Genomic DNA, 144179 nt, shown 5'->3' with positions numbered 1-144179 from the left:
CTCTAAATACGGCCCTGGTCACAGGTCTGGCAGTACTGACGAACATCATAGGTTACCCCCGGCCAAAAGAAGTTTTGTGTCAGAAGATGCCTGGTGCGACAAATGCCGAAGTGCCCGGCCAAGGGTATGTCATGAGAGATTCGCAGTAACTCCTGCCTATACATCTTGGGAACTACCAGCTGTCGTTTTATAGTTGGGCTCGTCCCTGTGTGGTGCTGCTCTGTGATCCGGTAGAGGAGTCGCTGCTTCCATATAAACTGTTCCCCTTCCAGTACCCCTCTCCCCTCCTGTGCCTTCCCACGATATCCCTCCAATGAAGGATCCTCAAGTAACTCCCTCTTAAATTCATCTGGGGTGGCCCAAGAAATGTGTCTGATTCGGCCTCCGCAGCTCGAGCTTGTCTCCGGGTGGTCACAGGATATGTATCAGCCAGAGGGGCAACCGAGAAGGCAGACAACATGGGCCCCAAGTCATTTCCCAGCAAGACGTCTGCAGGCAAATCCTCCATCAAGCCGACCTCAACAAGGCCATCCCCGACTCCCCAGTTCAGGTGAATCCTGGCAATGGGCAGTCGATGTATGGCTCCCCCTGCTACACGGACTGCCACTGTCCGGTCCATCTTCTCTTGGTCCCGGACAAGATGAGGCTTCACAAGGGTCAAAGTTGCTCCGGAATCTCTTAGTCCCTGCATGCGTTTCCCATTAACCCACACGACCTGTCTATCCTGTTGTCGATCATCTGCCCAGGCTGCCTGCATGGGGTCTACATCATGCAGCACTTCCTCCATTTCTTCCACCCCTTGGTTAGTTGTAGCCCCCAATGACGGGTCAGCTTCACCTTGGTAGCAGTGTACAGCGGCCCAGCTGAAGGTAGCTGTTCCCACCTTTGGCCACTGGGTATGCTGAGTCCGGTTGGGACATTGTCTTTGCAGGTGGCCCAGCTGATGGCAGGTGTGGCATCGCGCCCCAGGGAAACTGTGGTAGGCCAGGTTTCTAGCTGGTTCCCCTACAATCTTCGGTGGTTTGGGGCCCTCCAGGTCCATGGGCGGACCCTTAGTGACCATCTTTGATCCAGACAACTGGGGCCTCCTGGCGTCATGATGTTCATCGGCCAGACGAGCGGCTTCCTCAAGAGTCATTGGCCGCCTGTCCCGAAGCCATTCCTGTGTCTCGGGGGTTAGTCCATTAAAGAGTCGTTCTAACAAGAAGAGCTGGAGGACATCCTCCTTAGTGGTTGCTTGGCTCCCTTGTACCCACTGTAGCAGTGACCGCCGTAATTTACAGGCCCATTCAGCATGGGTATCGGTTACTCGTTTTATAAGTCCGCGGAACTTTTGGCGGTATGCCTCTGGTGTCAGCAAATACCGGGCCAAGATCACTTCTTTGATCCGCTCATAGTCCATACAGTCCTCATCAGGTACCGTGCGATAGGCGTCCGCTGCCCGGCCGGTCAGCTTGCTGGCCAGAATCTGAACCTGTTCTTCCGGCTTCACTTGATGAAGGGCACACTGCTGCTCAAAGTCCTGCAGAAAGCCATCAATGTCTTCCTCTGCCTCCCCCAACTGTCGGAAGGCATTATACTGGATCTTTTTGTGGCTTACTGTTGAAGGTACCTGATAGGAGGCCAGAGCTCCCCCTGCTCGCTGACTCTCCTCTCTCCACTCTGGCATCTCCATCTTGGCCAGCTCCACTTTGGTCCGCTCTGCCATCTCCATCTTGGTTAGCTCTACCCTGGTCCGCTCGGCCATCTTTTCCTTCAGATCAGTACGCACATCAGCCATCGCCTCTCGTATGATCTCTACTGCAGGGTTTGGGCCATAGAACGCCAGTCTGTTCTTTAACTCTTGCTGGAATTCAGTCTCCTCCACGTTCACATTGGGGGGCGCTGCACTGTCGTGTTCCATGATGGCTGCTATCAAATCAGCTTTTGTTTTGTTGCTGGCGATTAACCCTCGGGCTTCCACCAGATCTTTTAATGTAGTCCTCTTTAACTTCTGGTAGTTGTTTTCCATTCATTCCTTTCCTCCTGTAGAAGGGGTATCAGATCCCGCTGTCTGCCACCAGTGTAACGGGGTCTACCAAGCTGAGGTACCTCTTTCAGTACCACCCCGTGTTTCAGGAGGTCCACTTTGCATTGGCTGGAGTCTGAATGAAGGACACTGGCTGGAATTCCTTGATTACATGAGAGCATATAAAAGCTGACTGCTTCTCCACTTATTTCCAGTCTCACAACACTTTATTCACAGAACACAGAATATATGTAACAACAGATACAGAGGGCAGATCCATTCAAAAGCGGCAGGCCAGGCATACATTACAATAGCCGCAGGGGGCCGGAGCCTGCTGATATTTACTGTGGGAATTACAAAGGTGGGGGAGGTCAGAAGGGGGATATCTTGTCTCCTCTGCCCAGGGGCGCAGCCTGTGGGCTGATGCATTAGGGACATATATCTCACATGGAACCTATTATATATACAAATAACTGCATAACATATTCTGGGTGCTGAGGGGTTCTGTAACAGCAAAGTTTGTTGAAAGAACAATTACATTTCAAGTTTATCTTTCCTATGCATTCATGCCAGCCTGCAGTACCTGCCCTATGCGAGTGAGGACACCTATGCATATTACATAAGCTGGAAATTCCAAACTCTATAGCATATATTGCCAGGAAGATTTTACCTTTAAAGTTTAATGGACATGAAATGTTCAACAGCCAGTAATAGAAGTAAATCAAAGGCACTGTTAACATTTAATATCACCAAGAATAATGAATGATGATCAGTGCTGAGAAATTGTACAATCTGATACTATATGAGTGAGCACATTATTACATTTATAGGTAACGGAATCTGTAACGCAACTTAAAAGAACCTGTCAGCAGGATTTTGCTAAATAACTACAGACATTGTCAGGTTGGGCAGTGTTAAACTGATTAAAATGTTACCTGGGGTGAAGAAATCCATCTTGTGGTTCTTCTGTAATCAGTGTTAGAAGTTTTCAGTTAGTGAGATGCCCGTGCACCAGGGCAGGACTGTAGGTAGAGTCTTATTTTGGTGCTCTAGGTCAGAGAAACCAAGAAGAGCCCACAGACCTCTCTGAAGCACAGTCTGTCTCTCTCGCTGTCTCTATGATGAGGAACATGCTTCCATTTGTAGAAAATGGAAGAAACACAAGATGACTTTCAATCTTCCTCGGCCTGGGGCTCCATGTAAGATTTCGCATCGTGGAGTAAGGATGATTCTGAGAAAGGTCAGGAATCAGTCAAGCACTACATGGTAGGACCTGATCAATGAACTAAAGAGAGATGGACTACAGTCAGGGGCGTAACAACCGCGGTTGCAGGGGTCGCAATTGCGACGGGGCCCGCAGTGCTTAGGGGCCCGCCCAGTCCAGCAGACTGGGCGGGCCCCTAAGAACTCTGAGCTACAAAATGGGCCGCCGGCCCTTTAAATAAATCTTCTTTACAGGCCCTGGTGCGCGTGCACTCTCTCAGTGCATGCGCGATCACGGGTGGGACTGCACTTGTCCCACAGCAGAGCCCCTCCACCGCAGAGAGCCGCACACCACAACTATGGCTGCAGCTGCTCTGTGCGCACAGGACCTGTGATGAGGTCACAGGAGGGGAGGAGTCAGAGTCACATGATCAAGGGCTTCCGTGTAGTGCAGGACAGTAGTGCAGTGCTGGTTGTCATCGTGCTGGAGGAGGGTAAGCTTTTGTGTGAGGTCAGGAGGGGTTTGTGTGGATGTAGCAGAGCAGTGTGTGTATGAGGTGTACAGAGCGGAGCCGTGTGTGTATGAGGTGTACGGAGCGGAGCCGTGTGTGTATGAGGTGTACGGAGCGGAGCCGTGTGTGTATGAGGTGTACGGAGCGGAGCCGTGTGTGTATGAGGTGTACAAGGCGGAGCTGGGTGTGTATGAGGTGTACGGAGCGGAGCCGGGTGTGTATGAGGTGTACAGAGCGGAGCCGTGTGTGTATGAGGTGTACGGAGCGGAGCCGTGTGTGTATGAGGTGTACGGAACGGAGCCGTGTGTGTATGAGGTGTACAAGGCGGAGCTGGGTGTGTATGAGGTGTACGGAGCGGAGCCGGGTGTGTACGAGGTGTACGGAGCAGAGCTGGGTGTGTACGAGGTGTACGGAGCGGAGCTGGGTGTGTATGAGGTTTACGGAGCGGAGCTGGGTGTGTATGCGGTGTATGGAGCGGAGCCGTGTGTGTATGAGGTGTATGGTGCAGAGCCGTGTGTGTATGAGGTGTATGGTGCGGAGCCGTGTGTCTATGAGGTGTACAAGGCGGAGCTGGGTGTGTATGAGGTGTACGGAGCGGAGCCGGGTGTGTACGAGGTGTACGGAGCAGAGCTGGGTGTGTACGAGGTGTACGGAGCGGAGCTGGGTGTGTATGAGGTTTACGGAGCGGAGCTGGGTGTGTATGCGGTGTATGGAGCGGAGCCGTGTGTGTATGAGGTGTATGGTGCAGAGCCGTGTGTGTATGAGGTGTATGGTGCGGAGCCGTGTGTCTATGAGGTGTACAAGGCGGAGCTGGGTGTGTATGAGGTGTACGGAGCGGAGCCGGGTGTGTACGAGGTGTACGGAGCAGAGCTGGGTGTGTACGAGGTGTACGGAGCGGAGCTGGGTGTGTATGAGGTTTACGGAGCGGAGCTGGGTGTGTATGCGGTGTATGGAGCGGAGCCGTGTGTGTATGAGGTGTATGGTGCGGAGCCGGGTGTGTACGAGGTGTACGGAGCGGAGCCGCGTGTGTACGAGGTGTACGGAGCGGAGCCATGTGTGTACGAGGTATACGGAGCGGAGCCGTGTGTGCAAGGTGTACGGAGCGGAGCCGGGTGTGTACGAGGTGTACGGAGGGGAGCCGCATGTGCAATGTGTATGGAGCTCAGCCGCGTGTGTAGGAGTAACTATGTGTGGCCATTATACTGTAGGCAATATCATGTGTGGCCATTGTACAGTATGGAGCATCATGTGTGGCCATTGTACAGTATAGAGCACTATGTGTGGCCATTGTACAGTATAGAGCACTATGTGTGGCCATTGTACAGTATGGACAGGGGCGTAACTACCGCGGTTGCAGCGGTCGCCATTGCGACCGGGCCCGGCAGTTCAGGGGCCCGGGGCCGGCAGGTCAGGGCAGGGCCGCACTGGCCATCGGGCACTTCTGGCAAATGCCAGAAGAGCCGGTGCCAGTTGTTATGATCCTTAATGGCAGAGGATCACAAATAGACCAGCAAGTGAATTAAACTAAGGGCGAGCTCTAGGGAGATGGTAACTGGACTGATCGCAAATCTGAACCTATCCAAAACAACTAGAGGTAGCCGGTGAACGTGCCTAAAAAATTCCTAGACGTCTCGAGCCAGCCTGAGGAACTAGCTACCCCTAAAGAGAAAGAAAGACCTCGCTTGCCTCCAGAGAAATAATCCCCAAAGATATAGAAGCCCCCAACAAATATTAACGGTGAAGTAAGAAGAAGGCACATACATAGGGATGAAATCAGATTCAGCAAAAGAGGCCCACTAGTACTAGAAAGCAGAAAATAGAGCAGGGGTCTATGCGATCAATAAAAAACCCTTACAAAATATCCATCCTGAGATTTCAAGAACCCACACACCAACTAACGGTGTGTGGGGAGAAACTCAGCCCACTAGAGCAACCAGCAAGCAAAGGAATTACATTTTAACAAGCTGGAACAGAAAACATGAAAAACACTGCTGATAAAAAAATTAGCAAACAAAACTTAGCTTGAGCTGGAAGGACTGGGAGCAAGGTAGTCAGAAGGAATCAGAGTAGCACTGAATACATCGACAGCCGGCAACATGTGGAAGTAAAACAGAGCTATATAGGAACCTCCCAGAGGATAACGAACCAGCTGATAGCCAGAGACCAGCAGGATAACAGACAAAGCCACCAGGGGGAGCCCAAAGCAAAAGTCACACCATACCACCAGTGACCACAAGAGGGAGCCTGAACACAGAGTTCACAACAGCCAGTCATGGGCCGCTCGATCCGCCGACTCACCCCCCCTGTCGTCGCATTCAACTATACCGCCGGTACTGTGGGGGCATTCTCGGGGGGGGGGGGGGTGGCGAGAGATGCGGGCTGTGCTGTATATACCACTGTGCGGGCTGTGCTGGATAGACCACTGTGCGGGCTGTGCTGGATAGACCACTGTGCGGGCTGTGCTGGATAGACCACTGTGCGGGCTGTGCTGGATAGACCACTGTGCGGGCTGTGCTGGATAGACCACTGTGCGGGCTGTGCTGGATAGACCACTGTGTGGGCTGTGCTGGATAGACCACTGTGCGGGCTGTGCTGGATAGACCACTGTGCGGGCTGTGCTGGATAGACCACTGTGCGGGCTGTGCTGGATAGACCACTGTGCGGGCTGTGCTGGATAGACCACTGTGCGGGCTGTGCTGGCACCCAACACCATGTTGCAGTGCAGGAGATTCCTCCTGCACGGCAACAGTCCGAGGCGTATCTAGGGGAAGGGGGCAGCCAGGGCACGTGAGAGACAGGAAGCAGCTCCAGTCATCACGATGAGACAGCTTCTCAGTCTGTATTTTTCCCCCCTCATACATCTCATGTACGTCTGAATGAGATCGTATTTAAGAGAAAGCCAAAATAACCCCGGGACAGAAGGCGAGAGCAGGGGGGAGGTGCGGGACAGAGCCGCTTTAGTCAGGAGAAGCTGAGGAGCTGCAGCCGGTTTACATCAGCCACCCCTGTACCAGAGAGGAGATTGTGAGTTGTGTATATGAGCTGGTATCTCTGGTGTGTGTGTGTGTGTGTGTGTGTGTGTGTGTGTGTGTGTGTGTGTGTGTGTGTGTGTGTGTGTGTGATATCTGTAGTATGTGTGTTTGTGTGTGTGTGTGTGTGTGTGTGTGTGATATCTGTAGTGTGTGTGTGATAACTGTAGTATGTGTGTGTGTGATATCTGTAGTATGATGTGTGTGTGTGTGTGATATCTGTAGTGTGTGTGTGATATCTGTAGTGTGTGTGTGTGTGATATCTGTAGTGTGTGTGTGATAACTAGTATGTGTGTGATATCTGTAATATGATGTGTGTGATATCTGTAGTGTGTGTGTGTGTGTGTGTGATATCTGTAGTGTGTGTGTCATAACTGATGTGTGTGTGTGTGTGTGATATCTGTAGTGTGTGTGTGTGTGATATCTGTAGTATGTGTGTGTGTGTGTGTGATATCTGTAGTGTGTGTGTCATAACTGATGTGTGTGTTACCTGTAGTATGATGTGTGTGTGTGATATCTGTAGTGTGTGTGTGATATCTGTAGTATGTGTGTGTGTGTGTGTGTGAAGCAGCGGCGTAACTACCACGGTCGCAGCTGAAAGCGGCTCTGGCAGGTCAGGGGGCCGTGTGTCCCCTTGAGCCTGTCTCCCTTATGCTTGTGTCCCCATGTGCCAGTCTCCCTTGCCCATTAGTCCCTGTGTGTCCTCATGTGCCTGTCTCCTATGTCCCCTTGTGCTTGTGTCAGTCCCCTTTGTCCCCTTGGGCTTGTGTCAGTCTCCTTTGCCCACTAGTCCCTGTGTGTCAGTCTCCCTTTCCCACTTGTCCCTGTGTGTCCCCTTGTGCTTGTATCCCTTGTCCCCTTGTGTCAGTCTCTTGCCCACTAGTCCCTGTGTGTCCCCTTGTGCCTGTCTCCCTTGTCCTTGTCCCTTGTCCCCTTGTGTCAGTCTCCATTGCCCACTAGTCCCCTTGTATCAGTTTCCCTTGCCCACTATTCCCCGTGTGTCAGTCTCCCTTGCCCACTAGTCCCTGTGTCCCTGTGTGCCAGTCTCCCTTGTCCACTAGTCCTCGTGTGCCCTTTGTGTCAGTCTCCCTTGCCCACTTGTCCCCGTGTGCCCCTTGTGTCAGTCTCCATTGTCCCCTTGTGTCAGTCTCCCTTGCCCACTAGTCCCCTTGTAACCTTCTCCCCTGCCTCCTAGCCCCCATGTGTCCCCTTGTGCCTGTCTTCCTTGCCCCCTTGTGCCCTCTCCCCTGCCCCCTCGTCACCATTTGCTCGTGTCTTTCTCACTGCCCCTGTATGGAGGGGCTGCATTATACTATGAGGGGGGCTGCATTGTATTCTATGGGGGTTACATTGAATTTTATGGCGGGGGGGGCCCCATAAGGAAGTTTTCACCGGGGCCCATTACTTTGTAGTTACGCCACTGACTACAGTCTTAAACATTACCGTTAGTAACATACTATGCCGTCATGGATTAAATTCCTGCAAGGCATGCAAAGTCTCCCTGCTCACGCCAGCACATTTCCAAGCCCATTTGAAGTTCACCAATGAACATCCTGATGATCTAGAGGAGGCATGGAAGAAGATCATGTGGGCACATGAGACCAAAATAGAAATATCTGGTGTCAACTCTACTCGCCGTGTTCGGAGGAAGAAGGATAAGTACAACCCCAAGAACACAGTTCCAACCGTGAAGCATGGTGGGGGGAATATCATACTTTGGGGGTGCTTTTCTGCAAAGGGGACAGGATGACTGCACCCTGTTGAAGGGAGGATGGATGGGGTCATGCATCGCAAGATTTTGGCCAACCGGCTCCTTCCTTCAGTAAGAGCATTGAAGATGGGTCATGGCTGAGTTTTCCACCATGACAATAACCCAAAACACACATCGAGGGCAACTAAGGAGTGGCTCAGTAATAAGCATTTCAAGGTCCTGGAGTGGTCTAGCCAGTCTCCAGACCTGAACCCAATAGAAAATCTTTGCAGGGAGCTGAAACTCAATGTTGCCCCACGACAACTCAGAAACTTGACAAATCTCTCTCTCTCTCTCTCTCTCTCTCTCTCTCTATATATATATATATATATACTAGATGGTGGCCCGATTCTAACATATCAGGTATTCTAGAATATGCATGTCCACGTAGTATATTGCCCAGCCCACGTATTATATTGCCCAGTTACGTAGTATATTGCCCAGCCACGTAGTATATTGCCCAGTTACGTAGTGTCATGCCGCCGCTCCCTGCGCCCTGTCATACTTACCTGTTCTCGGCGTCCCAGCGCGTCTCTCCTCCTGCAGCGTCTTCTTCTCAGCACGCGCTTCCGCCCTCTGCTGGTCGTCGGGCGTGTGCGCACGCCAGGTTCAGCACTGCGCGTGCGCACTTCTAATGTTCTTGTCTGCGCTTCTTCCCATCCTCTCTATCATCTTGGAGGACCTTCACCCGGAAGTGCTGCTCCGCGCTTGTATGTAAACTGCTTCCGCCTGCCCCTCTGTGCCTGATGATCATTTGTGTTTTCAAGTGCTTCTGGCCGCCCGTGGTCTCTGTGCGTTCCTTTTCCTCTGACCTTGGGTCTCTGCTTTTCTTTACAGTGCCGTGTCTGTTTCCTGTGTACCTGCCATGTTACCATCAGTTCCTGTTTCTCTGCGGTTCTCCTCTATGCTCCCGTGCCCCTGCCTTGCTCCCGTCAGTCTCAGTGTCTCCGTATTGTTCCCGCCAGGCCTCTGTCTTCGTCATATCCTTCCGTTCTTAGTCTCTTCTGTTCCCATCTATCCTGTGTTGCCGTCATCGCCAGTTCGTTATTTTCCGTCTTGATTCTCCAGCTTCCGTGGCGATAGTCCCTCGCGGGCCTGCCCCTAACACTCCCTGTATAGGGGGCGGTCCATCTGGTCAGCTCGTCCGTGAGGGGTTCGTCGTCACGGTCCAGAGGGTTCACCTTTTTCGTTTTTTGTCACGTGTCCTCACACGTAGTATATTGCCCAGCCACGTAGTATATTGCCCAGCCACGTAGTATATTGCCCAGTGACGTAGTATATTGCCCAGTGACATAGTATATTGCCCAGTGACATAGTATACAGCACCGAGCCACGTAGTATATTGCACAGCGACGTAGTATACAGCACAGAGCCACGTAGTATATTGCCCAGCGATGTAGTATATTGCCCAGCGACGTAGTGTATTGCTCAGTGACATAGTATACAGCACAGAGCCACGTAGTATATTGCCCAGCGACGTAGTATATTGCCCAGCGACGTAGTATATTGCCCAGTGACATAGTATACAGCACAGAGCCACGTAGTATATTGCCCAGTGACGTAGTATATTGCCCAGCCACGTATGTGACAGGTTAAAAAATAAAAAATAAACATATACTCACCTTCCGATGGTACCCTTGTAGTTCTGTTGCCTGCTTCTCGCGCAGGACCTGTGATGACGTTGCGGTCACATGACCGTGTCGCGGTCACATGACCGTGATGTCACGGCAGGTCCTTCTCGCGCAGGCGCGCAAGACCTGCGATGACGTCTCGGTCACATGACCGTGACGTCATGGCAGGTCCTTTTCGCAGACCATCCTTCCACCGGAACCTGCCTGGAGCATCGCGAGGAGCGGGAAGGGTGAGTATATAATGATTTTTTATTTTTTTTAATTATTTTTACCATTAGATGTTTTTACAATTGACGCTGCATAGGCAGCATCAATAGTAAAAACTTGGTCACACAGGGTTAATAGCGGCGGTAACGGTGTGAGTAACCCGCGGCATAACGCGGCCCGTTACCGCTGGCATTGACCCTCTGTGAGCCGTGACTGCGGGGAGTATGGAGCGGGCGCCGGGCACTGACTGCAGGGGAGTAGGGAGGGACTAATCGGACTGTGGCCATCGCTGACTGGTCGCGGCAGCCATGACAGGCAGCTGGCGAGACCGATCATCGACTTGGATTCCATGACAGACAGAGGCCGCGACCAATGAACATCCGTGACAGACAGACCGAAGGACAGACAGACAGACGGAAGTAACCCTTAGACAATAATATAGTAGATACAGTGCCTTGCGAAAGTTTCTGGCTCCCTGGAACTTTTCAACCTTTTCCCACATATCATGCTTCAAACATAAAGATACCAAATGTAAATTTTTGGTGAAGAATCAACAACAAGTGGGACACAATTGTGAAGTTGAAGAAATGTATTGGTTATTTTAAATTTTGCTGGAAAATCGAAAACTGAAAAAAGCGGCGTGCAATATTATTCGGCCCCTTTGACTTAATACTTTTGTGTGATTACAGCTGCAAGTCACTTGGGGTATGTCTCTATCAGTTTTGTACATCGAGAGACTGAAATTCTTGCCCATTCTTCCTCTTAGTCAGTTAAGCATTTCAGCAGAACTTTATGCACCCAGTTGAAACAGGTAACAGGTCGCAAGAATATTGAGTAGGAATTTAGCTATAGGTGGTGCAGAGGTAGCAGTTGCACCTGAGCTCTTGTGACTGAGATTTGTACACTAAAGGTGATGACTGTATTTTCGGTCCGAATGCGATCCAAAAAAATATCGGATAAACTCTGACCAATATTATTCTATGGGATCATGCACATGTGTGACTTTTCCCACAGCATGCCCTATTTGCATCCGATATTCAGATCGCACTTGGCCAAGTCAAAGTGTGCATGGTTTAAATTGGACTGCACTTGGATGATATCTGAGAGCAGTCCGATTTTCATGGACTGACAGAATAGAGAATATGGAATCATTTTTTTCTCCATCTTCTCATCAGTCGAGAAAATTGGATCATACTCTGATGACACTTGGATCAAACTCTGATCAAAGTGTGATTAGCATAATCGGACCGTTTTTCTTGGATGGGAGAAAATATTGTTGCGTGAACCCACCCTAAGAGGAACTGACCCAGCACAGACTTCAATGAGTAGATTGATGTTGCAGCTTGAATCTATCACAGGACCTCGCATTGTTTACAGGGTGATAACACAGAGCAGCCTAAAAACACACCCCAGAGAATCCTGTGAGCAACGCACTCTTGTCAAGACTATAAAAATTTGCACTAAATAAAAAAGCCTATGACCCGGATTCCTCAAGACCGGCAGTTTTTCTCAGAAGTGCATAAGTCTAAATCATTTAATCTGTCAAGACGGGGCTTTGTCTTTATCATGTCCTGGTCAGACGGGGTTAATTGTATCTGCCTCTCTCTGCCAGAGGGTGGCTATTTAGTTGCCAATCTTCCTAGGTCTGGTGTCAGTTATATTCCTGCCCTCAGCTGAAGTGGTTGACCCTGTGTGTGCCTGTGCCTTGTGCCTGTTATCTTGTTGCTCATTTGGTTATGACCCGGTCTGTCCCCTTGTTGTGAGTTTGCCTGCTGTCTTGGTGCTGTTTATTTGCTTGCTTGGTTTTTTGACTCCTGCTTTGCCCTTAGACTACCTGCTTTGTCTGACCCCTCCAGTACTGCGTTATCTCTCAGGTTCTGACCTCGGCATTTGTCCCTGACCACGTTCCTGTCTGCCACTTTTGCTATTTGTGCCGTCCTCTGGTTTTGACTTTCGCCTGTCTGACACTTCTCCTGCTTCTCCCAGCAGTGTATAGCTCTCTGGGACTCTGGGGTTTGGCTCTGCCCCCGGACACTCCCCTGGCAGTCTGATGTCTAAGGTCCTGTTCATCTGACATACTTCTCTTTACCTCAGCTGCATCACTCCTCCTAGATCCCTGCTGCATGCCGGTATACTTTCACCCCAGCTCAGGACACCCGCACGGACCTGTCTGTAAGTACCGTGCAGGGTGTGTGATATAATCATTTCACAAGTGCTGTGTGCCTCCATGCATCACGCCAGAAATTTTACTCCAGTCAGGTTCCGGAGTGAGATTTCTGGTGTAGAGAAAAGCCACAGCGTGTCGTGAATTAAACGTCCCCCTGGAAGACATAGAGTTAGATGGTCATGTAGAGTAATGAATCACAGGTCTTCTTTAGAGATGGTGTGATTCATGTTCTATTTTAAATGGATTTCCTTTCTTTCAGTGCTGAGAGGGTTAAGGACTCTTTCCATGCTGGCTGAGACCATACAGCCTGCTTGTTCTCAGCTGCAACTGCTTATCATTTACTTCCTCTATATATACTGGCTCTGTGCGTTTAGTCCTGGCCGGTGAAACATTCGTCTTTCTGTGCTGAGTGCTAAAGCTAAGTGGTTGGAGTGGAGTGGAATTGTTGTAGTAGTGATCTGTAGTTTGCTATTATACAGTACAGACCAAAAGTTTGGACACACCTTCTCATTTAAAGATTTTTCTGTATTTTCATGACAATGAAAATTATACATTCACACTGAAGGCATCAAAACTATGAATTAACACATGTGGAATTATATACTTAACAAAAAAGTGTGCAACAACTGAAATTATGTCTTATATTCTAGGTTCTTCAAAGTAGCCACCTTTTGCTTTGATGACTGCTTTGCACACTCTTGGCATTCTCTTGATGAGCTTCAAGAGGTAGTCACCGGGAATGGTTTTCACTTCACAGGTGTGCCCTGTCAGGTTTAATAAGTGGGATTTCTTGCCTTATAAATGGGGATGGGACCATCATCAGTTGTGTTGTGCAGAAGTCTGGTGGATACACAGCTGATAGTCCTACTGAATAGACTGTTAGAATTTGTATTATGGCAAGAAACAAGCAGCTAAGTAAAGAAAAACGAGTGGCCATCATTACTTTAAGAAATGAAGGTCAGTCAGTCTGAAAAATTGGGAAAACTTTGAAAGTGTCCCCAAGTGCAATTGCAAAAACCATCAAGCGCAACAAAGAAACTGGCTCACATGAGGACCGACCCAGGAAAGGAAGACCAAGAGTCACCTCTGCTTCTGAGGATAAGTTTATCCGAGTCACCAGCCTCAGAAATCGCAGGTTAACAGCAGCTCAGATTAGAAACCAGGTCAATGCCACACAGAGTTCTAGCAGCAGACACATCTCTACAACAACTGTTAAGAGGAGACTTTGTGCAGCAGGCCTTTATGGTAAAATAGCTGCTAGGAAACCACTGCTAAGGACAGGCAACAAGCAGAAGAGACTTGTTTGGACTAAAGAACACAAGGAATGGACATTAGACCAGTGGAAATTTGTGCTTTGGTCTGATGATTCCAAATTTGAGATCTTTGGTTCCAACCACCGTGTCTTTGTGCGACGCAGAAAATGTGAATGCATGGACTCTACATGACATGACTGGTTCCCACCATGAAGTATGGAGGAGGAAGTGTGATGTGTGGGGGTGCTTTGCTGGTGACACTGTTGGGAATTTATTCAAAATTGATGGCATACTGAACCAGCATGGCTACCACAGCATCTTGCAGCAGCATGCTGTTCCATCCGGTTTGTGTTTAGATGGACCATCATTTATTTTTCAACAGGACAATGACCCCCAAACACCTCCAGGCTGTGTAAGGGCTATTTGACCAAGAAGGAGAGTGATAGGGTGCTATGCCAGATGACCTGGCCTCCACAGTCACCAGACCTGAACCTAATCGAGATGGTTTGGGGTGAGCTGGACCGCAGAATGAAGGCAAAAGGGCCAACAAGTGCTAAGCATCTCTGGGAACTCCTTCAAGATTGTTGGAAGACCATTCCCGGTGACTACCTCTTGAAGCTCATCAAGAGAATGCCAAGAGTGTGCAAAGCAGTCATCAAAGCAAAAGGCGGCTACTTTGAAGAACCTAGAATATAAGACATAATTTCAGTTGTTGCACACTTTTTTGTTAAGTATATAATTCTACATGTGTTAATTCATAGTTATGATGCCTTCAGTGTGAATGTACAATTTTCATAGTCATGAAAATGCAGAAAAATCTTTAAATGAGGTGTGTCCAAACTTTTGGTCTGTACTGTACATGTGTGTTTATCTCCTGCTCTCTATTCCCATTTTGTTTATTCCTCCCCGTCCCTATCCTTCTCTCTACTGTTGGTTAGTGCTTTTGTATGATAGAGGTTTTCTGTTATCCTTGTTTTGTCTTTGTGTTTTGTTTACCTTACATTTTTGCCCCATGCCTCATGGGGTGTGAGAGGGGACAGATTAGGGTTTAACAGGATTAAGTAAGGTCGGAGACCCAGGCCTCTCTACCTTCAAGAGTACCCCCGGGACAGGGAAAGTCAGGGTTCCAGCTCCAGGGACAGTTTGAGGCCCCTCTTCCTTACTGTAACCATCACAGTTCCATTCCAACTCCATCCATTTTGGCAGTGCTGAGAGAAACTGGAGTTAAAACATCAAAAGTCTCAAAGTGTTGTCACAACTCTAAATGGCTCGAACATTTTGTGACTTTTCAATGCTTTTACAACACTATTTTGGTGTAGTAGCTTAGGTGATATGGGCCCCATAGCTCCAAATGTAAATGACAGATTTAAAAAAAAAAGAAAAAAAAAAGAAAATGGAATACCCACAAGAGCAGCATACAGGAAAGATATATATATATATATATATATATATATATATATATATATATATATATATATATATACAGTGGGGCAAAAAAGTATTTAGTCAGTCAGCAATAGTGCAAGTTCCACCACTTAAAAAGATGAGAGGCGTCTGTAATTTACATCATAGGTAGACCTCAACTATGGGAGACAAACTGAGAAAAAAAAATCCAGAAAATCACATTGTCTGTTTTTTTATCATTTTATTTGCATATTATGGTGGAAAATAAGTATTTGGTCAGAAACACAATTTCAACTCAATACTTTGTAAAATATCCTTTGTTGGCAATGACAGAGGTCAAACGTTTTCTGTAAGTCTTCACAAGGTTGCCACACACTGTTGTTGGTATGTTGGCCCATTCCTCCATGCAGATCTCCTCTAGAGCAGTGATGTTTTTGGCTTTTCGCTTGGCAACACGGACTTTCAACTCCCTCCAAAGGTTTTCGATAGGGTTGAGATCTGGAGACTGGCTAGGCCACTCCAGGACCTTGAAATGCTTCTTACGAAGCCACTCCTTCGTTGCCCTGGCGGTGTGCTTTGGATCATTGTCATGTTGAAAGACCCAGCCACGTTTCATCTTCAATGCCATTGTTGATGGAAGGAGGTTTGCACTCAAAATCTCACGATACATGGCCCCATTCATTCTTTCATGTACCCGGATCAGTCGTCCTGGCCCCTTTGCAGAGAAACAGCCCCAAAGCATGATGTTTCCACCACCATGCTTTACAGTAGGTATGGTGTTTGATGGATGCAACTCAGTATTCTTTTTCCTCCAAACACGACAAGTTGTGTTTCTACCAAACAGTTCCAGTTTGGTTTCATCAGACCATATGACATTCTCCCAAAACTCCTCTGGATCATCCAAATGCTCTCTAGCAAACTTCAGACGGGCCCGGACATGTACTGGCTTAAGCAGTGGGACACGTCTGGCACTGCAGGATCTGAGTCCATGGTGGCGTAGTGTGTTACTTATGGTAGGCCTTGTTACATTGGTCCCAGCTCTCTGCAGTTCATTCACTAGGTCCCCCCGCGTGGTTCTGGGATTTTTGCTCACCGTTCTTGTGATCATTCTGACCCCACGGGGTGGGATTTTGCGTGGAGCCCCAGATCGAGGGAGATTATCAGTGGTCTTGAATGTCTTCCATTTTCTAATTATTGCTCCCACTGTTGATTTCTTCACTCCAAGCTGGTTGGCTATTGCAGATTCAGTCTTCCCAGCCTGGTGCAGGGCTACAATTTTGGTTCTGGTGTCCTTTGACAGCTCTTTGGTCTTCACCATAGTGGAGTTTGGAGTCAGACTGTTTGAGGGTGTGCACAGGTGTCTTTTTATACTGATAAGTTTAAACAGGTGCCATTACTACAGGTAATGAGTGGAGGAAAGAGGAGCCTCTTAAAGAAGAAGTTACAGGTCTGTGAGAGCCAGAAATCTTGATTGTTTGTTTCTGACCAAATACTTATTTTCCACCATAATATGCAAATAAAATGTTAAAAAAACAGACAATGTGATTTTCTGGATTTTTTTTTCTCAGTTTGTCTCCCATAGTTGAGGTCTACCTATGATGTAAATTACAGACGCCTCTCATCTTTTTAAGTGGTGGAACTTTCACTATTGCTGACTGACTAAATACTTTTTTGCCCCACTGTATATATATACACTCACTGGCCACTTTATTAGGTACACCTGTCCAACTTCTTGTTAGCACTTAATTTCTAATCAGCCAATCACATGGCGGCCACTCAGTGGTGCATTTAGGCATGTAGACATGGTCAAGACAATCTCCTGCAGTTCAAACCGAGCATCAGTATGGGGAAGAAAGGTGATTTGAGTGCCTTTGAACGTGGCATGGTTGTTGGTGCCAGAAGGGCTGGTCTGAGTATTTCAGAAACTGCTGATCTACTGGGATTTTCACGCACAACCATCTCTAGGGTTTACAGAGAATGGTCCGAAAAAGAAAAAAAATCCAGTGAGCGGCAGTTCTGTGGGCGGAAATGCCTTGTTGATGCCAGAGGTCAGAGGAGAATGGGCAGACTGGTTCGAGCTGATAGAAAGGCAACAGTGACTCAAATCGCCACCCGTTACAACCAAGGTAGGCCTAAGAGCATCTCTGAACGCACAGTGCGTCGAACTTTGAGGCAGATGGGCTACAGCAGCAGAAGACCACACCGGGTACCACTCCTTTCAGCTAAGAACAGGAAACTGAGGCTACAATTTGTACAAGCTCATCGAAATTGGACAGTAGAAGATTGGAAAAACATTGCTTGGTCTGATGAGTCTCGATTTCTGCTGCGACATTCGGATGGTAGGGTCAGAATTTGGCGTAAACAACATGAAAGCATGGATCCATCCTGCCTTGTATGGAGCATCTTTGGGATGTGCAGCCGACAAATCTGCGGCAACTGTGTGATGCCATCATGTCAATATGGACCAAAATCTCTGAGGAATGCTTCCAGCACCTTGTTGAATCTATGCCACGAAGAATTGAGGCAGTTCTGAAGGCAAAAGGGGTCCAACCCGTTACTAGCATGGTGTACCTAATAAAGTGGCCGGTGAGTGTATATATATATATATCTTGGTACAGCAGGCATAAAACCAGAGAAAAAACTTCACTGTGGGACTTACCTTAGACAGTTTTAGCACATCTACCTCTGACACCTCCACCTCTAAGGGGAAAGTCATCTCATTATTTATTCTTCACCTTGATTTTACTGCCGAGACCACAACTCTCCAGACAGATGTTTCAAAATCATAAAATACCTTTAAGTAATTGGCAATACTTAATGCCCCTGTTCTGTAGATATCATTACTGAGCATGGAAAACTAACACTGATGATATATTATCTACATAACTGTACACTTTGAAGGGCCCCTCCAGACGCACTTTCATTGCTTCCATAATGAAGTCTAAATTAAAAGCAGAATAATGAATATCTACAAATGTGTTGCAGAATCTAATGTACATCATTGACAGCATTTTAATAGAATTTCCATGTTACTGCTTGGTATTTGCATCTTCGTACATTGTCTCCGAGGACCTCAGTGATGATCCTGACAGTGGTAGTAAAGTTGTTTTTTTTTTTTTACTGCAAATATTATTCACTAAACATTGCAGTCTAACTCTAGTTATCAAAGAAAAAATATTATAGTTCAGGAGTTTGCAATTTGCATTATGGTTTTTCTAAGTCATTGGGGGATATTTACAAAGCTAAATGCACAAGATTCTAGCACATTGCAAAACATTTATTAGGTATTCTAGACACTCTCTTGCCTTCCTCAACAAGGAGGAGAGACCTGGTTGGAAGGGATTAAAGGGGTGGTTATCTTTTTGATCAGTGGGGGTCTGACCACCGGGACCAACACCGATCAGTGGAATAGGGAACTTATATCTCTGTTAGAAAAGAGCAGCAGTGTGCATGCCTGATTGACCAAAAGTGACAGTGTTTTTAAATGTTGATGCCAGGCACACACAATAAACACACACTCCATGCTACACGCACTGCATGTTACATACACCCCATGCCACACACGCACACTACATGTTACATACACCCCATGCCACACACACTGCATGTTACATATATTCCATGCCACACACACTGTGTATTACATACACTCCATGCAGGGCCGTATTTATAGTTTCTGCTGCCCTAGGCACTTTTAGTGCTGCTGTAGCGCCCCCACTGCCGCAGGGCCGAGGGGTACCCGGTACCGGGCCTCTCTGTCTCAGTCCTGGGGTTGTCGCGGTGGCTAGACCCGGTCCGTGACCCTGCTGAGGGGCGCCCAATGAAAGGTGTGGGTGGTGATGATGTTATGGTGCGGTGCAGGTCGTAGTAAATAACGAGGACACCAGGTTATAGTCTCTTTACCTTTTTACTGAAGGTTTGGAGGTACCCAATCCAGAGCACTGTTAACAAGGCTGGCTGAGACCGGCCGGTCCAGCGGCACATCCGGAGTTCCCTTTTCAGGTGGGAATCAGTGTCTACCTTCTAGCGCCTGTGTGTTGTAGTCCTTCCCTGCTGAGCACCCCAGGATAGTCCTCACAACTGATTCTGTCTGTCTCTGATGTTCGTTCTCTCCGTCCCCCAGATGATATGGCTAGGACGCACCCGTATGACGGGGTAGGCCTGGAGTTCTTCCGGGACTCTAGAGTCGCCCCTCTCCCACAGCTGCCTCCGTTGTCTGCTTAGGTGTTTTAGTGAGACAGCCAACCTATAATTGACTGTCCTGCCATGGTTTGAAGTAATGCTTAAAGTCTCTTACTTTCTCGGCGTTCCGGCCACCGACTGTTTGCGCCTCAGAAGGATGTTGCCTCGATCTTACAGCACGACTCCTTCTGGTCCTATCGCCTCTTTGCTGTATTCCCGTTTTTCTCACTTTTTGTCCTTTCTTAGGAATCTGTCAGGATCCCATCCCTGACAGGTCCTCTCACTAGCTCTTCCCAGTTACTTCTCCCCTGTCTTCCTGTCCAACCCCCAGTTTTACCAGAGTGTGAGGAGTGGCCTACTAGATAGAACCACTCCCCCTGGTGGCCGGAGTGTGAAGTGTAGTGTGAGTGTTACCTGATCAGGTGAACTCCTTTAGTGCAGTCAGACGTAACATCACTCCCCTTAGTGGCGGAGCGACATTACTGCAACGACCAGGACTCTGGGGCGCTGCACTGCCTCCCCCATTGGTGAGTATGACACTATCGGCAGTGACTTTGGCAAAAATCGCTGATGTGAAAGTCGCCTTTTGCAGCAGATCCGGTAGTTTTTCCGCATCTGCCACGTAACGGATCACTTACGGCAACACTGCATTCGGCCTCATTCATTCCCTATGGGACTTTTAGACATGCACGCGATCCGACAAATGCGGTACTTGCAGCAATGGAAAAAAACACTGCTAGTAGTGTTTTTTGTATCACCGCAAGTGCAAAACCGCAAGTGCGGCACATGTCCGCAAGTAGCCATCACTACCTGTCCCTGCACCTTGCTAGCGCATCCCTATCCATCCCTCCCTGTCCTAAAACTACACTATAAAGCTTTAGAAAAACAATTTATTAACTGACATATTCCATTGACATATAATGAGGGCTCCAGGCTCCAGCGTAGACTGGGACGGGCAGTCTCTGGGTCTCCATTCTCTCTCTGTGCACATCCTCAGTCCCTGCCTCACTGCCTGTGCACAGACCTCCCTCCACCGGACCCGGTAATCGCCGCTCGCAGTAGCATACCGGCAGAGGTGTATCTAGGGTTTCTGGCACCAGGGGCAAGAATTCATCTTGGTGCCCCCCCTCCGCCAAGGACATATGCGATTTGCACACTCAGTCATGTGCCCACGAGCTCCTCTCCCTAATGCTCTCAATGATCAGTGAAAAACTGAGAGAAGCAGAAGAGAAGCTCGGTGTCACAGGACCATAAGTGTAAAAGTCGCATGTGAGTGAAGTGTCCATCTGACGACTACTGGAACCTGCAGAGCTGAATCCTGACATCGCAGCTTCTGAAATCTCACAACGCATGCACTGCACACTTTTAGGATTCTCCCTTGCCGGTGGACGGTCATGTCAGCACAAGCATGTGATTTGTATACTTCTGATCACATTCAGACTAGACGTGCCCGGCCTCGCTCAGTTCATTTTCATTGACGGAGGCCACACATGTCTAGTCAGCATGTGACCGCATGTATGTAAATCGCCAGCACGAGAGAATTCTGACAGCGTGCAGTGCGCACTGTGAGAAGTCAGAAGTCTGCAGTCACAAAGAATGACTGCAGACTCATTACAAACCTGGACATTTCCTGTAATGTTCCTAACATAAATAAAAACATGAGAATTAGTATCACAAATAACATGTACATCCAGGTACCTTATAGATGACATCGTCTCTGGAGCCTTCTCCTTCTTTTCTTCATCTTGTCCAGACCCCATGATGAGTTTTCTCATCCACAGCCGTCTCTGCAGACTTCCATCTTCTCCGCTCTTTTGCAGAAAGTCTACACATGATGCCCTTAAAGATACAAGTGTCATTATAATGCTCCTATACTATATTGTCTGCACAAAATATGACCCCCACACTGTCCCTCTTATGGTACATACTCTTCACACTGACCTCTCCTTTCTATACCGGCCCCCCTCTTCTCACTGTCCTGTCATACTGTGTCCCCCTATAGGGCCTAGTATTTATACTCCACCATATTTATACTCCATCCTCCCACCCTGTGTGCATGGCTTCCCCATCCTCCCACCCTGTGTGTATGGCTCCCCCATCTTCCCACCCTGCGTGCATGGCTCCCCCATCCTCCCACCCTGTGTGCATGGCTCCCCCATCCTCCCACCCTGTGTGCATGGCTCCCCCATCTTCCCACCCTGCGTGCATGGCTCCCCCATCCTCCCACCCTGCGTGCATGGCTCCCCCATCCTCCCACCCTGCGTGCATGGCTCCCCTATCCTCCCACCCTGCGTGCATGGCTCCCCCATCCTTCTCCCCTGCGCGTATGGCTCCCCCATCCTTCTCCCCTGTGTGCATGGCTCCTCTATCCTTCTCCCCTGCATGCATGACTCCTCTATCCTTCTCCCCTGCATGCATGGCTCCCCCATCCTTCTCCCCTGCGTGCATGGCTCCCCCATCCTTCTCCCCTGCGTGCATGGCTCCCCCATCCTTCTCCCCTGCGTGCATGGCTCCCCCATCCTTCTCCCCTGCGTGCATGGCTTCCCCATCCTTCTCCCCTGTGTGCATGGCTCCTCTATCCCTTTTCCCTGTCATACTCACCTCTCACCGGGCGGCGCAGAACTTCCCGGCATCTCTGCAGCGTCTTCCTTCCTGTATGAGCGGTCACGTGATACCACTCATTAAGGTGATGAATATGCGCATATTCATCACCTTAATGAGCGGTGCCATGTGACCGCTGAAGACAGGACACACTGCCGGCACTGAAACGCAGTTGCAGCCACCGCTGGAGGAAGGTGAGTATTACGTCTTCAGGGAGGGGGGCAGGAGGGAAGGAGGGAGGGGGCGGGAGGGAAGGAGGGAGGGAGGAGGGGGGGCGGGCACTTGACCCCGGAGTTTTATAAAAAAAAAAAAAAAAGCCTGGCTCAAGTGCGCCCCCCGCATCCCGCCGCCCTAGGCACGTGCCCTCAAGTGCCCTCACACACTGCATGTTACATACACTCCAAGCCACACACACACTGCATGTTACATATGCTCCATGCCACACACACTGCATGTTACATACATTCCATGCCACACACACTGCATGTTACATATGCTCCATGCCACACACACTGCATGTTACATATGCTCCATGCCACACACACTGCATGTTACATACATTCCATGCCACACACACTGCGTGTTACATATGCTCCATGCCACACACACATACACACTGCATGTTACATATATTCCATGCCACACACACTGTGCATTACATACACTCCATGCCACACACTGCATGTTACATACATTACATGCCACACACTGCATGTTACATACACTCCATGCCACACACCCTGCATGTTACATACACTCCATGCCACACACACTGCATGTTACATACATTCCATGCCACACGCTGCATGTTACATATATTCCATGCCACACACACTGTATATTACATACATTCCATGCCACACACACACACACTGAATGTTACATATATTCCATGCCACACACACTGCATGTTACATACACTCCATGCCACACACACACACACTGTATATTACATACACTCCATGCCACACACACACTGCACGTTACATACACTCCATGCCACACACACACACTGTATATTTCATACACTCCATGCCATACACACACTGCATTTAACATATATATTATGCCACACACACTGTATATTACATACACTCCATGCCACACACACTGCACGTTACATACACTCCATGCCACACACACACGCACACTGCATGTTACATATATTCCATGCCACACACACTGTATATTACATACATTCCATGACACACACACACACACACACACACACACACACACCCTGCATGTTACATACACTCCATGCCACACACACTGCATGTTACATACATTCCATGCCACACGCCCTGCTGTTATGGACCTGGTGGTTAGGAGCACCCGAAATGACCTGATAAGTAAACTAGTAATCAGAACAAGCTCTGGGAAAGTGGGAACTCTGCTGACCGCAAACTCTACTCCTATGACACACACTAGAAATAGCCGTGGAGCGTACCTAACTCTCCCTAGACGCCTCTTCACAGCCTAAGAGCTAACTACCCCTAAAGATAGAAATAGAGCCTAACCTTGCCTCAGAGAAATTCCCCAAAGGTAAAGGCACCCCCCCACATATATTGACTGTGAGTTAAGAGGAAAGTCACAAACACAGGAATGAAACAGGTTTTAGCAAAGGAGGCCAGACTTCACTAAACAGTCAGAGGATAGAAAAGGGAACTATGCGGTCAGCACAAAAGACTACAAAAAACCACGCAGAGTAAGCAAAAAGACTCCCCACACCGACTCACGGTGTGGAGGTGCCACTCTGCACCCCAAAGCTTCCAGCTAGCAAGGGAATATCATGATAGCAAGCTGGACTAGAAATTAGCAGTACTAAGAAATATATTCAGGAAGCAGTAACAACAAATGAACTAGCAAAGACTTAGCTTCTGCTGGAGTAGACAGGTCCTCAGAGAAGTCCAAGAGAGATCTGAACCAATACTGATACATTGACAGCTGGCATGAAGTAACGATCTGAGTAGAGTTAAATAGGGAAGCCAGCCTAACAGTAAACGAGGTCAGCTGAGAAAGCAAACCTCAGAGACCAGCAGTTCCGCTCAAAGCCACCAGAGGGAGTCCAAGAGCAGAACTAACCAAAGTACCATTCATGACCACAAGAGGGAGTCCGAGAACGGAATTCACAACAGTACCCCCCCCTTGAGGAGGGGTCACCGAACCCTCACCAGGGCCCCCAGGCCGATCAGGACAAGCCAAATGAAAAGCACGAACTAAATCGGCAGCGTGGACATCGGAGGCAACAACCCAGGAATTATCCTCCTGACCATAGCCCTTCCACTTAACCAGGTACTGAAGCTTCCGTCTCGAAATACGAGAATCCAAAATTTTTTCCACCACATACTCCAACTCCCCGTCAACCAACACCGGGGCAGGAGGATCAACGGAGGGAACCATAGGCGCCACGTACCTCCGCAACAACGACCTATGGAACACATTATGGATGGCAAAAGAAGCTGGAAGGACCAATCGAAATGAGACAGGGTTGAGAATTTCAGAAATCTTATAAGGACCAATGAAACGAGGCTTAAACTTAGGAGAAGAAACCTTCATAGGAACATAACGAGAAGACAACCAAACCAAATCCCCAACACGAAGTCGGGGACCAACACAACGACGGCGGTTAGCGAAACGTTGAGCCTTCTCCTGGGACAACGTCAGATTGTCCACTACGTGAGTCCAAATTTGCTGCAACCTGTCCACCACAGAATCCACACCAGGACAGTCAGAAGGCTCAATCTGCCCCGAAGAAAAATGAGGATGAAAACCAGAATTGCAAAAAGAAGGCGAAACCAAAGTAGCCGAACTAGCCCGATTATTAAGGGCGAACTCAGCCAATGGCAAGAAGGTCACCCAATCATCCTGATCAGCAGAATCAAAGCATCTCAGATAGGTTTCCAAAGTCTGGTTGGTTCGTTCGGTTTGGCCATTTGTTTGAGGATGGAAAGCCGAAGAAAAAGACAAATCAATGCCCATCTTAGCACAAAAGGACCACCAAAACCTAGAGACAAACTGGGAACCTCTGTCCGACACAATGTTCTCCGGAATGCCATGCAAACGAACCACATGTTGAAAAAATATTGGCACCAAATCAGAGGAGGAAGGTAATTTAGGCAAGGGTACCAAATGGACCATCTTAGAAAAGCGATCACAAACCACCCAGATGACAGACATCCTTTGAGAGACAGGAAGATCTGAAATAAAATCCATGGAAACATGCGTCCAAGGCCTTTTCGGGACTGGCGAGGGCAAAAGCAACCCACTGGCACGAGAACAGCAGGGCTTAGCCCGAGCACAAGTCCCACAGGACTGCACAAAAGAACGCACATCTCGAGACAAGGAAGGCCACCAAAAGGACCTAGCCACCAAATCTCTGGTCCCAAAAATCCCAGGATGACTAGCCAACACTGAGCAATGAACCTCAGAAATAACTCTGCCAGTCCATCTATCAGGGACAAATAGTTTCTCCGCTGGACAACGGTCAGGTCTATCAGCCTGAAACTCCTGCAGCACCCGCCGCAAATCAGGGGAGATGGCAGACAGAATTACCCCCTCTTTGAGAATACCAGCCGGCTCAGGGACTCCCGGAGAATCAGGCACAAAACTCCTAGAAAGGGCATCCGCCTTCACATTCTTAGAACCTGGAAGGTATGAGACCACAAAATCGAAACGGGAGAAAAACAGCGACCATCGAGCCTGTCTAGGATTCAACCGCTTGGCAGACTCGAGATAAGTCAGATTTTTGTGATCCGTCAAGACCACCACGCGGTGCTTGGCTCCCTCAAGCCAATGTCGCCACTCCTCAAATGCCCACTTCATAGCTAGCAGCTCCCGATTGCCAACATCATAATTACGCTCAGCAGGTGAAAACTTTCTAGAAAAGAAGGCACATGGCTTCATCACAGAGCCATCAGAACTTCTTTGAGACAAAACAGCCCCTGCTCCAATCTCAGAAGCATCAACCTCGACCTGAAAAGGGAGCGAAACATCTGGCTGACGCAACACAGGGGCCGAAGAAAAACGACGTTTCAGCTCCTGAAAAGCCTCAACGGCCGCAGAGGACCAATTCACCACATCAGCATCTTTCTTTGTCAAATCAGTCAAAGGTTTAACCACACTAGAAAAATTAGCGATGAAGCGACGGTAAAAATTAGCAAAGCCCAGGAATTTCTGGAGGCTCTTCACAGATGTAGGTTGAGTCCAATCATAAATGGCCTGAACTTTAACAGGGTCCATCTCGATAGTAGAAGGGGAAAAAATGAAGCCCAAAAAGGAAACCTTCTGAACTCCGAAGAGACATTTAGACCCCTTCACAAACAAGGAATTAGCACGAAGGACCTGGAATACCATTCTGACCTGTTTCACATGAGACTCCCAATCATCCGAAAAGACCAAAATATCATCCAAATATACAATCATGAATCTATCCAGCTACTCTCGGAAGATGTCATGCATAAAGGACTGAAACGCAGATGGAGCATTTGAAAGCCCGAATGGCATTACCAGGTACTCAAAATGGCCCTCGGGCGTATTAAATGCTGTTTTCCATTCATCGCCCTGTTTAATACGCACAAGGTTATACGCCCCTCGAAGATCTATCTTGGTGAACCAACTAGCCCCCTTAATCCGAGCAAACAAATCAGACAGCAGAGGCAAAGGGTACTGAAATTTGACCGTGATCTTATTGAGAAGGCGGTAATCTATACAGGGTCTCAGAGAACCATCCTTCTTGGCCACAAAAAAGAACCCTGCTCCCAACGGTGATGAAGACGGGCGAATATGCCCTTTCTCCAAGGACTCCTTTATATAACTCCGCATAGCGGCGTGCTCTGGCACAGATAAATTGAAAAGTCGGCCCTTAGGAAACTTACTACCAGGAATCAAATTTATAGCACAATCACAATCCCTATGAGGGGGTAGGACACTGGATTTGGGCTCATCAAATACATCCTGGTAATCTGACAGAAACTCAGGGACTTCAGAAGGAGTGGAAGCAGAAATTGACACCAACGGAACATCGCCATGTACCCCTTGACAACCCCAACTAGACACAGACATTGATTTCCAATCCAATACTGGATTATGAACCTGTAGCCAAGGCAAACCCAACACGACCACATCATGCAAATTATGCAACACCAAAAAGCGAATATCTTCCTGATGTGCAGGAGCCATGCACATGGTCAACTGAGTCCAGTACTGAGGTTTATTCTTGGCCAACGGCGTGGCATCAATTCCCCTTAATGGAATAGGATACTGCAAAGGCTCCAAGAAAAAACCACAGCGCCTGGCAAACTCCAAGTCCATCAAATTCAGGGCAGCGCCTGAATCCACAAATGCCATAACCGAGTAGGATGACAAAGAGCAAATCAGAGTAACAGACAAAAGAAATTTAGGCTGTACAGTACCAATGGTGACAGACCTAGCGAACCGCTTAGTGCGCTTAGTACAATCAGAGATAGCATGAGTGGGATCACCACAGTAAAAACACAGCCTATTCTGACGTCTGTGTTCTTGCCGTTCAGTTCTGGTCAAAGTTCTATCACATTGCATAAGCTCAGGCCTCTGCTCAGAGGACACCGCCAAATGGTGCACAATTTTGCGTTCACGCAAACGCCGATCAATTTGGATGGCCAAGGACATTGATTCATTCAGACCAGCAGGTGTGGGGAATCCCACCATAACATCCTTAAGGGCTTCAGAAAGACCCTTTCTAAAAATTGCTGCCAGGGCACCCTCATTCCATTGAGTAAGCACAGACCATTTTCTAAACTTCTGACAATATATCTCTGCTTCATCCTGACCCTGACACAAAGCTAGCAAGATTTTCTCTGCCTGATCCACTGAATTCGGTTCGTCATAAAGCAATCCAAGCACCAGAAAAAACGCATCTACATTAAGCAATGCAGGATCTCCTGGCGCAAGGGAGAATGCCCAGTCTTGAGGGTCGCCACGCAACAAAGAAATAATAATTTTTACTTGCTGAATGGGGTCACCAGAGGAGCGGGGTTTCAAAGCAAGAAACAGTTTACAATTATTTTTGAAATTCAGAAACTTAGATCTATCCCCAGAAAACAAATCAGGAATTGGAATTCTAGGCTCTAACATCGGATTCTGAACTACATAATCTTGAATGCTTTGTACTCTTGCAGTAAGATGATCCACACAAGAGGACAGACCTTGAATGTCCATATCTACACCTGAGTCCTGAACCACCCAGAGATTAAGGGGAAAAGAGAGACAAAACACACTGCAAAGAAAAAAAAATGGGTTCAGAACTTCTCTTATCCCTCTTTTGAGATGCATTAACACTTTGTTGGCCAGCTGTACTGTTATGGACCTGGTGGTTAGGAGCACCCGGAATGACCTGATAAGTAAACTAGTAATCGGAACAAGCTCTGGGAAAGTGGGAACTCTGCTGACCGCAAACTCTACTCCTATGACACACACTAGAAATAGCCGTGGAGCGTACCTAACTCTCCCTAGACGCCTCTTCACAGCCTAAGAGCTAACTACCCCTAAAGATAGAAATAGAGCCTAACCTTGCCTCAGAGAAATTCCCCAAAGGTAAAGGCACCCCCCCACATATATTGACTGTGAGTTAAGAGGAAAGTCACAAACACAGGAATGAAACAGGTTTTAGCAAAGGAGGCCAGACTTCACTAAACAGTCAGAGGATAGAAAAGGGAACTATGCGGTCAGCACAAAAGACTACAAAAAACCACGCAGAGTAAGCAAAAAGACTCCCCACACCGACTCACGGTGTGGAGGTGCCACTCTGCACCCCAGAGCTTCCAGCTAGCAAGGGAATATCATGATAGCAAGCTGGACTAGAAATTAGCAGTACTAAGAAATATATTCAGGAAGCAGTAACAACAAATGAACTAGCAAAGACTTAGCTTCTGCTGGAGTAGACAGGTCCTCAGAGAAGTCCAAGAGAGATCTGAACCAATACTGATACATTGACAGCTGGCATGAAGTAACGATCTGAGTAGAGTTAAATAGGGAAGCCAGCCTAACAGTAAACGAGGTCAGCTGAGAAAGCAAACCTCAGAGACCAGCAGTTCCGCTCAAAGCCACCAGAGGGAGTCCAAGAGCAGAACTAACCAAAGTACCATTCATGACCACGGGAGGGAGTCCGAGAACGGAATTCACAACACCCTGCATGTTACATACACTCCATGCCACACACATTGGATGTTACATACATTCCATGCCACACACACTGCATGTTAGATACACTCCATGCCACACACACTGGATGTTACATACATTCCATGCCACACACTTAATGTTACATACATTCCATGCCACACACACTGCATGTTACATACACTCCATGCCACACACACTGCATCTTATATACATTCCATGCCACACACACTGCATGTTACATACACACTCCATGCCACACACACTGCATGGTTACATACATTCCATGCCACACACACTGCATGGTAACATACACTCCATGCCACACACACTGCATGTTACATACATTCCATGCCACACACTGCATGTTACATACATTCCATGCCACACACACTGCATGTTACATACACTCCATGCCACACACACTGGATGTTACATACATTCCATGCCACACTGCATGTTACATACATTCCATGCCACACACACTGCATGTTACATACATTCCATGCCACACACACTGGATGTTACATACATTCCATGCCACACACTGGATGTTACATACATTCCATGCCACACACTGGATGTTACATACATTCCATGCCACACACTGCATGTTACATACATTCCATGCCACACACTGGATGTTACATACACTCCATGCCACGCACTGGATGTTACATATGCAGCGCCCCAGAGTCCTGGTCATTGCAGTACTGTGGCTCCGCCACTATGGGGAGCTATGGTGCGTCCGATGGCACTGAAGGAGTTCATCTGATCAGGTATCACAGACACCAATACATTTCACAGCCGGGCCTCCGGGGGGAGCTAAGGGTGCTATTCATTAGGCCACTCCCCACCATAGTGGGTAAACTGGGGGTCAGGCAGGAAGTTAGTCAGAAGCTGACTGGGTTGGAACCAGGCAACACCTTGTGGCAGAGGGTGTTGTAGGGGAAGATACAGTAGGGTCTCTGTCAGGGGTGGGATCCTGACAGAGGCTTGGCAACGAGAACGAACGTAACGGGACCGTGCCTGCTCCGGGTAGCGGCGGTGCCCAAGAAAGGATTAGAAGAGAGATAGATTGTGCTGAGTGAGAAACGGGATCACGCAAAGGAGAAATACCAGTAGGAGTCGTGCTGTAAGACCGAAGCAACATCCTACTGAGGCGCACTACCGGTGGCCGGAACGCCGAGGGAGTAGAATAACATTCAGCTTCAAGCAATACTCCAAACAGCGGCAGGGCAGTCAGTCTCAGGCGGGCTGTCTAACTCAAATCACCTATGAAGTCTTGGGAGGCAATTGTGGGAGAGGGGCGTCTCTAGGGTCCCGGAAGAACTCCAGGCCTACCCGTCAAACGGGTGCCGTTCCTACCCGAACCTCAGGGAGGGACGGAAGATTAGCAGAACATCATCTAGTCGAGTTGTGAGGGAACATCAGAAACAGACACAACAGTTGTGGGGTACTTTCCGTAAGCACAGCAGGGAAGGACTACAACACATAGCGCTAGGGGGAAGGCACAGATTTCCTCCTGTGAAGAGAACTCTGGAAGTGCCATTGGACCGGCCGGACTTGCGCAGCCTGGTGAACCGTATTCTGGACTGAGGACTCAGAGATCTTCAGTAAAGAGGTAAAGAGACTGCAATCTGGTGTCCTCATTATTTACCGCGACCTGCACCCTACAACTGCACCGTTACAACACCACTTATTGCACTGGATGTCCCCCACTGACAGACAGGGCCACGGACCGGGTCTAGCCACCGTGACAACCCCAGGACTGAGACCCAGAGGCCCGGCTCCGGGTACCCCTCGGCCCTGCGGCGGTGTGGGGGCACTCCACATACATTCCATGCAACACACTGCATGTTACATACATTCCATGCCACACACTGCATGTTACATACATTCCATGCCACACACACTGGATGTTACATACATTCCATGCCACACACACTGCATGTTACATACACTCCATGCCACACACACTGGATGTTACATACATTCCATGCCAAACACTGCATGTTACATACACTCCATGCCACACACTGCATGTTACATACATTCCATGCCACACACTGCATGTTACATATATTCCATGCCACATACCCTGCATGTTACAGTACGTACATTCCATGCCACACACACTGCATGTTACATACATTCCATGCCACACACACTGCATGTTACATTGCGCAGGCCACCCCTACAGACCCTTGGCAGAAAGGTCCATGATTGGTAGGCGACCAATTGACAGGTTCCCGCCACACTCCTCGCCAGGAGGTGACTCAGGGCCGACACCACAGACCGTGCCATTAATAGGACGCCGTGTGGGACTCCTGGCCAGGCCTGTACCTGTTGAACAAGGACCTGCACACACTGCGGAGCAAGATTTAGTTCCGGCGGTACCTCACATTGGACTCAGTACTATGCCAGACACTGTTGGGTATGGGAAATCTATTCGCTTCTCAGAGACTGCTTCGAGACGTCAAGTGCCGCTGTTGTCGGTACCGCCGAGTGGATCCTCGCCTGCCACGGACAACACTGAGACATCACACGCCGCTGCTGTTGGTGCCACCGTTGGAACTCTGAAACTCTGCATACCAGAAGACATCAGTCTGATAAGTGCCACCACTTTCATATTGAACTATAGTTCGCCCCTACTCATCCTTTCTCCTTCACAGTTCTGCCCCATTCCTACTATCCCTCTGCAATCCCTAACTCCCTGCATGGAGTGCATTTATTGTTTAATAAAAAACCCTTAACTCTTGGTCTGCCTCCTATCTGTGGTGGCATCTCGTGTTCCTGCAAATTCTGCATTTGGCGTAGTCGGCAGGATGTCACACAATGGCACGGAGGAGTCAGATCAAGCAGTTGAAGGCGGCCCCAAATCCAGCATCTCTCTGGGGGCCATGTTAAACAACCTCCCTAAATTCACCGAGAGTAATACCATGCTCTGGAGTTGGACTGAGTGTATAAGGGGGATGATGAGGATGCATCCCATGACTCCAGCCTTAGAAGCAGAGGAGGCTATGATGGCTTTAGATTGGGAGGCCAGGGACTCTGTTATGCTCTGACCCCCCCAGACGAGAGACACCCTGGATAAAGTTTTACTGATACTGGAGGAGACGCATGGGGACCCCACTGATGTAGGAGAGTTGCGCATGCGTATGATTGGCCGGGTTCAAAGAGAGGGGGAGACGGTGACCAAATTTATGAGTGCGCAGCAGGAGCTCCATACTGCTATTGCTCGCAAGGACGGAGTAGGTGTAGGCTCCATAGATGTAGTATTGCAGGATTAGCTGGTGGTTATGCTGAAACAGGATATGCGGGAGTGCCCGAGGGTCAAACCCAGTATGACTTTCTCTGAAATAGGTAGTGAGGCGTTCACATGCGAGCAGGAGCAGGGGGTGACAGTTCCGGTGGGGAAGGTCCAGAGTGGGCAGAAGAAGACTTGCGCAAAGAGATGCAGCAGATACGCGAGGAACTGGCCAAAACAAAAAAAACCCCGCCTGTAGCTGTCAGCCTGCCTGAAGCCCGACCAAGTCCTGCTCCTAGGTGAGGGATGAGAGTGGGTCGCAGAGAAGGGCCCCCTGTGTGTTTTAACTGTGGAGAATTAGGGCATGTGTACAGGTGGTGTACGCAAAGGGGAAGACCTCTACAATGCCGACTATTAAACTAGTTGGCGCCGAGCCTAGAGGACTCCGCCCGGAGCCTGTTTTGTCAAAAAAGGAGTTCTAGAAGTCCCACTAATCTGGTGTCCGCGTGCCCCCTGGTCTGGGCAGAAATGAACGGATGAGCTGTACGTTGTTTAGTCAATATGGGCTCTCAGGTGACCACGATGCCCGAAGTATACTTTCACCGCCACTTTTCTGAGGTCATGCAGCCTGAATGGGGACTAGTGATTACTGATTAAGCTCAAAGCGGCCAACCAGTTGCCCATCGCTGTACCCATCATAGAACGTTACCGCCAGATTCCTTCTCAAATGTACCAGGAGGTGAAGGGAATGCTATCCCAGATGCTTCAGAACGGTTTGATCCGAGTCAGCCAGAGTCCCTGGGCTGCCCCCATTGTGTTTGTACGAAAGAAAGATGGGACATTATGTTTCTGTGTAGACTATCGCAAGCTCAACACCTGTACGGTGCAAGGCCCATAACCGCTGCTAAGGATTGAGGAGTACCTTTCCGCTTTGGGGAATGCTAAATACTTCTTCACTTTGGACCTCGCAAGTGGCTATTGGCAAGTGCCTATGTCCGAACAACACCGAGCTAAGACAGCCTTCATACTCCCCATGGGATTGTTTGAGTTTGATCGGATGCCATTTGGTCTAGCTAACACTCCAGGCATGTTTCAGCGGCTCATGGAAAGATGCTTAGGGGATCTGAATTGGCCGACCCCGAAGACCGTGAAGGACGTGAAAACTTTTTTAGGACTCACATGATATTTCAGGCATTTCGTCAAGAATTTCACCCGCATCGTGAATCCTCTGATGGAGCTGTTAAAGGGAATCTGTCACAGCAAAATTCGCCTATAAGCTTCGGCCACCGGCATGCTGTAGATAAGCCCCTGATGTACGGTAACCTGAAAGATAAGAAAAATGAGTTAGAGTACTGTCACACAGTGCAATTACGATCGCTACGACGGTACGATTCATGACGTTCTAGCGATATCGTTACGATATCGCAGTGTCTGACACACAGCAGCGATCAGGGACCCTGCTGAGAATCGTACGTCGTAGCACATCGTTTGAAACTTTCTTTCATCGCTGGATCTCCCGCTGTCATCGCTGGATCGTTGTGTGTGACAGCGATCCAGCGATGCGTTCGCTGGTAACCAGGGTAAACATCGGGTTACTAAGCGCAGGGCCGCGCTTAGTAACCCGATGTTTACTGTGGTTACCAGCGTAAAAGTAAAAAAAAAAAAACCGTACATACTCACCATATGATGTCCGTCAGGTCCCTTGCCGTCTGCTTCCCGCTCTGACTGTGAGCGCCGGCCGGAAAGTGAGAGCAGATCACAGCGGTGACGTCACCGCTGCGCTCTGCTCTCACTGTACGGCTGCACTCAGTCAGAGCGGGAAGCAGACGGCAAGGGACCTGACGGACATCAGATGGTGAGTATGTACGTTTTTTTTTTTTTTACTTTTACGCTGGTAACCACGGTAAACATCGGGTTACTAAGCGCGGCCCTGCGCTTAGTAACCCGATGTTTACCCTGGTTACCAGTGAACCTCGGCATCGCTCCAGCGCCGTGATTGCAAAGTGTGACCGCAGTCTACGACGCTGGAGTGATACTCATACGACGCTGCGACGTCACGGATCGTGCCGTCGTAGCGACAAAAATTGCACGGTGTGACGGTACCCTTAGATTACACTCACCCTGGGCACTCTGCATACCAGAAGACATCAGTCTGATAAGTGCCATCACTTTCATACTGAACTATAATTCGCCCCTACTCATCCTTCCTCCTTCACAGCTCTGCTGCATTTCTACTATCCCTCAGCAATCCCTCACTCCCTGCATGGAGTGCATTTATTGTTTAATAAAAAAACCTTAACTCTTGGTCTGCCTCCTGTCCACGGCGGTATCTCGTGTTCCTGTGATTTCTACAGAGGCACAAAGAATGCTCAGTTAGGGCTTTTTCACATGCTGCATTTTTTGCCCCACCCCTTTTCCTGCAGGAAAAAACACAACGCTTTTCAGAACCAGTGAGTGAATGAGATATCTGAAAACTTGAGGATTTGAACCAAAATAGTCTTTTTTCAAATCTGTAGCATGTTAATTAATTCAGCATATTTTCAACATTTTTCACCCTTTCTGATGGGAAAAAACATCTAAAAAACGCATAAAAAATATGCGGATTTTAAGAAGCCTTTTTTTTTCCTGACAACTCTGTTTTTTGCTGCAGAAAAATCTGCTGCAAATAATAAAAGTGTGTACTATTGGGAGGATACAAAAGGGGGGCACTGTATACAGCCTCAGGGGTCATTATTACTGTCTTGGGCACTATAGATGAGTGCCACACTATGGAGTTTGCATAGAGGTGTTGAAAAAGTAAAGTGGGTGCGGGAAAAATGAGCTAACCTGTGGATGTTCGCATTCATGTGGACTTTTTAAAAAGTCTGGTTAGGAACTTGAACTTGACCCTGCAATCCGAAACCCATTCAAGTCAAAGAGGACCCGAGTTTCAGTAAAAAATGGTCAGAGTAAGGGCTACGGAGCTGCAAAAGGAATCTAAATTGGGGTAAGAGCAACACAATTGCCCTGAAAACAAATTTGGTTAGGGAAATCACTTAAAGTAACATAACTAAAATAAAGAAAAAATTATAATCGAGAACCATGATGCAGAGGTCCAAGTAGAGGAGGAGGTTGAGGTGGCGGTGGAAAAGGTGTAGTAGGAGGAGGAAGCCAACACTGTTTTTTGTTTTATTTTTTAATAATTTTTTGGTGGGTACTTTGAAAACAGGCAGTGTAATAATATGCTGACCAATCTCCGTGTAATACTCTGCAATTTTTTTACTCGAAAACAAAGAGGGGAGCATCAGATAGGAGATGTGGCCTTGTTGCTGGTGGTGTTGATGTTGCTGCTGCAGGGAGAGAGAGGACGTGGTCGATCTGTGTCTGCTACATGCCCAAATGAAACCCATACAAGTGGATGAATCTGAGAAAATCATCCATATGCTGTTTTTAAGGCCGGGGTAACACTTGCGAGTTCAATGTGAGAAACTTGCGCGAGTTTCTTGCATCAAGTCCTGGCACTGCCGCCGGCACTCGGGACCAGAGTGTGTGGCTGCATGTTTTTCTATGCAGCTGAATGCTCCGGTCCCAAGTGCCGGCGGCAGTGCCGGGACTTGATGCGCGAGTTTCTCGCACTGCACTCGCAAGTGTGACCCCGGCCTAATATTGTAATCGGTAGGAGAAGTTTTGTAATTTTTATTTTGTAATGCATTCAAGAGATTCACTAATGGTAAAAATAAGACTGCGGAATGAGGCCTCAGGCTGGAAGACCACATGCAGTTTGTGGTGCAATTTTCAGACAAAGCTAGAAAAAAGGAAAAGGATTAAAGGACTGAAGTGGAGTTACAGAAACAACTTCCGGCTTTGTTTCTAAAAACTGCATCAAGATTGCAAATTTGGATAGAAAAAGAAGACCGAAAATCCAGAACTTCCAAACACACCATTAGGATTTAAGAACAAATTATAAGAAGGACTGAGTCATTATTACTTCAGCCTTTCCTCTTCAAGTAGCGATGGTTGAACCTGTGAATATTTGGGCCCGGCAGGATGGCCGAAGATTTTTAAAAAGCTCGGTTTGAATATGAGAACGGTACCCAAATTGAACCCAGACCCCTTCAAATGAATGGCGAGCCCGAACAGTGGGTGTTTTTCATGTTGTCATCTTTGTGACAGCGCAAGAAACACCAGCCCTGATTGGCGGTAAGTTTGTTACCAGGCAGTCAGTGTGAGCCAGTAGCTGAGACTGGCAGTAAAAATGTTACCGCCGGTTACAGGTGTCAACTGATGAGAGTACTACTCTCATCATCCTACATCTGGTCTCGCTGATAGCTGCAACAGCAGATGTACAATGATGGGAGTATTCATCAGGCAGCGCCTGTGCAATAAATAAATAAATTAAAAAATGGCGAGAGGTCCCCTCTATTTTTGACAACCAGCACAGGCAAAACTGAGAGCTGCAAAATAAAGGGATCCACATTAAATAATTTAAAAAAAACGGATAGGATCCCCTTATTTGTGACAACCAGCCAAGCTAAAACAGACACCTGGATAGAATTCTCAGACTGGTAAGGGGCAATGGATATTGGCCCCCCAGCTTAAAAATAGTAGCCCACAGCTGCCCCAGAAAAGGCGCATCTATTAGACGCACCAATTCTGGCACTTTGCCCGGCTCTACCCACTTGCCCTGGTGCGGTGGCAAGTGGGGTAATATTTGTGGGGTTGCTGACATCAAGCCCAGAGGTTCTCTATAGAAAGGTGTCTATAAGACGCCCCCATTACTAACCCCATAGTAACACCGTAATAAAGACACAGCGAGAATAAAGTCCTTCATTTGAAATAAAACTCCCCACCCTCTTTTACTCATTTATTTAACAAAAATGAAAAATAATAAAACACCATATTCATCACCTGTCCAACAAGAAGATAATTCCTATCTGTCTCACGATGATCCGAATGGTTTGGAAAGCAGTCACATCAGTGATGCGAGCGCTCTCCACGCCAGCTGGAACACACTGAGCAGAGCATGGCCCCAGTATGACCCCTTACCAATCTGAGAATACCAGTTCCCAGCTGTCTGCTTTAGCTTGGCTGGTTGTCAAAAATGGGAGAGAAACTACTCAGTTTTTAAATTTATTTATTTAAATAATTTTAAAAAACGAGTGGGGATTCTTCTATTTTTGACAACCAGCCAAGATAACACTGAGAGCTGAGGGCTGCAGCCCAGAGCTGTCAGCTTTGCCTGCACTGGTTGTCAAAAATACAGGGGATCTGGCGCCATTTTTTTATTTATTTATTGCACAGGCCTGGCTGTTGAATACTCTCATTATCATACACCTGCTCTCCCTGCTATAAGTGAGACCAGGTGTAGGCTGGTGAGAGTAGTATTCTCATCAGCCGACGCCAGTGACCGTCGGTAACCTTTTTACCGCCGGTCAGAATTGCTCGCTGTCATCTCTTTGAGAGCTTGGGAACTGTAGCCCTCTGATCGGCTGTATCGAACTTACCACCGATCAGAACTGGTGTTTCCTGCTCTGTCACAAAGATGAAGCCTGAACTGCCGAACCCGAACAGTAACACAGACTTCCTGGAGAAGTCCGTGTTTGGGGTGCATGAAATGGACACTAAGTGTTTGGCCGGGACCTCGAACGCTACTGTTCGGGTTCGCCCATCTCTAATAACAAGTATAAGATACATTTTGGAAAACTACTTGGTATATGGAGCAGCAATAAAGTGCAACATACATTCTAAGTTTCATCCAAGTAAGAGTTTTCCAGCCATTGCACATAGCTGTAGTTATCGTCCTCATCCCAGGATTGTGCAGTGGCAGCTGACATATGATTCAATTTATACTGTGCCCTGTGAATGACATTATTCTAATTGGAATAGTCACCTTTATTCATGCAGGAGGCATTGTATATTATGAGCACGGGTCTGTCTGCCAAGCACCTGCATCTCAATACCTACATTTAATGTACTAACTTGCCTCCGTAATGGGAAATCCACCGTGGGCTATATAACCTCTAAAGTAATTTCATGCAGGATCCTTCTCCGACCTCTATCTTTTGCATGAGGTGAAAGGCTAACTGTTTCAGTGACCACATTGCCTATTTATCAGGGCTACCCAATTACATTCCACAGAATTCAATATGGCCGTGTCCATGAGACGTCGTCATTATTAAAATACATTTTATAGGTGATTTTAGCCCTATTTTCTTCACAAGGCTTTAATAATTATTGGATATTTCAGAAAGACGATAGCTAGTATTGATTTCATCCCTTAACCATACAAAATGAGATCCAATGCGCCCAATTCATCATGTTTTAACTTGTTTTTTTTGTTTTGTGGTTTTCATTGACATTTTTGCACACGTGGTTCATGAATTTATTGTGAAATCAAAAATAATCATTTTGTTTGTCTTTGACCCAGTTTGCAACTCTTAAGGCTATTTGCCCACGTTCCGGATTTTTATCGTTTTTGCAGCGGTTTTCCGCTGCGGAAACGCTTACTTTAAGCATCCCATTATTTTAATGCATTCCGCAATTTTTGCGCCCATGCTGCATTTTTTTCCGCAGCGGAAAAGCATTGCAGACAAGAATGCAGCATGTTCATTATTTTGCGGAAAATCCGTGGTTTTCCAGCAATAGAATTGTATTTGGACCATTGTAAAAAAAAATGCTGAAAATCCACGAAAAAAACGCAAAAAAAACCGCAAGCGGATTTCCTACGGTGGGAGTCCGGATTTTATCAGGAAAATTCTGCATACTATCCGGAATGTGGGCACATAGCCTTAAGGTGAAAAGTCACATGTTTGGAAAAAATATCGCAACATTTTCACCAAATAACTGTAGCACATAAAAGCACCAAAGAGAGGAACTAGCATACATATACATCAAATTGTGCAAACTTAAAAAAGTTACATTTGATGAATCAGGTGAAAACATCTGGAAAAGTCACACTGATGTAAAAATACAAAAAAATAAGCAACTAAAGACAACCTTAAAAAAATTATGAATTTGTTGCAAATCAGGAAAACACTAATTGAGTGGTATTAACGCAAAAAAATGGGTGAAAATGCAATGATAAATCGGCAGGAAGTCTTTCCATCCCGTTCATTTTATCTAAATAAAAAAAAGGCATTTTTCACCAGTACAATCATAGAATGTTAGAGTTGGAAGGGAACTCCAGGGTCATCGTGTCCAACCCCCTGCTCAATGCAGGATTCATTAAACCATCTCAGACAGATGTCTGTCCAGCCTCTGAAGACTTCCATTGAAGGAGAACTCACCACCTCTCGTGGCAGCCTGTTCCACTCATTGATCACTCTCGCTGTCAACAAGTTTTCATGTGCAAATGAGAATAATGATGATCCCTCTATACTGTGACATCCCTTCAGATATTTGTAGACAGCTATTATGTCTCCTCTTCAGGACCGTATTTAGAGTTTATGCTGCCCTAGGCACTTTTAGTGCTGCCTCCCCCATTGGTAAGTATGACACTATCGGCAGTGACTTTGGCAAAAATCGCTGATGTTTATGGAGCCTTTTGCAGCAGATTTGGCAGTTTTTCCGCATCTGCCGTGTAACGGATCACTTACAGCAACACTGCGTTCGGCCTCATTCATTCCCTATGGGACTTGCGGACATGTGCGGCACTTGCGGTTTTGCAGCGATCTGGCAAATTCTGTACTTGCAGCAATGGAAGAAAAACGCTGCTAGCAGTGTTTTTTTTGTCTCACCGCAAGTGCAAAACCACAAGTGCCGCACATGTCCGCAAGTAGCCATCACTACCTGTCCCTGCACCTTGCTAGCTCATCCCTAACCATCCCTCTGACCTAAAACTACTCTATAAAGATTTAGAAAAACAATTTATTAACTGACATATTCCTATAATGAGGGCTCCAGGCTACGGCATAGACTGGGATAGGCAGTCTCCGGGTCTCCTTTCTCTCTCTGTGCACACCCTCAGTCCCTGCCTCACTGCCTGTGCTGCACTGTGCTCAGACATCCCTCCACCGGACCCGGTAACCACCGCTCGCAGTAGTATACCGGCAGAGGTGTATGTACAGTTAGGTCCATATATATTTGGACACAGACAACATTTTTCTAATTTTGGTTCTAGACATTACCACAATGAATTTTAAACAAAACAATTCAGATGCAGTTGAAGTTCAGACTTTCAGCTTTCATTTGGGGGTATCCACATTAAAATTGGATGAAGGGTTTAGGAGTTTCAACTCCTTAACATGTGCCACCCTGTTTTTAAAGGGACCAAAAGTAATTGGACAGATTAAATAATTTTAAATAAAATGTTCATTTCTAGTACTTGGTTGAAAACCCTTTGTTGGCAATGACTGCCTGAAGTCTTGAACTCATGGACATCACCAGACGCTGTGTTTCCTCCTTGTTGATGCTCTGCCAGGCCTTCACTGCGGTGGTTTTCAGTTGCTGTTTGTTTGTGGGCCTTACTGTCTGAAGTTTAGTCTTTAACAAGTGAAATGCTGCTCAGTTGGGTTGAGATCAGGTGACTGACTTGGCCATTCAAGAATATTCCACTTCTTTGCTTTAATAAACTCCTGGGTTGCTTTGGCTTTATGTTTTGAGTCGTTGTCCATCTCTAGTATGAAATGACGACCAATCAGCTTGGCTGCATTTGGCTGGATCTGAGCACACAGTACGGCTCTGAATACCTCAGAATTCATTCGGCAGCTTCAGTCCTGTGTGACATCATCAATAAACACTAGTGACCCAGTGCCACTGGCAGCCATGCATGCCCAAGCCATCACAGCGCCTCCGCCGTGTTTTACAGATGATGTGGTATGCATTGGATCATGAGCTGCACCACGCCTTCACCATACTTTTCTCTTTCCATAATTCTGGTAGAGGATGATCTTGGTTTCATCTGTCCAAAGATGAATGTTCTTCCAGAACTGTGCTGGCTTTTTTAGTTGTTTTTTTTAGCAAAGTCCAGTCTACCCTTTTTATTCTTGATGCTTATGAGTGGCTTGCACCGTGCAGTGAACCCTCTGTATTTACTTTCATGCAGTTTTCTCTTTATAGTAGATTTGGATATTGATACGCCGACCTCCTGGAGAGTGTTGTTCACTTGGTTGGCTGTTGTGAAGAAGTTTCTCTTCACCATGGAGATTATTCTGCGATCATCCCCCACTGTTGTCTTACATGGGCGCTCAGGTCTTTTTGCATTGATGAGTTCACCAGTGCTTTCTTTCTTTCTCAGGATGCACCAAACTGTTGATTTTGCCACTCCTAATATTGTAGAAATTTCTCGGATGTTTTTTTTTTCTGTTTTCACAGCTTAAGGATGGCTTGTTTCACCTGCATGGAGAGCTCCTTCGACCGCATGTTTACTTCATAGGAAAACCTTCCAAATGCAGCACCACACCTCAAATCAACTCCAGGCCTTTTATCTGCTTAATTGAGAATGACATAACGAAGGGATTACCCACACCTGTCCATGAAATAGCCTTGGAGTCAATTGTCCAATTACTTTTGGTCCCTTTAAAAACAGGGTGGCACTTGTTAAGGAGCTGAAACTCCTAAACCCTTCATCCAATTTTAATGTGGATACCCTCAAATGAAAGCTGAAAATCTGAACTTCAACTGCATCTGAATTGTTTTGCTTAAAATTCATTGTGGTAATGTCTATAACCAAAATTAGAAAAATGTCGTCTCTGTCCAAATATATATGGACCTAACTGTAGGTGGAGCGCCCCCACTGCCGCAGGGCCGAGGGGTACCCGGTACCGGGCGTCTGGGTCTCTCCTCTGGGGTTGTCACGGTGGCTAGACCCGGTCCGTGACCCTGCTGAGGGGCATCCAATGAAAGGTGGTGGTGATGTTGCGGTGCAGTGTAGGTCGTAGTAAATAACGAGGACACCAGGTTGCAGTCTCTTTACCTCTTTACTGAAGGTTTTAGAATCCTCAGTCCAGAGCGCTGTCAACAGGGCTGTCAGAGACCGGCCGGTCCAAAGGCACATCAGGAGTTCCCTTTACAGGTGGGAATCAGTGTCTACCTTCTAGCGCTGGGTGTTGTAGTTCTTCCCTGCTGAGCTCCCGGGATAGTCCTCACAACTGATTCTGCCTGTCTCTGATGTTCGTTCTCTCCGTCCCCCAGGTGATATGGTAGGACGCACCCGTATGACGGGGTAGGCCTGGAGTTCTTCCGGGACCCTAGAGTCGCCCCTCTCCCACAGCTGCCTCCGTTGTCTGCTTAGGTGATTTGTGTGAGACAGCCAACCTGTAATTAGCTGTCCGGCCGTGGTTTGCAGTAGTACTTAGAGTCTCTTACTTGCTCGGCGTTCCGGCCACCGACTGTTTGCGCCTCAGAAGGATGTTGCCTCGGTCTAACAGCACGACTCCTTCTGGTCCTAATTCCTCTTTACTGTATTCCCGTTGTTCACTGGTTAGTTCTGCTCTTAGGAGTCTGCCAGGATCCCATCCCTGACAGGTCCTCTCACTAGCTCTTCCCAGTTACTTCTCTCCCTGTCTTCCTGTCCAACCCCCAGTTTTACCAGAGTGTGAGGAGTGGCCTACTAGATAGAACCACCCCCCCTGGTGGCCGGAGTGTGAAGTGTAGTGTGAGTGTTACCTGGTCAGAAAAACTCCTTTAGTGCAATCAGACGTAACATCACTCCCCTTAGTGGCAGAGCGACATTACTGCAACGACCAGGACTCTGGGGCGCTGCATAGGGTTTCTGGCACCCAGGGCAAGAAGTCAGTTTTGTTCCCCCCCAGGACATATGCGATTTGCACACTTAGTCATGTGCCCACGAGCTCCTCTCCCTAATGCTCTCAATGTTTAGTGAAAAACTGAGAGAAGCAGGAAGATAAGCTCGTTGTCACAGGACCACAAGTATGAAAATCACACGAGTGAAGTGTCCATGTGACGGCCACTGGAACATGCAGAACTGAATCCTGGCATCGCAGCTTCTGAATTCTCACAACTAATGCACTGCACACTTGTAGGATTCTCCCTTGCCGGTGGACAGCCATGTCAGCACAAGCATGCGATTTGTATACCTCGGACCACATTCCGACTAGACGTGCCCGGCCTCGCTCAGTTCATTGTCATTGAGTGAGGCCACACATGTCTAGTCAGCGCCTGACTGCATGTATGTAAATCGCCAGCATGAGAGAATCCTGAAAGCGTGCAGGGCGCACTGTGAGAATTCAGAAGTCTGCAGTCACAAAGAATGACTGCAGACTCATTACAAACCTGGACATTCCCTTTAATGCTCCTAATATAAACAAAAACATGAGAATTACCGTATATACTCGAGTATAAGCCGACCCAAGTATAAACCGAGACCCCTTATAGACCGAGGAAAACTTATTGACTCGAGTATAAGCCTAGAGTGGGAAATGCAGCAGCTACTGGTAAATTTCAAAAATAAAAATAGATACCAATAAAAGTAAAATTGATTGAGACATCAGTAGGTTAAGTGTTTTTGAATATCCATATTGAATCAGGAGCCCCATAAGATGCTCCATACAAAATATGCCCCATATAATGCTCCATAAAGTTCACGATGGGCCCCATAAGATGCTCCATACAAAAAATATGCCCCATTTAATGCTGCATAAAAGGTTAATGATGGCCCCATAAAATGCTCCAAAGAATAATATGCCCCGTATGCTGCTGCGATTAAAAAAATTGACATCCTCACCTGGCCAGGTGCCGGTGTCCTGAGCAGTCGGGGACACCAGCACGCTATGGGAGCCAGGTGCCGGCACTTGCGATATTCACCTGTCCACGTTCCACCACCGCATGCCGGTGTCTTATGGGTCTTTGCAGTGACTGTTCAGGCAGAGGACGCGCACTAAAGACATCATTGCGCCCTCTGACCTGAACGTCACAGCCAGAGGACGCGCAAGACAGAGCCCGACGGTGCAACGGGGACAGGTGAATATCACATGGCTCACCCTCCCCCGTTATACTCACCCTCCTGGCGCGGTCTCTGCACTTCCCTGCTTTATCCTGGGGCCTGCAGCTCCTTTCAGTGTTGAGCGGTCACATGGTACCGCTTATTAAAGTAATGAATATATGCTCCACACCTATGGGAGTGGAGTCGCATTCATATTCATCACCTTAATGAGCGGTACCACATGACCGCTGAGCACAGGAAGAGCTACCGGTGCTGAGACCATCGGAGTTGCAGGCACTGCTGGAGGAGGGTGAGTATGATGTCTTCAAGAAGGTGGGGAGGTTGGTAGGGTGGGCGGCCGACCCCGGACTTAAAAAAAAAATTGCTCAGGTGCAGCCCCCCGCATCCTAGTGCCCTAGGCACATGCCCTCAAGTACCTAGTGGAAAATATGGCCCTGCTCCTCTTATTAGCTTCTTTTTTGCAAGCTAATCATTCTCAAATCCTTTAATCGTTCCTCGTAGGACATACACTACCGTTCAAAAGTTTAGGGTCACTTAGAAATGTCCTTATTTTTTAAAGAAAAGCACAGTTTTTTCCAATGAAGCTAACATTAAATGATTCAGAAATACACTCTATACATTGTTAATGTGGTAAATGACTATTCTAGCTGCAAACGTCTGGTTTGTAATGCAGTATCTTCATAGGTGTATAGAGGTACTTTGTGTTTGTTTGCTAACTGTGTAAGAAGGCTAATGGATGGTTAGAATACCCTTGAAAACCCTTGTGCAAGTATGTTAGCACAGCTGAAAACAGTTTGGCTGATTAGAGAACCTATAAACCTGACCTTCCTTTGAGCTAGTTGAGAATCTGGAGCATTACATTTATTGGTTCCATGAAACTCTCAAATTGGCCAGAAAAAAAGAACTTTCATGTAAACTCAACAGTCTATTCTTGTTCTTAGAAATGAAGGCTATTCCATGCGAGAAATTGCCAAGAAACTGAATATTTCCTACAACAGTGTGTACTACTCCCTTCAGAGGAGAGCACAAACAGGCACTAACCAGAGTAGAAAAAGAAGTAGGAGGCCCCACTGCACAACTGAGCAACAAGACAAGTACATTAGAGTCTGTAGTTTGAGAAATCGATGCCTCACAGGTCCTCAGCTGGCAGCGTCATTAAATAGTACATGCAAAACGCCAGTGTCAGTGTCAACGTCTACAGTAAAGAGGTGACTCCGGGATGCTGGCCTTCAGGGCAGAGTGGCAAAGAAAAAGCCATATCTGAGACTGGCTAATAAAAGGAGATTAATATGGGCAAAAGAACACAGACATTGGACAGAGGAAGATTGGAAAAAAGTGTTATGGACAGACGAATCCAAGTTTGAGGTGTTTGGATCACACAGAAGAACATTTGTGAGATGCAGAACAACAGAAAAGATGCTGGAAGAGTGCCTGACGCCATCTGTCAAGCATGGTGGAGGTAATGTGATGGTCTGGGGATGCTTTGGTGCTGGTAAAGTAGGAGATTTGTACAAGTTAAAAGGGATATTGAATAAGGAAGACTATCACTCCATTTTGCAATGCCATGCCATACCATGTGGACAGAGCTTGATTGGAGCCAATTTCATCCTACAACAGGGCAATGACCCGAAGCACACCTCCAAATTATGCAAGAACTATTTAGGGAAGAAGCAGGCAGCTGGTATTCTATCTGTAATGGAGTGGCCAGTGCAGTCACCATATCTCAACCGCATTGAGCTGTTGTGGGAGCAGCTTGACCAAATGGTGCAAAAAGTACCCACCAAGCCAAACCAACTTGTGGGAGGGGCTTCTGGAAGCATGGGGTGACATTTCTCCAGATTACCTCAGCAAATTAACTGCTAGAATGCCAAAGGTCTGCAATGCTGTAATTGCTGCAAAGGGAGCATTCTTTGAAGAAAGCAAAGTCTGAAGGAGAAAATTATTATTTCAAATAAAAATCTTTTTTTCGAACCTTGTCAATGTCTGCACTAGATTTTCAATTCATTTGGCAACTCATTTGATTAATAAAAGTATGAGTTTTCATGGAAAACACAAAATTGTCTGGGTGACCCTAAACTTTTGAACGGTAGTGTAAGTTGAGATTTCTGTAAGGAATTTCCGCATAGACGTGCATCAGGTGGGGAAATCCAGCAGGTAAGAAAAGCATATGCATTTTTAGAGCATTTCTGGAGTGGAAGCCAGTAGCGTAGCTACTGGGGGGGGGGGGGCAGATGGGGCTGTTGCCCTGGGCTCCGTCACATGAAGGGGCCCACCAGGAGCCACGGCCACTTTTGTCTTAAGGGCTCATTTCCACTGGCGAGAGACAAATCAGTCCGTAGTCTGGACCGAAAAAAGGGATGTAGCGTATGCGATTGTCATGCGAGTGTAATGCGAGTGCAATGCGATTTTTAATCGCACCATCCGTTTTACATCCGTATGACATCCGTATGCAATCCGTTTTATTTCTCTGCAACTATTTTTATACAGTCATTTACAGGACCATAGACAGTGTTCTAGGCCACAGAATGGTGATGTATCCGTAAAAAACGGACGGAATACGGATGGTCCGTATTCCGTCCGTTTTTTTTCTCGCACCCATTGACTTGCATTGGCGAGTCTCGTCCGAGACTCGCAGCAAATTGCAGCATGCTGCGATTTTTTTCTCAGTCCGATTTCGACTGAGAAAAAAATCGCAAATGAAAAGACAACTATTGAATAACATTGGTCCGAGTGCAATCCGATTTTTTTTCGGATTGCACTTGTCCGTTTTCCTCGCCAGTGGAAATGAGCCCTTAGGCTGCTTCTGAAGTGTCAGGGGTAGAGCAGCAAAATGCCAGCTCCCCTGTCTGACAGAGTCTGCACAGGCCAGGTTGCAGAGAGTCAGTCCGTGCAGTGCACGGTGCAGTCTGACCTGAAGGGCTGCTTCCCGGCTCAGCAGGCAGCAGGTGTATTTAGTTTCTCTTGTGCTCTGATTGGCTCAGGCACGCTGGGTCCTAATGCCCTCCTTGCATTTAACTCCACACTTCCTGGTCCTGCCATACTGCCTGCAACCTTCATCGGTAAGTGGGGATGGGATTTATTAGGTTGATTCAATTTAGGCATGTCATGGTAACTGTGGGGTGAATGTGAGAGGATGAGGGTATTGTGGGGGCTGATGTGGGGGAGGGGCACAGGGCACTGGGGGGGTGAATGTGAGAGAATGGGGGTATTGTGGGGGCTGAAGTGGGGGAGGACAGGGCACTGGGGGTCAATGTGAGAGGATAGGGGTATTGTGGGGCTGAAGAGGTGGAGGGGGACAGTGCACTGGGGTGACTGTGGATGGGGATATTGTGGGGGCTGAAATAGTGGAGGGGGACAGGGCACGGGGGGGAATGTGAGAGGATGGGGGTATTGTGGGGGTTGAAGTCAGGGAGGGGCACAGGGGGTGAATGTGAGAAGATGGGGGTATTGTTGGGGAGGGGCACAAGGCACTGGGGGGTGAATGTGAGAGGATAGGGGTATTGTGGGGGCTGAAGTGGGGGAGGGGCACAGGGGGTGAATGTGAGAAGATGGGGGTATTGTGGGGGCTGAAGTGGAGGGGGACAGGGTACTGGGGGGTGAATGTGAGAGAATGGGGGTATTGTGGGGGTTGAGGTGTGAAAGGGACAGGGCACTGGGGGTGAATGTGAAGTTGGGGGTATTGTGGGGGCTGAAGTGGGGGAGGGGACAGGGCACTGGGGGTGAATGTGAAGTTAGGGGTACTGTGGGGGCTGAAGTGGTGGAGGGGTGACAGGGCACTGGGCGTGAATGTGAGAGGATGGGGGTATTATGGGGGCTGAAGTGGGGGAGGACAGGGCACCGTGGGTTGAATGTAAGATGATGGGGGTATTGTGGGGGCTAAAGTGGTGGAGGGGACAGGGCACTGGGGGTGACTGTGGATGGGGGTATTGTGGGGGCTGAAATAGTAAAGGGGGACAGGGCACGGGGGGTGAATGTGAGAGGATTGGGGTATTGTGGGGGCTGACGTTAGGGAGGGGCACAGGGGGTGAATGTGAAAGGATAGGGGTATTGTTGGGGAGGGGCACAAGGCACTGGGGGGTGAATGTGAGAGGATAGGGGTACTGTGGGGGCTGAAATGGTGGAGGGGTGTCAGGGCACTGGGCGTGAATGTGAAAAGATAGGAGTATTGTGAGGGAGGGGCACAGGGCACTGGGGGGGTGAATGTGAGAGGATGGGGTATTGTGGGGGCTGAAGTGGGGGAGGGGCACGGGGTGAATGTGAGGATGGGGGTATTATGTGGCTGAAGTGGGGGTTGGGGACAGGGCACTTGGGGTAAATGTGAGATGGGGGTATTGTGGGGGCTGAAGTGGTGGAGGGGGACAGGGTACTGGAGGGTGAATGTGAGAGAATGGGGGTATTGTGGGGGCTGAGGTGTGGAAGGGACAGGGCACTGAGGGTGAATGTGAAGTCGGGGGTATTGTGGGGGCTGAAGTGAGAGAGGGGGCAGGGCACTGGGGGGTGAATGTGAAAGGATAGGGGTACTGTGGGGGCTGAAGAGGTGGAGGGGTGACAGGGCACTGGGCGTGAATGTGAGAGGATGGGGGTATTATGGGGGCTGAAGTGGGGGAGGACAGGGCACTGGGGGTTGAATATAAGATGATGGGGGTATTGTGGGGGCTGAAGTGGTGGAGGGGACAGGGCAGTGGGGGGTGACTGTGGATGGGGGTATTGTGGGGGCTGAAATAGTAGAGGGGACAGGGCACGGGGGGAATGTGAGACGATGGGGGTATTGTGGGGGCTGAAGTGAGGGAGGGGCACAAGGGGTGAATGTGAAAGGATAGCGGTATTGTTGGGGAGGGGCACAAGGCACTGGGGGGTGAATGTGAGAGGATAGGGGTACTGTGGGGGCTGAAGTGGTGGAGGGGTGACAGGGCACTGGGCGTGAATGTGAGAGGATGTGGTATTATGGGTGCTGAAATGGGGAGGACAGGGCACTGGGGGTTGAATGTAAGATGATGGGTGTATTGTGGTTGTTGGCGTGTGGGTAAGGGGCGACAGGGCACTGGGGGCTGATTATTATTCTGTTATGATATGAGATTATATGCACTTCATCACATGTAATAGTTGTTGTCTTGGGTTCTGGAGATGGGAAGCTAGGGGGCTTTTTATACTTGCGAGCTGGGTTTTTTATAAGTATTAAACACTATGTATTCTAGAATATGTATGTAGTTTACTTATGAAGATTTAAGAATAATGCAATGAATACACAGGATTCGGCCCCGTGCGAAAGAGTCTTACAGCCCACGTAGTATATAGCACAGGCACGTAGTATGTAGCACAGCCACGTAGTATATTGCACAGCAACATAGTATATAACACAGCCCACGCAGTATATAACACAGCCCACGCAGTATATAACACAGCCCACGTAGTATATAGCACAGCCACAAAGTATATAACAGCTACGTTGTATATAGCACAGCCACGTAGTATATAGCACAGCCTATGCAGTATATAGCACAGCGAAATAGTATATAACACAACCCACGCAGTATATAAGACAGCCCACACAGTATATAACACAGCCCACGCAGTATATAATACAGCCCACATAGTATATAGCACAGCCCACGCAGTATATAACACAGCCCACATAGTATATAGCACAGCCACGTAGAATATAGCACAGCCTACGTAGTATATAGCACAGTGATGAAGTATATAACACAACCCACGCAGTATATAACACAGCCCACGTAATACATAACACAGCCACATAGTATATTGCACAGCTACGTAATATATAGCACAGCCTATGTAGTAAATAACACAGCCCACATAGTATGTAACACATCCCACGCAGTACATAACACAGCTCACGTAGTATATAACACAGCCACATAGTATATAACACAGCCCACGCAGTATATAACACAGCCCACGCAGTATATAACACAGCCCACGCAGTATATAACACAGCCCACGCAGTATATAACACAGCCTACGTAGTATATTGCACAGCCACACAGTATATAACACAGCCGACGTAGTATATAGCACAGCGACATAGTATATAACACAGCCCACGCAGTATATAACACAGTCCACGCAGTATATAACAGCGCACGTAGTATATAGCAATGTGGACACCAAATCCCTGTTAAAAAAATAATTAAAATAAAAAATAGTTATATACTCACCTGGATCCAGCCCAGACCTTTAGCGATGCTCCTCGCGACGCTCCGTTCCCAGTAATGCCTTGCGGCAATAACCCGTTGTCACGAGGCCGCTACGTGATCTGGGGTCATTGCCGCAATGCATTCTTGGGACCGGAGAATCGCGAGGAGCGGGAAAGGCTGCTGCGGATGCCGGAAGGTGAGAATATATATATATATTTTTTTATTATTTTTAACATATGTTTTTACTATGGATGCTGCATAGGCAGCATCAATAGTAAAAAGTGAAGGGGTGTTTAATTTCCACCCCAATATCGCTGATTGGGCGCGGCCAATCAGCGACCTTGGATTTCCGCGACAGACAGGACAGACAGACGGAAGTTACAGACAAACAGATGGAAGTACCCCTTAGACAATTATATATATAGATGCAAGAAAACGGAGTACAAATCCAGTAATAAAATTCAATCAATATATGTATTCGTAGTAATTTCACAAAGATTTGAAACAAACAAAAATATTATGACAGAATACTAGTAAGAGACATCGGTGCAACACAATTGCAGCACTATTAGTGTGACAGCAGGGTTCAAATATACTCTTAAATATACACTCACCGGCCACTTTATTAGGTACACCATGCTAGTAACGGGTTGGACCCCCTTTTGCCTTCAGAACTGCCTCAATTCTTCGTGGCATAGATTCAACAAGGTGCTGGAAGCATTCCTCAGAGATTTTGGTCCATATTGACATGATGGCATCACACAGTTGCCGCAGATTTGTCGGCTGCACATCCCAAAGATGCTCCATACAAGGCAGGATGGATCCATGCTTTCATGTTGTTTACGCCAAATTCTGACCCTACCATCCGAATGTTGCAGCAGAAATTGAGACTCATCAGACCAAGCAACGTTTTTCCAATCTTCTACTGTCCAATTTCGATGAGCTTGTACAAATTGTAGCCTCAGTTTCCTGTTCTTAGCTGAAAGGAGTGGTACCCGGTGTGGTCTTCTGCTGCTGTAGCCCATCTGCCTCAAAGTTCGACGCACTGTGCGTTCAGAGATGCTCTTAGGCCTACCTTGGTTGTAACGGGTGGCGATTTGAGTCACTGTTGCCTTTCTATCAGCTCGAACCAGTCTGCCCATTCTCCTCTGACCTCTGGCATCAACAAGGCATTTCCGCCCACAGAACTGCCGCTCACTGGATTTTTTTTCTTTTTCGGACCATTCTCTGTAAACCCTAGAGATGGTTGTGCGTGAAAATCCCAGTAGATCAGCAGTTTCTGAAATACTCAGACCAGCCCTTCTGGCACCAACAACCATGCCACGTTCAAAGGCACTCAAATCACCTTTCTTCCCCATACTGATGCTCGGTTTGAACTGCAGGAGATTGTCTTGACCATGTCTACATGCCTAAATGCACTGAGTTGCCGCCATGTGATTGGCTGATTAGAAATTAAGTGTTAACAAGAAGTTGGACAGGTGTACCTAATAAAGTGGCCAGTGAGTGTATATAAAGCGCCAGTGCAAAGATAAGGTAAAGAAAGGGGCCCCAGAGATGTAAAGGTACAGTCTGTCTCTCGCTGAAATGTCACCAGCTCATAACCCCATGTAAGTCTTACCCATCGCTGCCAAAAGTGCCGCACACTAGCCCCAACGCCCGTTTCGCGGGTGCTTCTTCCGGGGGCTGTCTTTGCCATGCACACAATGTCAGAGTGGGCGCTAAAGAGAGGGTCACTATACAGTTTGGGGGCCATCATACAATGTGGGAGCCCATATACCGTGTGGGGACTACTGTGGGGGGGCCATTATACAGTGTGGGAGCTAATGGGAGGTCCATTTTAATGTCCATGGCCCTCAATGTGTGGCGACTACTGTGACAGCTATTATGAAGTGTGAGGGACATTATACAGTTTGGGGGCTACTGCGAGGGCCAATAAACATTGTGGAGGCTACTGTTGGGGGCCAATATACAGTGTCTGGGCCATCATAAAGTGTGAGGACTACTGTGGGAGTCATACTGTGTTTTGGAGTTGGAGCGGAGACATCATTCTATGTATAGAGGAACTCTGGGGGACATCATACTATATGCAGGGGAGCTGTGGGCCCATCATACTGTATATAAGGAATCTGTGAGGGCATTATACTGTGTATAGGGGAGCTGTTGGATCATCATATGGTGTATAGGGGATCTGTGGGCCTATCATACTGAGTATAGGGGAGTTGTACATGGGGAATGCAGGTCACATTGTTAAATGTTAAGTGGGCACTTAAACATTATTGTTATAGGGGCACTCAGTATTGTCACCATCAAAGTTGCACATGGAGTATTTACTTTCTAGGGACAAGATGTGGAGGGGACAGGAAATGAATATTTTCTAGGGAGCAATTTTACCATCTAACGAGCACAAAGGAGGCATTACTACGATGTAAAGGGCACAGTGGTGGCATTACTATGTGGGGCACTAAGAGGAGCTCTGTTTTTGTACCACACAGCAGGTGCAGTAATAGGGACAAATACAGCAGCAGTGGCTCAGTATTGAGGTATCAGCGGGATGAGGAGTTTGTGCAGGTTGGGAATACATTTGCACCTGGAAACACGAAAAGCAATGGAATGAAACTGAAAGGGAGAAAATACAGATTAGATATTAGAAGAAACTTTTTGACAGTGAGGGTGATCAATGAGTGGAACAGGCGGCCAAGAGAGGTGGTGAGTTCTTCAATGGAAGTCTTCAGAGGCTGGACAGACATCTGTCTGAGATGGTTTAATGAATCCTGTATTGAGCAGGGGGTTGGACACGATGACCCTGGAGGTCCCTTCCAACTCTAACATTCTATGATTGTACTTGCCAAAAATGCCTTTTAAATTTATTTAGATAAAATGAACTGGATGAGAAGACTTCCTGCCGATTTATCATTGCATTTTCACCCTTTTTTTGCGTCAATACCACTCAATTAGTGATTTTCTGATTTGCGACAAACTCATTAATTTTTTTAAGGTTGTCTTTAGTTGCTTATTTTTTTATTTTTACATCAGTGTGACTTTTCCAGATGTTTTCACCTGATTCATCAAATGTAACTTTTTTAAGTTCGCACAATTTGATGAATATGTATGCTAGAGAGGTGGTGAGTTCTCCTTAAATGGAAGTCTTCAGAGGCCGGACAGACATTAGAACATCAGCTATAAGTCACTATCTGTAAATGTACTGTAATCTCTATGTCTTGCAGGACTGGTATCTACCACTATATGTCACCATATGGTGGTAACATCAGTGCTGGTCTTTGTATAGAGATTTATTTTCAATAACAGTGCGGTCATCTCCTGAGGTTCCCCTATACCACCATAGATATAATCATGGTTACCTGGTTATGGGCCACAGACAGAAAGGGCCCCTGTGCAAGAACAATATATGGATCCTTTGCAGCCCAAGAGCTCCTAAAAATGCAAAATAGCACCTTCTTTGGAGGTGGAAATGGGCCTCCTCCCATGTGCGGCCACACAGGTTGCACCATTAAATATGCCCGCCTGCTAGGGCCCACTCAGATGTTTCGCCCCCCTGAGCTGAACCCCTAGCTACACCTCTGGTGGAAAAGCATCAAAAATGCATGTGATGAGCATCAATGTATATAAAAGTTTTGTCAAAGCCAAATAACCAGAAGGTATCAAAAACAAAACCACTGCAAGACACACCTACAAGAGACAAAAACTTCAGCGTTAAAAAAGCAATAAAACCCTCCTACAAAAACACAAGTAACCTAGGTGCAGAAATTCTACATCATCAAAAACCTCAACAAAAGCTCATTGTGGGAATGTAGCCTTAGCAGGCAAAATGTTTTCTATCTGATGGAATGAAAAGTAATCGAAATTCCAGGATCTACAGCAAGAGGAGCTGAGGACCGTACCATCATACGAAGAAAATTAGACTGCAGGTCACTGGTTTGTTTTTTAATTTGTGTATGCAAAAATCGTTAGCATGCGTTGAAAAAGGTCGATCTGCTAATCTCATCTTCAAAATAAACTGAAAATGGCTCAGAATACTCCCCCAAGTCTCTCTGAAACTCTATATTTAACTCTGTGCTCCACACAGATAAAGGCTGGTAAAATAGCACAATGCAAAGTACAAGCACTGAATTTATCAACTGAGGTTCAAGTTTTCCAAATAAGACGTTCTGAGGCATGGCTGGTCACTTCCAGAGACTTCTAGATAAGGCTACTTTCACACTAGCGTCGTACGACGCACGTCGCAATGCGACGTGCCGACGTATACTGTGGAAAAAAAACACAACGGGGGCAACGGATGCAGTTTTACAACGCATCCGCTGCCCCATTGTAATGTCCGGGGAGGAGGGGGTGGAGTTCCGGCCGCGCATGCGCGGTCAGAAATGGCAGACACGACGCACCAAAAAACGTTACATGTAACGTTTGTTTGTGCCGACGGTCTGCCACAACACGACGCAACCGTCGCACGACGGATGCAACGTGTGGCAATCCGCCGCAAATGCAAGTGTATGGAGAAAAAAACGCATCCTGCAGGCAATTTTGCAGGAAACGTTTTTTCTCCAAAATGACGCATTGCGACGTGCGTCGTACGACACTAGTGTGAAAGTAGCCTAAGGCCCACCTGTAAATTCAGCCCTGGACTCATGCGACGCATCTGTCATAACACTGGATGCGTTGTACACGTTTTCCTCTAATTTTACAACGTCCGTCGATACGTCGGTTCCCTGCACTCTGACGCAGGACAACCGACGGAAGTGTGAAAGAAGCCTAAGATGGACAATGATGTTCTACACAAAGCCATGTCGTGAACTCCATTCTGACCAGACCTAGTCCCATCCATGCAAGATATGTACAACAACAAATTCAAAGCAACGGATAAACAAGGGACCCAGGCAAGAAAATAGGTGAAATTTTAAATTAAATTTTATTATAGTATAACATGGCAAACAACATTCCACAAAGATAAAAGAAATATAGAAACAAATGCGCACGTACAGTATGCTGGACCAAAGAAAAACGTGCCAAACATATATATATATATATAGGCAAAAAAATTATATACGGTGTTAAGTGTGTGGGGGGGGGGGGGTCACAAATACAATGTGAAGTATATATAAAAAAGTATAAATATTCAAATATAGAAAGGTGAGGGCTACAACCTCGCAAAGTGCAAAGCAGCCAATCATCAATACTTTACAAAGTGAAGGACCAGTGGCCCCTAAATAAATCAATACATTCTTTGACGAAGGACTCGCTCCGAAACGCGCGTCGGGCGCACGTATTACTGAACCTATTAACCCCTTAAAGGTATGTTACTTTTATTCTATAGCCATTATACTGTGCAAGTTAACTTGTTATTTCTTCACATACACTTGTTCACTTTATAGTCTGTCAAAGAGTGTATAGAATAAAAGTAACATACCTTTAAGGGGTTAATAGGTTCAGTAATATGTGCGCCCGACGCGCGTTTCAGAGCGAGTCCTTCGTCAAAGAATGTATTGATTTATTTAGGGGCCACTGGTCCTTCACTTTGTAAAGTATTGATGATTGGCTGCCTTGCACTTTCTGAGGTTGTAGCCCTCACCTTTCTATATTTGAATATTTATTCTTTTTTATATATACTTCACATTGTATTTGTGACCCCCCCCTTATTTGAACATAGTATATGGGTCTTAGTATGATACTATATATTTACTCACCTTCAGGGGCCTTTAAATTTTTTGCCTATATATATATATGTTTGGCACGTTTTTCTTTGGTCCAGCATACGTGCACATTTGTTCCTATATTTCTTTTATCTTTGTGGAATGTTGTTTGCCATATTATACCATAATACAATTTTATATTTCACCTATTTTCTTGCCTGGGTCCCTTGTTTATCCGTTGCTTTGAATTTGTTGTTGTTCATACACGTTGGAGTGGGCTCCACTTCTTTCCTCTTTTGGCACGATAATTTATCCATTTTTTTGGAAGACACACACATACAGTGGGGCAAAAAAGTATTTAGTCAGTCAGCAATAGTGCAAGTTCCACCACTTAAAAAGATGACAGGCGTCTGTAATTTACATCATAGGTAGACCTCAACTATGGGAGACAAACTGAGAAAAAAAAATCCAGAAAATCACATTGTCTGTTTTTTTTATCATTTTATTTGCATATTATGGTGGAAAATAAGTATTTGGTCAGAAACAAAATTTCATCTCAATACTTTGTAATATATCCTTTGTTGGCAATGACAGAGGTCAAACGTTTTCTGTAAGTCTTCACAAGGTTGCCACACACTGTTGTTGGTATGTTGGCCCATTCCTCCATGCAGATCTCCTCTAGAGCAGTGATGTTTTTGGCTTTTCGCTTGGCAACACGGACTTTCAACTCCCTCCAAAGGTTTTCTATAGGGTTGAGATCTGGAGACTGGCTAGGCCACTCCAGGACCTTGAAATGCTTCTTACGAAGCCACTCCTTCGTTGCCCTGGCAGTGTGCTTTGGATCATTGTCATGTTGAAAGACCCAGCCACGTTTCATCTTCAATGCCCTTGCTGATGGAAGGAGGTTTGCACTCAAAATCTCACGATACATGGCCCCATTCATTCTTTCATGTACCTGGATCAGTCGTCCTGGCCCCTTTGCAGAGAAACAGCCCCAAAGCATGATGTTTCCACCACCATGCTTTACAGTAGGTATGGTGTTTGATGGATGCAACTCAGTATTCTTTTTCCTCCAAACACGACAAGTTGTGTTTCTACCAAACAGTTCCAGTTTGGTTTCATCAGACCATAGGACATTCTCCCAAAACTCCTCTGGATCATCCAAATGCTCTCTAGCAAACTTCAGACGGGCCCGGACATGTACTGGCTTAAGCAGTGGGACACGTCTGGCACTGCAGGATCTGAGTCCATGGTGGCGGTGTGTTACTTATGGTAGGCCTTGTTACATTGGTCCCAGCTCTCTGCAGTTCATTCACTAGGTCCCCCCGCGTGGTTCTGGGATTTTTGCTCACTGTTCTTGTGATCATTCTGACCCCACGGGGTGGGATTTTGCGTGGAGCCCCAGATCGAGGGAGATTATCAGTGGTCTTGAATGTCTTCCATTTTCTAATTATTGCTCCCACTGTTGATTTCTTCACTCCAAGCTGGTTGGCTATTGCAGATTCAGTCTTCCCAGCCTGGTGCAGGGCTACAATTTTGTTTCTGGTGTCCTTTGACAGCTCTTTGGTCTTCACCATAGTGGCGTTTGGAGTCAGATTGTTTGAGGGTGTGCACAGGTGTCTTTTTATACTGATAACAAGTTTAAGGGCTGTCCCACACGTCCAGATAATTCCGGTACCAGAATAAATCGGTACCGGAGTTATCCGTGTCCGTGTGCCTGGGAACTCACGGAGGCCATACGTGCGGCACACGTGTGCGGCCCGAATGGCGAGTGGGTACCACACGGAGCGTGTGGTACCCACTCTGCATCTTGCTGAATCCGCGATTCATATGTTCTCTGCAGCACCGTTTGCTGCAGAGAAAATATGAATAATAGTGTTTAAAATAAAGATCTATGTGTCCGCCGCCCCCCCACCCCCTGTGCGCCCCCCCGCTGGTCAGAAAGCACAGGGGGTGGGGGGGCGGCGGACACATAGATCTTTATTTTAAACACTATTATTCATATTTTCTCTGCAGCAAACGCTGCTACAGGGAACATATGAATCGCGGCTTCAGCACCATGTGGGGGGGGACAGCGCTTACTGTAGCGCTGTCTCCTGCACGCACACGGACCCCAGACGGAGAACGTCCGTGTGAGGTCCGTGTTTTACACGGACCCATTGATTCTATTGGGTCCGTGTAATACGTGCGCTCCCACGAACACTGACATGTCTCCGTGTTTGGCACACGGAGACACGGTCCGCAAAAAATCAATGACATCTGAACAGATGCATTGATTTTTATGGATCTACGTGTGTCAGTGTCTCCGGTACGTGAGGAAACTGTCACCTCACGTACCGGAGCCACTGACGTGTGAAACCGGCCTAAACAGGTGCCATTACTACAGGTAATGAGTGGAGGAAAGAGGAGACTCTTAAAGAAGAAGTTACAGGTCTGTGAGAGCCAGAAATCTTGATTGTTTGTTTCTGACCAAATACTTATTTTCCACCATAATATGCAAATATAATGATAAAAAAACAGACAATGTGATTTTCTGGATTTTTTTTTCTCAGTTTGTCACCCATAGTTGAGGTCTACCTATGATGTAAATTACAGACGCCTCTCATCTTTTTAAGTGGTGGAACTTGCACTATTGCTGACTGGCTAAATACTTTTTTGCCCCACTATATATATATATATATATATATATATATATATATATATATATATATCTTTGAGTAGTGTGAGTGATTTATAAATATTTGTGCCTTTTTGAGTTTCTCCAAACATGTACGATATGTTCAGATAGTCAATAGAATGCCCAGAAGGCTCAGTGATTAACTCTGCGGCCTTGAGCCCAGTGGGGATGAGCAATGGCAAATCTACCTCTCATGTAGCTACATCTTTGTTTTGGACAATCCCTACCATTTAGAAGCGTCCCTGAAAATGTACAGATATACTGTACCCAAGCTTCACCCTGAACCCAAACCCCATTGAAGACATAAGGGACCCGAACTTTGGAGCTATAAATCTCTCGGGAAAAGTAAATTTTCGTGAGTGTCCAGTATGAACCCCGAACTGTCAAGTTTGGATTCTCTCATCTCTACACGACACCTTTGAAAATGTTCAGTGGAATGTAGCACCTCACCATGAATCCATGTCGAGTGCGTCTTTCATGTACTAAGGCTGTGTGCACACGATGCGGATTTAGTGCGGATCCGCAGCGGATTTTTCCACGCAGAAACGCTGCAGTTCCGCAAAGTGATTTACAGTACAATGTAAATCAATAGAAAAAAAAAAAAAGGCTGTGCTAATTGTGCGGAAAAATCCGCATGAAATCCGCTGCGGATCAAAAAGAAGTAGCATGCTACTTCTTTTGTGCGGAACTGCAGCATTTCTGACCCCTTCCATTATAGAAATCCGCAGGGGTAAAAAACGCAAAAAATCGGCATCAATTCCGCAACAAAAACGCACAAAATCCACAGCAAATCCGCACCTGCGTCTTCTGCAATGAGATGCAGATTTTGTGCAGAAAATTCTGCACCCCAATCCGCAACGTGTGCACATAGCCTTAGACTGTTTTTTCAGCACATCCTACAGATGTTAATATCTGGGGAATTAGAATTTGGAGATCGAGGCAACAATCTTCAACTCCTTGTCACTTGCATCAAATTGTTACTGAAAAGACGCATTATCCTGAAAGAAACCACTACCCTGAAGAGTGTACTTGGGCTGTTCAAGGTTTAGTTAAGTAGTACGTGTTCAAGTAACATTCACACGGATGCCAGGACCTACGGTTTCCCAGAACAACATTGCCATAGCATTGCCTCAGTAAGCTTTCCTTCTTCTAGTGCAGCCATCGATTACCCAGGTAAGAAGTGCACAAGCACCAGCCATCCATATATAAAACGGGATTATCAGACCAAGTCACTTTCTTTCATCGCCTCATGATCCAGTTCTGATGCTCACGTTCCCATAGCAGGCACCTTCAAGAGTGGACAGGTCTTCAGGATTAGCCCTACAAAGCTCTGCAGCACTATAAGCAAGAACTATGATATACAGTGTGCTCCGATATCTTTCTATCATAGACAGGCATAATTTTCTCAGAAATTCGAGTTTAGTAGGTCTTCAGAGATCAGATCACACAGAATGGCATTTGCTCCTCATGGATAATCAGTGATCCTCCTCATGGGATAATCAGTGTTCCTCCTCCACATCATTTTCAGTAAATATTCAGCATTAAACAGACCATATTCCAATCAGTGAATTTTGTGTCACAGGACAGGTCCCTCCACAGCCAGGAGCCTTCTGTAACCGCTATTTCCTAAGAGGGTAAACCAGATAACCACTACACAGTGCTCCAAATTATTATGCAAATTGGATTTAAGTGTCATAGATTTAATTGTTTTGTTTTTCAAATAAACTCGTGGATGGTATTGTGTCTCAGGGCTCAATGGATCACTGAAATCAATCTTAAACACTTGTGATAATTAGTTTTCCATGTGCTTCTCTAATTAAAAGGAAAACTACTTAAAAATGATGTTCCACATTATTAAGCAGGCCACAGGTTTCAAGCAATATGGGAAATAAAAATGAGCTCTCTGCTGCTGAAAAGTGTTAAATAGTACAATGCCTTGGACGGACAAGGTATGAAAACATTAGATATTTCACGAAAACTTAAAGGGAATCTGTCAGTGAGTGAGCGCAGTCCGTCTTTCCTCATATGCAGTCTTAGTGACTGCGCCTGTGCGGCCGCCCTGCTTGTGAATCCTAGCCCCACAATTTGAATAAATCATAAGTCACTGCGGGGCTGGGATTCACAAGCAGGGCGGCCGCGCAGGCGCAGTCAGCTAGACTGCATATGAGGACAGACGGGCAGCACTCACTGCGCCTGCACCAGGCAGGGGATAAGAGCGCAGGCGCCGGCTATTTTCAAAACAGCGCTGAGGAGGCTGTGTGGCGTCTGCTGCAGGGGGGAAATGCCTGCCTCCTTGACTGAAGACAAGGTATTTCTGACAAATTAAAAAACGGATTATTTCTTTAATTACATCACCCAGAACTAAAAGAGCCACCTTGTCAGAATGCAGCATTACTGCTGCACAAGGTGGCACTTTTAGTTTGAAATGACTGGGGGGGGGGGGGGGTGACAGGTTCCCTTTAAGAGTGATCATCATACTGTGAAGAGATTTGTGACAAACAGCACAGAGTTCATGCAGATAAAGGCAGAATGAGGAAGGTTACTGCCAAATTCATTGGATTAAGAGAGCAGCTGCCAAAATACCATTACAAAGCAGCAAACAGTTATTTGAAGCTGCTGGTGCCTCTGGAGTCCCTCGAACCTCAAGGAGTAGGATCCTTCAAAGACTTGCTGTGGTGCATAAACCTACTATTCGGCCACCCATAAACAGTGTTCACAAGCAGAAATGGTTGCAGTGGGCCCAGACATACATGAAGACTAATTTCCAAAACAGCCTTGTTTACTGATGAGTGTCAAGCAACCCTGGATGGTCCAGATGGATGGAGTAGTGCATGGATGGTGGATGGCCATGTTTTGGGCCAGAATCATGGGAAACCGCTAGTAGGGCCCTTTAAGAATATGTTGGCGCTATATAAATAAAATTATTATTATTATTTAAGGCTCCTGAAGGTGTGAAAATGACCTCTGCAAAGTATATAGTTTCTGACAGACAACTTTCTTCCACAGTATAAAAAGCAGAACCGTGCCTTCAGGAGCAAAATCATCCTCATGCATGACCAATGCACCATCTCATGCTGCACACAATACCTCTGAGTCATTGGCTGCTATGGGCACAAAAAGGAGATAAACTCATGGTGTGGCCACCATCTTCCCCTGACTTCAACCCTACAGAGAACCTTTGGAATATCATCAAGCAAAAGATCTATGAGGGTGGGAGGCAGTTCACATCAAAACAGCAGCTCTGGGAGGCTATTCTGACTTCAAATACAAGCAGAAACTCCAAAAAACAGGATTTTTTGGTTGCTTACCATAAAATCTATTTCTCAGAGCCTTCATTGGGGGAGACAGGAACCATGGGGTGTATGCTGCTGCCACTAGGGAGGATGACACTATGCATAAAAAAAAAAAGTTAGCTCCTCCTCTGCAGTGTACACCCCACCGACTGGCATTATGAGCTTCAGTTAGTGAGAAAGCAGTAGGAGAAGAACAATAAGGTTGCAATAACAACCACAAACATGAGAACCGTAAACATGAGAACAGTCATAGAACACAGAACAACAGAAACTGAATAATACGAGAGGGTGCTGTGTCCCCCAATGAAGGCTCCGAGAAACAGATTTTACGGTAAGCAACCAAAAAATCCTGTTTTCTCTATCGCCTCATTGGGGGACACAGGAACCATGGGACGTCCCAAAGCAGTCACTGGGGCAGGAAAAACAGACTTCCATCAGGTCAGAGGGCTCCACCACTGCCACCTGCAAGATCCTTCTGCCTAGGCTGGCGTCCGCCCAAGCCTAGGTATGGACCTTGTAAAATTTGGCGAATGTGTGGATGGAAGACCAGGTTGCCGCTTTGCAAAGCTGTAGGGCGGAAACCCTGTGGTGCACTGCCCATGAGGCGCCGACTGCCCTGGTAGAGTGAGCCTTAATCCTGGGAGGAGGCACTCTATTCTAGACCCGGAAAGCCTCCAAAATTGCTGTTCTGATCCAGTGAGCAAGTCGCTTTGGAAGCCGGGAGGCCTTACACGTGCCATCAGGAATGACTAAAAGAGAATCCGTCTTCCGGAAAGAGGCCGTTCTAGCCAGGTAGATCCTCATCACCCTGACGAGGTCCAGCTTGTTCAACGATCGCTCCAGAGGATGAGTGGATGAGTCAGAGCTGGACAAAAGGAGGGTAGGACAATGTCCTCGTTGAGGTGGAAGGTGGAAACCACCTTAGGAAGGAAAGAAGGCAGAGGCCTCAGGACCACCTTATCCTGGTGGATAACGGCAAGAAAGGGCCACCAACTCGGAAATGCGCCAGATAGAAGTGAGCCACAAGAAAGGCCACCTTCCAAGACAAGACTGGCAGGGAAACCTCCCCGAGAGGCTCAAAGGGGGGACCCCTCAGCACCTCCAGCACAAGATTGAGAGTCCATGAATCCGCAGGCGCCCTGTACGGAGGGACAGCATGGGCTACTCCCTGAAGGAAAGTCTTGACCTGAGGCCGAGAAGATAATGTCTTCTGGAAGAGGATGGAGAGCGCAGAAACCTGGCCCTTTAGGGAACTAAGGGCAAGGCCCGCATCCAGTCCTGCCTGAAGGAAGGCAAAATGGAAGGAAGCGAAAGACACAGGTGAAACGTGGTTGGACTCGCACCAACGGAAGTAAGCCTTAAGCCTTCCAGGTACGATAGTAGATCCTGGAAGATGAAGGCTTCCTAGCCTGGATCATAGTATGAACCACCCGATCCGAAAGGCCTGACACTCTTAGAACTGCGGTCTCAACAGCCACGCCGTTAAACTGAGCGACCGAGAATTCGGGTGGCAGATCGAACTTAGACAGCAGATCGGGTCTGTCTGGATGCCGCCAGTGGGCGTCCGTGAGAAGATTGACGATCTCTACGAACCAAGATCTCCTGGGCCAATCCGGGGCGATCAGAATGACCGGCACCCCTTCCGCCTTGATCGTTTTCAACAGCTTGGGAAGCAATGGCAGGGGTGAAAACAGATAGGGGAGAACAAACTGCGACCAAGGAAAGGCCAGAGCGTCGACGCCCACAGCGAGAGGATCGCAGGACCTGGAGACGAACTGAGGGACCTTCTTGTTGATTCGCGACGCCATGAGGGCCTCATCCGGAGTCCCCATCGAAGACAAATCTGATGGAAGACCTCCTGATGCAAGGACCATTCCCCTGCCGCAAGGCCCTCGCAGCTGAGAAAGTTGGCGGCCCAATTGTCCACGCCGGGGATATGCATCGCGGATATCACCGGTACCGTTGCCTCTGCCCAAAGGAGGATCTTGGATACCTCGGCCGAGGCCTGAGAACTCAGAGTCCCCCCTGGTGGTTGACATATGCCACTGCTGTGGCATTGTCCGTCTAGATCTGAATTGGCAGACCCCTGAGAATCTTTTCCCAGTGAAGGAGACAGAAAGATGGCCCGAATCTCGAGGACATTGATCGGCAGGGATGACTCCTGCGTGGACCAACGGCCCTAAACAGGTGACGAAACACCGCACCCCAGCCGAGCAGGTTGGCGTCAGTTGTCACCACCTGCCAGTGAACTGGAAGGAAAGACCTGCCCTGGGAGATAAGAGGTGACGTCACCAGTTGAGGGACCGTTTGACCCGTGGAGAAAGCCGAATCGGATGATCCAGGGAGAAGACAGACCTGTCCCACTGTGATAGAATAGCCTGCTGAAAAGGTCTTGAGTGAAATTGGGCAAAGGGAATCGCTTCGATTGTTGCACCATCCTCCCCAGAACCTTCATGGCCGATCGGAAGGAGGGAAGCCGAGGACCCTGGAGCAGGAAAACCTCCCGGCGAAGGATGGATCTCTTGTCTTCGGGAAGGAAGACTCTGGTCTCATGAGTGTCGAAGAGCATGCCCAGAAAAACTAGGCGCTGAGAGGGAACAAGACAGGATTTCTTCCTGTTGACAAGCCACCCGAAACGGGCTAGAGTGTCGAGGACGATGGACAGACTTTCTTGAGCTTGAGAAAAGGACAGAGCCTTGATGAGGATGTCATTGAGGTTCAGAAAAAGTACCAGGCCCCTGACCCTCAAAGATGGCTATCAGCGCTGCCATGATCTTCGTGAAACCCTGGGAGCGGTCGCGAGACCGACCGGCAGGGCGACGAACTGAAAATGCTCCTGAAAAACTGCAAAACGCAGGAATTGGTGATGTCCGGGGAATATCGGGACCTGGAGGTAGGCGTCCTGGATGTCTATGGAGCACAGAAACTCCTGAGCCTCCATGGACGCAATTACTGAACGAAGGGATTCCATCCTGAAGTGTCTGAGACGAACCCTTTTGTTCAGCAATTTTAGATCCAGAATGGGACGAACCTTGCCGTCTTTTTTCAAAAAGATTCATATAGAACCCTGTGAACCATTCCTTTTCGGGGACGGGAACGATTACCCCGGATTTGAGGAGAGAAGCCATGGCTGCAAAGAAACCTGGAACTAGAGTGGGATCTCTTGGAGGTTGGGATTCAAAGAAACGATCCCGGGGCCGTGAAACGAACTCTATTTTGTATCCCGAGGATACAACTTCCCTGACCCATGCATCCTCTACTGAGGCGATCCAGATGTCTCTGAAGAGACGACCACCCAGCCTGGAAAGTGGGCTGGGGTCTTATCGTGAGTGATGCTGAGGTGGACCTGCCAGACGTAGACCTGCCAGACGTAGACCTGCCAGACGTAGACCTGCCAGACGTAGACCTGGAGGATCTACCTTGGGAGTAGCGAGGACGCCAGGAAGGAGTGGGTCTAAAGGATACCTTCTTCTCTTGACATGCCTGTGGCCTCTGCTGTTGGGAAAAGGAATCTGACGCCGCGAAACGACGAAAGGGCCGAGAGGACCGAAATTGCCGCCTAGGAAGAGGGCGGCGAGGCTTAGACTGGGAAAGAAGGGAACTTGTGCCCCCGGTTGCATCCTTAATGATTTGGTCCAGCCTAGAACCAAAGAGACATGAACCCTGAAAAGGCAGGCTGGTAAGGGACTTTTTTGAAGACAAATCCACCTGTCAGGCCTTGAGCCAAACGGTCCGACGGATGACCACAGCATTGCTGGATGCCTGAGCCGCACAAGATGCGGCATCCAGGGAAGCGGAGACCAGGTATTCACCCGCATGGGAAATCTGGTTGGCAAGCTCTGCCAGCTGTCCAGATGGGGCCCCGTCCAGGATGCCCAATGGAGTTGCTTGGCCCATTCAGAAATGGATTTTGGAACCCAAGTGGAAGCAAAGGCCGGGCAAAGAGTGGACGCAGCCGCTTCGAAGGCTGACTTTGCAAAGGATTCAATGACTATCGTTAGAGTCTTTCAGAGATGCTCCGCCGGATAGCGGAAGGACCGTGTTGGTGGACAGCCTGGAAACTGGAGGATCCACTGAAGGAGAAGCAGTCCAATTAGCGGTGAGCTTCGGAGAAAATGGATACAAAACGCCAAGGCGCTTTGCTCTCTGAAAGCGTCTTATCAGATTCTCTCTTTCTCTGGTCAGGATCTCCTCGAATTCATGGTGAGGAGCGAAAAATTTGGAAGGTGGTTTTGACCGTCTAAACGAAACTGCCTGATATGCGGGTTCCGTAGAGGAGTCTTTGATGCCACAGGTCTGATTTATTGCTCCAATGAGGTTCTGAACCATATCCCTCATGCTAGAGATTTGGTTCGAGTCCAGCTCCGAAATATCCTCCGAAGGCGCATCAGAGAACGCCTCACCTGACTCAGGGGAGGAGGACCTGGGGGAGGCCGACCGCAGAGAAGGGCCGTGGGGCGAGATGGAATGAGAAGAGGACTCAGACCGGCGTTCCTGTCTGGATCTTTTGCGGCCTATATCGGAAGTCTCGGACGGAGCTTCCTGCGACCCGCTGGCTACTGTGGAAGTCTGCAGGGGCAGCCGATCGAGTACGGACACAAGGGTCTGGGACACCGGTGTGAGATCCGCTACCAATTGAGACAGAGGCCCAGCCTGGTGTGGGGACTTCACTCATGCGGAACAGCAGGGGGGACCTGGGCAGTTGGCATAATTGGGTTGCTGCAGGCCTGACAGAGGGGAGAGTACTGACCTGAGGGAAGCTTGCAGTTACAAGACAAACACGCAAAGTGTTTGACTAAGGCAGAGGAAGTAGGAGGGCGAGAGTAACTTCCCTTAGAATTAGACATGACGAACGGGTCCCTGACGAATGCCAGACAGTTAGGGGACAGGAGGGCAGAGGAGAGTGTCAGTCTGCTGAGCAGAGCTTCTCATGGCGGGCGAAGCATTTTCCGAATGGAAGGCTGCACAACTTTGCAGATGCTATCCACAAACGATGGTCCTTCACTACAGGCCATCAGGGAAGACTTGTGAGACACTCTCCTATCCGGTGCTGCAGGGCTGACAGAAGACCACCAAGAAACCGACGCCAGGATTCGCGTTTTTTTAAGGAGGAGCCAGCATTCCTGGCGCCGAAAAGAACACTACAGCGGCGCAGGGGAAAAGTTGGCAGGGCTAATTGCCAGGTCAGTAGCACCAAGTTGGCACCGGTGGGCGTAGCTTGCCGGAAAAAAAAATAGTTGGGCGGGAGAAAAACCCACCCGAGGAGAACAGGAAGTGGGTGGAGTCACAGACGGAAGTAGGCCCAAATCTCTTGGGGCCTAAATTAGAAGCAGGAGTAGGCCGCGGCACCGGAAAGGGTGCGGCTGCCAGGAAAAGTGGCGCGACCGCCTGCAAGGCCGCCACGCCAGGATGGAGGAAGGTGCGACAGCAGCGTGGCTGCCCGCAGGATCGCCGCGCCGCCCAGAGCAGGTGCGTCCGCAGGGAAAAAAAAAAAAAGGGGCAGTGCGGCTGCCCGGAACAGCGCGGCCGCCCAGCAAACGGAGCTAGGACCTGTCTTCTGAGCACGCTTGTGTGCTAGGTGTCTTTGGTCCTGCGGTTGGATCTATGAGGATACGGGGTGGCAGTACATGTCGTACTCAGTCCGTAATGTGGGATTACAGTTGTGACTTCACACTGTATCCCTCCGGAAACCTGAAAAAAAAGACGCACATTGAGGTAGATAAGGGTCTAATAAAAGACCCATGTCCACCTCCTACTGACACCAAGCTAAAACTGAAGCTCATAATGCCAGTCGGTGGGGTGAACACTGCAGTGGAGGAGCTAACTTTTTTATGCATAGTGTCAGCCTCCTAGTGGCAGCAGCATACACCCCATGGTTCCTGTGTCCCCCAATGAGGCGATAGAGAAACTCAAGTTCAATGGATGGCAAATATTGTGAAGGTGATATCAAAGAAGGGGTCCTATGTTAACATGTAACTTGGCCTGTTAGGATGTTTTGGAGTTAAATAGCTTTTTTGTTCAGTGAATGTGACCTCCTAATGCTGCAAATTCCACAAATGAGCATTTTCAGTTATTTAAAACATATCAAATGTTTAGAAATTCTACTGTGCCTAATAATGTGGAACAGTGCATTTTGAGTTTTTATTCATTTTGGAGATTATACTGTTATCATTGGGAGGTTTCTTCAATAAAATTCAATGTATAATCTAACGGGCGATGACTTATTAGACTGTCATTTGCACCGACCATGTAGGAAAATCCGAGAAAAATATAATTTGCATAATTTTGAACACTGTCTAATAGATTTGCATTCAGAATCTATTGGAAGGCTGTAAACCTGCTACAGTGGTAACTACAATGGTCGCCAAAAGTGTCATCATGCAGTTTTGGGAGAAAGTCGCAACTCATTTAGGATATATAGAAACAAGGAGTACAAAAGGAGTCTGTAGGTTCTATAAAAAGTAATATTTTATTATATAACAATTATAAGCTAATAGAGTGCATACAATGTTACAAGAAATAGATACATACAAAGGTGCATAAGGACGGAAATTGTGGAAATCCACCGGTGCGAGCTGCCCATGTAAGGTATATACCATAGTAAAGTGCAGAGCTGCCAGAACATCACATCGTAGTTATGCTTGTGGGTAAAGCAATCTAAAAAAACCCCGACGCACGTTTCGCTTCTTCCGGTAATCTTGCTTTCTCAAGGGGAAAAGCAAGAATACCGGAAGAAGCGAAACGCGCGTCGGGGTTTTTTTTAGATTGATCCAGTCCGGTGCCCGCTGTCCTATTTTGGTAAGCGCTGCTATTTTCTATTTATTCATTTACCTATTATATGCTGTGGGATATGCTTTACCCACGAGCATAACTACGATGTGATGTTCTGGCAGCTCTGCACTTTACTATGGTATATACCTTACATGGCAAATAGATAATGGCTGCACTCAAGTTTATTGTGCTTTTTAAAGCAAGGAAATGTGCAATATATGAAATGTGAACAGAATAATGGCTTGTGAAATTTATGAAAAAACACGAGATTTTTAGCACAAAATTTGGCCAAAAGTTGTGAGCCCATTCACCAAACGTCAAGGTAATCTCAGATCGAATGGGTAACTAACCTGTCTGCCTAGTGTGAACACTTACCTATGGCTAATGACATGGTAAAGCCTGCATTTATAGAGGAGGTTAGAACCAACTGTGTTTGGATGTAATTAAAATCACAGCATGGTGAAGGGCGGGGCGTTCAAGTCAGAAAAAGCAATACATAGTAAATATAGAAAAACTGACTGAACAGCCATCTAGTCTGAACTGGTGCATAATCAAAAAGTCTTACATAGCAAATAGATAATGGCTGCACTCAAGTTTATTGTGCTAAAGCAAGGAAATGTGCAATATATGTTCACATTTCATATATTGCACATTTCCTTGCTTTAGCACAATAAACTTGAGTGCAGCCATTATCTATTTGCTATGTAAGACTTTTTGGTTATGCACCAGTTCAGACTAGATGGCTGTTCAGTCAGTTTTTCTATATTTACTATATACCTTACATGGGCAGCTCGCACCGGTGATTTCCACAATTTCCGTCCTTACGCACCTTTGTATGTATCTATTTCTTGTACATTCTATGCACTCTATTAGCTTATAATTGTTATATAATAAAATAATACTTTTTATAGTACCTACAGACTCATTTTGTACTCCTTGTTTCTATGTTCTTGCATGGAGTTGGTTCTTTTGGTTTGGGGTTCTCATGCACTATTTAGTGTTTTGATTTTCCCCTCTTTTCTCTTAATATGTTTCCTGGTGTTGCTAGTATCATTTAGGATATATGATTAACATTCTGAATGAATAACTCCCAAAACAAAGCAAGTCTCTCCCAGTCTATCCATTGCGTGGCTACTGTTAAAAAGAGAAGATGACAGCAGCTTCCAACAGCAAGATTTGTGTGGTTCTCAGGAATTATACTTTTACCACGTAGTATTTTTTAATCAATTACTTCCACTTTGACAGACTTTTCATATCCATGTCAATTTGCAGAAAACAAGACCAACACTTTTAGTATAAATAGACTTTATTGATGTTGATGCCTCCGCACTGAGGACGGTGTTCGGGACTACAGTTGTATCATCTCACAACTTCTATAAGGAATGTCAATGGTTACGACAGTCATGCATAACATGGTCTGATCACATTTCAGAAGCTGATTCAAACATTTCTAGTGAAATGCTTATAACATTGTTATATATAGAACTACTTCCAATAAACTGCAAAAAACATTGATCGACGTTTCCAGTACGAGCTACAGTGTCAACACAAAGGGGAGCCATAAATGCTTCAATTATGAAAGAACGTAGTATTTACTGTAATGAAAGATCAAAAATTAAAAAGCTTTCAGATCAAGGCCATCACTGAACCATCACGTAAGGTACAAATTGATCAGTCCATGTTCTCAAGAGAAAAAAAAAAAAATCTCAGAAACTTGTAAACCCTCAGTATTGGGAGTACTCCTTTGTTTGAAATTTGGCAAGGATTCTTTCCAACTGCCTCTTGGCTTCGCACTGTGGGAAGTTGCCCATGTCATAGTACTGGGCAGCAATTTTCACCAACCTGGAAACGCAAAAGAAAAAAAAACACAGTGAGAACTGATCACCTGAAATCGCAATCACACACATATTGTAAAGCAGCACTCCAGTCTTGTTTTCGCAGGGTTGGCGTGGTGCTTATCATCTAAGGTCCCTGACGCACGTTTTATACACCATTCCAATGCTGAAAAGGCAATGGAGTGATGCTTTAAAGTTAAACTTTTACCCAAAAATGTATGTTGAATATCTTAATTCCTATAAAAATGAAGGGGCCATGGTGCATCCTTGGCATAGCCAAGGTTTCGGTGCAGTTACGCCACCTCACTTGCATATTGGGCCCTCCTTCTGATTAACAGTGCCTGCTTCCTAGACTGAGCGCTCTCTGAATTCTGCCGGTATGTGTGCGGCTGGGGACATTCTCCTCCTTGTCTTTCTTTTGTTACCGCTCGCTACACTATTACACATAGAACTGCAGCGAGCGTCATCAGAAAAAGGTTTTTATTTTTTCTCCTCTTAATATTTACTATATATGGTACAGCTACATGCGTGAAAAACAATTTACTAGAATTTTTCTTTGGTGTCTAAAATTCAAGCCAACGTATCATCACCTGGTGGCAGAAAATTCTATTTTCTGATACATTCACATTCGGCACATGTTGAGGAGACGCAAACATGGAGGAGCGGATACTAGTGGATTGCTGGCTCCAAGACGTTTGCATGCACAAGTTTTGTGTCGCTGTGCAAGTTCCTGCAGAGCTCAGATGTTTCTGCTGCGATTGCAAACATCTATCTCTTATTGGGAATACAGGAATTGTATGGCCTAGAATAAAGCCGACATTTATCGTGCTCGCTTACACAGAGCGAGAAGCTGGACACTTACCATTCTGGCTTTATGTCTGTGCATGTGCGGATGTAATTCTTTGTTGTAAGGACAAATTCATTATACAGGACCCACTCGGGCTTGTGGTCCAGAACCGTAGAAGGATGTAACTGCACAACTTGGTTGTCTTTCACGGTCAGGTAATGTCCTGTTCTTTCCAAATGTGCCACCTTATGAGAGAAGATAAATCCAAACTCTTAGATAGAATGGAAGGGATTATAATTCTTACAAAGCGGCTCAATAAAAAAGGTTACAGAGATAGAAACCCGTTTATTTACACTTCACCGCTCAAGAGCGGAGACAAATCTCTCCACGGTCAGGAGGCCGAGGACTCGTACAGCCGCAGAGAGACAATGGACACACCATAGCGGCACACGGCAGAGAAGGAGACAACGCCAGTCCGCTTAGAATAGCGATACAACGCCAAGAAAAAATATGGACACACCGGGAAGCTATGCAAGGCTCTGTTCACACGTCCGGTTACGCCGGTTCTTGGATCGGATTTCCAGTCAATTGACTGTAACAGAAGCGCCACAATCAGGACATGTCTTCTGTTTCACTCCTTTCCAGGTCCTTACAGACCGATCCATTTAAAAAAAGGAGATTTTTGTGTACTCACCGTAAAATCTTTTTCTCCGAGTCATCATTGGGGGACACAGGACGAATGGGTGTTATGCTGCTGCCACCAGGAGGACACTAAGTTAAACACACACAAAAGATTAACTCCTCCCCTGCAGTATACACCCACAGGCTGGACAATCCAGAGCCAGTTCGGTAACAAAGCAGTAGGAGTAAGCCAGTTAACAAACAGAAAACATGTCATAGTCAAAACACAGACTGAAAAGAACAATTGAGCCAACTAGGCTAACAGGGAGGGTGCTGTGTCCCCCAATGATGACTCGGAGAAAAAGATTTTACGGTGAGTACACAAAAATCTCCTTTTCTCCTACGTATCATTGGGGGACACAGGACGAATGGGACGTCCCAAAGCAGTCCCTGGGTGGGCCAACAAGAAGTTATAAATGCTGTGCGTGCCTACGAGCTACAGATGAGACACTGCCGCTTGTAGGATTCGCCTACCGAAGGACGCGTCTGCCGAGGCCTGAGAGTGCACATGGTAGTGCTTCGTGAATGTATGCAGGCTGGACCATGTAGCAGCCTTGCAGACCTGCGCTGCCGATGCCTGGTGCCGGATGGCCCAGGACGCGCCGACTGACCGGGTAGAATGAGCCTTGATCCCCGGAGGTGCGGCGTGACCCTTGACACGGTAGGACTCTTGGATGGCGGAACGAATCCACTTGGCAATGGAGGCCTTGGAAGCAGGTAGTCCCTTCCGTGGCCCCTGCGGAAGAACGAACAAGGCGTCTGACCTACGGAGAGACGCAGTTCTGGAGACGTAACGTCTAAGACCCCTCACTAAGTCCAGAGTGTGGAGCGCCCTTTCCGTGCGGTGGGAAGGAGCAGGGCACAGTGAGGGAAGGACAATCTCCTCATTAAGATGGAAGGAGGAAACGACCTTCGGAAGAAAAGTCGGACATGTCCGCAGAACCACCTTGTCCTGGTGGAACACGAGGAAAGGAGGTCGGCACGACAGAGCTGCCAGCTCAGAGACACGTCTAATAGACGTGACAGCCACGAGGAAGGCAATCTTCCAAGACAAGAACAGCAAAGACACTTCATGCAAGGGCTCAAAGGGGGGCTCTTGAAGAGCACGGAGAACTAGGTTCAGGTCCCATGGTTCCAAGGGCATCTTGTAAGGCGGAGCCATATGAGAAACACCCTGGATGAAGGTCCTGACCTGCAATCTGTTTGCAATCTTTCTCTGAAAAAGAACCGAGAGAGCAGAAATTTGGCCCTTAAGAGAGCTGAGAGCAAGACCCAAGTCTAAGCCGCCTGATTGGAGGAATTCCAAAATGTGAGGGATAGAAAAACGGAGGGGGAAACGTCCCCGCTTCCTGCACCAGGCGAAGTATACCTTCCAGGCGCGGTGGTAGATGCGCATAGAAGAAGGCTTGCGTGCGCGGAGCATGGTAGATATCACCGTCTGGGGCAACCCCTTCTGCCTCAGTACCCAGGACTCAACGGCCACACCGTTAAACACAGGGCCTCTGAGTTCGGGTGGTAAATGGGCCCTTGAGACAGGAGGTCTGCGCGACTCGGCAGCCTCCAAGGTACGTCTGAGACCAGTTGAACCATCTCGGCATACCATGTCCTGCGCGGCCAGTCCGGAGCGATGAGAAGTACTGGGATCCGTTCTGCCTTGATCTTCCTGATCACCTTTGTCAGAAGAGGAATTGGGGGAAAGATGTATGGGAGTCTGAAACCCTGCCATGAGAGGACGAGAGCGTCGGCTCCGAAGGCTGAGGGGTCGTGAGACCTGGCCATGAAGACGGGAACCTGGCAATTGAGGCGAGATGCCATTAGGTCCACGTCCGGGGTCCCCCATCGAGAGCATATCTGGTGAAAGATTGCGGGATGGAGAGACCACTCTCCGGGATCGAGGCTGTGGCGACTGAGAAAGTCCGCTTCCCAGTTTTCCACGCCTGGGATAAAAACTGCTGAGAGTATGGAATGATGTGTCTCGGCCCAGCGGAGAATTAGCGTCACCTCGACCATGGCCGCCTTGCTGCGAGTGCCCCCTTGGCGGTTGATGTAGGCTACCGCAGTGGCGTTGTCGGACTGGACTCTGACCGCACGGCCGGAGAGGAACGGCTGAAAATGATGGAGAGCCAGTCTGATTGCCCGAATCTCTAGGATATTGATGGGCAGCTGGGACTCCTGCAGAGACCAGCGACCCTGAGTCGAGTGACGCTGGAACACTGCACCCCAGCCGAAGAGACTGGCGTCCGTTGTGACAACCAGCCAGTGCACCGGAAGGAAAGACTTCCCCCGAGTCAGGGAGGACCTCTTGGTCCACCACCTGAGGGACTGTCTGATTGGGCGAGAGAGAAGGAGACGGCGGTCGAGCGAGGCGGGATTCCTGTCCCATACTGCCAGAATGGCATGTTGTAAGGGACGGAGGTGAAAAACCGCAAAGGGCACTGCCTCCATTGCCGCCACCATCCTGCCGAGTACCCTCATGGAGAAGCGTAGGGAGTGAGAGCGAGGTTGAGTAAGCTTCCGGACTTCTCTCTGAAGAGTGGATACCTTTTCCGGAGGCAAAAGTACTAGACCCTGAGAGGAGTCTAAGATCATTCCCAGGTAGGATATGGTTTGGGCCGGGACTGGGGAAGATTTTTTGAAATTGATTTTCCAGCCCAGGCGCAAAAAGGTATTTATAGTGACGTCTACCGCTTCTGAACAGGACCGGAAAGAGGGGCCTTTTATGAGGATGTCGTCCAAGTAGGGCAACACCACTATGCCTCGAGCATGTAGAATGGCCACGGCAGCTGCCATGACCTTGGTGAACACCCGAGGAGCAGTGGCCAGCCCGAAAGGTAGGGCGACAAACTGAAAATGGTGCCCCTGGACCGCGAAGCGGAGGAAGCGCTGATGAGACGGTAGGATGGGAATGTGCAAGTAAGCGTCTTGAACATCTAGAGACGCAAGGAACTCGCCCTCTTCCAGAGAGGCAATTACCGAGCGGAGGGACTCCATACGGAATTGACGTACACGGACGTTCTTGTTGAGGAGCTTGAGGTCCAATATTGGACGTACTGAGCCGTCCTTCTTTGGTACAATGAAAAGATTTGAATAGAAACCTTGGTACCTCTCGTTCTGAGGTACCGGGATGATGACCCCGTCTTCCCATAGCGATCTTATGGCCTGAAAATACTGACGGACCCTTGCTCTGGGAGGAGGGGACTGGAAGAAACGAGATGGGGGAAGAGAGACAAACTATCTTGTAACCGAAGGATACCAGTTCGCGGACCCATCGGTCGGGAACTACCGAGAGCCACGCGTCCCGAAAGAAGAGTAGGCGGCCGCCAACTCTGTCGGTGTCCTTTGGCGTCTGCCAAGAGTCATTGAGGTGGAGACCTGTTGGGTCTGGGCCCCCTGGACCCCTGTTGTCTGGGTCTGCCTCTCCAAGAGGGAGAAGGTTTGTAAGATGGCTGGGAGGTTCTGTCCTTGCGCTGACCTCTCCCGGCGCCGGGTGGCGCGGAGGGAGAATTGGACCAATTGGAGCCGAAACGGAAATATCGGCCTCGGCCCTGTTGGTTGCGAAAGGGACGAAAGGTCCGTTGCTGGGGAAGGAATTTGCTCTTTCCCCCTGTGGAGTCTGCGATAATTTTATCTAGTTTGTCCCCAAAAAGGCGTTCGCCCTGGTATGGAAGGGACGTGAGAGATTTTTTGGATCCTGAGTCCGCTTTCCAGTCCCTGAGCCAAAGGGATCTGCGGATCGTGACAGCATTGGCCGCTGCCTGTGAGGCACAATTGGCCGCGTCTAAGGATGCGGAAACTACAAAGTCCCCCGCTCTGGCAATCTGAGTGGCCAGGTGTGAAACCTCGGGGGGTAAGTCGGCGTGTAGAGCTGTAGAGGCTAAAGACTCGGCCCAATGGGTCATGGTTTTTGCAACCCATGTGGCGGCAAAAGAAGGGAAGAGAGAAGCCGAGGAAGCTTCAAAAGCCGAGCGAGCCATCTGGTCAATTTGTCTATCAGTGGGATGCTTGATGGACGCGCCCTCGGAGGAGGATAGAACCGCCTTGGTGGCTAGCCGCGACACTGGCGGGTCCACGGAGGGTGACTGAGACCACTCCTTAGCAAGGTCCTGAGCAAACGGATACTTCAATTGCATAGCCTTCTGACCTGAGAAGCGTTTATCCGGACGGACCCTGTGGAGATCGACAATGTCCTTAAATTGAGGATGCGTAGGAAAAAATCTATGAGCCTTTGTGGTTCGCCCGAATGACACGGGATGAACCGCCTTGGACGGGGTTTCCTCCTCTAACTGTAGCGTCTGACTTACCGAGTCTATGAGAGAATCTAGGGTCTCTTGGTCGTGACGATACTCTGGGGAACAGGACACGCTGGATGCGTCGTCCAGAAAGGATTCCCTGCTATGAGCTGGGGATGAGTGACGAGAGACTTCGCTCTCTGAGCCGGAGGGCTGATCACGGACCGGAGATATTACCCTGGACTTCTTTCTAGATGAGAGAGGGCTTCTGGAAACGGTACGACCTCTAGGCCGAGAGGGGTTTTTAGGCCGCGTTACATCATCCGTGGAAGCGCCCTGGGTAAGGGACGGGTCACGGAGGGACTGTATCGTCCTTTCCAAGGATGCCACAGATCGAGCAAGGGAGGACGCCCATGCGGGGGTACTAGGCTCACTACATTCCGGGTCAGAGGCCGGAGTATCCTGTGCCGCAGACATTTCGCAGGCGGAGCACAGCGGGGTAGTGTGACCTCGGGGCAGAGATACCTTGCAGGAGGTGCACACAGCAAAAATAACAGAGTGGGTCTTTCCAGTCCGTTTTTGCCTAGACTGTGACATCTTTGCCATAAAGTGAGCGTACTGGCAGGGGAAGAGACAATCCTACTGAGTGCGTCTCACCAAGTTCCGCGGTGCTTGACAGAGAGAGATCCTGAAGTCCTGTGCACTGTGGTGCTGCAGAGCCGCCAGCGCACTTCCTGGTCCAAGATGGCCGCCGAGATGTGAGAAGGGCGCTTCTCGGGAACGAGAAGCGCCCAGAGAGGGAGAGAGAGAGGGAGGGGGGCGTGTCGTGGGCGGGCGGTGGATTCCCTGCTATGCGCGTCGGAACGCTGCCATTGCCACAGATTGTCCGTGGTGGAATCCGGACCAGGGACGGTAAACTGTGCCACCGCCCTAACAGAGCGCCGGATTGCCCGTGCCCCGCGGCTGCAGCGCCGCATTAGAAAGTGGATCCCTGAACGGGCGGTCCCCTGTCAGCTGGTCGGCCCCCGCACTTACCTTGTGCGATGGGGCCGATGCTCCATCCACCTTCACCTTAGTAGGGAGAGGGTGGAGAGCTTCTGCCGCCGTGCAACATCCGCTATGTTCAGTGGTGATGCAGTGGGCGGCTGCACGGACGCCATGGCATTCTGTCCGGCTGTGCCCTGGCTCCAGGAAACTTAGGTGGATGATTAGTCCCCGTGGTCGCCTGACAGGGAGGGAGGGAGATCGGAACGCTAGGGAACCGTCGCCACACTGGAAAGTGAGCCAGGGCTGGCATCCATCGTCGCGGGAAAGGATACAGGAGGAACGCTCCATGTACTTGCCCGTTGTTGGTGCGGGAGAGATCAGAGCTGAAAATTTGCCTGTCGCTCCCTTCCGTTAAAAACAAAAATTGGTGGGGTCCTGAGGACCCAAGTGCCTCCTGAGACACTAAGTAAGAACTGGCTCTGGATTGTCCAGCCTGTGGGTGTATACTGCAGGGGAGGAGTTAATCTTTTGTGTGTGTTTAACTTAGTGTCCTCCTGGTGGCAGCAGCATAACACCCATTCGTCCTGTGTCCCCCAATGATACGTAGGAGAAAATTGAAACTTTGGTCCTTGGCATTTGTTGCTTTATTAGTAAAGGATCTGGGGTAGAGTGTTTTTTTTATTATTATTTGTATTAGATCAATTACAGATATATAACTGGACATGTGAACAGAGCCTAAAACATAGGAAAAAGCAGGAAACCAGCAATGAAAGAAGACAAAAAAAGTCAATAAACGCAAAGTGTGCATCAATCACATAAGATCACACTGATCAATGTACGGAACGTTTCCTGGAGGGTCTCATATTTGAAACATGGTAGAGATTTTGGGAGTAGTAGTTTTTCTAAGGAACATCCATACATGTAACATGTAGAAAGAGGACATGAATAGTAAAGGATAAAGGCAGACAATAGATCATCTCCATCACATCCTCTACCCAGGTCTCTCACAAATATCCAGGCTTTCTCTTTCAGCTTGTGACTGCTGAAGGCAATATAATACATCACCGCTGCAACCAATCACTGTCTGTAGCGTTCACATGCTTGTGAGAACAGAAAAAGATTTACAGGGCCAGTCCCTGCATATCCTGTTGTGTCCATAAAAACATGTGACAGCTTTAAAGGAAATCTCTGCCACCTAATCTGGGAAGCTGCATAATGTAGAGAGACAGCCCCTGTTTCCAGTGAAGTGTCACTGATTTGTCAGTTATTTATAAGACGGATTTATCAGGAGAATATCACTAGAAGACTAGTAAAGTCTGTCAGGTAGTGCTTTACATTTATGAGCTCTGTATAACCCTACCCCCACCACAGATTGGCTCCTTTCTGCCTATGCACGGTACTGTGGGAGGGGTTATACAGGGCTCAACGTTAAGGGTATGTGCACACGTCAGGATTTCTTGCAGAAATTTCCTGAAGAAAAACGGAAATTTTCTGCAAGAAATCCGCATTTTTTTTGCGTTCTTTTCCCGTTTTTTTTTAAGCATTTTGCAAGCATAATTAGCTTGCAGAATGCTAAAGTTTTCCAAGCGATCTGTAGCATTGGAAAACTGACTGACAGGTTGGTCACACTTGTCAAACATAGTGTTTGACAAGTGTGACCAACTTTTTACTATAGATGCTGCTTATGCAGCATCAATAGTAAAAAGATATCAAGTTAAAAATAATTTTAAAAAATGGTTATACTCACCTGCAGACAGCCGACCTCCTCAGCGGCGTCTGTTCCTATAGATGGTGTGGTTCAGGACCTTTGATGACGTCACGGTCACGTGAGCGGTCACGCGACCAATCACAAGACAGCGACGTCATCGCAGGTCCTGAACCACACCATCTATAGGAACGGATGAGAGCATGCACCGCTGAGAGGCGGGAACACTCCGGGGCCATCAGAGGGTGAGTATATGACTATTTTTTATTTTAATTCTTTTTTTTTTACCAATTATATGGTGCCCAGTCCGTGGAGGAGAGTCTCCCCTCCTCCACCCTGGGTACCAACTGCACATGATTTGCTTAATTCCCGCATGGTGTGCACAGCCCCGTGCGGGAAGCAAGCAGATCAATGCATTCCTAGGTGTGCGGAACCCCCGCAATTCCGCAAATTTAATGAACATGTTGCTTTTTTTTCCGCGATGCGATTTTTTCGCGGAAAAAATGCAGCATGTGCACAAAAAATGCGGAATACACTGAAAATAATGGGAGGCATATGTAAGCGTTTTTTTCGCGTTTTTATAGCGAAAAAAACGCGAAAAATACTGAACGTGTGCAGATGGCCTTAGAGAACTGATAGCTCTGTAGCAGATAAAACTGATTTCATCTAAACTGAAATAAGCAGCCCAGTAAGTGACACATCGCTGGAATCGGGGTCTTTGTTCCAACATCATGGTGCTCTCGGACGGGTGGCAAAAACCTGGTAATAGATTCTATTTAAAGGGGTTGGCCACTTTATATTTTTACAAAATGTGTTTGGATCATGACTTAAGAGTTTCCGAATATATAAGTAATACACAATCTCCTGAAAGTCTTTCCACGACGGGACAGCACGATGGCTCAGTGGTTAGCACTGCAGCCTTGCAGCACTGAGGACCTAGATTCAAATCCCACCAAGGACAACATCTGCAAGGAGTTTGTATGTTCTCCCCGTGTTTCTGTGGGTTTCCTCCTGGTACTTCCACACTCTAAAGACATACTGATGGGGAATTTAGATTGTGAGCCCCGTTGGGGACAGCGACGATAATGTGTAAAGTGCTGCAGAATAAAATGGCGCCATATAAGCAAAGCATAATAAATTAACAAAAAAAAACAAACAAAAAAATGGACAGATGCTTAAAGATTCAGTTACATGTTAGGAAATTAGCACAACAATCAGACAATCCAGATGTATGAATATACTCAGTGCAAGGAAATTGTTCGGAAAGAGCCCATCATGGATAATCCCCCACGGTCTGGAGAGCAGCAGACATTTCTGGGCATGCTATATTTATCAAGATCTGAGGTGACAGAGCCGACAACGTACCATATGTTGGATAATTTCGTCTAACTCAAGTAGCTTAGAAAAATTTTTAAAAAATCTAAACAGGAACAGGCATCAACAAGCATATGAGGAGTTAATTTTCTCATATCACAGATCAGTAGGGAGGCCACGATCCATTTATGTGGAGTTAATTGCTTGTACTTTCTCCTGTCCCTCCAGTTCTCACATACGAATTCCTACAAGACCTGCTTATATGATTTTAGCGACTCTCATAACAGTTTATGCAATTTATTTCCCATCTGAAGTCAACCTGAAAGGCAGCAACCCAGAGTCTGCTCTTCTTCCAGATGCTGGAACGTACCTGCATAAAATAGCCGGTAACCAAAGCTTTTCTGATATTAATGTAATAATCCCGGCTTGTGAAGTCTGTGCTTCTACGTGGCAAGTTAAATCTGTCCATGATTCGGGACAGCTGCTGCCGTACATTGTCTGCAGACATCAGGGACCTGTAGTTAATGAAGTTGTCATAACACCACTGAGACGCCTCGTGATCTGCGGGAGGAAGAGTTAGACACCTTGATCAGAAAATGAAGGGGAAAAAAAAAAAAAGTCTCAAAACGACAACCAAATGACACATCATTACTGGTCACAAAACTGCTGTGGGTCAAGGTAAGACAGAAGGACAAGACGCCACTCAGGTCATTTTGATATAGAAAACCAACAAGCCGAGGGGTCCGCCATTCATTAATATGGAACATGAAGACATCAACTGGGAACCAACAAGCCGAGGGGTCCGCCATTGATTAATATGGAACATGAAGACATCAACTGGGAACCAACAAGCCGAGGGGTCCGCCATTGATTAATATGGAACATGAAGACATCAACTGAGAACCAACAAGCCGAGGGGTCCGCCATTGATTAATATGGAGCATGAGGACGTCAACTGGGAGCCAACAAGCCGAGGGGTCCGCCATTCATTAATATGTTCGACAGCCACAACACACGCAGGGTTTGCCTAACAAAATGTGTTGCAGCTGTCAAACAGCAGCGAGACATGAAGTCGCGAGGACTCGAATATATTTTTTGAGTTGCCCCGAGATACTCTGTTAGCCCCCAAGCGTGCCAGGATAGATCCTTATCAGACCACGGTCGCTCATCGCTATTAAATGAGACTTTGGGGTCAACAATGGAGATGTAAATTATACAAAACTAAATTAATGTGGCCCTTCTGTATTTCTGGATGTCCATGGTGAGCTTTCACAGTCCACACCTGCACCCCACCAATGACTCGTGGGTAGGCAGAATGTTAGGACGACTTCACCAGTCTAACATTCAAAGTCTGTACTCAGACTGTCAGACATGAAGAACCGGCCTTAGGACATCTAATATAACGTTATCCCTCCCCCTAATAGATGTATCTGGGACTAAAAAGAAATTAGCCTGGATTTTGGCATTTTTTTCCTGCACTTTTTGTGATTTTTCTCAGCATGGGTTTCTTCATAGGACTTGAGGAAAAAAAAAAAAAGCACAAAGAAAAAAAATTAAAAAATGCTTGGAAACTGAAGAAGTTTGTTTAAGAAACTGAAAAATAAAGCCTTTGTACAAGAATCCCGTGGGAGGAAACTACACATAAATCCAGCCAAAAATCTGAAGGATTGCAAAGTGAAATCCACAAGCCAATCTGCATGCAAGACGTGGGGATTCTGCAGAGGGTTTGTCCGTGGTATAAGGCCTGCGAGGCTTATAGTGTAGGTGGACGGCTTGTTCATATGCCGGCAGGATGAGTCAGCCATGTCAGAGAATGACATCCACAATCCAGCGTCATAGGGTTGTATTTCACTACACACATTATTATGCTTCAAGATTACTTCTGCAGATTCTGACATTTCCCACTCGTTTCACCCAGATGAAGGTCATTAAAGCGACCCTCCACCTTTATCTCTAAACGTGACAGGTTTCCAGTCTTATTCTTCGGACCTAACCTGATCCCCTTCAATCCTTGTGCCGAGCGGTGGATGTTCATCCTGGGGCACATGACGGCAGGGGAGGCTGCTTTACACTGACCTCTGCGCCCCCATGCTCCCCATGTTGTATTGATGAGCACCGGATTGAATGGAGATCACCAGGGAAAGAGGCTACATTTTTTTAGGAGATGCTTTAGTGCAGAAAAGCACTTACATTTTATTTACGGCTCCTCATTGAAGCCTATAGACACAATATGCACAGGTGAGTATGCTCTATAAGACACAGCAAGCATGAGTTTTCATGAAATCACGCCCACTTGGCTTAAAGGGTTAGTCCAGATTCACACACCCATCCGACAACAGTCTTATACTTATGTACGAGACTTCTAGTGCATCGCAGTCCATACTGTGACACACAGATGTGAGAGTTTGGCCTTAAATACAGGTTTTCTTCGCAATAAAAACAAAAAAAAAAGTGGGAATATGGCCTTAGGCTCTGTTCACATCCGTAATTATGTCTTTTTTCTTGAGAAACATAAGTCCACATTATTTTTCCTTTCTAAACTTTGGACACCTCATGGGAACATGACGGACCCCAACTGAAGTCAGCAGCAATAATATCCGCCAAGAGGTCAGATATGGCACGGTGTTGTAGTTCTGCTAAAACAGTGGCAGATGTGAACAGAGCCTTAAACTGAACTTATCTAAGCCCCCCATATCCTTACACGCAGGGTCGAGATTTTAAGACGCCACTTACTCTGTTTGAAGGCGTGGTAGACGTTCAGCAGCGTCAGATGGTCGCCGTCTATGTGGGCAAACCGCATCTTGGATTCATCTGCAGCTTTCTTGACTTCCGTGGGTCGGATAAAACACTGTGGGACTAAACAAGGTTGGTATGGGCCCAACACAAATGCCCATATCGATGAGTCACGCATTCACTGACAGAGGAACAAGGCCTAGCTAGGTCAGTTCACAGAGCATAGGGCAGGGCAGGACGGACCTCCAACTGCATCTTGGGCTGAATACTACCTTTCTGTGGTACATCAACACCTAACCCCATCTGTAAGACAAGAGGGTTTCAAAACTACAAGGCATCTGATTATACGGTCTAGAACTTATTGATGTGTACAGCACCGTGACGGCCAGTAAGTGAGCAAATATATGTCGGGGTCATAAGGTCTAAACAGGACCACCTAGAAAGGCTGCCGTCTCAGGCAGGACCTGAGGGACCAGGATGGAAACCGCTGGGACAGGGCTGTATGTGCTTCCTGCAGCCTCCCTGACTACGCCTTCTATAGAGAACCAGTAGATCTCTGCGGAGGTGGCAGCAGTAGGGAAACTTCCTAAACACCTCTGAAGCCTATGGGATTTTTTTTGTTTAAGATTAATTTTCACATTTCAACACCAAGTCTGCAGACAATTATTATTTACTGGTGTATATGTAAGCGACAGGAGGCGAAAAAGCCAGCGCCTGCCATCTTTAAAAGGTTCTGGGATAATATAGGGGATCTTCATCTCTTAGTCCAAGTGGAGACACATTATAAAAAGCTCCCCTCTATGACCGACCCAACCAGTATTATGTTTTTTAATTACAACCCCAAATTCCCCCTGTGGTGGCGCTATAAGGAAGCATAACGCTAACAGGTTCCACCACAGAACAGATCGTAGGGGGGATGACGGCAAAGATGGAGGCAGCGTTATCTGTAACAGGTAGCAATTGACCGATATATGGAGCTCTGTAAAAGGAGCAGCTACGATTACGGTTTGACAACTAGAGCTATTGTGCAGCCATTGTAGACGACAACTACATAAACTAAATACTTAGAAACAGATAGTATAAAGGGCTTGTAGGTTCTTGTATGGAGGAATATGCTGCATTTCTTTACAGGCCGCTCACCGAGTGATAATTATATATTTATCCCGGGTGTCACGTAATCATTAACTCTTTATATTGTCGCAGAGTATAAAGGTTATCAGAAGTTGTCAGCTGTGGCTGTGAAGTTACAATCGCTCCCTCTAAGCTACTGCCACCTCCACAGAAGAAGCCGAGCACAAAAAACATAGCCTCACTGCCCTGCCCGTCTGCTCTGAGTCTGATTCATCTGAAAGCTCTATAAAAAGAAAAAGGTGATAATAAATGAGCATATACATCTAATGAATAAAGTACGGATGCACGGACGCATAGCAAGGTTAAGGCTGACTCAAGTTTTTCACTTTCTTCAGATAGTTTTCCAAAGTTAGTTACTACTCCTATAGAAGAATCAACATGATCTAATCAGAAAAACGGTTCCACAACGTTGTCAGATGTCATTCATGCTTGCTGCCGGGACATGCAAGCTCCTTCACACGGACAGATTGGGGGCAGTGGGGGTGTTTGTCATGTACGAGGTCCGCATAGGTGCCACCCAAATATATTAGGATTAAAATGTCTGCCCATAGTTCTACCAGGGGAAAGAAGACGTACCAGAAAGGAGCTCTAGTACCGCTGAGAATATGAAGGTGACAGGGTCTGGCCATACACAAGACAGCTCTTGGCCACAAGATTTCTTTCAGCCGACTGCCACCGTGATGAACACGCACATTAACACTGGGCAAAAGTTAGTGCTGAGGGGGTACTCCTATCTGAAGTATTCAGAACTCGCATAAACATAAGAGCCATGTGTGTACAGCACCCTCTTCATTGCAGGTGGCAATAGAAATGTCCCCTTTTTCAACAAATATGAGGGACTCAGGTTGGACCCACATCTACTACACATTCACAGCATGGCAATATGTGTTTAGTGACAATAAAGAGGGGTAGAAACCCATCTGGCCGCACTCGTCTTGGGGAGGAAATCCAAGATGCTTTGGTCTGATGGCCAACACCTAGGAGATGCCATTGACCGGTGTATAAAGCTTATGGCCTGTGTACCAGGGGCAAGGACAAGTATGCTGCATGCAAAGGCAAGATTATCTAGGGTGCCTTAGCCATTTCTACAGCAAACACGGACCACAATACATGCCAATCTCTATCCAAATGTATAAAGACTGGAGAAGGTGTAGGGATTAGTCTCCGCTCCGCACAATCCCACATAAGGAGGGCTGACTTTCATACAGTAAGCCATTCTGAAGGGGGCACTTCCTTTGCATGTGCCCTGCTATTACCTGACAACATAGCGGTTATGGATAGGATCTCATTAGAACAGTTGTAGTCACAACTGGCAATGACCATCTTGGCAAGCTGGGGGTCCAGGGGGAACTCTGCCATCATGGATCCCAGTTCGGTCAGATCTCCATCATCATTTAAGGCAGCCAGGTAATTGAGCAGCTCCAGAGCACGCATCAGTGTTTCAGGTGCTATGGATGGAGGGAAGAGAGGAGAGGAAAAAAAATAGTAATATTAGTGGCATAAAAAGCATGCAAAGAAAATCAAATCAATGCAAGGTTCTCTGGAGACTCACTTCTGCTTTGTTAGAAGCGGCACAGTTGTCACTGCGTTGGCAGAAGTGTCAGTGTCAGGTATAGTGCACAAATCCCATCCTAATCCGATACCTGCCGATCATGCACACATCCCATCCTAATCCGATACCTGCCGATCATGCACACATCCCATCCTAATCCGATACCTGCCGATCATGCACACATCCCATCCTAATCCGATACCTGCCGATCATGCACACATCCCATCCTAATCCGATACCAGCCGATCATGCACACATCCCATCCTAATCCGATACCTGCCGATCATGCACACATCCCATCCTAATCCGATACCTGCCGATCATGCACACATCCCATCCTAATCCGATACCTGCCGATCATGCACACATCCCATCCTAATCCGATACCTGCCGATCATGCACACATCCCATCCTAATCCGATACCTGCCGATCATGCACACATCCCATCCTAATCCGATACCTGCCGATCATGCACACATCCCATCCTAATCCGATACCTGCCGATCATGCACACATCCCATCCTAATCCGATACCTGCCGATCATGCACACATCCCATCCTAATCCGATACCTGCCGATCATGCACACATCCCATCCTAATCCGATACCAGCCGATCATGCACACATCCCATCCTAATCCGATACCTGCCGATCATGCACACATCCCATCCTAATCCGATACCTGCCGATCATGCACACATCCCATCCTAATCCGATACCTGCCGATCATGCACACATCCCATCCTAATCCGATACCAGCCGATCATGCACACATCCCATCCTAATCCGATACCTGCCGATCATGCACACATCCCATCCTAATCCGATACCTGCCGATCATGCACACATCCCATCCTAATCCGATACCTGCAGATCATGCACACATCCCATCCTAATCCGATACCTGCCGATCATGCACACATCCCATCCTAATCCGATACCTGCCGATCATGCACACATCCCATCCTAATCCGATACCTGCCGATCATGCACACATCCCATCCTAATCCGATACCTGCCAATCATGCACACATCCCATCCTAATCCGATACCTGCAGATCATGCACACATCCCATCCTAATCCGATACCTGCCGATCATGCACACATCCCATCCTAATCCGATACCTGCCGATCATGCACACATCCCATCCTAATCCGATACCTGCCGATCATGCACACATCCCATCCTAATCCGATACCTGCCGATCATGCACACATCCCATCCTAATCCGATACCTGCCGATCATGCACACATCCCATCCTAATCCGATACCTGCCGATCATGCACACATCCTGGCTGCCATCTGCGGGTACGTCATTCCACAATGGCGGGGGCGGCGCTGGAGCGCCCCTTTAACCATTTTTTATGGATCCACTGCTTATATGTGCCGCGCAGTCCCCAGGACATACATGTACGATACAGTGAATGACTGGGTTTGTGTTACGAGTGGGGGGGGTACAGCAGATCTGTACATTATTGCCATAGTTTGCCTTTGGGCGAGATCTGTAAATGAACAGATGTTTGCCGCTCTGCTCGGAGAAGTGGACGGTTCGTCAGCATTACACTTCCCAGCTGAAACGTCAATAATCGTGTTCATTTTACATGGCTAACGGCAAACGACTTAATTAAGCAAGACTTAAAGGAACATTGAGAACACTGTGCTCCTCTACTACATGAGGACATTAATAACCGAGGTTTTTCAAAGCACACGAAACATGAGAATATAGATGGAAACCAGGCAACATTTACACTAAAGCTCTGCAGAGAACCATGACAAGTGCTGTGCTGGGTGAAAATAAAATCCAATAAGACAGTATTTTCCCCATGTACACGCGGCATTATACCTGGAGGATCCATGAAGTCAAAATGTACCAAGTCATCAATGCCAAGCTTCTTCAGCTGCAGCACCACTGATCCCAGGTTGGATCTCAAGATCTCAGGGTACGTGTTGTCCTGATGAAGAGAAGGATGAGACATTTCTACAAAATCATTACAATTACAGCCATCTATAAATCAGTCATCTCACCGCGGGCCCCCAGAGCCTTGCACCACAGGACGATGGGGTTGCCAGGTGTCGGCCCGCCCACCATGGTACGATATTGATGTCTTATTGCAAACAGGTAATCAAATTCCTAGAAAACCCCGTTAACCACTGCACACAATGCCGTATTCCCATCTCAGATACAGACAATGCCATAAAATGTCTGAGATATGTAGGTCCCAATCCCATCTCCAAAATTGTCATCTGTCTTACTCTGATGTGAAAAGAGAGGTGGGCAAGCATGTGTGGCTGTCTCCATTAACTTCTACAGGAATTGCAGTAACAGCCGTTACTCTAGTTATAGGACACACGCCAGCTGCCATCTCTCCATGTACAGTGGTGCAATGAGATCGGTCCGGTCCATGAACTATCCACAGCTGGGAATACAATTGTAATGTGTAATGTTATTAAAATCTCATAGATAAACACAAAATAACTACCAACACCATAAACACTAGTTCTGTGCAGGGTATATAAAGCCGCCAAGAAGCCACAGGAACTCTTTTAATGAAGAGATGTATTCCTGACCGAGTCCCTAATGATCACCCTAGTGGGACTCGCACCTTCCTGACAGCGGAGGTTGGCACCCTATAATTCGATGTGGCGCCCCCACTCAGCGACGGCTGTCCCTCCTTACCCTGATCGGGCCCTAGCAACTACCCACGCCCAGAGTCCAAAACACCATACACACAACAAAAACCTAGGTCACGCTGTGAATGTGAAAAATAATAAAGAACAGCACACAAAATGTTGCTGCAATGACTAAAATACATGCACCAAATGATGCACAGTAATATGTACCTTATAGGCTCACTGTGTACATTGAAGGTCAGAAGAATGTCTCAGCTAAATAGTAGTCTCCTTAGTCTGTACAGTACAATATAGGTTTTTACTGGAGAGTACAGATGAGCAAAAAGGTCTCCCAGCGTTCAATAGTTGGAGACCCTAATAGTTTAAGGTGCTTTTGTGCAAATTGTATTATACTGCTGCCATACATAGTTAAATAAATACATTAGCTATGACCTGGTAATAACCATAGAAGGCATGAAATGAGGTTTCAGATGGATTAGAATTATCACTGGTAACTAATAACCACCATATTCCAGCACATTTTTTATTGAAAAAAGGAACCTGTCAAGGGCTACCAGCAATAAGTTGCTACAATCACAATCGATTGTTCAATCAAGTCTATATCGCGTCATAAATACCATGTCTGCATATCAGTATCACAAACATATTGTACATAGAAGCCTCATTGACATTAAGCCACATCACTGGTCTCTCATGGCTACCGCGCTGCACATCAAAGCGCTTAACATATTACTGCCATGAGGTGCCGGGCACAGTCTGCTATGATCACAAAGATTACTTATCTGAATACATGTGACTCAGTTTGTCCCATATCTCCATCCCTACGCGTTTCGCCCCTTCCCAGTGTAGGGGGCTCATCAGGGGACCATTTGGGATCTGGCTGCAGTGGCTCTAAAAGTGGATGTGAGCAGATAGAGGTACATTCATTACCTTTATAGGTTCCGTTACCATAATCACTCTAGATAGCTGCCGTTTGGGAAACTTAGTAGGTGCATGCCATACTTTTCACTAGTGCCTGCGCTGCTAATACATTGCAAAAAGCGTGCACTTGCCTTATGTCATGAGACGCACGCCGCCTTATATTCCAAGCCTCACCCTGACTCTTACTTCCGGTAAGCGAGTACCTGACGGCCTGGTGGAACGCAAATGCGTCTCAGAGAAATGGACATGCGCAATGCGATACATGCGCACAGCGCTAACCAACAGTGAGTGAATGCGCAGCCGAAAACTGTTAGTTGTTACAGCCCCGATGCCAAGTTAGATATGTGGCTATCGTGCATCCCCACAGACAGGGCAAACGGACAACATCAAAAATTGCACATTTAGCCATTAGAGTACCTCATAATAGCTATACCTCCATCATTAAGTATATAAATCCCATACATTAATCACAAATTGTTCACATCCATGACAAGTATATTCTGCATATCTTGCTGTGCATTTGAGGGCAAGCATGCCCAGAATCGTGAACGCCCTCAAATTAATGCTGATGAAGGTACTACTGCAGGATGCAGTTAACCTGCAGTATAAATGAACTACAAATTAGTCAAAAAATGGACTAAAAGAGTCCTCTACCAGAAATAAAATCCCTATGTACAAACAGTTTTATATAAAGCAGGTGTAGGTCAATTGCTCATTTAGCCCTCCAGGGCTCATACTTTCCATCCAGAAGATCCACCTGCATTCTCGCTGGAGGATCTTTTTGTCCCAGTCCCCTGTCTAGTTGAAGGGTGCACCACCTCAATATAAAACTGTTTGTACATAGGGATTTTATTTCTGGTAGAGGACTCTTTTAGTCCATTTTTTGACTAATTTGTAGTTCATTTATACTGCAGGTTAACTGTATCCTGCAGTAGTACCTTCATCAGCATTAATTTGAGGGCGTTCACGATTCTGGGCATGCTTGCCCTCAAATGCACAGCAAGATATGCAGAATATACTTGTCATGGATGTGAACAATTTGTGATTAATTTATGGGATTTATATACTTAATGATGGAGGTATAGCTATTATGATGTACTCTAATGGCTAAATGTGCAATTTTTGATGTCTGTTTGCCCTGTCTGTGGGGATGCACGATAGCCACGTATCTAACTTGGCATCGGGGCTGTAACAACTAACAGTTTTCGGCTGCGCATTCACTCACTGTTGGTTAGCGCTGTGCGCATGTATCGCATTGCGCATGTCCATTTCTCTGAGATGCATTTGCGTTCCACCAGGCCGTCAGGTACTCGCTTACCGGAAGTAGTAAGAGTCAGGGCGAGGCTTGGAATATAAGGCGGCGTGCGTCTCATGATATAAGGCAAGTGCGCGCTTTTTGCAATGTATTAGCAGCGCAGGCACTAGTGAAAAGTATGGCATGCACCTACTAAGTTTCCCAAACGGCAGCTATCTAGAGTGATTATGGTAACGGAACCTATAAAGGTAATGAATGTACCTCTATCTGCTCACATCCACTTTTAGAGCCACTGCAGCCAGATCCCAAATGGTCCCCTGATGAGCCCCCTACACTGGGAAGGGGCGAAACGCGTAGGGATGGAGATATGGGACAAACTGAGTCACATGTATTCAGATAAGTAATCTTTGTGATCATAGCAGACTGTGCCCGGCACCTCATGGCAGTAATATGTTAAGCGCTTTGATGTGCAGCGCGGTAGCCATGAGAGACCAGTGATGTGGCTTAATGTCAATGAGGCTTCTACGTACAATATGTTTGTGATACTGATATGCAGACATGGTATTTATGACGCGATATAGACTTGATTGAACAATCGATTGTGATTGTAGCAACTTATTGCTGGTAGCCCTTGACAGGTTCCTTTTTTCAATAAAAAATGTGCTGGAATATGGAATATGGTGGCTATTAGTTACCAGTGATAATTCTAATCCATCTGAAACCTCATTTCATGCCTGCTATGGTTATTACCAGGTCATAGCTAATGTATTTATTTAACTATTTATGGCAGCAGTATAATACAATTTGCACAAAAGCACCTTATACTATTAGGGTCTCCAACTATTGAACGCTGGGAGACCTTTTTGCTCATCTGTACTCTCCAGTAAAAACCTATATTGTACTGTACAGACTAAGGAGACTACTATTTAGCTGAGACATTCTTCTGACCTTCAATGTACACAGTGAGCCTATAAGGTACATATTACTGTGCATCATTTGGTGCATGTATTTTAGTCATTGCAGCAACATTTTGTGTGCTGTTCTTTATTATTTTTCACATTCACAGCGTGACCTAGGTTTTTGTTGTGTGTATGGTGTTTTGGACTCGGCGTGGGTAGTTGCTAGGGCCCGATCAGGGTAAGGAGGGACAGCCGTCGCTGAGTGGGGGCGCCACATCGAATTATAGGGTGCCAACCTCCGCTGTCAGGAAGGTGCGAGTCCCACTAGGGTGATCATTAGGGACTCAGTCAGGAATACATCTATTCATTAAAAAAAGAGTTCCTGTGGCTTCTTGGCGGCTTTATATACCCTGCACAGAACTAGTGTTTATGGTGTTGGTAGTTATTTTGTGTTTATCTATGAGATTTTAATATCATTCATTAAAAGTTATCTTTTAGGGTATTTTGTTTTTTTTTTGGTTGCTAATATTGATTATACCCCTACATTATTTGTTTTGTTTTTTTGCTCAGTGTAATGTTCACTTGCAGCTGATGTAACATCCACAAGCGTCTCATGTGGATATTGTCTTTTGTATAGCAAAAAGAAAATGGGAAAATAAAAAAAATAATAAAAACCACCTACCTGCATTTCTGTTTTGTACGCCTTCTCTGTGTAAAGTCTAAAGCATTTCCCGGGCCGGGTACGACCAGCGCGCCCTGCTCTCTGCTGTGCAGAAGCCTTGCTGATGGCCGTCACCAGGAGAGACTCTACTCGAATTCGAGGGTTATACACCTATCCGGCACAGAAATAGAGGCACGATAATAACACTGATCTGCAGCAAATCAGATATGAATAAGTGTATGTCTACATCAGTAATAAAAGCGACTTTTGTACCTTTTGCTTAGCAAACCCTGGATCGATCACAAATACAACGCCATCGATGGTCAATGAGGTCTCAGCGATGTTAGTGGACACCACCACCTAAAAAAGTGACAAAAGGAAACATAACCGTACGAATGCTCTCAGTGGTGTATGCTTTATTTTTCTCTAAGTGATCTGCACATTCACGAAGGAGAGAGAGAGAGAGGGAGAGAGAGAGAGAGAGAGACAGAGACGCACCCGGGACGCAGGGGAGAGAGAGCGCCGCACCCGGGACGCAGGAGAGAGAGCGCCGCACCCGGGACGCAGGAGAGAGAGCGCCGCACCCGGGACGCAGGAGAGAGAGACCGCCGCACCCGGGACGCAGGAGAGAGAGAGCGCCGCACCCGGGACGCAGGAGAGAGAGAGCGCCGCACTCGGGACGCAGGAGAGAGAGAGCGCCGCACCCGGGACGCAGGAGAGAGAGAGCGCCGCACCCGGGACGCAGGAGAGAGAGAGCGCCGTGCCTCCCTCAGTGCAGACTTTCCATGTGTCGCCAAAGACATGCAAGATGTTTCATGCCCTGTCACACATTCACATAAAAAAATTAATAGGCACCCTTTAAAAACCTGCATGGGAAAATGGAAATGCATTTACGTATCAACGCAATGTCGATGTGTCCTCACAAATGGGTTGTATCTGCTGCAGTCACAAGCACACTTTACAGATTGATTTCAGATTATCACATTAGAAAGGAGCTTTTACAGTCCAGCAATTTCTCTCAATGTCACGAAGACCCTGAAGTGCATTAGTGAATCCAGTGTCATGGCACAAAAAGTCAAAAACCACTACAATGTAAAGGTAGCGTCCACTTATAATATCATAATGGCTCATTGGTACAACACTGCCGTGTCTTCCATTTCAAATAGCCATTCTGTTAATTGACTTAGTGATGGCAGGATACAATGGCTGCAACTATAATCCTCAGGAGCGCAACGCTCCCTAGCCTCCAGCTTCCATGCTTGCCGGGGGCGGTGCACTCCTGATCACAGTTTGGGCAGGCGGCATAGATAAATAAAAGAGGAGAGAGGGTGCGAGAGAGAGCAAAGTGCTCGGCAGCCAGCTGTCGGGATTGTGAAAATGAAGCACTCTCCAATATACTGAGATACGTCAAAGCTTAAAAAGATCTACAAAGATGTGTCTTAGGCTTACCTTTCTTCCTATTGCACCGGTAGTTTTCTTGGGTGGAGGGGGCTCAAATATTCTCTGCTGTTGCTGGGGTGGAAGGGTAGAGTATAGAGGGATAATTTTGATATCCCCAACTTCAGGGCCCAAGTCGTCAATTTCTCGTTTTATCCTTTTACATGCTTCATCAATTTCCTAAAGATAAAGAATATTGTAGACAAGGAAGAAGGAATTCCGGAATTGCACGGGCATGAGGGCAGTCAGAACATTTACTCTAGCACAGGCGACCATCTTTGTTAGGGTCAGTGATTAAACTTCTCCAGGCTCCCAACGGGAATATTAACAGCACCGATCACCATAACAGTGTGCAGAACCTCTGGGAAATGAACGAGAAAGGCCTAAACACAATCATGGCAGGAGGATTTAACATCTTCCACCACACTTTTATGCTTCTGTCGACACAGATGAATTCGGGGGGGGCTTCCTTTTTGAAAGACGCATTGTAACTGGGAATTACATTTATTTTGCTATATAATGCACTGGGAGAAAACATTTCCAAAATTCAAGAGAAATGTTGGAGGGAATGGAATTGCTTTTGAGGTCTTGGTTTTACAATATTCATTGCATTGTAAAAATTATCTGTCTGGGCACACAGCGATTTTTTTTTTTTTAACCTACGATCATTTGCTCTACGTATTGCAGTGCTGTATTGTAATATATACCGTATTTTCCGGCGTATAAGACGACTGGGCGTATAAGACGACCCCCCAACTTTTCCAGTTAAAATGTAAAATCTCCTTAAAAGTCGGGGGTCTTCTTATAAACCGTGTCGTCTTATAGGACCGGTAACTAATGTGCCTTTTGGGGGGGGGGGGGGAGTGGGCCTGATGATGACGAGGGGGCGTCTCACAGGAAAGTGAGTATCCCCCATTACCTCATTGTATCGCTGCAGCGTGGGGTCTCTGCTGGGAGCGGCGGCTGCTGCTCCTCATTGTGCAGCGTGGGTGCTGTGCTGTGGCGGCTCCTCTTCTTCAGTGTGGGGCCTCTGTGCAGCTGGGCGGCGGCGGCGGCGGCTTATCTTCAGGCAGTCGGGGCTCCTCCGGTATCTCCTTAAAGCCCGGAGGCCCTGCCGGCAACTCCATCGGTGCAATGCAGTGGCCTTCAGGAACATGGCCGCTGCTCAGATTCAGATCTCGTCCCGAGATCTCGGGAGACGAGATCTGAATCTGAGCAGCGGCCATTTTCCCGGAGACAGCTCCATTGCTGCTATGCGGTGGCCCGGCCGCTGGGGGCTGCGCATGCTCAGATTCAGATCTCTGAATCTGAGCAGCGGCCATGTTCCCGGAGGCCACTGCATTGCACCGATGGAGTTGCCGGCAGGGCCTCCGGGCTTTAAGGAGATACCGGAGGAGCCCCGACTGCCTGAAGATAAGCCGCCGCCGCCGCCCAGCAGCATTGAGGCCCCACACTGAAGAAGAGGAGCCGCCGCCCCACGCACAGCACAGCAGCCGCCGCCGCTCCCAGCAGAGACCCCACGCTGCAATGATACAATGAGGTAATGGGGGATACTCACTTTCCTGTGAGACGCCCCCTCGTCGTCATCAGGCCCACTCCCCCCCCACCCACCATATACACCCGGCAATGCGATACCCGGCGTATAAGACGACCCCCGACTTTTAAGATGATTTTCAGGGGTTAAAAAGTCGTCTTATACGCCGGAAAATACGGTAAATGAACCAATAAACAAAACCAATAAGGACACACAAAAAAAAAATATATAAATATATATAAATATATATATATATATATCTCGATTCAAAAGTAGAGATGGGGAACCAGAACAGCAAACACCGCTTCTGAACGGCAGCAAAATCATCATCGCTGTCAGACAGCCGCAGTTGCCACGCTGCCAAATAAGGTGAGCCCGCAGCTATGATCGGAGGTATAAAGTTTACCTCTGGTCATTGGTGTCGGCTGATGAGACGACAGCTCCCATCAGCCGACATCTGCTGCCTCTAATAACACTGACAGCAGGAGTGGCTGATAGAAGTATCATTCATCAGCCAACTTATGCGCTGTAAAATATATTTAAAAAAAAACCATAGGTTCTTCTGTATTTTTGATAACCAGCCAGGCAAAACTGACAGCTTGGGTCTGTAACCCTCAGCTGTGAGCTTCAGAAGGCTGGTTATCAAGATAAGAGGGGTCCCCCTACATTTTTTTTTTAATTATTTAGATCAACTCTAGCACAGAGAGAAAAAGTCTCCTGGTGCAAAGGCAGTGAACTGCGGTGAATTCGCCTCTGCACGAGACTTTTTCTCACTGTGCTAGCGGGGATCTCACCAAGGTCACCACAGTTCATTTGCCTGGCTGGAAACGCAGCCTCAGTGACCAGCAGCTCATTCATCAGTGGTTCTCAGCCTGGACAGTCGCATCTACGCACCATCCAGGTAGAAAAGTGTTTATTACCAGACATGAATTACAGTAGGATTCAATTTAGAATCATTAAAGGAGTCTGTCATTCTTTCAGTTGAAGGACTTTATTCTGACTGTGTGTTTGTTTACAATACAACTATAGGATTAGTAACGGATAGGTGTCTTATAGACGCCTCCCCATTACTAAGCTGAGGGCTGATGTCACCGAACAATACAAAGGTCCATCAATCCCACAAATATGAACCCCACTTGCCACCGCTACAGGGCAAGTGGGAAGAGGCGGGCAAAGCTCATTCTAATAGATGCACCTTTTCTGGGCAGCTGCAGACTGCTATTCTTAGGCTGGGGGGGAACCAATATCCATGGCACCTTACCAGCCTGAGAATACCAGCCCCCAGCGGCCTGCGCTAGCTTTTCTGGTTGCCTAAAGTGGAGGGAGACCCCTTGCCATTTTTTTTTATTCATTTAAATCATTAAAAAAAAAACGACGTGGGGACCCCTCCATTCTTCATAACCAGCCTTGTTGACAGCTGAGGGTTGCAGCCCCCAGCTGTGAGCTTTGCCTGGCTGGTTATAAAAAAAAAACAAACAAACAAACAGGGGAAATCACGTCTTTTTTAAAAATTGAGCGCTACGGAATATGTTGGCGCTATATAAATTTATTATTATATTTATTTATTATTTAAAGTCTCACGGTGCAGTGCAGAGCTCCGAAATTTCTCACAGTGAACTGCGGTGAACTCTGAGTTCAGCACTGCACCATGAGACTTTCTCGCTGTGCTAGCATCAATCTCACCGCGGTCACTGCATTTCAGCCTGGCTGGAAACGCAGTCTCAGTGACCGGCAGTAACCTCCATGACGTCCCTGCTAGTCAATCAGCTCATTTACCAGTGGTTCTCAGCCTGGAAGGTCACATCTAGGCACCATCCTGGTTGAAAACTCCCAGACATGGATGACGGCATGGGACAGAACGACGGACAGGTGAGGGATATTATATGTTTTTTTATTTTTGTTTTATTACAGGAGGCGAGGCATTCAATGGAATGGGCGTTAGGAGTGTACGACTCTTTGCTATTTTTAATTAAAAATAGAAAAGTGTGTTTTGTTTTATATATTTTCTAGGCACCCGAGGGCTGCTATTTTTAGGCTGGTGGGGGAGGGGGGTGCAATATCCATGGCCCTTTACCAGCCTGAGAATACCGGCCTCCAGCTGTTTACTTTAGCTTGGCTGGATGTGAAAAATTGGGGAGACCCCACGCCGTTTTTTTATTTAAATTTAAAAAAAAAAAAAAAAAAAACAGAATGTGGACCACTCTATTCTTGATTACCAGCATTGATGAAGCTGACAGGTGAGGGTTACCCCAGCTGTCAGTGTTGCCTGGCTGGTTATTAGTAATACAGAGGAATCCACGGCGTGTTTTTTTTTTAAATTATTATTATATATTCAAATTGCAGGCTGATGAATACTCCCATTAGCTGCTCCTGCTCTCACTGTTACTAGCGGCAGCAGGCTTTGGCTGATGGGAGCAGTAGTCCCATCAGCTGACACCAGTGACTGGAGGTAAACTTTATACCTCCAATCACAGCTGCTAGCTCACGCTGTCTTGACAGAGTGGGAACCGCGGCAGTCTGACCAGAGGCGATGATTTTACCGCCAATAAGAAGCGGTGTTTGCCATGCTGTCATGCACATGACATCGCGGCAAACACTGGATGTTCAGGCCCCCCATTCATCTGAATGGGGTCAGGGTACTGCTCTGGTACCCAAACTTTTTGTAACTGTTCGGCCGAACCCGAACATCCAGGTGTCCGCCCATCTCTATTCATAAGGTTAATATATAAATAAACGCACTTGTATTAAAAGATAATGACGGATATTTCCTGAGTAAATACAGTATCATACAGTCAATTAAATCGATGAAAAAAAGAACGTGCTGCTAAATGGATAAACAAGATACACCCCAGATGAAGCCATTGGCAAAAGGCACATTGGGTGTGTTTGGTAGGTGAACCATGATATACTATTTCGCTACAGGCAGATGCTACAGACGGCATCTCTGGGCTCAGCCCTTGAGCCCACTCCAAACATCTATTTAGGTTGCACTATTACATTCCAAGTTGGGAACCTGTTCACTAGACCATGTATACCTAGTTAACTTTTAGATAATATGCACCCATTATTTTATTTTTTTACCTTAATTCCTCCTACATGTTGATTCTATTTTGTCTCAGTTTACAATTAACAAAGAAATATTCAGGGAAAATGTCAGATCACAGGATATCAGCTGTGCCCACCCACCTCTGCACAATCTGCTGCAGGAGCCTCTGGCATTGGGGTACAGGTCTGCAGTCATTCTACATGACTGCAGACTTGTGAATCCTCACTGCGAGGATTCTGCTCCAATGCCAGGAGCGGGCAGGCAAGTGTATGTGATTTGCATACAAGTGGTCACATGCTGACTAGACATGCACGGCCTTGCTCGATACAAAGGTTGAGCTACGCAGAACACATCTGGTCAGAATGCGGCCACAAGCATGCAAACTACATGACCGCCAGCTCCCGGCTACTCTTCGCAGTGAATCTTTTTCCCTGTTCCTAAAGAACCACTTTATCTAGCTCCGTTGCATTTTCCTTCTGAGGATGGATGGGTATTCCAGAGGTCAGACTCCACCGCGAGCGAGCGAGCGAGCGATATAGTTAACTCTCAGAGAGAGAATCCCTTTACAGTATAACGCTCTCTTCATTGTTGTAAGATGCAAAAGGCGAATGTTACACAATCACGTACAAGTGTAAGCTGAACACACAAACCTCCTGGCCTGTAAGGAAAAGCAGAAGATCTCCTTCCTCCTCTTCACACATGTGAATCTGAATGACTGTGCGGATGGCGGCTTCAAGATAGTCCCTCTCCGGCTCCGGAGTGTAAAAGATTTCTACAGGATGGGTACGGCCAGGAATAGTGAGGAGAGGGCAGCTATCGAAATAGATCTGGAACTTGCCGGCATCAAGAGTGGCACTCATGACTATAACCTACAGAAGACAAAAAAAACAAACACTGAAATGTGGAACTTTAGAAGTGAGACAGCAAACATCACATGAAGACGCTGTGGTTAGCATAGTCCAGTTCTGCTCATTGCTACACATGATCAAACCACTGCAGAAGAGCAGCAGCGTGGCCACCTCCACCATGACCTCCACCATCAGCCCGTCTGCAGAGTGAATCTCAGGAGGACCTGGCCGATCACCAAAGCGATAACAGACAATTTCCAGACATGTAAAGGGGCTTTCCAGGCTTGATAAACTATGTGACTGCAAAATCGTGACAGTACATGGTGTGCGTGCTGTCAGTATTCCCCAGTATTGTCGCTGCGAGTAGTCTTGTGCCGAATAGATGAGTTCAGCGCTTCAATAGAAGGGCAATGAGAGAAGCCAGATAGGTCTAGTCGGTGTGAGACCGCAAGTATGCAAATCACATAAATGCAGTCACATGACCGCTTGCTCCTGCAATTCCGGGGAATCCTGACAGTGCACGGTGTGCACACACTCATGGTTCACAAGCTTGCACTCAGTGATGGCAGACTTTTACACCAAGACTGGACAACCCCTTTAAAGTGTACTTTGGATTATAATTATAATGACAAGTGATTGATTACACTGAAGTCCAGGCACAATTTTCGAAATAACTAGCTTTACAGCTCCGATCTCTAAACAGCAGCACAGACCAACTGCGGTGCCTACTGCCCATATATGCACTCTTCGAAGAGGTCCTACTTGACCCCCAAGCTCTTAAACTCCTAGTAAAGTCAGCGCTGTACAATCACATTACATCCTATAGAGCTGGATACTCCAGGAGCGGGGCGCACTGCATGAAAGCGGTTACATGTATTGCGGACGGCCTTAGAGACAGACTGCTAAATCAAATTATTTAAAGGAAAATATATCTGGGCACGCTCACTCTAGAATCATTTTCCTGTATAGCTGGAAGTAGTCCCACACCGCTGCAAAGAGACAGAACTAGAGACAGCAAAAGTCGGCTTTACCTTTAAATCATTCCTTTGCCGAACAACCTCTTTTAAAACACCCATTAAAATATCTGTAGCTAAAGTTCTTTCATGGGCTTCATCGAGTATAACTACACCGTAGCGTTCCAGCAGGGGGTCATTCATCGCCTCTCGTAGTAACATACCATCAGTCATGTACCTAGGGAGAGATACACATTGGCATAAGGATTGATCAAGGTCACTTCAATAAGAGAAGCAAATATTACATTTTAATCAGAGATACCTGCTTCTCCATGTAGGAGCCATTTTCCCTACTGACTTATGAACTAATCATCCACATCGCTAGTCCGTCTTGTTTTGACAAAGATAGATTTTAATGGTTCAGTCGTGTCAGTTTACAACTTCTTACAAATGTTTATGGACAGGGGAGGAGGTGAAAAGTAAAGACATGCAGACCCGGGCTGCTGCTCTCTAGCACTGATTTCACCCCAGAGCTGGATTCACAGCTACAATGCTCATGCTTCTGAACATGTGCTACATAGAGACTGGAGAGCAGAAATCCTTCATGTCTCTGTGTACAGGAGACATCATAGCAGTTAGTCTCCATCCACCAGCACTGAGAGAATAAAAAACAGAGATACAGCCTGCAGAGGGGAAACTAGCACTAAATACAGGATGTGTGTCATAACAGCCAGAATCAGCGCTACTGATTACACATGGCCGTTGACTCTGAAAAGTCAATTGAAACAGACACTTTAATGAAGCTCAAAAATGTTTCCCATGCCATTACAGTGTATTGTGTAGATCACCATCCACCCCACTACGAGGGTTTGGGTTTGTGTCACCTGTGTGCATAGTCATTTCCAGAGACAAATACATGTCCGGATCAATTTCCCTGGTGGCATACCGCCCTACAGGATGTTTTAAGATAAAAGGATAACACGGAGTGCATAATATTATATATATATATATTTTTTTTTTTTTTATTTATTTATTTTTTTCATGGCCAAAATTATTGACACACCTGCAATTGTCAGATAATACTCAGTTTCTTCCTGAAAATGATTGCAAACAAAAATTCTTTGGTATTATCATCTTCATTTAATTTGTCTTAAATGAAAAAACACAAAAGAGAATGAAGCAAAAAGCAAAACATTGATCATTTCACACAAAACTCCAAAAATGGGCCAGACAAAAGTATTGGCACCTTCAGCCTAATACTTGGTTGCACAACCTTTAGCCAAAATAACAGCGACCAACCGCTTCCGGTAACCATCAATGAGTTTCTTACAATGCTTTGCTGGAATTTTAGACCATTCTTCTTTGGCAAACTGCTCCAGGACCCTGATATTTGAAGGGTGCCTTCTCCAAACTGCCATTTTTAGATCTCTCCACAGGTGTTCTATGGGATTCAGGTCTGGACTCATTGCTGGCCACCTTAGAAGTCTCCAGTGCTTTCTCTCAAACCATTTTCTAGTGCTTTTTGAAGTGTGTTTTGGGTCATTGTCCTGCTGGAAGACCCATGACCTCTGAGGGAGACCCAGCTTTCTCATACTGGACCCTACATTATGCTGCAAAATTTGTTGGTAGTCTTCAGACTTCATAATGCCATGCACACGGTCAAGCAGTCCAGTGCCAGAGGCAGCAAAGCAACCCCAAAATATCAGGGAACCTCCGCCATGATTGACTGTAGGGACCGTGTTCTTTTCTTTGAATGCCTCTTTTTTTCTCATGTAAACTCTATGTTGATGCCTTTGCCCAAAAAGCTCTACTTTTGTCTCATCTGACCAGAGAACATTCTTGCAAAACGTTTTAGGCTTTTTCAGGTAAGTTTTGGCAAACTCCAGCCTGCCTTTTTTATGTCTCAGGGTAAGAAGTGGGGTCTTCCTGGGTTTCCTACCATACAGTCCCTTTTCATTCAGACGCCGACGGATAGTAAGGGTTGACACTGTTGTACCCTCGGACTGCAGGGCAGCTTGAACTTGTCTGGATGTTAGTCGAGGTTCTTTATCCAACATCCGCACAATCTTGCGTTGAAATCTCTTGTCAATTTTTCTTTTCCGTCCACATCTAGGGAGGTTAGCCACAGTGCCATGGGCTTTAAACTTCTTGATGACACTGCGCACGGTAGACACAGGAACATTCAGGTCTTTGGAGATGGACTTGTAGCCTTGACATTGCTCATGCTTCCTCACAATTTGGTTTCTCAAGTCCTCAGACAGTTCTTTGGTCTTCTTTCTTTTCTCCATGCTCAATGTGGTACACACAAGGACACAGGACAGAGGTTGAGTCAACTTTAATCCATGTCAACTGGCTGCAAGTGTGATTTAGTTATTGCCATCACCTGTTAGGTGCCACAGGTAAGTTACAGGTGCTGTTAATTACACTAATTAGAGAAGCATCACATGATTTTTCGAACAGTGCCAATACTTTTGTCCACCCCCTTTTTTATGTTTGGTGTGGAATTATATCCAATTTGGCTTTAGGACAATTCTTTTTGTGGTTTTTCATTTAAGAGAAATTAAATGAAGATAATAATACCAGAGAATTTGTGTTTGCAATCATCTTCAAGAAGAAACTGAGTATTATCTGACAGAATTGAAGGGGTGTCAATACTTTTGGCCATGAGTATGTATGTATGTATGTATGTATGTATGTATGTATGTATGTATGTATGTATGTATGTATGTATGTATGTGTGTGTATGTATGTATGTATGTGTATATATATATATATATATATATATATATATATATATATATATATATATATATATATATATATAACCCACACTAAACCGGATTTTAATCTCAATCTCAGAAGCGTTTGGGGACTAGTATTCGGAGGATTGATCACCAATATTAGATCAGGAGGTTGGTCAGCAGCAGCAGACAATTGTTCATCTGCTCTGTGTTTTTGTGATATTGTACATCAGCACTTGCTAGAGCGACGTGGCCCCTTAAATCAGCTGACCGGCAGAAGTTCCAAGGTTCGGACTCCCACAGGCCTAATATTGATGTCCTAATCCAAAGCACGGCCCATCAGTTTTTAATTCCCTGAAGATATCAGAAAATGACCTATCGTTTAAATCAAGTTTGTGTTTTACATGTAGTTTACTTTTTTTTTTCTTTTTTACGCATCCCAATCTGTATGTATACATAAACTGTATTGTATTGACCAGTACGTTGCAATCACCAGTACATTATGCCCAGTTCACGCTTTTGAGACATGCACTTATTCTGAGAGCTATAACTTTTTATTTTTCCCCCAATGGAGCTGTATGGCAGCTTGTTTTTTGCGTGACTAGATGACGTTTTCAGACCATTTTTATTTACAATAGTCTTTTTGATAGTGTTTTATTGCACTTTTTTTTTCATTGGTAAAAACACAAAAAGGCGGGCACCGCACACAATAAATACTAAAGGGATCAACCACATGCATATATAAAGTACCAAGAGAACAAAAGAAGAAAGTAATATGCACACAGTGGGATCAACCTAATAAATTTTATTTGTATTATCACAATCCACCATACATAAAGGCAACAAAAGGGAGAAACGAACATTTAAAAGCATTTAAAAACAAAACGGACCTACCCGCATCCCCCCACATGACAATATATAACAAATATACAAGCAGTACACGGAACCCTTGAAAGGCTCGGCAGATGAATACAATGACAAACACATTTATTCAATACAGTGTGCTGCCACCTAACAGAGCCCTCAGACTGTTATCAAAAAATATTATCAAAAACTGAGTCCCAAACAAATGGTTAACACCCCCCAGTCACAAAGCAGGCCTGTAATCAGTCAAGCTGCTATCCACCCAAAAAAAAAAAAAAAAAAATTTTTTTTATATAAAACAGAATGACCAAATAGCTAATGCAGCTGAATAGCAGCCTTCCCTAATACTACCACCTACTATAATACTTTACCAACCATACGGTGCAAGTCTCCCAGTCACCAAGGAGTCACTACCCCATCGGTATCCATGGATAAGTTTTAACCTCAAAGCAAGAGTGTAAGCAGTAAGCATACAGACGTGCATGCATAAAAATGAGATTTAGAGGTGAGTAGGGAATAAGGCCGAGACCAGGGGGGTCCAAAAGAAGGGAAAAAAGGGGGGGGGGGGGATGGATCCATGGATACCGATGGGGTAGTGACTCCTTGGTGACTGGGAGACTTGCACCGTATGGTTGGTAAAGTATTATAGTAGGTGGTAGTATTAGGGAAGGCTGCTATTCAGCTGCATTAGCTATTTGGTCATTCTGTTTTATATAAAAAAAAAATATATTTTTTTTTTGGGTGGATAGCAGCTTGACTGATTACAGGCCTGCTTTGTGACTGGGGGGTGTTAACCATTTGTTTGGGACTCAATTTTTGATAATATTTTTTGATAACAGTCTATGAGGACTCTGTTAGGTGGAATAAATGTGTTTGTCATTGTATTCATCTGCCGAGCCTTCCAAGGGTTCCGTGTACTGCTTGTATATTTGTTATATATTGTCATGTGGGGGGATGCGGGTAGGTCCGTTTTGTTTGTAAATGCTTTTAAATGTTCGTTTCTCCCTTTTGTTGCCTTTATGTATGGTGGATTGTGATAATAAAAATAAAATTTATTAGGTTGATCCCACTGTGTGCATATTACTTTCTTCTTTAGTTCTTTTTTTTCATTGGTATGATAAAGCATTTTTTTGCTTGTTTCTTTACGGTGTTCATTGAAGGGGTTAACTAGTGGGACAGTTTTATAGAGCGGGATGTTACAGACGCAGCGATACCAAATCTGTACTTTTTAGTATTTTTTTTTTACATAAATATTTATTGGAAAAATAGTTTTTTTATATATATTTTGGAATTTTTAAAAAATATTTTTACACTTTTTTTTTTTTTTTTTTTTTTTTTTTTTACTTTTTTTACATTGTACCAGGATGGCACATCATACGGAGCAGCGATACCAAATGTGTGTACTTTTATTGTTTATTTTTACCATACATAAATGTATTTATTGGAAAAAACAATTTCTTTATTTGGGGGATTTTAAAAAAAAAATAATTTCACTTTTTTTTTTTTTTTTTTTTTTTTTTTTATATAACATGGTCCCATCCTGGGACATCACTGTATGGTGTCAGATCACTGATCTGATACTCCGCACTGCAGAGTATCACACCAGCATCTGACAGGCAGGGAAGGAGTAATCTCAGGTCCTGCTCTCAGCAGGCGCTCACAAGCCACCTTCCCTGCAGGACCCTGAAGAACCCCACGGCCATCTTGGAGACCATCAGAACAAAGTTATCGCATCATGTTGTCCTGATGGAAGCGAGTAGGGAACTGATTCCCTGCGTGATGCTCATCTATGCCGCTGTCAGTGACAGCGATCGGTGCTAGCACAGATCGTGGGCGTTGCAGGGGTGTCAGCTCTCACACAGAGCTGCCACCTACACGTGATTGCTGGGGCGCTCAGCGTGAGCCCGCGCGATCGGTGTGCCGTACCTGTACTGCTGTTTGCGGGAACGCAGCTCCTGCAGAGCAGTACAAGTACGGCTGATGTTGGGAAGGGGTTAAACCAGAGAGTTATGTCACACAAAATAGCTAACAAATAACATTTCCTACATGTCTACTTTACATCTGCACAATTATTGAAACAATTTTTTTTGTTAGGAAGTTATAAGTATTAAAAGTTGACCAGCAATTTCAAATTTTTCCAACAAAATTAAAAAAAATTTTTTTTAAACCACATCACATTTAAAGTGACTTTGATGGGCCTATATGACAGAAAATACCCAAAAGGGACACCATTCTAAAAACAACACACTACAAGCAATGTGGTTGGAAAAAAAATAACATTTAACTTTTCTTTTTTTCTCACAAAAACGTTACTTTAGACAAAATTTGTATTTTCTCAAGGGTGACAGGAGGAAATGGACCCCAAAATTTGTTGTGCAATTTCTCCTGAGCATGCCAATAGCACATATATGGGGGAAAACTACTGTTTAGGCACACGGCAGGGCTCTGAAAGGAGTGAGGCAGTGCTGTGGATTCGGGAGTGAGGGAAATTAAGGAGTCGGAGGTTTGGCTTACTGACTCCACAGCCTTGAAAAATACTGTAGTAGTCATCGATTACTACAATATATTTGTACTTACCCTAAATCTAGTCCTATCAACTAATCCAAATTATGATTTTTTTATTCTTTTTTATTTTTCTTTTTTCACACAAAACGAAAAAACAACAACCGGATGCCGATCAGTGATTTGTGTCATTCTGAGGTCAGATCACCAGTACACTCTTGTGTGATTGAGGTCATTGCCCGATCACACCAATCAGAGCAGGTCCTGGTGATGCAGTTGTTGCCGGAAACTATGAAAGCGCTGTGATTGGCTGTTCATTTCTGAACAGCCAATCACAACGAACATATTTGCGAGGGGGTAGCGCCACCCACGGGACAACAACTTCTGGTGCCCTGCTGCAAGATTCAGTAGGTACCTTAATGCAATCAATGCGACTGTGGTTGCGGTGCTGCATTAAAGATATGACGTATCCACATGTCCATGGTCAGTAAGTATTTACCAATCTGGTTGCGAAGGTGTTAAAACATTTTTCCACTATTTTCCTCCGCAAAATTTGGGGTGCGCATTCTAGTCCACAAAAATAAGGTATACGATTTATAACAGAAATCTTACAATTTTCCACTGGGACTCTTTAGACTATCTTGTAGTTTCATTTACAGATACTGACCTCATCTCTTGTGTAATCTAATGAGCATGTGCAAAGGCCATTGTGAAAGGAGGAGCAGGTAAGCTGTGATATCGCCTATTGTGATTGGTGGATCCTGTGTTATCAGATGGGTATTAGAGGCATTACCTGCCAAAGTAAGCCTGCCTCTGCAGATAAAGAGCTCTGATGTAAACTCTTCCTGAAAAGACAGGAAGGAGTTTAAAAAGTTTCCCATATTATGATCTTTATTTTATTAAAAAAAATAAATAAATAAAATCTTTTCTTTTTAAAAATGAAGAGCATGATACAGAAAAGAACATTGCCAACTTTCTTTTAAATAGGGTGGTAACTTAGAGGAATTTAGGGTTTATCACATTTCATGTTTCTTTACTCTGTTTCCGTGTGTTCTATTGTAGTTTTGTTTTGCCAAAGCCCGAATCTAGGTTATCAAAGCTTAAATAAAAGCAATTAATTTATACAAACTTCAAAAGTTTATCCAGGATTAGAAAACCATGACTGTGTTCTTTCAGATGGCGCCTGTCTATGGGTTGTATTGGTATAGGAGTTGCATCTGTGGACATTTGTGGCACGGTTATCAGCCACGGTTGTTTTTTAATCCAGGACACATGTACTTGGACAACTTACAGTGGGTGTTGGGTCGGCTTCTACTTACTTCAAAATTGTTTTTGCGCTGCTGCAGTCCTCAAATCGAATCGAGTACCCAACTTCCTGGCCGAGCATCACATCCATCTCATCAGCGACTCTCTGAGCCACACTCATGGCGGCCACTCTCCTGGGTTGGGTACAAGCTACACCTCTCTTTGGACCAGGTAACGACCTCATGTACTCTACGCACCACTGCGGGATCTACAATATACCAGCAGACATTTAGGAACCTTGTAGTAGGCTTCAATCATCTGGAGTAATTAGACAGAGCATAAAAAGGTATGTGTACAAAACAATCAGAAAATGCTTAGGCTACTTTCACACTAGCGTCGGGCTCGGTCCGTCGCAGTGCGTCGGGCCGAGGTCACCGACGCTAGCGTTGTCTCCGCTGCACAACGGGGGCAGCGGATGCATTTTTCCAGCGCATCCGCTACCCCATTGTGAGGTGAGGGGAAGTGCGGGAAGGTGGGGGCGGAGTTCCGGCCGCGCATGCGCGGTCGAAAAAAAGCGGACCGTCGTGAGCAAAAAACGTTACATGTAACGTTTTTTGCTCCCGACGGTCCGCCACAACACGGCGCAACCGTCGCACGACGGTTGCAACGTGTGTCAATGCGTCGCAAATGCGTCGCTAATGTTAGTCAATGCAGAAAAAACGCATCCTGCAAGCACTTTTGCAGGATGCGTTTTTTCGGCAAACGACGCATTGCGACGTATTGCAGTTAATGCCAGTGTGAAAGTAGCCTTAGGGTATGTGCACACGTTGCAGATTTGCCTGTGGAATTTTCTGTGCGGATTCTGCATCTCTTGACAGCAAACGCAGGTCAAAATCTGTACTTTATTATTTTGTATGTTTTTTGTTGCGGATTCTGTGCGGATTTCTTGCGTTTTTTCTACCCCATGCGGATTTCTATTATGGAATGGTTGCAGAAACGCTGCAGATCCGCACAAAAGAAGTGACATGCTCCTTCTTTTAATCCACCGAGTTTTCCGTGTGGAATTTTCAGCACCATTAGCACAGCATTTTTTTTCCATTGATTTACAATGTAATGTAAATCACTTGCAGATCTGCGTTTCTGCGAGGAAAAAAACGCTGCGGATCCGCAGGAAATCCGCAACGTGTGCACATACTTGCCTTCATTCTGATTAAGGGAATTTCTATGTAAAAATGACTTGCTCTGCACATGCTCTGGCGTTTCAACATCTTTTAACCACAGGCTTCTAAACACGACAAACGGTTAAAAAACGCAATTTGAAAGACGCTCTGTACTTTACAAGTCAAGAAATCTCAAAATAAGCCAGTTAGATGTCCAAACATCTTCTGGAGCATTTTGTCTTTGTTTTAAAAAAAAAAAATTGGTCCTTAATTATTCAATGAAGCGGGAAAAAGAAAAAAAGTGTGGAAAAAAAACAGTAAAAAAAAAAAGTCACAAAAACTATGGGAAAACCCTCCAAAAATGCGCCAGCTGCCATAACTGTGGAAATTTGCTCAGAAGGTAAAAAGAAGCTTCAGAAAAAATAAAAAAGTTTACTACATGAAAACCTCGGCGGGTTCACCTGAGTGTAAGACGTTGTGTGCACACAGCCTTAAGGCCCCGTCACACATAGCGAGATCGCTAGCGAGATCGCTGCTGAGTCACAAGTTTTGTGACGCAACAGCGACCTCAGTAGCGATCTCGCTATGTGTGACACGTACCAGCGACCCGGCCCCTGCTGCGAGATCGCTGGTCGTGTCGGAATGGCCTGGACCTTTTTTTGGTCGTTGAGGTCCCGCTGACATCGCTGAATCGGTGTGTGTGACACCGATCCAGCGATGTCTTCACTGGTAACCAGGGTAAACATCGGGTTACTAAGCGCAGGGCCGCGCTTAGTAACCCGATGTTTACCCTGGTTACCAGCGTAAATGTAAAAAGTGCCGCCACCGCTGTGCTCTGCTCTCACTGTACGGCGGCACTCAGTCAGAGCAGGAAGCAGACGGCAAGGGACCTGACGGACATCAGATGGTGAGTATGTACTGTTTGTTTTTTTTGGTAACCAGGGTAAATATCGGGTTACTAAGCGCGGCCCTGCGCTTAGTAACCCGATGTTTACCCTGGTTACCCGGGTGCTGCAGGGGGACTTCGGCATCGTTGAAGACAGTTTCAACGATGCCGAAGTCGTTCCCCTGATCGTTGGTCGCTGGAGAGAGCTGTCTGTGTGACAGCTCCCCAGCGACCACACAGCGACTTACCAACGATCACGGCCAGGTCGTATCGCTGGTCGTGATCGTTGGTAAATCGCTATGTGTGACGGGGCCTTTAGAGTGCATATCTGGCAGGGCATTACAGACACGTACCTGGGTGGTTTTTCCAGAACCAGTCTCTCCCACCAAGACAAAACTCTGGTTCCTCATGAGGATATCTGTGAACCGTTCCTTGTACTCCCAGACGGGCAACTGCAGACGTTTTTTCAGGATGTCATAGTAACGTGGTGTGTGGGGTAAATTGGTAAAAGGATTGACGCCCTGTGGGAGCGCTGCCGGCTTTACGGGCTGGACTCCACCTGCAGAGATATATGGAGGATTCGGTGCACCGCGAGATTCCTTATCTTTGTCTCTATCTCGCTCACGATCGCGGTCTCGGTCACGATCTCGGTCACGGTCCTTTGATCTGTCATCTCTATCTCTGTCCTTCCTAAAAGAAAAGAGGATAATAAAATGAAAATCCTTGAACAGTTCTCCAGCCTGCAGAGCTTCATTGCTCCTTCCAGTGCAATATTTCCTCAGTAAGTATATAGAGGGCTAATGGAACCTTCCTGACTGACCACTCCTCTACAGAAGGTCCAGGTGGCAGATAAGGTCCTGGACATCCCCAAGAAGAGTCTGCTGATTCTTCTAGACAGAGGTCCTGTCAGAAGGAAACGTGGACACCACAGATAAGTGTTTTATGATGATCTCAGGCTTGTCATTTTTTGCTTTGGAGCCTCCATTGCAAATTCTGTTCCTATTCAACCTGGTATTGTTCCAAACTGAAGCCACAACAAAAGGGGTATTACCAGCTTCAAGATCCTATCCCAATATGTAGTAGGCATAATAATAATAATAATAATAATAATAATAATAATAATAATAGCAAATACCTGCAATAAGAAATGTAGTATAGTTCTTCTGGTTTGCTATGTCTTTCCTCATGTGCAGTACCTTAGATATCCATGGTTATGACCACTAACAACAAGCTAACTGCCACTATATCAGTGGATGTAACCATGGATACCAAGGGTCCTGCAATGCCCTGCACAAGTGGCGAGGGACATGGCTTATCAGAAAAACTATACTACATTTATGATCGGAGGCATTTGCTGATATTATTATAACACCTACTACATATTTGGAGAGGATCTTGGACATGGGAATACCCCTTAAGGCGTTTGTAACTAAAAGAGCCACCTTGTGCTGCACTAATGCTGCATTCTGACACGGTGGCTCGTTTAGTTCTTGTTCCTGACACTGCTGAAATAATCGTTTTTGAAATTTGTCCCTCATACCGTGAAATCGCCAGGGGGGTAGGTCTTTCCCCCCTAATCCAGACGCACCACAGCTGTCAATCATGGCCTCTGCGCGCCGCCTCCTCTTCCTTATCGTCCCTGGAGCCTGCGCAGTCAATTTTTTAAGGCATGCGCAGTTGCACTGCCCTTCAAACTTACAGTGCAGGCGCTGGGGACGCTAAGGAAGGAAGAGGAGGCGGCGCCCGGAGGCCCTGAGTGACGGCTGTGAGGCGTCTGGATTCGGGGGGAAAAGACCTGCCCCCATGGTGATTTCACGGTATGAGGGACAAATTTCAAAAACAATTATTTCAGCAGTGCCAGGGACCCGAACCAAAAGAGCCACCTTGTCAGAATGCAGCATTAGCGCAGCACAAGGTGGCTCTTTTAGTTACGAACGCCTGGGGGGGGTGAGAGGTTCCCTTTAAAGAGTAACAGTCATTTTATTTTTTTTCTTTCCCATAACTGAATCGTACACATGAAACCTAGAAACTTTGTAATATATCTTAGACAAATCCATTTTCTCCTCCTGGACCGACCAGTCATTTGCAGAATTCTTAATTCATGGGTAAAATCTCTTCAGTGAATACAGACTTTCCCATTACGTTTTATGGAGAACTGTGCCCGCCTCTGGCTTTTCCATAGAATCTAATAAGCACCAACTGTCCTCTCATATCTTAGTGACAGGAAAGTTTTTCTTCATTAAATACAAAAACATACAGGTTACCAGTAAATTGAGCAAGTTGCTTATTTTTCATTTGAACTATTGATTTCTTAAATCAGAGGTCCCGAACGTTTCTGACCTTGAGAGCCACATCCAGCCTTGAGAGAGTCGCGAGCCACATTCAGCTCCCACCCCCTCACAATAGTGGCAACCAAAGACCCCATTAAAGGCATAATGGTAACCAAAGCTTTTCCACAAAAATCAATCACCCCAAAGCAGTATACAAAGATCCAGGGGTTCCTACAATACCCCACATTCAGTATTCTCCTATAAAGCACTCTCAGAACACTCACATCCAACTTCAAGCACCTCCTCTTACAGGTGGTGTCATCTTGTCTCCAGCGTACCATACTTAAATCATCTCAAAACCCTTAAGACCAGTATATGTGCATCCAGATCTCCTCCTTTTCTGCCCACAAAATTCACCATTTTCAGATGTGCTCTTCATAACTGTTTTCCCTGGAGATAATGCACCAAGCTGGCAGACAGCCACGACCCACAATTCATGGGACCCTGAGCCTCATGTGGCTCCCGAGCTACAGGCTACAGGAATATACAGCCTAGACTCCAACCACCACAGAACAAGTTGAGAGAGGCTAAAAATATGTAAAAATATATATATATATATATATATATATATATATATATATATATATATATATATATATATATATATATATATATATATATATATATATATATATATATATACACGCACTCAGACTAATATTAGCCCATGTCCTAGGGAACATGGGCTACTTTCACACAAACCTCAGGACTGTGTGGAGGAAGGGGAAAGATGGCCGCATGCGCTATTAGTCTTGCCCAATTTATGGACCAGACTGGAGCATCCTAACAGCTGGCAGCTCTTGCACCCATTCACTTTGAAGAAGCAAAGGAGCTAATCACTTTGCAATGTTTGGACTTGACTGGTCTCCGGTCATGGGGCAGTGTGAACATCACCTTACAGAAATTTATGGAAAAAGCACCTCTAAGCCTCTATTCAATGTCTTGTAGTTTCATTTCACTGGTCGGAGACTGGATGAAGTTATTCCCGTCTCAGTCATGAAAGGCTCAGATGAGAATGACCCTATAAAGATAGGAGAGTCAGAGGGCCGCACTGTCAGATGGAACCAGCCCCACAATGTTACCAAAGTGCCACCATGTGAGACATTTACTGCATATTATAAGTATGTGCCATAAATATTTGAATGTTCCAGTTCTAGGGCTTCCATGCACCAGGTAGCCTCCTCATGGGTGTGCTGTCCATATAGCACAGTGCATTGAGCTTTCTGTATGGCGGTACATGCCAGACACCGTCTGCCTTCTCCCATAAACTACAATGAATACGACAGCAGTTATGCACAGTCACTTTTTCACCTCACCGACTTTCTGTGCTACAGGACTCTCGCCCATTCAGCCAAAATATGGCTGGCCTTGAAATGACCACACATTCTTATAGAAGTTAGCCACTACTTCTTGTTGTGTATGGCTTATCCTTAGGACAGGAACAGGGGGTGGATTTGCAGTACTATTAAAGAAATGAGGGAGCTAGTGTGTTCTAGCAACATCCTGAGAACTTCCGGCCGCTGCTGGTAAGAGTACCGACCTGGATGGCAGGTGTCACAACCCCACGATCAGATATTCAAGGTCTATCCAAAGTAAATGCCATCAATAAAAAAAGAAAAGTGGTGGCTAACACCTTTAATTTCTCATCCCTACTGTGCCACAGGTATTCATCAGATTAGAAGGATAAAGGACAGTGTTCTGCTCTTTTCCATTACAAACTTGTGACCAAACCATGCACAGTAGGGTATCGCGTGTCCCAAGCTGTGCATCACCACTATGAGGTGTATCCCTGAGCTGTCCTCACAGCAGACTATACAAAACACAGAAAGAAGGGATGTTTAAAGGGAACCTGTCACCCCCCCAGTCGTTTCAAACTAAAAGAGCCACCTTGTGTAGCAGTAATGCTGCATTCTGACAAGGTGGCTCTTTTAGTTCTGGGTGCTGTAACTAGAGAAATAATCAGTTTTATAATTTGTCCGAAATACCTGGTCCTCAGACAAGGAGGCCGGCGTTTCCCCCCTGCTTTAGACGCCACACAGCCGTCACTCACATCTTCTTGGCGCCGCCTCCTCCTCGCCGCGGTTTTCAAAAATAGCCAGCGCCTGCGCTCTTTTCCCCTGCCTGGTGCAGGTGCAGTGAGCGCTGGCTGTCTTTCCTCACATGCAGCCCAGCTGACTGCGCCTGCGCGGCCGCCCTGCCTGTGAATCCCAGCCCCGCAATGTGAATAAATCATAAGTCACTGCAGGGCTGGGAATCACAAGCAGGGCGGCCGCGCAGGCGCAGTCAGCTGGGCTGCATATGAGGAAAGACGGGCAGCACTCACTGCGCCTGCACCAGGCAGGGGATAAGAGCGCAGGCGCCGGCTACTTTTGAAAACAGCGGCGAGGAGGATGCGCCCGGCGCCAAGAAGATGCGAGCGACAGCAGTGTGCTGTCTGAAGCAGGGGGGAAATGCCGGACCACTTGACTGAGGACCAGGTATTTCTGACAAATTATAAAACTGATTATTTCTCTAGTTACAGCACCCAGAACTAAAAGCCACCTTGTCAGAATGCAGCATTACTGCTGCACAAGGTGGCTCTTTTAGTTTGAAATGACTGGGGGGGGGGGGGGGGGTGACAGGTTCCCTTTAATTTTCCAAAATTGTTGGTAAACAGCTTTGTTTCAAGCATGTGATGCTCGTTCAAACTCCTCTGTGGCAAATAACAGGTGTGGGCAATATGAAAATCGCATCTGAAACCAGATAGAAAGAAGAAATTTACTCAACCTTTGCATTGTGTGTCTATGTGTCACACTAAGCATGGAAAACAGAAAGAGAAGAGAACTGTCTGAGGACTTTTAATCTTAAAGCGGTTGATCTTTTTCAACAATTTTGGTTCTCAAGTCCACCTCCAGAGATCTTGACATTCATCTGTCCACGGTGCCCAACATAATCAAAAAGTTTACAACCCGTGGCACTGTAGCTAATCTCTCTGGATGTGGAAGGCAGAGAAAAATTAATGATAAGTTGCAATGCAGGATAGTTTAGATGGCGGATAAGAAGCCCCAATCAAGTGCCAAAGTTAAGCTGTGCTGCAGGCTCAGGGTGCAGTGCTAGTGCGAACTCTGTCGACATTTGAATGAAATGAAAGGCTATGGCAGTAGACCAAGCAGGACCCCACTGCTGACAGACATAAAAAAACCTAGATGCAGTTTGCTAAAATGTATGCGAGTAAGCCAAAATCCTTCTGAGAAAGCAATTTGTGGAGAGATGAGACCAAGATAGAGCTTTTTGGTAAAACACATAATTCTACTGTTTACCGAAATTGGAATGAGGCCTACAAAGAAAAAAAAAACATTAACTACAGTCAAATATGGTGGAGGTTCAAATTTGTTTTGATCCCTCTGGAACTGGGTGCCTTGACTGTGTGCAAAAGATCATGAAATCTGAAGATTACCAAAGGATTTTGGGTCCCAATGTAGGGCCCAGTGTCAGAAAGCTGGCGTCCTAGGTCATGGGTCTTCCAACAGGACAATGACCCCTAACATACTTCCAAGAAGCACCCAGAAACAGATCGAAACAAAGTGCTGTAGAGTTCTGAAGTTGCCAGAAATGAGTCTGGATCTAACTCCCATTGAACACCTGTGGAGAGATCTTCAAATTGCTGTTGGGAGAAGACACCGTTTGAATATGAGAGAGCTGGAGCAGTTTGCAAAAGGAAAGTGGTCGAAAATTCCAGTAGAGGTGTAAGAAGCTTGTTGATGGTTCTAGGAAGTGACTGATTGCAGTTCTTTATTCCAAAGGGTGTGCAACCAAATATTAAGTTAAGGGAGCCAACGATTTTGTACTGCCTATTTTTGAAGTGTGAAATTATGACAAATTTACCTTTTGTTCAGTTTTTTTATTTTTTATTTTCCACTGTTCCAATACACACAAAGTAAATAAACATGTGTAATTACAATAAACTTCTGGAAGAAATACTTCATTTTCTGGAACAATTTCAAGGGTGCCAACACTTTTTGCCATAACTATAAATAAGCTGGACATCCATTTCCAAACACAAATGGAAACAATCAACATTTACGACCATCAAGAGAGATTATTTTGTATATACCAATAATAAATACCAATACTTTTTGTGGCCAGACAGTTTTAGTTACATAATTGTTACATTACGCCGATGTAACAGATGGTACATGAAGATATAAGCACAGGTGGTTACATGCACCACCGACCCCATTCCCTCACACCTCCTCCAGTCTCTCTCTCCAGTCGTCACAACTCACCTAACTACAATCTTTAATCTCTCCCTCTCCTCTGGCATTTTCCCCTCCTCCTTCAAACACTATCATTACTCCATTACTAAAAAAACCCACCCTTGACCCATCATGCGCAAACAACTACAGACCGGTCTCCAATCTCCCCTTCATCTCAAAACTCCTGGAGCGCCTAGTCTACTCCCGTCTTACCCGTTACCTCTCCACTCATTCCCTCCTAGACCCTTCACAGTCCGGGTTCCGCCCCCTACATTCGACAGAAACTGCACTCATCAAGGTGACCAATGACCTTCTGACAGCAAAATGTAACGGTGACCACTCTCTGCTCATTCTCCTCGATCTTTCTGCAGCTTTCGACACTGTTGACCACCCTCTCCTACTCTCTAGGCTCCAGTCACTAGGCATTAAGGACACTGCTCTCTCCTGGTTCTCTTCCTATCTTTCTGACCGCTTCTTCAGTGTTCTGTTCTCCGGCTCCACTTCATCTCCTCTTCCTCTCACTGTCGGGGTACCTCAGGGCTCAGTCCTTGGCCCCCTTCTCTTCTCCCTCTACACGGCCCCAATTGGACAGACCATCAGCAGATTTGGCTTTCAGTACCATCTTTACGCTGATGACACACAACTATACACGTCAGCCCCTGACCTTACCCCCGCTGTACTACAGAACGCCACTGACTGTCTGTCTGCAGTCTCTAACATCATGTCCGCTCTCTATCTGAAGCTCAACCTCTCCAAAACTGAACTTCTTCTGCTCCCGCCTTCTACTAACCTCCCTAAATCTGACATTTCCCTCTCCGTGGGTGGCACCATAATAACACCTAGGCAGCAGGCACGCTGTCTGGGTGTCATGTTTGACTCCGATCTCTCCTTCACCTCCCACATACAATCTCTTGCCCGCTCGTGCCGCTTACACCTAAAGAACATCTCTAGAATCCGCCCTTTTCTCACCATGGAGACAACAAAAACTCTCACTGTCGCCCTAATCCACTCCCGCCTGGACTACTGCAACTCTCTTTTAATTGGCCTCCCCCTCACGCGACTTTCCCCTCTCCAGTCTATCCTTAAAGCAGCAGCCAGGGTCGTCCATCTGGCTAATCGTTACTCGGACGTGTCCGCTCTTTGCCAGTCATTACACTGGCTGCCCATTCATTACAGGATACAATTCAAAGTACTTGTTCTCACCCACAAAGCTCTCCACAGTGCGGCACCCCCTTACATCTCCTCCCTCATTTCCGTCTATCGGCCTAGCCGACCGCTGCGCTCTGCAAAAGACTTTCGACTAACCTCTGCACTAATCCGTACCTCCCACTCCCGACTCCAAGACTTCTCCCGTGCTGCGCCAATCCTCTGGAATGCTCTACCCCAAGATATTAGGACCATCCACAACTTGCATAGCTTTAGGCGCTCACTCAAAACTCATTTGTTCAGAGCGGCCTATCACGTTCCCTAATCAGTCATTTTATGTTTGTGTGTGTGTGTGTAGCCCATTCACTATCTCATCTACCCCCCACCCCCTGAAGATGGCTGGACCATCATTGTAAATACATCATTGTAAATACACACCTGTACTTTGTATCTCCCCACCTCATTGTAGATTGTAAGCTCTCACGAGCAGGGTCATCTTATTTTGCTTTATTGCTGTATTGTTAACATTGTTACCTATGACTGCTGTTTGAAACTATTAAACTGTAAAGCGCTGCGGAATATGTTGGCGCTATATAAATAAAGATTATTATTATTATTATTATTAGGTCATAGCAACAATGAGATGTTCAGTCACTTAGGGCTTGTGCACACCTTGCACATTGCAGGTATTTCTTTAATGTGTAAAGAATGTGGCGTTTTACAGTACAAGCAAAATGAATGAGACTTCTGAAATCTCACGCCGATATTTTTTCCTTGCATATTTTAACCATAAATGCATTTTTATTTTCAAATCTGCAGCATGTCAATTCTTTAAGTGTTACTGCAGCATTTTCCATACAAATGAACGCATAAAAATTAAAGTAAATACACAAAAACTAACATATTGTCACTGAGTTTTTCCTGCCAAGAAACATGTTTTGGAGTGCAGAAAAATCTGCTGCCAATACTTAACATGTGCACGTTCCCTGAGGACTGAACGACGTGTCTGACTAACAAAGTGGTAGAGAAATCTGAGAGAATCGTCATATAAAATGGACTTTTTTTGTGGGTTTCCCCTATTCCGAATCAAACAGTGGATGAGATCAAATAAAAAAAAAAAAAAAAAAAAAAAAAGTGTGAAGGAAACCATATATAGACATGTGGCACATTCAAAGGATTCAGCATAAATGACTGACCAGATAGCAAAGATGGCACTGACAGATGATGCAACTCTCTCGTACCGTATATACTTGAGTATAAGTAGACCTGAGTATAAGCTGAGGCACCAAATTTTGCCACGAAAAACTGGGTAAACTTATTGACTCAAGTATAAGCAGGGTATGCATTGCCCCCCATCCTTGTCTGCACGGCTCCTCGTCCCCCATCCTTGTCTGCACGGCTCCTCGTCCCCCATCCTTGTCTGCACGGCTCCTCGTCCCCCATCCTTGTCTGCACGGCTCCTCGTCCCCCATCCTTGTCTGCACGGCTCCTCGTCCCCCATCCTTGTCTGCACGGCTCCTCGTCCCCCATCCTTGTCTGCACGGCTCCTCGTCCCCCATCCTTGTCTGCACGGCTCCTCGTCCCCCATCCTTGTCTGCACGGCTCCTCGTCCCCCATCCTTGTCTGCACGGCTCCTCGTCCCCCATCCTTGTCTGCACGGCTCCTCGTCCCCCATCCTTGTCTGCACGGCTCCTCGTCCCCCATCCTTGTCTGCACGGCTCCTCGTCCCCCATCCTTGTCTGCACGGCTCCTCGTCCCCCATCCTTGTCTGCACGGCTCCTCGTCCCCCATCCTTGTCTGCACGGCTTCTCGTCCCCCATCCTTGTCTGCACGGCTTCTCGTCCCCCATCCTTGTCTGCACGGCTTCTCGTCCCCCATCCTTGTCTGCGTGGCTCCTCAGCCCCCATCCTTGTCTGCGTGGCTCCTCATCCCCTATCCTTGTCTGCGTGGCTCCTCATCCCCTATCCTTGTCTGCGTGGCTCCTCATCCCCTATCCTTGTCTGCATGGCTCCTCATCCCCTATCCTTGTCTGGGTGGCTCCTCATCCCATCCTTGTCTGCATGGCTCCTCATCCCCTATCCTTGTCTGCATGGCAAGGTGATCATGTGGCCCCGCTCATTAAGGTAATGAACATGCACGCCTCTCCACTCTCATAGGCGTGGAGTGAATATTCATTACCTTAATGATCGGGGCCACGTGATGGCTCAGCCGGAAATGCTGCTGGCACCGAAACGAACGAGATGCAGGGAGGGCGCGCAGGAAGGTACGTAGGATGTGTGCTGGAAGCCGGCGGCTGCAGATGTCACTATGTGCTATTACACACATTTCTCTTTAGCAGCGGGCACAGTTACAGCCGCCGGCTCCTGCCCCTGTGACCCGCTGCTCCGCAGCTCCCCCGCCGAATTTCTGGTACAATTGACTCGTGTATAAGGAGAGGGGGGGATGTTTTCAATACACAAAAAAATGTGATGAAAAGCTCGGCTTATACACGAGTATATACGGTATATTACTTGCACCACTCCAACATGTCCATTGATCGATTTCTTACCATTCACAAGAAACCAATTTGGTGCAGAAAGTTCTGTGATTTTACTTGGATTGACTTGCACCTAGAACCCACCCCTCTCTAGGTCCCCCACTACTACGCATACCAGGTACTGTATGATTACTCTAGTCTTAATGGCTTGGCAATGATTATTTGGTACTGATATACTTTGTATACATAGATTTACTCTAGATCTATAGCCTGTTAGCCAACATAAATTGATTTGTGGTGTGCCTATGTAGTGTGGGTTACCTATAGCCTTTGCTTATTTTTTGTACTGCCATATAGTGCTCCACTTCCCCTACTTTAGCTGCTATATCTGTTTCTGTGTATTGGTTTTTATTATGTATTTAATAAAGTGATATATTTTATGGGATTTATTGACTGCGTTATTGTGGTGATTAGAAAAACTGCATTTAGAAGAACGGATACTGGTTTGAAGGCAAAAGGGCGGTCACACCAAATACTGGCTTCATTTAGATTTCTCTTTTCTTCATTCACGTTGAATTTTATTAATAAAAGGAAAACTATTAAAATTTCACCCCCTCTTCCCCCAAGAGGGCATGTGTTCTTCATGGGAAGGGACCTAAAGGAAAAGTTTCCTCCTTTTAGAGGAGTGACTTGCCAGGTCTGGCACACCAGTATGAGGAGACTTAAATGGCTTGCATGCTCCTCTGGGAAAATAAATATGCTAACTGTCTCTTCAGAGAGAAATAGCCGTGCAATATGACATAGGATAAAATCAAATCAGAATGTTAATTTGCACACACAGTGTTTCAGGCTGTTGCCCCTCTTCAGTGCAAGGAAGGAGATCTGATTTGGAAAGGCGAAAGGCTCTGGACTGGGGTCTAAGGGATAACGTTTTCTCCTTAAGGAGAGTGACACACGATGGCTGGCATGCCAGTATGAGGAAACTTAAACGCCTTGCACTTCAGGGAAGTAATTGTCAGACACCCCTGGTTGCAGCTTATGTTTCCTGAGAACAAAATCCACTCATTTCATTCTTTCCCTTGACAAATACCATTAGGTAATTGGTAAGAGTCAGGACGTCACCATTACATGGTCATCTGATCCTGTCTGCTTAAAGGGGTTGTCTAGTCACACCATACACTGGATAGGTCATCAATATCTGATCAGCTTGTGACTGACACCCAGCAACCCTCCCGTTACTCCTCTGAACTAAACTGCAAAACATTCAGTGTGTAGTGGCTGCTGCCAGATACTGCAGAACAGCTATTTGACAATATGCTTAGGTAATCAATATAATGTGGCCACACAACCTTTTTATGGATAAGGTCACTTTGGGGTGTTATTATGCTTTTTTTCCCCTTTTAACATAAATGTATGCAATTTTGGCTACAAATATTTTTTGTATTTGGGCTTTATTGCATATTGTACAGCCTCTATGTATCAGTGTCAGCAGACTGCTGAAAGGGAACAGTGAATCCACCTATGAGCACGTTCTGATAGAGTTTGTGGCTCTTCTTTCTTCTCCTGAGAACCTTATTACTCATTATGACCAAATCAGAGTTCAGCTAAATTTAGTATAAAGAACTGAATCAGCCATTTACTACGATAAAGGATGTAGAAGCCAAATGCTGCTAAAATTCAATCAAATTCAAAATTTAAAAAATTATTTTTACCCACAAATACCTGCATTTAAAGTGAGACTTCATGTCAAAAACCCTGTTAGGCCACATTCACATGTTCAATATTTGGTCAGTATTTTACATTAGTATTTGTAAGCCAAAACAGGAGGGGGTGATAAATGTAGAAGTGGTGCATATGTTTCTATTGGGGTATGTTTCCATGGTCAGTATTGGCAGCGCTGCCGGCTTTTGTATGCACGGTGATTCCGCATGTGTTCACTGAACTGTGCGGAACCACCGCATCCTATACATAGGACGGCGATATTTTTCTTGCGGAGACTGAGCATCTCCGCAAGATAAATAGAAATGCTGAGGTCTGGAAAGATGCTCTACATGTCCGGTTACGCAGGGAAGCCGGAGACGTCCCTGCACAAATAGTGGAGATGAGATTTCATAAAATCCCCTCCACTATGCTATAACACCTGGCCGCTGCGGCTGTACGCAGCCTCCAATCTGCAGCCAATGCTGACCGTGGAAACATACACATACTTTTCCTCTGACTGTTCCTCTCCTGATTTTGGCTTACAAATACTAATGTAAATACTGACCAAACATTCAACGTGGCATTAACCTGCAGATTAATAGAATTTTAAGCCTGCCCAATGCCCTCACATAGACCCCCACTGTCGGGAGGAAATGAACTATATTACCCTCCCGGCAGTGTTCAGGTTTCAATCACGTGGGATGTGCAGGTTCAGTCACTGCTGTGTATGGAGAGCGGTGACTGTAACCGTGTCCCCGCCTCTGACTGACAGCAGCGCAGTATTGGGGCCGGCTGTCAGTCAGTGCAGGGACACAGTTACAGCCGAATGAACCCGGAACGTTGCCAGGAGGAATAAAGATAATTTCTAAGGATAGGTACCGGGCAAGCTCAAAGCGCTGTTAACCCACAGACTGACCCCTTATCTGCAGGATAACAGCATTTTTTTCTTGTGAAAGGTTCCCTTTAAGTAAAAAGAATCAGTATTAAAGTCCCAGAAAACCCCTTTAATTCTTTAAAGGGAACCTGTCACCCCCCTCAGGCGTTTGTAACTAAGAGTCACCTTGTGTAGCACAAATGCTGCATTCTGACAAGGTGGCTCTTTTAGTTATGATGCCTGCACACGCTGAAATAAACGTTTATAAAATGTGCCCCCTCATACCGTGAAACCGTCCCGGAGGCGGAACTTTCCTCCCTTATCAGACGCAGCACAGCCGTCACTCCGGGCCTGTGCGCGCCGGGTGCCGACTCCTCTTACAGCATTATCGTCCCCGGCGCTGCAAGTACAAAGGGCAGCGCAACTGCGCATGCCCAAAAAAACTTAATGCGCAGGAGCCGGTGACGATAATGCTGCAAGAGGAGGCAGCACCCGGCGCGCACAGGCCCGGAGTGACGGCTGTGCTGAGTCTGATAAGGAAGGAAAGTTCTGCCTCCGGGACGGTTTCACGGTATGAGGGGGCACATTTTATAAACGTTTATTTCAGCGTGTGCAGGCATCATAACTAAAAGAGCCACCTTGTCAGAATGCAGCATTTGTGCTACACAAGGTGACTCTTAGTTACAAACGCCTGAGGGGGGTGACAGGTTCCCTTTAAGTACAGACAATTGCTGGTGAGGATGGTCTATTTAACTGCGCCATCATATTCCACAGCTCTTTACAGACATCATCACTGTCCCCATTGGGGCTCACAGTCTACATTCCCTATCAGTATGTCTTTGGAGTCTGGGAGGAAACAGGAGAACCCGGAGGAAACCCACACAAACACGGGGAAACCATACAAACTCCTTGCAGAAGTCGTCCTTAGAGGGATATGAACCCAGGACCCTAGCACTGCAGTGCTAACCACTGAGCCACCGTGCTGCCTTATGTTTCCCATTATCAGGTTCTTCTCTGCTGGAGGAAGGGGTTTCATACTGACAGACGAGCTGCTAAATTGTTGCATAGTGACAGCTCTGGTAATGCAGCAACACTGATGGTAAATGTCACTATGAACAACACTTACTGAGCCGCCATTAGCAGCATACTTCACAACGCACCTTTTAATTAACCCCTTCACCCCCAAGGGTGGTTTGCACGTTAATGACCGGGCCAATTTTTACAATTCTGACCACTGTCCCTTTATGAGGTTATAACTCTGGAACGCTTCAACGGATCTTGGCGATTCTGACATTGTTTTCTCGTGACATATTGTACTTCATGTTAGTGGTAAAATTTCTTCGATATAACTTGCGTTTATTTGTGAAAAAAACGAATATTTGGCGAAAATTTTGAAAATTTCGCAATTTTCCAACTTTGAATTTTTATGCCCTTAAATCACAGACATATGTCACACAAAATACTTAATAAATAACATTTCCCACATGTCTACTTTACATCAGCACAATTTTGGAACCAAAATTTTTTTTTGTGACGGAGTTATAAGGGTTAAAAGTTGACCAGCAATTTCTCATTTTTACAACACCATTTTTTTTTTAGGGACCACATCTCATTTGAAGTCATTTTGACGGGTCTATATGATAGAAAATACCCAAGTGTGACACCATTCTAAAAACTGCACCCCTCAAGGTACTCAAAACCACTTTCAAGAAGTTTATTAACCCTTCAGGTGTTTCACAGGAATTTTTGGAATGTTTAAATAAAAATGAACATTTAACTTTTTTTCACACAAAATTTATTTCAGCTCCAATTTGTTTTATTTTACCAAGGGTAACAGGAGAAAATAGACCCCAAAAGTTGTTGTACAATTTGTCCTGAGTACGCTGATACCCCATATGTGGGGGTAAACCACAGTTTGGGCGCATGGCAGAGCTTGGAAGCAAAGGAGCGCCATTTGACTTTTCAATGCAAAATTGACTGGAATTGAGATGGGACGCCATGTTGCATTTGGAGAGCCCCTGATGTGCCTAAACATTGAAACCCCTAACAAGTGACACCATTTTGGAAAGTAGACCCCCTAAGGAACTTATCTAGATGTGTGGTGAGCACTTTGACCCAACAAGTGCTTTACAGAAGTTTATAATGCAGAGCCGTAAAAATAAAAAATCATATTTTTTCACAAAAATGATCTTTTCACCCCCAATTTTTTAATTTTCCCAAGGGTGAGAGAAGAAATTGGACCCCAAAAATTGTTGTGCAATTTGTCCTGAGTACGCCGATACCCCATATGTGGGTGTAAACCATTGTTTGGGCGCAGGGCAGAGCTTGGAAGGGAAGGAGCGCCATTTGACTTTTCAATGCAAAATTGACTGGAATTGAGATGGGACGCCATGTTGCATTTAGAGAGCCCTTGATGTGCCTAAACATTGAAACCCCTAACAAGTGACACCATTTTGGAAAGTAGACCCCCTAAGGAACTTATCTAGATGTGTGGTGAGCACTTTGACCCACCAAGTGCTTCACAGAAGTTTATAATGCAGAGCCGTAAAAATAAAAAATCATATTTTTTCACAAAAATGATCTTTTCACCCCCAATTTTTTATTTTCCCAAGGGTAAGAGAAGAAATTGGACCCCAAAAATTGTTGTGCAATTTGTCCTGAGTACACTGATACCCCATATGTGGGTGTAAACCATTGTTTGGGCGCAGGGCAGAGCTCAGAAGGGAAGGAGCGCCATTTGACTTTTCAATGCAAAATTGACTGGAATTGAGATGGGACGCCATGTTGCGTTTGGAGAGCCCCTAATGTGCCTAAACATTGAAACCCCCCACGAGTGACACCATTTTGGAAAGTAGACCCCTTAAGGAACTTATCTAGATGTGTGTTGAGCACTTTGACCCAACAAGTGCTTCACAGAAGTTTATAATGCAGAGCCGTAAAAATAAAAAATCATATTTTTTCACAAAAATGATCTTTTAACCCCCATTTTTTTATTTCCCCAAGGGTAAGAGAAGAAATTAGACCACAAAAGTTGTTGTGCAATTTGTCCTGAGTACGACGATACCCCATATGTGGGTGTAAACCATTGTTTGGGCGCATAGCAGAGCTCAGAAGGGAAGAAGCGCTATTTTACTTTTCAATGCAAAATTGACTGGAATTAAGATGGGATGCCATGTTGCGTTTGGAGAGCCCCTGATGTGCCTAAACATTAAACCCCCCCACAAGTGACACCATTTTGGAAAGTAGACCCCCTAAGGAACTTATCTAGATGTGTTTTGAGAGCTTTGAACCCCCAAGTGTTTCACTACAGTTTATAACGCAGAGCCGTGAAAATAATTTTTTTTTTTTTTTTTTCACAAAAATGATTTTTTAGCCCCCAGTTTTGTATTTTTACAAGGGTATCAGGATAAATTGGACCTCAAAAGTTGTTGTCCAATTTGTCTGGAGTACGCTGATACCCCATTTGTGGGGGGGGACCACTGTTTGGGCGCATGACAGAGCTCGGAAGGGAAGGAGCGCCATTTGGAATGCAGACTTAAATGGATTGGTCTGCAGGCGTCACGTTGCATTTGCAGAGCCCCTGATGTACCCAAACAGTACAAACCCCCCACAAGTGACCCCATATTGGAAACTAGACCCCCCAAGGAACTTATCTAGATGTGTTGTGAGAACTTTGAACCCCCAAGTGTTTCACTACAGTTTATAACGCAGAGCCGTGAAAATAAAAATTATTTTTTTTTTTCACAAAAATGATTTTTTAGCCCCCAGTTTTGTATTTTCACAAGGGTATCAGGATAAATTGGACCCTAAACGTTGTTGTCCAATTTGTCCTGAGTACGCTGATACCCCCTATGTGGGGGGGAACCACTGTTTGGGCGCATGACAGAGCTCGGAAGGGAAGGAGTGCCATTTGGAATGCAGACTTAAATGGATTGGTCTGCAGGCGTCACGTTGCATTTGCAGAGCCCCTGATGTACCCAAATAGTACAAACCCCCCACAAGTGACCCCATATTGGAAACTAGACCCCCCAAGGAACTTATCTAGATGTGTTGTGAGAACTTTGAACCCCCAAGTGTTTCACTACAGTTTATAACGCAGAGCCGTGAAAATAAAAATTATTTTTCTTTTTCACAAAAATGATTTTTTAGCCCCCAGTTTTGTATTTTCACAAGGGTATCAGGATAAATTGGACCCTAAAAGTTGTTGTCCAATTTGTCCTGAGTACGCTGATACCCCCTATGTGGGGGGGAACCACTGTTTGGGCGCATGACAGAGCTCGGAAGGGAAGGAGCGCCATTTGGAATGCAGACTTAAATGGATTGGTCTGCAGGCGTCACGTTGCATTTGCAGAGCCCCTGATGTACCCAAATAGTACAAACCCCCCACAAGTGACCCCATATTGGAAACTAGACCTCCCAAGGAACTTATCTAGATGTGTTGTGAGAACTTTGAACCCCCAAGTGTTTCACTACAGTTTACAACGCAGAGCCGTGAAAATAAAACATATTTTTTTTCCCACAAAAATGATTTTTAGCCCCCCAAATTTTTATTTTCCCAAGGATAACAAGAGAACTTGGACCCCAGAAGTTGTTGTTCAATTTGTCCCTAGTACGCTGATACCCCATATGTTGGGGTAAACCCCTTTTTGGACGCACGGGAGAGCTCGGAAGGGAAGGAGCACTGTTTTACTTTTTCAACGCAGAATTGGCTGGAATTGAGATTGGACGCCATGTCGCGTTTGGAGAGCCCCTGATGTGCCTGAACAGTGGAATCTCCCCAATTCTACCTGAAACCCTACCCCTAACCTCACCCCTAACCGTTTACTGAACATTTTCTGACAGTCATAAGTGCCACGTATATAAGTGCCACGTATTTAAGAGCCACGTATTTAAGTGCCACGTATTTAAGTGCCACGTATTTAAGTGCCACGTATTTAAGTGCCACGTATTTAAGTGCCACGTATTTAAGTGCCACGTATTTAAGTGCCACGTATTTCAGTGCCACGTATTTCAGTGCCACGATATTTCAGTGCCACGTATTTCAGTGCCACGTATTTCAGGCACTGAAAAATACGTGGCACGTAAATACTTCAGTGCCACGATATTTCAGTGCCACGATATTTCAGTGCCACGTATTTCAGTGCCACGTATTTCAGTGCCACGTATTTCAGGCACTGAAAAATACGTGGCACGTAAATACGTGGCACGTAAATACGTGGCACGTAAATACGTGGCACGTAAATACGTGGCACTTAAATACGTGGCACTTAAATACGTGGCACTTACATACGTGGCACTTACATACGTGGCACTTAAATACGTGGCACTTAAATACGTGGCACTTAAATACGTGGCACTTAAATACGTGGCACTTAAATACGTGGCACTTAAATACGTGGCCACTGAAATATCGTGGCACTTATATACGTATATACGTATATAAACGTATATTTCAGTGCCACGTATTTCAGTGCCACGTATTTCAGGTTAGGGGTAGGGTTAGGGGTAGGGTTAGGGTTTTTTGTTTTTTTCTTGTTTTCTTGTGTTTTTCTATAAAAACGCATGCGTTTTACCGCGTTTACATGCATTTTTTCACACATGTGGTTTTTTTAAAAAACGCATGCAGATAAAAACGCAAGTGTGAAACCAGACTAAAAGACGCTTTTTATAGCAAAAAAGTTTTTGCGTCTCCACATTTTGAGACCTATAATTTTTCCACATTTTGGTCCACAGAGTCATGTGAGGTTTTTTTTTTTTTGCGGGACGAGTTGACGTTTTTATTGGTAACATTTTCGGACACGTGACCATTTTTTATCACTTTTTATTCCGATTTTTGTGAGGCAGAATAACCAAAAACCAGCTATTCATGAATTTCTTTTGGGAGAGGCGTTTATACTGTTCTGCGTTTGGTAAAATTGATAAAGCAGTTTTATTCTTTGGGTCAGTACGATTACAGCGATATCTCATTTATATCATTTTTTTATGTTTTGGCGCTTTTATACGATAAAAACTATTTTATAGAAAAAATAATTATTTTGGCATCGCTTTATTCTGAGGACTATAACTTTTTTATTTTTTTGCTGATGATGCTGTATGGCGGCTCGTTTTTTGCGGGACAAGATGACGTTTTCAGCGGTAACATGGTTATTTATATCCGTCTTTTTGATCGCGTGTTATTCCACTTTTTGTTCGGCGGTATGGTAATAAAGCGTTGTTTTTTGCCTCGTTTTTTTTTTTTTTTTCTTACGGTGTTTACTGAAGGGGTTAACTAGTGGGCCAGTTTTATAGGTTGGGTCGTTACGGACGCGGCGATACTAAATATGTGTACTTTTATTGTTTTTGTTTGTTTTTTTTAGATAAAGAAATGTATTTATGGGAATAATATTTTTTTTTTTATTATTATTTATTTAGGAATTTTTTTTATTTTTTTTTTACACATGTGGAATTTTTTTTTTTTACTTTTTTACTTTGTCCCAGGGGGGGACATCACAGATCGCAGATCTGATAGTGTGCACAGCACTCTATGAGATCCGCGATCATCCTTTCATCGGAGCAGGCTGCAGCTTTCATCTGCAGCCTGCTCCGACCCGGAAGTGCTCCCTGCAGGACCCGGATACAGCCCCTCGGCCATTTTGGATCCGGGGCCTGCAGGGAGAAGACGTTCGGTACGAGGTGAGTACATCACCTTGTACCGATCGTCTCAGGGAAGCCCGCAGGGAGCCCCCTCCCTGCGCGATGCTTCCCTGTACCGCCGGTACACCGCGATCATGTTTGATCGCGGTGTGCCGGGGGTTAATGTGCCGGGGGCGGTCCGTGACCGCTCCTGGCACATAGTGCCGGATGTCAGCTGCGATATGCAGCCGACACCCGGCCGCGATCGGCCGCGCTCCCCCCGTGAGCGCGGCCGATCGCGTATGACGTACTATCCCGTCGGCGGTCATGGGGGCCCACCCCACCTCGACGGGATAGTACGTCAAATGTCGGGAAGGGGTTAAAACCAAGTATTTTTACTCATTATCACTGCAATCACATCCAAAAACTCTGCACCGGCAAAGTGGGTGAAATTTTACAAAGTCCCATCCACATTCAGCATAATCTGTGCAGCAAGAGAACCTGACAATGAGACACGCTATTTACCTGCAGTTAGAGTTAATCTGCAGGTAGTGTCCCGCCTCACTGAATGCAAGGCATGCGGGCAGTGCAAAGAAGGGTTACAGTCATCGCTCAGAATACCTATCCCTAAACTGTGAGCGGCACCTGTAATCATGGCCAGGACCTAACAGCTCGTGTTGCAGAATTTCGCTGCAGAGCAAAATGGGTCATTCCATATCAAGTGATCCAAATATGAATATTTTTTTTACCTTACGTCTTTAGATTTTTTTTATTTTTTGTTTTTATGAAGTACAATTTTAGTTAATTACAAATTAAAAGTTTAGAATTTTTTTCTTCATCAGTTAATTTTTTACAGATTTTTAAAGTTTTGAAAAAGCATGGATTTTGGCCTGGTATGGCTTTACATTTTTTATCATATCTCGGGCTAGAATTAAGATATAGAGGTGGGAGAGGCATCATTTTTCTCAGAACGGTACCGGCTTTCATTTGATATGTCACAAGACTATGTTTCTTTATATTTTGTTTTGGAGAAATCAAATTAAAAATTTTGATGCGCAATTCTGAAAAAAACGTATGTTTTAAAATTGTGAAAACATGCATGTGTGTTACTTGTGTCCTTGTTTACATTTGTACAGGGATTCAACTTGGGATCTATCACATTTGTATTTTTTTTTCAAGCCTTGAATCATCTGATTTTATGTTTGTGTAAGTTTCTTCCTTTTTTCTTTTCAAATTACAATTTACTGCATTCAACATTTATATGTAACAATAAAGAAACACAAAAAACAAAGTGCCAGAATAAATGCATCTTAGGCTACTTTCACACTAGCATCGTACTTGGCCCGTCGCAGTGCGTCGAGCCGACGTACCGACGCTAGCGTTGTTAGCGCTGCACAACGGGTGCAGCGGATGCAGATTTTCAGCGCATCCGCTGCCCCATTGTGAGGTGCGGGGAGGAGGGGGCGGAGTTCCGGCGTTGCCGACGGTCCGCCACAACATGATGCAACCGTCGCACGACGGTTGCGATGTGTGTCAATGCGTCACACTGCGTCGCCAATGTTAGTCTATGGAGAAAAAACGCATCCTGCAAGCACTTTTGCAGGATGCGTTTTTTGACCAAAACGACGCATTGCGACGGAGGACACAAAACGCCAGTGTGAAAGTAGCCTTAATCATCATAACTTGCTCAGCATTTTCAACCTGAATGCATTCAACAAGCCAAAAGATAAAAGGTGATCACATCCTCAAGTGTGGTTTTCTAAATACAGTCTGATCCTAATTATATGTTAAAAACGTCTTCATTTTCACAATCTTTGGAGAGTCCAGTAGCCGTCAGCGCCGATCATATTCACAGGTCACATAGCCAGTTGTGTCATCCATTGCCGATCTTGTGCCGCCTTCTACCACGTCATGGACGTCACTGTCTTTATTTCCACTACATGTGATGACAGTCCGTTATTGCTGAGTCCCTGTGATGGGTTCTGCTTCCTGTAACCGATGTTATAACAAACTCTCCTCCTCCTCTTCGTAGTCCTGGTTTGTACAATACATGAACTGGATGTTAAGAGTATTTTTCTCCCTCCATTTGAGGAGTTGCCTCTCCTGGGTGATAAGATTTGGTGTGAATACGGCCTGTGGAGGCCCGAGCTGCCGGCCTGTCTGCTCTGTAGTCACTGTCTACCCCTGGTCATTCTCAGCCCTAACAAAGCTTCTCCTCTGTCCTCTCCTGCTTCTAATACTCTGTAACATAATAAATAATAAAGTAATATCTAGCAATCATGGATTATTTGGTAAATCTAGACCTCACACTGTTAGACCACAAGCTGAGCAGATCTGAAATCAAGATTTTTGAACTGACACTGAAATAGTTTTATTTTTTAAAATATGATCCCATCATGTATTTTGGTACATATGTGAATAGGAGCATAGCAGGCACATGTGCAGTTTTTGAAATTTTTAAATTAAACGTTTTTTTCGGAAATGCGTTTTAAAGTTTTGCGCTTGCGTTCGCATAGGTAAAATATTATCAAAGATACTCTTGTGACATATCTGGTGAAAGCCTGTACAGTTCTGAGTAGAATGGTGTTTATTTTGTTTCTCTATCTCTTTTCTAGCCTGAGTTATGGGGAGAAATGTAAAGGCAGGCAACACCGAAATTCACACTTTTTCCGAACTTTGAAAATCAATAAAAAATAAAAAAAAAATCTAGAATTTTTTTCTTCTTCACATTTTGCATTCTCTGACACACTATTACCAAATAACAAAATCTCAAAAGAATTAAAAATATAGTGGTAAAAATCATTGGTTCACTTGACATGGAATGACCCAAATGTCAAGGTGTTAGGGCGTGCTTACAGATGCGCTCCCCAGCGAATATACCCACATTACTGAAAAACGGCGGTGCCTTGTAGCTCCTTTAACCTTTTCCAGAGCAGGCGACTTGAAGGGAACCTGTCACCATGAAAACGCAGTCCAATGTGTAGGCACCATGTTATAGTGCGGGGGAGGGGGAATTAAGATTTAATATAACCTGAGCTTCCATCACTTAATCCTCTGCTCTTTCTGGGATTTGGGGCCCAGTGGGTGGTCCTAACAGTGACAGCTTTGTAAGTATAAGTGTGCATAAAGACAGATGTCAATCACCGATAGGACCGCCCACTGGCCAAAAAAAAAAACCCAGAGAGAGCAGAGGTGATACTGATGAAAACGCAGGATATACTGATTCTCTTCTCACAAAACTATGCATCAGTCTGCCCTATAACAGGGTGCCTGCAGACTGGACGGTATGTCCACGGTGACAGGCTGCATTTACGTTTTAATCTTTAGTTTTTCCTCCTCTTCTTCCAAAAGCCATAACTTTGGCTACTTTATTGTTGTTTTGCTTGTTTTTTTAACTATTTTTATAACAAACAAAGCTGTAAACTTTGTGAAAAAAATGGTTTGTCCCCATTTTCTGAAACCAGTTGATACAGCTATAGCAAGACTATTTTTACATGGCGAGACATCATGTTTATTAGTTACTTTGAGCTATTACAATATAAGCTAAAGAAGCTTAGCAGGAAATATTCACAATAGCGATTAGGTCTGCAAAATGTGACGTACAATCATCGTTTAATGTATCATTTTCATCTATTTTATGGATACTAACAATATAAGTTTACTTTTTGCATGCTCCAGCTTTTACTTGAAATATCTTAGTATTGGGTGGAGGTTTTGTTTGGTTCCTTTGGAGAAAGGTGTGCATACGGAAAAGCAGCAATTCAGGTGTTTAGATTTTTTTCTATTAAAGACCCTTCACTGGATTTAGTTTTCATGTAAAGGGGTTGTACGGTTTTAAACCACAAGTCTGATGAACCTTCACATCGTGCGTATTGCCTGCCGTGAGGATTCTCCGCTGCCGGGTGGACATTTGGCCCCTATGTGTGCGATGTGCATGCTTCCAGGCACTAGATTGTATTCGACCTCATTCAGTACACTTGTATTGGCTGATTCCAGATACAGTGTAGTCGGCACGTGACTAGATGGATGCAAATCACACACTTGCGCTCAAGCCCTCTCCTGTCGCCGAAGAACCCTCACAGTGAACAGTACCCGTGATGTGAGGATCCACAAGTCTGCAGTCACATCCAGTGATTGCAGGCTTGTAGCTAAGGCTGGACATCCCCTACAAATACACAACCTTCTCCAACCGCTGCGGTTTCACAGATTCTGAATCAGTGTTTCTCTGTTCCCCTCCATTGCAAAGTCGTACCTTCCCTCCCTCCCCCTGTAACTTTCCCTCCCACCACCTGGGCATGAGCCACAGAACGTCTGTGATCTTTTGCCTTTTCTCCTCTATGATACTGGCCAATCAAAACACAACTGAGCCATATAGAGGATAAAGCAAACGCCCACTGAGGTCACAGCTGCAGCCACCGGAGCGCAGCACTTATTGCAGAGTCAGGTCCAGTATCATTGCCACCACTCTGATGTGCAGACAATATATTAATCGCTTTATATTACTTTGGGGGGCGAAGAAATACAGCAATTTATAAACAGATCTGGAGCTGGGTTTTTTCTCTTTATTTTTTCATAGATTGAACTTTTACAAGACACGGAGATTCTACATAAGCCATTTTGTCTTCGTGATGGGTCCAAACTTGTTTTTTAGATTTCTCAAAACTCTTTCCTATCCTGAGGGATCACCTGTACTATAGATCGCTGTATGCACTGGAATTACTGAGCTGCTATGAAGGCGGAGGAGAAAGTTGCTGCTGTTGGGGTCCTTCCTCTGAGCCCCCCGGCTGCCATGGCAACCTGATGGCACACTGAGACGGAAAGCGCGTCCACACCGGATCGGACATGCACAGATGTCAGGAAGGGGTTAATCCCACCTGGTGATGTCAGGAAGGGGTTAATAACGCCCGGTGTGCCCCCCCAGGTGTGAACACAGCCCGAATGTGACAGGAGTGAGCAGCCCCCCGTGTGCACAGCGACAGTCCTATGTAAAGGAAGATCGGCCCTGACATGGGCCTGCCGTGTCCAATATCCCTCCCCGCCCGAGCAGGTTTCCAGACTCATGGCCGCCGCCATATTGCACAGCGGACAAAGAAGCGGCCTCTGCGCCGCCTCCGACACTCACCCTTCTCCTCTCTTCTTACTCGCGACATAATCGTCGCCCAGGTCCAGTCGGTGCCGCTTGGACATGTTGGCCGCTTCTCCTCCCGGTTCGCTAGGCCGCGGCGCCTCCGAGGTCACGTGCGCGGGAAAGGCGCTCACAGAAACAACGCGAGCAGCGGCGCAGCAGGGCCGAGAGAGAGACCGCACAGCGCCTGCGCAAAGCAGAAGCGGGAAAAGGGGAGGGGAGAAAAGAGGACGTCTAAGGCGCCGTGACGTCGACAAACAAACAAAGAATGCGATTGGATGAGCGGGAGGACTCTAGAAGCGCCATGATTGGACGTTGTCCAGCCAATCGACCAGCTGCACGTAAAGTGAACCATGACGCGCTTGTGCTGCTGCTGTAAAATGGAGTTGCGTCAATTTGCAGCTAGCTACGTGATATGCGGCATTGTGTGTGTGGCGCCTGTCACTGCCTGCAGATGGGCTCAGAGTGCTAGTGCACTGACAGTCCTAATAGTTATGTGTGTGGGTGTGAGCCGCTGAGAAATGTGTTCTTCCTGGTCAGGACATTTCATTCCCGGGGTTCATTTTATCGCTGATGGGTTTAAGATGGAGCCTGGGAAGGTGCACGGCACAATACATTGGGTCCTAGTGACCTGACCGTTGTCAGGCTTCACCAACTAGTAGGCCATGTGCCCACGTTACGGATTGGTGTGCGGATTATTCCGCACCGTTTTTGCAAAATCTGCAGGAAATATTCACTGCGTTCTACCTGCAGATTTACCGTGGATTTCCTGCAATTTTTGTGCGGATTCCTATACAGGAACAGATGTAAAAACGCTGCGGAATCCGCACAAAGAATTGACATGCGGAATAAACAATGCAGCGTTTCCGCACGGTATTTTCCGCACCATGGGCACAGCGGATTTTGTTTTCCATAGGTTTACATGGTACTGTACACCAAATGGAAAACTGCTGCCAATCCGCAGCCAAATCGGCAACGTGTGCACATACCTTATAGGAAATCCATTAAGGGTTTTCTCAATATCACACCTCTTCGTCTATGTGCACACATTGCCGATTTGACTGTGGAGTGCAGATCCTGAATTTCTTGGCAGAAAATGCAGGTCAGAACCTTTTTTTTGCTGTTTTTGTTAGTTTTTTTTGTGCGGATTTCTTGTTTTTTTACCCCTGCAGATTTCTATTATGGAATGGGTGCAGAAACGCAGCAGATCCGCAAAAAGAAGGGACATGCTCCTTTTTTGAATCTGCTGCGTTTTCCGTGCGGAATTTTCCGCACCATTAGCACAGCATTTTTTTTTGCCATTGATTTACAGTGTACTGTAAATCACTTGCGGATCTGCAGTGTTTCTGTGCAGGAAAAAAATGCTGCGGATCCACAGGAAATCTGCAACGTGTGCGCATAGCCTAACTGATCTCACACATAAGCCGACAGACCTCAAGGTTTGGTCATCGGATGCTTCTGGGGCTTTTGAAAAATTGTTTTATTTCTGCTCCTGTTCTAATCCTATCTGGTCTCCAAGAACCTTTCATTGTGGTGTGGATGCTTCAGAGGTTGGGGTAGGAGCCGTTTTCTCACAGGTTCCCTGACTAAGCAATTTGCGGCCATTTGCCGTCTGTTGAAAGAAATTATAATGTCAGGAATCACGAGTTACTCGCTGTTAAATTACCTTTTAGGGTGCGTGTCCACGATCAGGATGGCCGGCGGTTTCGTCGGAGCGGCAAACCCGCTCGGCGCTAAGCCCCGCCCCCTTCTAGAACGCGATGATGCCGGATGTGTTCATTGTACACATCCGGAATCATTGCACCCCTCGCATAGGGCCCTGTGTTATTCCTTGCGGCGGCGCAGCGTCGCCGCAAGGAACACGGACATGCTGCGATCTTAAAAGACGCGCAGCATGTCCGGAGTCGCAGGGCCGACGGATGCGTGTTTCCACGCATAGTGGACACGGGATTTCAAAAAATCCCCTCCACTATGCTGGAACATCTGGACGCTGCGTGTTTGACGCTGCGGCCCCACGCAGCGTCAAACACGCAGCGTTTCCTGAACGTGGACACGTACCCTTAGAGAAATTTTTAGAGGGGGGCGGTTCATCAAGTCACTGGGGTCACTGACCATAAGAATTTAGCGTACCGTATTTTTCAGACAATAAGACGCACCTCAGGTTTAGACAGCAAAAATAGGAAAACATTTATCCTATTAATTAAAACTTCCAGAGTTCTGTAACGTGGAGGAATCGTTATAGCTCATTTTAATTTACTTGGGTAGAATGGGGAGGTAAAAAATCTATTGTTAGTGTCTCTCTCCAGTGTGTATTATACACACACACAGCTCTGCTACATATGCATACATGCACAACTCTGAAGTTCATTCTCTGTCCTCCATAGTACACGCCTGCGTAAGGCAAGATTGCCTTGTGCAGGCATGTACTACGGAGGACAGAGAATGAACTTCAATCCAATATTGCAGCCAGCATGCAGCCAGCGGGTAAGGAAAGGGTGAATCAAACACCCGAAAACCCCGCCCATATGACTGAAAATTGTTCCCTCCAAATTCAGGTGACAGAGTCCCTTTAACCAAATCTGGTCCTGTGTCTACCTCGAGGAGCAGCTAAGTGAGCCGACCTTCCACAAGTGGTGTTTTGGATGCAGGCAACATTCCAGGAACACAGGTAGCAGCGGTGGATAATCCGTAAGTCCTGAGTGAAGACGGCTACAGGATTGGAACAGCGGTCGGACCTACTCAGCACAAGGTACAGCAGGAAATGAATAAGCTACTGATGCAGCAGATTCAACAACAACAAAGGCAGATGGAACTCCTGGTGGGAGATGTCCGCAGTAGAGAAACCGCCCCTCCACCAGATCAAGGTGATGACTCCTGCGTTCGGAAAGTAGCAAGACGAGCCATGCAAAAGATAACCCCAGGGGATGATATAGAGCCGTTTTTAACTGTGTTCGAGTGGGTGGCGGAGCGTGAGATGCTACCACCAAAGCAGTGGGCAGAGGTACTGTCCCCCTATTTGACTGGTGAGCCCCAGAAGGCCTATTATGTTTTGACATTACAGTATTCCCAGGAATATGCCAAGTTGAAAACAGATATTGGCACTCTCAGGGGTCACTATGTCAGAGCCCAAAGGGTTCATCACTGGGCGTATTATGGTGATAAACCTCCTCGCTCGCAAATGTTTGACTTGTTGCATTTGGTCCAGAAATGGTTGCAGCCGGAGTCTTCCACTCCAGCCCAGAGGGTCGAGCGGGTGGTCATGGACCGATTTATTCACTCCCTCCCCAGGCCGGTGCAGACCTGGGTTGCCTATGGAGCCCCCCGGAATACGTATGATTTGTTGGGCCTCGTAGAAAGGTACTAGGTGGTCGAGAGATCCCTAAGGAAGTCGGGGGTGGTACCTCTCCATACTGGGGTACCCAGCTGGAGCCCGAGTCCCAAAAGAGGGGTAACGGATCCCCCACTGGGGGGGGGGGGGTCTGAGGTCCCCAGGAGCTGTTGAGGAACTACCAAAGGCTGCTGGTAAAGACCTGATCTGCTGGCGGTGTCACGGTCCTGGGCACATAGCGGCCCATTGTCCTAAGTCTTCCAAGCAGATGGACTGTAGCCTATTCAGATGCTGCTCGTATTATGCCTACCCAGCCTGCAGTGTGGACTTTCAGCCTGGAGAGGGGCTGCAGTCATGTCCCATGACCATAAACAGAGTACTGATGTCATGACTCTTTGACTCCGTGAGTTTGGTGACCCTGATAAGGGCCACACTTCCCCACCAGTTGATCACAAGGAAAAATGTGGGCATCTGTTGTATCAACTGGGATGTGAAAGACTACCCTGTTGCCAGAGTGATTAAAACAAGCCGTGGTACGGAGTTCCATGAGGTAGGGCTAGTCAGAGACTACACCCCGTGATAATTGGGCAGGACTTCAACCTGTTCTGGGACTTGGGGGAAAAACAGGGGTGCCCAGTGTAAGGCAGGAGCCAGCGTAACCCTGATTAATGCCCGTTGCAGTTGGAGAAGTTTCCCTCGTGTGTCCTAGCTGGTGATGATGACTAACCAATGACCAGTGAGTCCAAGGTTCCTTTGCTGGGGGTTTCTCTGGAAAATTTTGGGACTGCTCAAATGCGGATTCTTACTCTAAAAGGGGTGTTTGAAAACGTGTCTGTGATTGATGGGGTTGCTCAAGAGCTGGGGGCTGACACCAGGTACCCACACTTTGCAGTCAATAGCGAGTTGTATCGAGCAACTACACTGAGGGGAGGTGAAATAGTGGAGCAGCTGTTGGTTCTCGGGCCATACCGGCGGAGGGTTCTAGAAATTGCCCAGTCGCATGTTTTGGGGGGACATCTGGGGGTGGAGAAAACGCAGGAGAGAATATTGCAGAGGTTCTATTGGCTGGGATGTTACCGGGAGATCCTGAATTATTGTAGTTCCTGCCCCACCTGCCAGATAACCGCTCCCTCTTCTCACTTCCGAAGTCCTCTGGTCCCATTACCGGTAATAGAGATCCCGTACAAGTGAATTGCCATGGACCTAGTAGGTCCTTTAGTTAAGTCTGCATGAGGGCACCAGTATATTCTAGTGGTCATAGACTATGCGACCCAGTACCCTGAAGCAGTACCCCTAAGGAACTCTACGGCTAAAAGTATCGCCCAGGAACTTGTCCATATTTTTGCTAGTACAGGTCTGCCGAAGGAGATTTTGACAGACAAGGGAACCCATTTCAAGAGCAAGGTAATAAAAGAAATGAGTAGGGTCCTGCAGATTGCTGCCCAGCTGCAAACCTCAGTGTACCATCCACAGGCCGATGGCTTAGAAGAACGCTTCAATAAAACCTTGAAGGCCATGCTCAAAAAGGTCATTGAGAAGGACAGTTGAGACTGGGACTACTTGCTTCCGTTTTTGCTCAGTCAGAGAAGTTCTTCGGTCCTCTACTGGTTACTCGCCGTTCGAGCTCCTGTATGGTCGACATCTGCAAGGGCTCCTGGACATCGCCAAGGAAACGTGGGAAGCTGAGGTCACTCCACACCGAAGCATCATAGATCATGTCACCTAGCTGCAGGAGAGAATGGTGAAAGTAATGTCCATTGTGAAGGAGCATCTTCTCCAGGCACAGGCAAGGGTGTATAACCGATCAGCAAGGTTGAGGCAGTTCAAGCACGGGGACCGCGTGCTAGTGCTTATCCTCATGGTGGAGAGCAAGTTCCTAGCCAAGTGGCACAGCCCAAGCGAGCTGGTGGAAAAACTGGGCGAAGTTAATTGCAAGGTACACCAGCTAGTGCGAAGGAAGCCACACCATGTTTATTGTGAACTTGCTCAAACCCTAGTGAGACTAAGAATTGCTGGACATCCCTTGCCTGGGAGCCAGTCCCAAAGTCACAGTGGACAATGTCACCATTGCAGAGACTCTGACGCCGGCCCAGAGGCAAAATTATCGGGAGCTGTTGCAGCAGAACCGGGACCTATTCTCAGAGTTGCCGGGGCATACACAGGTGGTCGAGCATGACGTGTTGACAGAACCGCACGTGAGAGTGAACCTCAAGCCCTATAGAATTCCAGAAGCACGGAGAGAGTCGATATCAAATGAGGTGAGGAGAATGCTAGACCTCACGGTGATGGAGGATGTCTCCTGTAATGTCTATGCCGCAGCCCCATGTATATAGTGCAGTCCCATGTCTCCTGTGATGTATATACTGCAGCCTCGGTGTCTTCTATGTGATATATACGAAAGTGTCAGTGTCTCCTATGTGATGTATGTACAGCAGAGTCCCAGGGTTTCCTATGTGATATATACTGCAGACCTCTCACTGCTTGAGTTCTATAAGTGTTATGTGAGCAGTGATGAATTTCCCCCTGCAGTGTAATATACATCTGTGTTCTGTACGATTTACTGCAACAAGTTATTTACCAAACTCTTCAGGGCAAAGTGTTTCCGGTGTTCAAGGCCGACGTAAATCTGGAAAAGCCGTTTATGAGTAGCAACATCATCCATACCACCTAACATCACAGACGCACCAAAGAGAAGCAGATCCAGCCGCCACATTAGAGGTTAGTGAATTAAATGTTTGGCCAAATATAGTAGGGTAATGTTCAAGTTGATGATTTTGTACGGCTCCAAAGAATGGTATAAATTGTAGATTGTAAGCTCTTACTAGCAGGGTCATCATTATCTTTGCTTTAATTTTTGTATTATCTTTAACGTTGTTACTTATGACTTGTACATGAACTGTTGAATTGTAAAGTGCTGCGGAATATGTTGGCACTACATAAATAAAGATTTATTATTATTACTATTATTATTATAAATATCCAAATGGCCCCCATCTGAAAAAAGGTTCCCCACCCCTCTGTTAGGGTGCCAACTTCCGTGGTCAGGCAGTGACAGACCAGGGTCAGAGGAGGGCTTTACCTGTCAGGTTCAGGTATTTGTCTCCCTGCTTTGTACGTTACCTGTGTGACTGTGCTCTGGCAGTAATAACACACTACATGCACACATAGACACACGCACACACACACCGCTCTGCTACAGGCACGTTTGCATACACATTATACATTACCACATCTTGCAGTTCCTGATCGGGACTTCCACGGGGCTGTCGGAGGAGTTGAGCAGTTGCAGGACTTCCCACTTCATTAATTCAGGCACCTTCATGTCATGTGATCTTTCATGTGACCTGCATCCGTAATTGCAGGGCTTTCCAGAAGGTCCTTCAGCTGCTCAACTCCTGCTGCCTCAGTTTAGTCTGGGCATCTTCCTCTCCTGCTCTGCACCAATCACATAGATCATTGTGGGGCAGGAGGATAGAGGGATCTCTGATCTGGGAGGAGACGGTGTCAGCGTTCTCCTCCATCACAAGAAGCTGCCTCCGGACTATAAGACGCACACACTTTTTAAAAAGAGTTTTTTTGTTAAAAAAAGCTTCTTATAGTCCAAAATATACAGTATTTTGAATCAGCTAAACGGCTAACCCCTTAACAGGCCAGATGGTTCTCATTTTTCTCTAGATTCAATTCCTCTATCACGTTCAGGCCGGGGTCCAAGAATGTGAAGGCTGACGCACTCTCACGCTCTCATTTTCCTCTGCTTACCACACTGAAACCAACGGTCTGACAAAAAAGGAAAAGTCAATTTTTTGGGGAGCAAATTTTAAAGTGTTTTGTTGCAGCTCAGCAGTAGAACTGGTCTTCATTTTACCTCTTGCTGAGTTCGCTTTTAACAGGCGGTCAATCCGTCCTCTGGAACCTCACCTTTTTTGTAATTATGGTTTTCCTCCCCATTTTGGTAAATTTTCTAGGCTAAGTTCTGATTGTCCTGGGGAGGAGGTCGTCATACAGAAACTTCAGAAAGTCTAGAGGGAGGTTCAAAAGAATATTGGGATCGCTCAGATTCGCCAAAAACGTAAGGCTGATTTTTAAAAAAATCACTGAATGGGTCCTGTCTAAAGTACCACATATATTCGGATATAAGCCGACCCGAGTATAAGCCAAAGTACCTAATTTTGTCACGAAAAACTGGGAAAACTTATTGACTCGAGTATGAGCTAGGTATGCATTGTCCCCTCATCCCCATCCTGGTATGCATGGCTTCCTCATCCCTATCCTGGTATGCACGACCTCCTCATCTCCCAACCTGGTATTCATGGTTCCTGACCCCTATCCTTGTATGCATGTCACCCTCATCCCTATCCTGGTAAGCATGGCCCTCCTCATCCCTACCCTGGTATGCATGGTCTCCTCATCCCTATCCTTGCATGTATGGCCTCCTCATCCCCATCCTGGTATGCATGATTCGTCATCCCTATCCTGGTATGCATGGCCTCCTCATCCCTATCCTGGTATGAATGGCACCCTTACACTTATCCAGGTATGCATGGTTCCTCATCCCCATCCTTGTATGCATGGCCCCCTCATCCCCATCCTGGTATGCATGGCCCCCTCATCCCCATCCTGGTATGCATGGCCCCCTCATCCCTATCCTGGTATGCATGGCCCCCTCATCCCTATCCTGGTATGCATGGCCCCCTCATGTCTATCCTGGTATGCATGGCCCCCTCATCCCTATCCTGGTAGGCATGGCCCCCTCATCCCTATCCTGATCTGCATGGCCTCCTCATCCCTATCCTGGTATGCATGGCCCCCTCATCCCTATCCTGGTATGCATGGCTCCTCATCCCTATCCTGGTACGCATGGCCCCCTCATCCCTATCCTAATCTGCATGGCTCCTCATCCCTATCCTGGTATGCATGGCCTCCTCATCCCTATCCTGGTATGCATGGCTCCTCATCCCTATCCTGGTACGCATGGCCCCCTCATCCCTATCCTGGTATGCATGGCCTCCTCATCCCTATCCTGGTACGCATGGCCTCCTCATCCCTATCCTGGTACGCATGGCCTCCTCATCCCTATCCTGGTATGCATGGCCTCCTCATCTCTATCCTGGTATGCATGGCCTCCCCATCCCTATCCTGGTATGCATGGCCTCCTCATCCCTATCCTGGTACGCATGGCCTCCTCATCCCTATCCTGGTATGCATGGCCTCCTCATCCCTATCCTGGTATGCATGGCCTCCTCATCTCTATCCTGGTATGCATGGCCTCCCCATCCCTATCCTGGTATGCATGGCCTCCTCATCCCTATCCTGGTATGCATGGCCTCCTCATCCCTATCCTGGTATGCATGGCCTCCTCATCCCTATCCTGGTATGCGTGGCCTCCTCATCCCTATCCTTGTATGCGTGGCCTCCTCATCCCTATCCTGGTATGCATGGCCTCATCCCTATCCTGGTATGCATGGCCTCCTCATCCCTATCCTGGTATGCATGGCCTCCTCATCCCTATCCTGGTATGCATGGCCTCCTCATCCCTATCCTGGTATGCATGGCCTCCTCATCCCTATCCTGGTATGCATGGCCTCCTCATCCCTATCCTGGTAAGCATGGCCTCCTCATCTCTATCCTGGTATGCATGGCCTCCCCATCCCTATCCTGGTATGCATGGCCTCCTCATCCCTATCCTGGTACGCATGGCCTCCTCATCCCTATCCTGGTATGCATGGCCTCCTCATCCCTATCCTGGTATGCATGGCCTCCTCATCTCTATCCTGGTATGCATGGCCTCCCCATCCCTATCCTGGTATGCATGGCCTCCTCATCCCTATCCTGGTACGCATGGCCTCCTCATCCCTATCCTGGTATGCATGGCCTCCTCATCCCTCTCCTGGTATGCATGGCCTCCTCATCTCTATCCTGGTATGCATGGCCTCCCCATCCCTATCCTGGTATGCATGGCCTCCTCATCCCTATCCTGGTATGCATGGCCTCCTCATCCCTATCCTGGTATGCATGTCACCCTCATCCCTATCCTGGTATGCATGGCCTCCTCATCCCTATCCTGGTATGCATGGCCTCCTCATCCCTATCCTGGTACGCATGGCCTCCTCATCCCTATCCTGGTACGCATGGCCTCCTCATCCCTATCCTGGTATGCATGGCCTCCTCATCTCTATCCTGGTATGCGTGGCCTCCTCATCCCTATCCTGGTATGCATGGCCTCATCCCTATCCTGGTATGCATGGCCTCCTCATCCCTATCCTGGTATGCATGGCCTCCTCATCCCTATCCTGGTATGCATGGCCTCCTCATCCCTATCCTGGTATGCATGGCCTCCTCATCCCTATCCTGGTATGCGTGGCCTCCTCATCCCTATCCTTGTATGCGTGGCCTCCTCATCCCTATCCTGGTATGCATGGCCTCATCCCTATCCTGGTATGCATGGCCTCCTCATCCCTATCCTGGTATGCATGGCCTCCTCATCCCTATCCTGGTATGCATGGCCTCCTCATCCCTATCCTGGTATACATGGCCTCCTCATCCCTATCCTGGTATGCATGGCCTCCTCATCCCTATCCTGGTATGCATGGCCTCATCCCTATCCTGGTATACATGGCCTCCTCATCCCTATCCTGGTATGCATGGCCTCCTCATCCCTATCCTGGTATGCATGGCCTCCTCATCCCTATCCTGGTATACATGGCCTCCTGATCCCTATCCTGGTATGCATGGCCTCCTGATCCCTATCCTGGTATGCATGGCCTCCTCATCCCTATCCTGGTATGCATGGCCTCCTCATCCCTATCCTGGTATGCATGGCCTCCTCATCCCTATCCTGGTATGCATGGCCTCCTCATCCCTTTCCTGGTATGCATGCCCCCCCTCATCCCTATCCTGGTATGCATGGTTCCTCAGCCCTATCCTTGTATGGATGGCACCTTCACCCCTGTCCTGGTATGCATGTGTCCCATCAAAAAAGCATTAAAAAAAATAAACCATCCTACTTTCCCTTCCTGCGCTCCCTCGCAGCACCT

General features: G+C 46.6%; 1 protein-coding gene across 1 annotated transcript; it reads right to left on the bottom strand.

Annotated features, from left to right (window-relative positions):
- Positions 1 to 70065: 70065 nt before the first annotated feature.
- DHX15 (DEAH-box helicase 15) lies at positions 70066 to 134020 on the bottom strand. Its single transcript, XM_077279962.1, has 14 exons — positions 133815 to 134020; positions 109672 to 110008; positions 107347 to 107540; positions 99999 to 100158; positions 98770 to 98988; positions 93552 to 93719; positions 92376 to 92462; positions 92124 to 92273; positions 87579 to 87687; positions 85436 to 85627; positions 83049 to 83171; positions 80686 to 80876; positions 71475 to 71644; positions 70066 to 70619 (listed from the first exon to the last, which is right to left on the bottom strand). The coding sequence occupies exons 1-14, from the start codon at positions 133877 to 133879 to the stop codon at positions 70502 to 70504; spliced, it is 2283 nt and encodes a 760-aa protein (XP_077136077.1). The 5' UTR covers positions 133880 to 134020; the 3' UTR covers positions 70066 to 70501.
- Between the last annotated feature and the right edge of the window lie 10159 nt (positions 134021 to 144179).

This window comes from Ranitomeya variabilis, chromosome 1, assembly GCF_051348905.1.
Source record: "Ranitomeya variabilis isolate aRanVar5 chromosome 1, aRanVar5.hap1, whole genome shotgun sequence".
NCBI classification, from domain to species: domain Eukaryota; kingdom Metazoa; phylum Chordata; class Amphibia; order Anura; family Dendrobatidae; genus Ranitomeya; species Ranitomeya variabilis.
Note: the sequence above shows the minus strand (reverse complement) of the source record. Positions and strands in the feature narration are given on the sequence as shown.

Bases quoted from the DNA above. Each gene is read 5' to 3' on its own strand.
- DHX15 (XM_077279962.1), bottom strand. From the start codon at position 133,879: ATGTCCAAGCGGCACCGACTGGACCTGGGCGACGATTATGTCGCGAGT. The intron at 100,159-107,346 runs GTAAGTAGAAGC...ATCTCTCCCTAG, and splicing joins AGCGCAAAAACAATTTTGAA to GTACATGACTGATGGTATGT. The intron at 93,720-98,769 runs GTTTGTGTGTTC...CTTTATCTTTAG, and splicing joins TTTTCCTTACAGGCCAGGAG to GAAATTGATGAAGCATGTAA.